The sequence below is a fragment of the Grampus griseus genome, assembly GCF_964374135.1.
Source record: "Grampus griseus genome assembly, chromosome: 1".
Taxonomy (NCBI): Eukaryota; Metazoa; Chordata; class Mammalia; order Artiodactyla; family Delphinidae; genus Grampus; species Grampus griseus.
Window position 1 is genome coordinate 105,249,984 of NC_139017.1, and position 117,254 is coordinate 105,367,237.

General features: G+C 38.5%; 2 protein-coding genes and 1 long non-coding RNA gene across 7 annotated transcripts; 2 read left to right on the forward strand and 1 right to left on the reverse strand.

Annotated features, from left to right (window-relative positions):
• The first annotated feature begins 17,372 nt into the window (after window positions 1-17,372).
• Window positions 17,373-26,619, forward strand: LOC309818385 (guanylate-binding protein 1-like). Its single transcript, XM_082648092.1, has 10 exons — window positions 17,373-17,977; window positions 18,497-18,624; window positions 19,519-19,628; window positions 19,902-20,098; window positions 20,706-20,948; window positions 21,811-22,091; window positions 22,966-23,178; window positions 23,822-23,924; window positions 24,169-24,362; window positions 25,443-26,619. The coding sequence occupies exons 1-10, from the start codon at window positions 17,788-17,790 to the stop codon at window positions 25,557-25,559; spliced, it is 1,776 nt and encodes a 591-aa protein (XP_082504218.1). The 5' UTR covers window positions 17,373-17,787; the 3' UTR covers window positions 25,560-26,619.
• Window positions 21,992-47,369, reverse strand: LOC309818395. The gene is made up of 3 exons (XR_014296347.1): window positions 47,304-47,369; window positions 23,486-23,584; window positions 21,992-22,051 (listed from the first exon to the last, which is right to left on the reverse strand). It is a non-coding gene; the product is annotated as an uncharacterized lncRNA (long non-coding RNA).
• A 1,244-nt stretch (window positions 47,370-48,613) lies between these two features.
• On the forward strand, window positions 48,614-106,742 carry KYAT3 (kynurenine aminotransferase 3). Of its 5 annotated transcripts, none has more exons than XM_082664465.1 (15): window positions 48,713-48,752; window positions 49,208-49,265; window positions 55,930-56,029; window positions 72,087-72,145; window positions 72,738-72,882; window positions 73,524-73,673; window positions 76,792-76,878; window positions 77,665-77,790; window positions 77,887-78,007; window positions 84,125-84,201; window positions 85,431-85,520; window positions 89,491-89,677; window positions 94,245-94,321; window positions 94,736-94,822; window positions 102,245-106,742. In XM_082664465.1, exons 3-15 carry the CDS (start codon window positions 55,931-55,933, stop codon window positions 102,305-102,307), a joined length of 1,368 nt encoding a protein of 455 aa, XP_082520591.1. In that variant the 5' UTR covers window positions 48,713-48,752; window positions 49,208-49,265; window position 55,930; the 3' UTR covers window positions 102,308-106,742. The 5 variants fall into 5 exon arrangements, with proteins under 5 accessions (XP_082520590.1, XP_082520594.1, XP_082520591.1 ...); XM_082664467.1 differs by lacking the exon at window positions 49,208-49,265 and adding an exon at window positions 54,815-54,996 and having other exon boundaries at window positions 48,714-48,754; XM_082664466.1 differs by lacking the exon at window positions 48,713-48,752 and adding an exon at window positions 54,815-54,996.
• Window positions 106,743-117,254: the final 10,512 nt, after the last annotated feature.

The following is a 117,254-nucleotide window of genomic DNA, read 5'->3' on the forward strand; positions in this document are numbered from 1 at the left end:
ACACAATGGAGAAAATACAAGAAACATTTAACAAGGATCTAGAAGAACTAAAGGGAAAAACAAACAATTTTTTTTGATGATGAGCAACATCAATGATGTTGATGAACAACACAATAACTGAAATTAAAAACACTCTAGAAGGAAATCAATAGCACAATTACTGAGGCAGAAGAACGGATAAGTGAACTGGAAGATAAAATGGTGGAAATAACTGCCAGGGAGCAGAATTAAGAAAAAAGAATGAAAAGAACTGAGGACAGTCTCAGAGACCTCTGGGGGGAACATTAAACACACCAACATTAAGATTATAGGGGTCCCAGAATACGAAGAGAAAAAGAAAGGGTCTGAGAAAATATTTGAAGAGAATAGAGTTGAAAATTTCCCTAACATGGGAAAGGAAATAGTCAATCAAGTCCAGGAAGCACAGAGAGTCCCATACAGGATACATCCAAGGAGAAACACACCAAGACACATATTAATCAAACTATCAAAAATTAAATACAAAAAAAAATATTAAAAGCAGCAAGGGAAAAGCAACAAATAACATACAAGGGAATCCCCATGAGGTTAAAAGCTGATCTTTCAGCAGAAACTCTGCAAGCCAGAAGGAGGGGCAGGACATATTCAAAGTGATGAAAGGGAAAATCCTACAACCAAGATTACTTTACCCAGCAAGGATCTTATTCAGATTCGACGGAGAAATTAAAACCTTTACAAACAAGCAAAAGTTAAGAGAATTCAGCACCACCAAACCAGCTTTACAAGAAATACTAAATGAACTGCTCTAAGCAGGAAGCACAAGAGAAAGAAAAGACCTACCAAAAAAACCCCAAAACAATTAAGAAAATGGTAATAGGAACATACATATCGATAATTACCTTAAATGTAAATGGATTAAGTGCTCCAACCAAAAGACATAGACTGGCTGAATGGATACAAAAACAAGACCCATATATATGCTGTGTACAAGAGACCCACTTCAGACCTAGGGACACATACAGACTGAAAGTGAGAGGATGGAAAAAGATATTCCATGCAAATGGAAATCAGAAGAAAGCTGGAGAAGCAATTCTCATATCAGACAAAATAGACCTTAAAATAAAGACTATTACAAGAGACAAAGAAGGACACTACATAATGATCAAGGGATCAATCCAAGAAGAAGACATAACAATTGCAAATATGTATGCACCCAACATAGGAGAACCTCAATACATAAGGCAAATGCTAACAGCCATAAAAGGGGAAATCAACAGTAACACAATAATAGTAGGAGACTTTAACACCCCACTTCCATCAATGGAGAGATCATCCAAAATGAAAATAAATAAGGAAACACAAGCTTTAAATGACATATTAGACAAGATGGACTTAATTGATATTTATAGGACATTCCATCCAAAAACAATACAATACACTTTCTTCTCAAGTGCTCATGGAACATTCCCCAGGATAGATCATACCTTGGATCACAAATCAAGCCTTGGTAAATTTAAGAAAATTGAAATCATACGAAGTATTTTTTCCAACCGCAATGCTATGAGACTAGATATCAATTACTGGATAAAACCTGTAAAAAATACAAACACATGGAGCCTAAATAATATGCTACTAAATAACCAACAGATCACTGAAGAAATCAAAGAGGAAATCAAAAATTACCTAGAAAAAAATGACAATGAAAAGATGACAACACAAAACCTATGGGATACAGCAAAAGCAGTTCTAAGAGGGATGTTAATAGCAATATAATCTTACCTCAAGAAACAAGAAAATTCTCAAATAAACAATCTAACCTTATACCTAAAGCAACTAGAGAAAGAAGAACAAAAAGAAAACCCCAAAGTTAGCAGCAAGAAAGAAATCATAAAGATCAGATTAGAAATAAATGAAAAAGAAATGAAGGAAACAGTAGCAAAGATCAATAAAACTAAAAGCTGGTTCTTTGAGAAGATAAACAAAATGGATAAACCATTAGCCAGACTCATCAAGAAAAAATGGGAGAAGACTCAAATCAACAGAATTAGAAATGAAAAAGAAGTAAAAATTGACACTGCAGAAATACAAAGGATCATGAGAGATTACTACAAGCAACTAATGCCAGTAAAATGGACAACTGGGAAGAAATGGACAAATTCTTAGAAAAGTACAGCTTTCTGAGACTGAACCAGGAAGAAATAGAAAATATAAACAGACCAATCACAAGCACTGAAATTGAAACCATGATTAAAAATCTTCCAAAAAAAGCCCAGGACCAGGTGGATTCATAGGTGAATTCTATCAAATATTTAGAGAAGACCTAACACCTGTTATTCTCAAACTCTTCTACAATATAGCAGAGGGAGGAAGAATCCCAAACTCATTCTATGAGGCCACCATCACCCTGATACCAAAACGAGACAAGGATGTCACAAAAAAAGAAAACTACAGGCCAATATCACTGATGAACGCAGATGCAAAAATCCTCGACAAAATACTAGCAAACAGAATCCAACAGCACATTAAAAGGATCATGCACCATGATCAAGTACTGTTGACCCCAGGAATGCAAGGATTCTTCAATATACGCAAATCAATCAATGTGATATACCATATTAACAAATTGAAGGATACAAACTATATGACCATCTCAATAGAGGCAGAAAAAACTTTCAACAAAATTCAACACCAATTTATGATAAAAACTCTCCAGAAAGTAGGCAAAGAGGGAAACTACGTCAACATAATAAAGGCCATATACAACAAACCCAGAGCCAACATCATTCTCAATGGTGAAAAACTGTTAGCATTTCCTCTAAGATCAGGAAGAAGAGAAGATTGCCCACTCTCACCACTATTATTCAACATAGTTCTGGAAGTTTTAGCCACAGCAGAGAAGAAAAAGAAAGAAAAGGAATGCAAACTGTTTGCACATGACATGATACTATACATAGAGAATCCTAAAGATGCTACCAGAAAATACTAGAGCTAATTAATGAATTTGGTAGAGCAGCAGGATACAGAATTAATGTACAGAAAACTCTTGCATTGCTATACACTAATGATGAAAAATCTGAAAGAGAAATTAAGGAAACACTCCCATTTACCATTGCAACAAAAAGAATAAAATACCTAAGAATAAACCTACCTAAGGAGACAAAAGAAATGTATGCAGAAAACTATAAGACACTGATGAAAGAAATTAATGATGATACAAGCAGATAGAGAGACATACCATGTTCTTGGATTGGAAGAATCAACATTGTGAAAATAACTATACTACCCAAAGCAATCTACAGATTCATTGCAATCCCTATCAAATTACCAATGGCATTTTTCACAGAACTAGAACAAAAAAAATTCACAATTTGTATGGAAACACCAAAGACCCCGAATAGCTAAAGCAATCTTGAGAACAAAAAACGGAGCTGGAGGAATCAGGCTCCCTGACCTCAGACTATACTACAAAGCTACAGTAATCAAGACAGTATGGTACTGGCACAAAAACAGAAATATAGATCAATGGAACAGGATAGAAAGCCCAGAGATAAACCCACGCACATATGGTCACCTTATCTTTGATAAAGGAGGCAGGAATGTACAGTGGAGAAAGGACAGCCTTTTCAATAAGTGGTGCTGGGAAAACTGGACAGGTACATCTAAAAGTATGAGATTAGGTCACTCCCTAATACCATACACAAAAATAAGCTCAAAATGGATTAAAGACCTAAATGTAAGGCCAGAAACTATCAAACTCTTAGAGGAAAACATAGGCAGAACACTCTATGACATAAATCACAGCAAGATCCTTTTTGACACGCCTCCTGGAGAAATGGAAATAAAAACAAAAATAAACAAATGGGACCTAATGAAACTGCAAAGCTTTTGTACAGCAAAGGAAACCATAAACAAGACCAAAAGACAACCCTCAGAATGGGAGAAAATATTTGCAAATGAAGCAACTGACAAAGGATGAATCTCCAATATTTACAAGCAGCTCATGCAGCTCAATAACAAAAAAACAAACAACCCAATCCAAAAATGGGCAGAAGACCTAAATAGACATTTCTCCAAAGAAGATATATAGACTGCCAACAAACACATGAAAGAATGCTCAACATCATTAATCATTAGGGAAATGCGAATCAAACTACAATGAGATATGATCTCACACCAGTCAGAATGGCCATCATCAAAAAATCTAGAAACAATAAATGCTGGAGAGGGTGTGGAAAAAGGGAACACTCTTGCACTGCTGGTGGGAATGTGAATTGGTACAGCCACTATGGAGAACAGTATGGAGGTTCCTTAAAAAACTACAAATAGAACTACCATACGACCCAGCAATCCCACTACTGGGCATATATCCTGAGAAAACCATAATTCAAAAAGAGTCATGTACCAAAATGTTCATTGCAGCTCTACTTACAATAGCCAGGAGATGGGAACAACCTAAGTGTCCATCATCGGATGAATGGATAAAGAAGATGTGGCACATATATCCAGTGGAATATTACTCAGCCATAAAAAGAAACGAAGTTGAGCTATTTGTAATGAGGTGGATGGACCTAGAGTCTGTCATACAGAGTGAAGTAAGTCAGAAAGAGAAAGACAAATACTGTATGCTAACACATATATATGGAATTTAAGAAAAATAATGTCATGAAAAACCTAGGGGTAAGACAGGAATAAAGACACAGACCTACTAGAGAATGGACTTGAGGATATGGGGAGGGGGAAGGGTAAGCTGTGACAAAGCGAGAGAGTGGCATGGACATATATACACTACCAAACGTAAAATAGATAGCTAGTGGGAAGCAGCCGCATAGCACAGGGCGATCAGTTAGGTGCTTTGTGACCACCAAGAGGGGTGGGATAGGGAGTGTGGGAGTGAGGGAGATGCAAGAGGGAAGAGATATGGGAACATATGTATATGTATAACTGTTTCACTTTGTTATAAAGCAGAAACTAACACACCATTGTAAAGCAATTATTCTCCAATAAAGATGTTAAAAAAAAAGAAACATAAAAAAAGAAAAGAAAAGAGGTAAATATTAACTAATCATGGATCAGACCAAAAAATTAAAGGGATAGAGAAATGAAATTTCTTTTCTTCTCCAAGAAGGAGGTAACTTAAAGTTAGATCCAACTGATTCATCTAAAGAATGTTTTCATTTCCTCTAACAGAACAGCCCTGATAACAAAGTTACAAAATTATAATTTTCAGCACCTACATAGAAATGGTCATTGTGATATTGTTTTCTCTTTTTTTGTTAGCCAACCATCAGGCCCAGTAACCTTGCTTTAGCTTCAGTGAAAGCTTCCGGTACTCATCAGCAGTGATGGGTTGTCCATTTGCTTCCAGCTCCAGGGAGAAATCTCTCAGAGTCCACACCAAGTCTGGAAAGAAGCTCACAAAGTCAGCTGAGTCTTTGGCCTCACGTTTACCAGGTGAGGATTTTGCCCTGATTCAATCTGTCAGTTCTGTCACATAGCTGAGATGTTAACATAGGAAAACTGCAGAAAAGGAGTAGCACCTTTTATGCTGTATTTTCTCCCAAAGCTTATCTAAAATAATTTTTCTTAATTAGTTTATTCATTAATTCATTCCACAAACATTTATTGAAAACTTACTATGGGAGACCTTCAAGATGGCGGAGGAGTAAGACATGGAGGTCACCTTCCTCCCCACAAATACATCAAAAAAACATCTACGTGTGGAACAACTCCTACAGAACACTTACTGAATGCTGGCAGAAGACCTCAGACTTCCAAAAGGGCATTAAAATCCCCACGTACCTGGGTCGGGCAAAAGAAAAAAGAAAAAACAGAGAGAAATGAATAGGGACGGACCTGTGCTTCTGGGAGGGAGCTGTGAAGGAGGAAAAGTTTCCACACACTAGGAAGCCCCTTCACTTGCAGGGACAGGGAGGGGGAAGCTTCGGAGCCTCGGAGGAGAGCACAGCAACAGGGGTGCAGAGGGCAAAACAGAGAGATTCCCGCACAGAGGATTGGTGCCGACCAGCACTCACCAGCCCGAGAGGCTTGTCTGCTCACCCACCAGGGCGGGGGGGGGGGTACTGGGAGATGAGGCTTGGGCTTCAGAGGTCAGACTCCAAGATGACTGGGGTTGGCTGCATGAAGACAGCCTGAAGGGGGCTAGTGTGCCACAGCTAGGCAGGAGGGAGTCCGGGAAAAAGTCTAGACCTGCCGGAGAGGCAAGAAACCATTGTTTCAGGGTGTGCAAGAAGAGGGGCTTCCTGCTCCGTGTACCCACAGATGGCGGAGCAGTGCCTAAGCAAGCTCCAGAGATGGGCACGAACCGCGACTATCATCTGGGACCCCACAGACAGGCGTGGACCACTATCACTGCAACTGCTGCCACCAAGAATCCTGTATGCAAGCACAGGTCACTATCCACATCTCCCCTCTTGGGAGCCTGTGCAGCACACCACTGCCAGGGTCCCGTGATCCAGGGCCAACTTCCCTGGGAGAACACACGGCGTGCCTTAGGCTGTTGCAATGCCATGCCGGTCTCTTCCACTGCAGGCACACCCTGCATTCCAATTATGACTACCATACCCCTCCCTCTCCCCGGGCTGAGTGAGCAAGAGACACCTGATCAGCTGTTGCTTTAACCCCTTCCTGTCTGGGTGGGGAAAAGATGCCTGAAGGCACCCTACATGCAGAGACAGGGCCAAAACCAAAGCTGAACCATAGGAGCTGTGCAAACAAACAAGAGAAAGGGACATTTCTGCTACAGCCTCAGGAGCAGTGGATTAAATCCCTGCAATCGGCTTGATAAATCCTGCATCTGTGAAATACCTGAATAGAAAATGAATGTTCCCAAAACTGAGGTGGTGGGCTCTGGGAGCAACTATAGACTTGGGGTTGGGGTTTGCTTTGTGTGTTTGATTTGTTTTTGGTGTTATGTTTATCTTAGTTTTTAGGGCTTGTTTTCATTGGTGGGTTTCTTTATTTTTGGGGTTGCTCTCTTCTTTTTTTTTTCTTTTTCCTTGTGTGTGTGTATGTTTCTTTGCATGATTTTGTCTGTTTAGTTTTCTTTAACCATTTTTCCTGGGGTTCTGTCTGTTTGTTTGTTTTTTTTTTTCTTTTTATGAGTGTGTGTGTTTCTTTGTGTGATTTTATTTGTTTAGTTTTGCATTTACTGTTTGTTTTGGGGTGCTTTCTGTTATTGTTTTTTCTTCTTCTTTCTTTCTTTCTTTCTTTTCTTCCATGTCATGTGGCTAGCAGGGTCTTGGTGCTCCAGCCAGGTGTTGGGCCTGAGCCTCTGAGGTGGGAGAGCTAAATTCAGGACATTGGACCACCAGAGACCTCCCGGCCCCACTTAATATCAATTGGCGAGAGCTCTCCCAGAGATCTCCATCTCAATGCTAAGACCCAGCTCCACCAAACAACCAGCAAGCTCCACTGCTGGACACCCCATGCCAAACAACTAGCAAGACAGGAACACAAACCCACCCATTAGCAGAGAGGCTGCCTAAAATCATACTACGTTCACAGACACCCCAAAACACACCATCAGATGCAGCCCTGCCCACCAGAAAGACAAGATCCAGCTCCATCCACCAAAACACAGGCACCAGTCCCCCCCACCAGGAAGCCTACACAAGTCACTGAACCAACCTCACCCACTGGGGGCAGACACTAAAAACAATGGGAACTACGAACCCATAGACTGCAAAAAGGAGACCCCAAACACAGTAAGTGAAACAAAATGAGAAGACAGAGAATTATGCAGCAGATGAAGAAGCAAGGTAAAAACCCACCAGACCACACAAATGAGGAAATAGGCAGTCTACTTGAAAAAGAATTCAGAGTAATGATAGTAAAGATGATCCAAAATCTCAGAAATAGAATGGAAAAAATACAAGAAACGTTTAACAATGACCTAGAAGAACTAAAGAGCAAACAAAGAATGATGAACAACATAGTAAATGGAATTAAAAATTCTCTAGAAGGAATCAATATAGCAGAATAACTGAGACAGAAGAATGGTTAAGTAACCTGGAAGATAAAATAGTGAAAATAACTACCACAGAGCAGAATAAAGAAAAAAGAATGAAAAGAATTGAGGACAGTCTCAGAGACATCTGGGGCAACATTAAATGCACCAACATTCAGATTATAGCAGTCCCAGAATAAGAAGAGAAAAAGAAAGTGTCTAAGAAAATATTTGAAGGACTATAATTGAAAATTTCCCTAACATGGGATAGGAAATAGTCAATCAAGTCCAGGAAGCACAGAGAGTCCCATACAGGATAAATCCAAGGAGAAACATGCCAAGACACATATTAATCAAACTATCAAAAATTAAATACAAAGAAAAAATATTAAAAGAAGCAAGGGAAAAGCAACAAACAATACACAAGGGAATCCCCATAAGCTTAACAGCTGATCTTTCAGCAGAAACTCTGCAAGCCAGAAGGGAGTGGCAGGACATATTTAAAGTGATGAAAAGGAAAAATTTACAACCAAGATTACTCTATCCAGCAAGGATCTCATTCAGAATTTGATGGAGAAATTAAAACCTTTACAGACAAGCAAAAGCTGAGAGACTTCAGCACCACCAAACCAGCTTTACAACAAATGCTAAAGGAACTTCTCTAGGTAGGAAACACAAAAGAAGGAAAAGACCAGCAATAACAAATCCAAAACAATTAAGAAAATGGTAATAGGAACATACATATAGATAGTTACCTTAAATGTAAATGGATTAAATGCTCCAACCAAAAGACACAGACTCACTGAATGGATACAAAACCAAGACCAGTAAATATGCTGTTTACAAGAGACCCACTTCAGACCCAGGGACACATACAGACTGAAAATGAGAGGATGGAAAAAGATATTCCATGCAAATGGAAATCAGAAGAAAGCTGGAGAAGCAATTCTCATATCAGACAAAATAGACTTTAAAATAAAGACTATTACAAGAGACAAAGAAGGACACTACATAATGATCAAGGGATCAATCCAAGAAGAAGATATAACAATTATAAATATTTATGCACCCAACATAGGAGCACCTCAATACATAAGGCAAATGCTAACAGCCATAAAGGGGAAATCAACAGTAATACAGTAATAGTAGGGGACTTTGACACCTCATTTCCACCAATGGACAGATCATCCAAAATGAAAATAAATAAGGAAACACAAGCTTTAAATGTCACATTAGACAAGATGGACTTAATTGATATTTATAGGGCATTCCATCCAAAAACAACAAAATAAACTTTCTTCTCAAGTGCCCATGGAACATTCTCCAGGATAAACCATATCTTGGGTCACAAATAAAGCCTTGGTAAATTTAAGAAAATCGAAATTGCATCAAGTGTCCTTTTGACAACAAACCCAAGAGACTAAATATTAATTACAGGAAAAACTGTAAAAAAATAAAAAAAAATGGAGGCTAAACAATACGCTACTAAATAACCAAGAGATCACTGAAGAAATCAAAGAGGGAATAAAAAAATACCTAGAAACAAATGACAGTGAAAACACGATGACCCAAAACCTATGGGATGCAGCAGAAACAGTTCTAAGAGGGAAGTATAGTCATACAGTCCTACCTCAAAAACAAGAAAATTCCAAATAAACAACCTAACCTTACATCTTAAGCAATTAGAGAAAGAAGAACAAAAAACCCTCAAAGTTAGCAGAAGGAAAGAAATCAGATCTGAAAGAAATGAAAAAGAAATGAAGGAAATAATAGCAAAGATCGTTCTCTGAGAAAATAAACAGAATTGATAAACCATTAGCCAGACTCCTCAGCGATAAAAGGGAGAAGACTCAAATCAACAGATTTAGAAATGAAAAAGGAGAAATAACAACTGACACTGCAGAAATACAAAGGATCATGAGAGACTACTACAAGCAACTCTATGCCAATAAAATGGAAAGCCTGGGAGAAATGGACAAATTCTTAGAAAAGTACAACCTTCTAAGACTGAACCAGGAAGAAATAGAAAATATGAACAGACCAATCACAAGTACTGAAATTGAAATTGTGACTAAAAATCTCCCAACAAACGAAAGCCCAGGATCAGGTGTCTACACTGGAGAATTCTATCAAACATTTAGAGAAGAGCTAAAACCTTTCCTTCTCAAAATCTTCCAAAATATAACAGAGAGAGAAACACTCCCAAACTCATTCTATGAGGCCACCATCACCCTGATACCAAAACCAGACAAAGATGTCCCAAAAAAAAGAAAATTACAGACCAATATCACTAATGAAGATAGATGCAAAAATCCTCAACCAAAGACTAGCAAACAGAATACAACAGCACATTAAAAGGACCATGATCAGTTGGGGTTTATCCCAGGAATGCAAGGATTCTTCAATATACACAAATCAATCAATGTGATACAACATATTAACAAATTGAAGCATAAAACCATATGATAATAGATGCAGAAAGAGCTTTTGACAAAATTCAACACCCATTTTTCATAAAAACTCTCCAGAAAGTAGGCATAGAGCAAACCTACCCCAACATAATAAAGGCCATATATGACAAACCTACAGCCAACATCATTCTCAATGGTGAAAAACTGAAAGCATTTCCTCTAAGATCAGAAACAAGACAAGGGTGCCCACTCTCACCAATATTATTCAACATAGTTTTGGAAGTTTTAGCCACAGCAATCAGAGAAGAAAAAGAAATAAAAGGAAACCAAATTGGAAAAGAAATAAAACTGTCACTGTTTGCAGATGACATGATACTATACATAGAGAATCCTATAGATGTTGCCAAAAAACTACTAGAGCTTATCAATGAATTTGGTAAAGTAGCAGGATGCAAAATTAATGCACAGAAATCTCTTGCATTCCTATACATTAACAATGAAAAATCAGAAAGAGAAATTAAGGGAACACTCCCATTTACTATTGCAACAAAAATAATAAAATACCTAAGATTAAACCTACCTAAGGAGACAAAAGACCTGTATGCAGAAAACTATAAGACACTGATGAAATAAATTAAAGATGGTATAAACAGAAGGAGAGATATACCATGTTCTTGGATTGGAAGATTCAACATTGTGAAAATGACTATACTACCCCCCAAAATCTACAGATTCAATGCAATCCCTATCAAACTACCAATGGCACTTTTCACAGAACTAGTACAAAAAATTTCGCAATTTGTATGGAAACACAAAAGACCCAAATAGCCAAATCAATCTTGGGAAAGAAAAACGGAGCTGGTGGAATCAGGTTCCCTGACTTCAGACTATACTACAAAGCTACAGTAATCAAGACAGTATGGTACTGACACAAAAACTGAAATATGGATAATTGGAGCAGGATATAAAGCCTAGAGTTAAACCCACGCACATATGGTCAACTTATGTTTGACAAAGGAGGCAAGGATGTTCAATGGAGAAAAGACAGTCTCTTCAATAAGTTGTGCTGAGAATACTGGACAGCTACATGTAAAAGAATGAAATTAGAAGACTTCCTAACACCATACAAAAAAATAAACTCAAAATGGATTAAAGACCTAAATATAAGGTCAGACACTATAAAACTCTTAGAGGAAAACATAGGCACAACACTCTATGACATACATCACAGCAAGATCCTTTTTGACTGACTTCCTAGAGAAATGGAAATGAAAACAAAAATAAACAAATGGGACCTACTGAAACTTAAAAGATTTTGCACAGCAAAGGAAACCGTAAACAACACTAAAAGACAAACTTCAAATGGTAGAAGATATTTGCAAAGGAAACAACTGACAAAGGGTTCATCTCCAACATATATAAGCATGTCATTTAGCTCAATATCAAAAAAACAAACAACCCAATCCAAAAATGGGTGGAAGACCTAAATAGACATTTCTACAAAGAAGATATACAGATTGCCAACAAACACGTGAAAGGATGCTCACCATCACTCATCATTAGAGACATCCACATCAAAACTACCATGAGGTATCACCTCACACCAGTTAGAATGGTCATCATCAGAAAATTTACAAACAACAAATGCTGGAGATGGTTTGGAGAAAAGAGAACCCTCTTGCACTGTTTGTGGGAATGTAAATTGACAGAGCCACATGGAGAACAGCATGGAGCTTCCTTAAAAAACTAAAAATAGAATTACCATATGACCCAGCAATCCCACTACTGGGCATATACCCAGAGAAAACCATAATTCAAAAAGACACATGCACCCCAATGTTCACTGCAGCACTATTTACAATAGCCAGGTCATGGAAGGAACCTAAATGCCCATCTACAGATGAATGGATAAAGAAGATGTGGTAAATGTATATAATGGAATATTAGCCATAAAAAGGAATGAACTTGGGTCATTTTTAGAGATGTGGATGGACCTACAGTCTGTCATACAGAGTGAAGTAAGTCAAAAAGAGAAAAATAATTATCGTATATTAACACATATATGTGGAATCTAGAAAAATGGTACAGATGAAACAGTTTGCAAGGCAGAAATAGAGACACAGATGTAGAGGACAAACGTATGGACACCAAGGGGGGAAAGAGAGGGTGTGGGATGAGTTGGGAGATTGGGATTGACATATATACACTAATATGTATAAAACAGATAACTAGTAAAAACCTGCTGTATAAAAAATAAATTAATTAAAATTTTAAAAAATGTTAGCCTTAGAAAAGGAAAATCTTGTCACATGCTACAACATGGGTTAAGTATGAAGACGTTATTTTAAAAAAATAACCCAGTTAGAAAAAGATCAGTACCTTCTGATTCCACTTATATGAGGTATGTAAGGTAGTCAAACTCACAGAAACATAAAGTAGAATGGTGGTTGTCAAGGGCTAGGGTGAAAGGTTAAGGGGGAGTTGTTCGATGGGTATAGAGTTTCAGTTTTGCAGGATGAAGAAGCTCTGGAGATTTGTTCCACAATGATGGAATATAATTAACATGTAAGTATAGTTAATCTGTACACTTAAAAGAGAATGGTAAAATTTATGTTGTTTTTTAACCACAATTAAAAAGGAAACATAATAATGTAAGAATATACATAACAATTTGAACTGAAATATAGAAAACTGCACAATAATACTGAAAGACTAAAAAAGAGTTTTAAATAAATAAAGCAACAATCCATACTCCAAAATGAAAGCAATTAACTAAAAATAGTATCTAGGAGTCAGTTTCTCTTTCCTGTACCAATCAGGAAGGAGCTGGCTTCCTAACACCTAGTCAATTTCTGAGAAACTAAGTTTATTTTTGCTTTTGCTTTCCACTGTCATGTGTTCAATAAAATAGTTGCAAGTTGGCCTTAATTGACATAAGAAAACCCTTTCTCATGAGAAAAAGTAGAGGAGAGCCAGAGACTTTTAATTTATAAAATGACCTATCAGAATGTTAGTATAGTTAATAAGGCTACAGCACCAGAGTGCTTCAGTCCAGTTTTGCAAATACAGAGCCATGGTGGGCAAAAGGGTGAAGGGGATTAAGAGGTACATACCTCTAGTTATACAATGCATAAACCACAGGGATGTAATATACAGCATAAGGAATATGGTCAGTGATATTTTAATAACTTTGTATGAGGACAGGTGGTTACAGACTTATTGTGGTGATCATTTCATAATGTATGCACATGTCAAATTATTATGTAGTACACCTGACACTAATATAACATTGTATGTCAACTATATTTCAATTTAAAAGTTATTTTACAAAATGTAAGAAAAAACCAACATATCAATATTATATATACATAAGATATATAATTTTAAAAGTATAACTAAATTGACAAAATACTTTACATAGGCATTTTATCATTTCTTCTACACTTCAAATTGGAAAAATGTGGGGTAACCTTCATATTTGGAGCCATTTTATATTCAGACACACATAATATCCATTGAGCTTATACTCTCTTCCGAACTCTGTTTTAATTGCTGGAGACACACACCTGTGAACACATGAGGTCCCTGTTTTTATGAAGTTGAATTTCAGGTAGTCATAGGGAAAAGTAAAAAAAAAAAAACAAGGGGCTTCCCTGGTGACGCAGTGGTTGGGAGTCCGCCTCCCGATGCAGGGGACACGGGTTCGTGCCCCGGTACGGGAAGATTCCACATGCCGTGGAGTGGCTGGGCCCGTGAGCCATGGCTGCTGAGCCTGCGCGTCCGGAGCCTGTGCTCCGCAACGGGAGAGGCCACAACAGTGAGAGGCTCGTGTACCACAAAAAGAAGAAGAAGAAGAAAAAAAAAAAAAGGTGATGGGTTGGAGATTAACTTACATGGAAGACCTCAGTGAGAAGATGCCATTTAGCTGAGACCAGTAGAATAAGAAGGAACCAATCTTGCCAAGATCAGTGGTAAGAAAGTTCCAGATGCAGAAAATTGCTGTACATAGACCGCTAAGGCAGGAAGAAACTACGTGTGTTCCAGCAGCTGAAAGACCCAGATAAATCACATTTTTCAAAGCAAGTTAAAGTGCTGCTTACTCAGAGACACTTTAAAAGATAATGGCAAAGAGGGAAAGAAAGGAGTGTACTTTATTTGTTAAATTTCAGACACTGGCTTCCAGGTGTGGAGCAATGCACTTATACTATGAGATCAGGAGAGAAACTTATAGATATCTCCCTTTCTCCTCACTTCCCTATTCCTTCCTTCAGAAACATTGTTCAGGGGGAGAAAAAACATAGTTTAAGGGTAAACAGAGTTTCAAATTTGCATCCTACCTCTATAACTTCCTTAATGAATCTGAACAGGCATATTATTTTACCCTCCCTCAAGCCTCCTGCAAGATGGAGACAATACCACTTATTTTGCATGACTGTAGTCAGGATTGAATTAGACATGTAACATGTGTACCTCTTCGAAAGCAATCAAGAAATAAAACTGTTACTTCTGCTATTCACTGAGCAAACATAGAAAGGCAGTATAATGAAGTGGCTTAACAAGAGGGTTTGGAATCAAGAATGATTCGGTTCAGATTATTTACAGTGCTGTGATTTGGGACAAGACATTAAATCTTTCTGTGCCTCAGTTTCTATAAAATGGTGGGGAAATGTTTGTTATGAGATATCAGTTATTTAACCCATGTAGAACGGACAGCACTGAGCCTGGAACACATGTGTAACACATGGAGCCCCTTCCAGCCTGTGCACTGGGTATTAAGTTCCAGGGGCTGCGTGTTCACGAATGTGTGTCCTTTTCCTCACTTACAGCATGCACAAATGAGGAACCAGGTCCACTGTAAGTGTGTCCATTATTTAAAGAAATTAAAACTAAAAATATGCTTCCTCCTTCTAGGTTTCCCAAACTGAGCCCCAATCCTGGGATACATTCCATTACATTTAAGTATCTAATAGACACTTTTTTAAACACCAAATTGTTTCTAAGATGTCTTTCAAAAAAAATTAATGTGAAGGTTCTAGTTGAGAAGTAGTGTCAAACCCGTGTTCCCTCCAAAGAGGATAGCTTCCAAAAATTCCTTTTATGCTTATTGAATCATTGTTCTGTTTTCAGTGCTTTCAGTTTCATATTACTGTAAATCTTTTACAGAGGTTGCTTCACTTCTTCGGTCTGGTCTTTACAGGAAATCACACGAGTCCAATGACATTGGGTGGGTGAAATAAAAGTCTAACCATCTAGTGAGAGACAGAGAAGTTACAGAACCACTCCACCTAAACTGAGAAGAAAACAGGTAAGAACTCTACTTTTTCCTCAAAGCAGCTCTGTCTCCAGTGCTAAAGCAGCCTTGCTCTGGGAAAAGGAGCCCATGTTAAGATTAGTGCAGGGATGGGAAGGGATTTTTAAGGGTTAGTTAGTTTTCTAAAAAATGACCAGCATCAAAATAGGTTTCAGCTGAGCCTAATGTGGGGCACGAGGTCAGATGAAATCCTGGTGTTATCAGGTGGCAGCACATCCCTGGGTCATTACTGTGCTTGTGTAGAATTAGGCACCAGGGACATGGAGCTAAACTAAGATCTTGAAATGCATTAGGATTGTCTTTCTCTTTGCTGATGTTGTCTGTGTTGACTGGGGACACAATTAAATTACCATTGTCTTTTTTTTTTTTTTGCCGTACGCGGGCCTCTCACTGTTGTGGCCTCTCCCGTTGCGGAGCACAGGCTCCGGACATGCAGGCTCAGCGGCCGTGGCTTACGGGCCCAGCCGCTCCGCGGCATGTGGGATCTTCCCGGACCGGGGCACGAACCCGCGTCGCCTGCATCGGCAGGCGGACTCTCAACCACTGCGCCACCAGGGAAGCCCCAAAATTACCATTGTCTTTGATACAACTTGTTCAATACTGATGTACCTGCAGCTAAGAAACTGAAAGGGCAACAAATAGGTTATTTTCATGAGAAGGAAAGAATAGTAAATGAGATGCAGTGGAAACAGCTACATGACACTGTTAAAGACAAAAGAAAAATCCTGAAACCCAAAGTGGAAGGTGTAGATTCATGAAAATACCATACTCTTCAGTCCTACATTTGAACTTTGTTTCAAAGTGGACTTCTTCTTTTAGAAGTAGCACAAGTTCACTAGATCCAATTTCTTGTGGTCAACTCACTCCTTACCCCTTAGGAGCAGAATTCAGCCCCACTACTTCACTAAAAAGCTTCCTCTTTAAAGAATCTACTGTGGTGCAGCACTGAAGGCAGCATCTTTGTTTACTTTGCCCTCTCTGTGCTCTCAAGAAGTTTGGATCTTGCCTTTTGCAAACTCTTCCTCTGAATTCCTTGACTTGGCATTAGCTTATTCATCACCTACCTTGTCTGACACCTCTCTCTTCTTTTCAGCTTCCCCTCCCCTTTTCCATCCCCATCCCCCCTCTTTACCCCTACTCCTCTTCCTGTTTCTACTTCTCCTCTACAAAATGGAAAAAAAGAAGAAAACAGAAAACTTGGAAGTGCATGGCTGGAAATGTAGATATTTTCTTTCAACAACTTTCTTCTTTAGTTCTCCTGATCTGTCTCCTGATCTTTTAATATTTATTTCATTATCTTTTGTTCCCTTACACACACACACACACACACACACACACACACACGTACAAATACGATTTTTAGCAACATGCAGTATTCGCAGATGTGCACTTTACCCCCACTTAGTTTGAGGCTAATTTATTCTGAAGCTAATACATTTTAAGTTTCAGAGCCCCTTGCTTCCACAAGCCCATACCAAGGTTTTGGAAGGGTCCCTAGCCACGTGTTTCACAAGGTCACATATTTTTATAAAATTTGCTAAAGTAAGTTCCACTTCTAGAATAGCAGTGTGAGAAGTTCTGTGGACCCTTATCCCAGTAAAAATAAGGCTAACTAGTGAGAAAAAACACATTTCAAATCACCGGAAATTGTTCAGAGACGTATATCAAGTGATGAACATTTATTCATGAAATTCTTTATTCATAGTAAGAATTAGTGAATAAATAAATATTGTATTTCTCACACATAGCAAGGGTGTACAATGAATCTCTCTGAATCTTATTCTATTTTACATTTAATGTCTAGTATAAATTTTTAAATGAAAGTCCAAAATAAAAGTTTTCCATGGTAAACTAAATATAAGATTTTGTTCATGAGGGTGGTTGAATGTTGATAAATCACTGTCATACCAATATTTTTTTAGTGGACTACTTTGATAATACTTCCATAACTTTCTAAAATGTCTTTCCCTCATCTATGTCACTGTTGACACAAAACTAGGTCATGTTGGGGGATTTTATGATTCCTCCTTCTGAATGCAAAATAACCTTGTGAAAACTCTTGATCTGCTTAGACCAGAAATTCTAATTCATCCCATCTCTTCCCCTGCAGACAAGGGAACATGGCCTCAGAGACCCACATGTCAGGCCCAGAGTGCCTCATCGAGAACATTAATGGGCGACTATTGGTTAATCCGAAAGCTCTGAAGATCCTGTCTGCCATTCAGCAGCCTGTTGTGGTGGTGGCTATCGTGGGCCTCTACCGCACCGGCAAATCCTACCTGATGAACAAGCTGGCTGGGAAGAACAAGGGTGAGTGGCACCAGCAAAGCCCAGCCGAGTCCCTTCTGCCAACCACACTCCCAGCGTGCAGAACAGTGATGTGAGGAGAGGAAGTTAGAGACCTGGGAGGAATATTGAAAGCTAACTTTCAATACAGTGATGGGTTTCTTATTTACTCTGTGCTGGACGATAAGAGTCAACTCTTTCTCACCACTTTGCCTTAATTTTCTCTTTAAAGTATAAATATGCCTTTCTGGAAGGAGTAAGGTAGTAATAAAGAAAATTAATACAGATAATAATAAACAATAAAACATTTACTAAAATGTATGTGGATTAACATCAAGCTTATACTGATCTTTAAGGTAAAATAAATATTTCACTTTGTACTGAATGTTCTAATTTCTCTCTTCTTCTGGTTGCAATTAAGATCAATATTGATTATGTTTTCATTGGTCTCTTTAAACCTTGATGTTGTTAACTATTATCTCAATTTCAAGATCCATCTGCTATTAAAACTCCACCCTTTCTTAACCCCATGCCCCCTTGCAGGTTTTTCTCTGGGCTCCACGGTGCAATCTCACACGAAGGGCATCTGGATGTGGTGTGTGCCTCATCCCAAGAAGCCAGAACATACTCTAGTTCTGCTTGATACTGAGGGCCTGGGGGATGTGGAGAAGGTAAGGACTGAGGATTCAAATTTGGACTAAGCCCCTCATGTCTGAATATTCTCTACACTATTTAATTTTTCTTTAAATAAGAACTTGCACTTAACCACGTCTTTTCATTTCTGTTTACATGCCATGAGACCCAGTTTAGCAATGAGGGGTCAGGAAAATATTCATAAGGCAGAATCCTAGGAGAAGAGCATAGTGGTCAGTCGACACTATTCTAATTATTAAAAGGCTGTAAGCTAAGCCAGTTAACCCAGATGCATAAAGGGAATACAAATAAATTCAACATAATGAATCTTATTCTGCAAAGAACTTTAGTTAAGGATTTAGGTTCTGAAGTCCCATACCCTTGGCTTTAAATTTAAAGTCTGTCAGTAATTCAATGATCTTAGCACATTATTTGATCTCTTTTAACCTCAGCTTTCTTATCTGTAAAACAGATGTAATAGATCTACATTTGCCTCATAGTATTGTTTTGAATACTTAAAAGATAAGTAATGGAAAGTGTTAGGTGCACAACAATTGCTCAGTGAGATAGATACATGTATTATTACCCTTATATTAAGACAATTGTTCTGTAAAAATAAAGAGAAAAGTTTACATTTAAATTATATTTAAGGCCTTAGAATGCCCACAAGCAATGACTATTTGTTTGCAATTATCTACCAATGATTATAAGAGGGTCTAGTGAGAATCAGGGTAAACCAAAAACACAAATCAGAAAACTATTCAAAGTTCAAGTCCTACTAACTATCATTTTTGCTTGGATTTGGTTTCCTCGTATAGGGCGTTAGTCTAAAAAAAAACTCTAATTAAATGAGCATCCTTTTACTACTGCTGATCTGAAAAGTGCCATGAGAATGAAAAATAATCCTGGTCCAAATGTACTCTGATTTCCAGGGTGACAACCAGAATGACTCCTGGATATTTGCCCTAGCAATACTCCTGAGCAGCACTTTTGTGTACAATAGTATGGGAACCATCAACCAGCAGGCCATGGACCAACTTCAGTATCTTTTTTGGGTTCAAACCAGCATCAGAGTCAGAGGGGAGACCAGTATTAATAAAAACAGCTGCCTAACTGTGAGTCCTTGTGAATCAAGCACAAAAAGAGAAACATAAAAAATAATTCAAGGGCAGGGGGAAATCCTACGTATCAATACCTACTGAAGAATTGATACTTGGGTTAAGAACAAAGGCGAAACAAGGGTTTTGTATATGTAACTAATATAGGGTGGCGGGCGCTGTCCTTTTAGGCCAGTTTTCCTTAATTTGCTGCTCAGCTATGTGACGGAGCTCACAGAGAGAATCAGGGCAAAAGCTTCACCTGATGTGGATGGGGTTGAGGATTCAGCTGACTTTGTGAGCTTCTTTCCAGACTTTGTATGGACACTGAGGGATTTCGCCCTAGACTTGGAGGCAGATGGACAATCCATCACAGCAGACGAGTACCTGGAGAATTCACTCAGGCTTAAGAAAGGTAAAGGGAACTTAGAATCGGTAAATGGGATGACAAAACACTAAAAAACGATCGTTCTTTAGTTTTCTATCAAGAGTTTTCTTATATTTATAGTTTCTATTTCTTCTCAGGGGGCGATTACTAAGAATTAACACTTGTGTACTATCTGAATGAACAGATTTGATTTGATTTTCTCCCTGTTTTAAGAATAGGTTTCATTTCTTTCACCTTTCCCTGTGCTGTGATTAGACTTACATTATATCCTGCTTAGGGCTTGTGGTGCTGTAATTAACCAAAGAATATGGAGTAGAATAGGTAATTTATTTGAAGAAAATAAATAAAAGCATGAACCATGCACTAGTCTAGGGGTTGGCAAAGGATGGCTCACAGGCAAATAATGTCCAATCCAGCCTGCCAGCTGATTTTGTAAATAAGGTTTTATTGGAATCATGCTATGCCCATTCATTTATAGACTGTCTATGGCTGATTTCATGCTTACAGTAGTAGAATTGAGTACTTGGAAAAGAGACCGTCTGGCTTGCAAAGCCTAAAATATTTACTGTTTGGCCCTTTACAGAAAAAGTTTGCAAGCCCCTATATTAGGCAAATTCTTTTTATCTTCTTCCAGGTACCAGTCAAAAAGATAAAAATTTCAATCTGCCTCGACTCTGTATCCGGAAGTTCTTCCCAAAGAAGAAATGCTTTATCTTCGATCGGCCCACTGATAGGAAGAAACTGGGCCAGCTTGAGGAACTGTGTGATGATAAGCTGGACCCCGAATTTGTGCAACAAACTGCAGTCTTCTGTTCCTACATCTTTAGAAATTCCAAAACTAAAACCCTTTCAGGAGGCATCAAGGTCAATGGACCTCGTGAGTCCTCTTCCCAGTCTTTACTCTCACGGTTAACACGAAAAGATGGTGTAATAACATCCACCTAGCTTCCGCTTTGAAAAATGCACATCTACTGCTATTATTGTGTTAAATTCTAGATGTCACCAACACTTCTAACAGGTTTTATTAGTCACAATTCTTAGGTGAGGAAAGATAGAAAAGGCCAAAGGAAAATAGCTCTAAAAGCTTAAAACTGTCCTAGTAAACTGGACCTTCCCTGTGCAATATGGTTGTCACTAGATAAGTGCAGCTATCTAAATTTAAATGTAAACTAATTAAAATTAAAGAAATTTAACATTCTGATCACACAGCTGTGTCGCAAGGGCTCACACGACACATGTGTAGTGGCTACCACACTGGACAGCACATATAGAATACTTCCATCATCACAGAAAGTTCTTCTGGACAATGCTCTGCTAGAATAAACAAAATGCAGGACTCCTTTTGATTTGTTCCACAAATATTAATCGAATGTTTCCCATGGACCTACCAGGGCTGATGATACAGACATAAATGAGAGAGATATGGTTTCTGTCCTAACAATGCTTGGGGGTGAAATAAATGTACTCAATAAACACAGGCCTAGGCTATCTAGAACAGAGGTTCTCAACCTTTGATGTACATATGTACCACCTGAGGATCTTGCCAAAGACGAGGGTCTAAGTCAGTTGAACTGGGGCAGAGGCTGAGAGTCTGCATTTTTAGCCAGTTTTCAGGTGATACTGAGGACATTGATGCTGTAAGGCAAATGGTTGGTAATAGACATCATAAGAATTGCACAGAATAGAAAGTTTCCTCACTCCTCCTACAATAAACATCATCATTTGTTCTCTATTTGTAGGTCTAGAAACCCTGGTGCAGACCTATGTCAGTGCCATCAGTAGTGGGGATCTGCCCTGCGTGGAGAATGCAGTCCTGGCCTTGTCTGAGATCGAGAACACAGCTGCAGTGAAAAAGGCCATTGCCCACTATGACCAGCAGATGGCTCAGAAGCTGCAGCTGCCCACGGAAACCCTCCAGGAGCTGCTGGACCTGCACAGGACTATTGAGAAGGAGGCCATTGAAGTCTTCATGAGGATGTCCTGGAAAGATATAGACCATTTATTTCAAAATGATTTAGCGGTAATTTTTTCCTTAAGTTTATACAGATTAGCCTCTTGGAAAGTAAAGTACTACTAGAAAATGAAATGGGTGCTTATTTTGAGAAAAGCAATTTTTACTAGACTTTTAAATGGTGACAAACACTATTTGTTATTATCATAAGAGGAACCAATTTTATTATGATATACTTTTTTTCTTTTTTTTGCGGTACGTGGGCCTCTCACTGTTGCAGCCTCTCCCGTTGCGGAGCTCAGGCTCCGGACGCGCAGGCTCAGCAGCCATGGCTCACGGGCCCAGCTGCTCCGTGGAATGTGGGATCTTCCCGCACTGGGGCACGAACCCGTGTCCCCTGCATCGGCAGGCGGACCTCAACCACTGTGCCACCAGGCAAGCCCTATGATATACTTTATTATGGTGCATTGAAACTTTTTTCTTGCATGAATAAACTAATATTCTGCCCTATAATTTCATTACATACATATAAGTAACAATCAGAGCTTCTAATCAAATTACATGCTCATTGTTATCAGGCTGATTGGATATTTTGGCCAAAAACAAAGAAAATTTTAGCCTTAGTTATCATGAGCAGGCTTATGTTGAGCCACATTTAGTGCATATGCAATCACTGGTCCAGTTTGAAAAGCAGGAGTTTATCTCCAAAGGTGTAGTGTATAGCTAGTAATCTCTGCTCTGAAGGTCACCTCCATGGTGAAAGGGACCTTTGTAGAAAGTCAGGATCAGCAGGAAGGATATGGTGTTGTGAGTGCCTGTAAGTTCTTCTAGGGGGTCACAGACCTTTTATATTTTTATTTTTTTGAGAAGACTTTCCAGAAATTCTGAGGTCAAGTTAACATCTTTTCACTATTCTTTTTACTTCCTATTTTTTACATTAAAGGCCCAGCTAGACAAAAAGCGAGATGACTTTTGTAACAAGAATCTTAAAGCATCATCAGATCGTTGCTCAGCTTTACTTAAGGATATTTTCAGTCCTCTAGAAGAAGGTCTGAAAAAGGGGATTTATTCTAAACGAGGAGGCTATCGCCTCTTCATTGAAAAGATACAAGAGCTGAAGAAAAAGTATCTTCAGGAGCCCAGGAAGGGAATACAGGTAACCAAAATTGATTCTGGGAAGTTGCTGACGTGTTCCTTGAAACAACATGACCAAGCGAATTGCACACAGATGCGCAATTACAGGACCGACAGCATTCATGCTCTCATTAAATAAACACATACAGGGAGCCTGTTATACCAGATATATCCTATGTGCTCATCCAAAAGAGTGCACTCAATTAACAACTGAGTTACAAATTGGATTATCAGAGGTATCCAAAATTTCAAATAATGTCATCATTTATCTCTCTGCATGTTCCTCCCCTCAACCTCACACTTCCCTCCCTCCCATTCTCCCTCCATACCTTTTTCTGATCTGCTTTCTCAATGATGGCTTCATTCTCCAACAAGTTCACCCCATATGAGACCACAGTGCCAACAGCTCCAAAATTAGAGCCCTCAGTCTAAAAGAACAGAGAATCACTATTTATATCTGTATCAATCTCTTATAAAGATTCTGCTCAGGAAGCTGTCATGCTTGGCCAGCCTGGAGCATGTGCTCACCCCAGTGACAGGGAATCTTGACCACCAGCATGCCAAGACCAAGAGGAGCAATTCCTAGAGGGCAAGATGGTGGGCAAACAGGAATAAGTGCTTACAGCTATTTCCTATTACTAACCCCATTCTTTTCTGGGTCCTAGGCTGAAGAAATTCTTCAGGAATATTTGAAGTCCAAGGAGCCTGTGATTGCTGCAATTCTACAGACAGACCAGACTCTCTCAGAGAAGGAAAAGTTGATTGAAGGTGAGCAGCGAGTCAAGAGACTAGACAGCCTTGAAAGCGCTTAAAAATTCTAATTAATTTGGCTGGGTGAGCCTAGGATCCTTAAACTATAGCAAGATGAGAAAAGATGCCTCTTACTCGCTAAAGTCATTTTTGAGTAGGGCATACACAGTCAGTAGCAACAGTGACAGGTTAAGTGTACATGGAAGAAAGAAGCAACATGGTCACCCACATTCATTTTTCTTTTTCCTTTTCCTCCTAACAGTGGAACGTGTGAAAGCTGAATCTGCACAGACTGCTGCAAAAATGCTGGAGGAAATGCAAATAAAGAATCAGCAGATGATGGAACAGAAAGAAAAGAGTTATCAGGAACATGTGAAACAACTGACTGAGAAGATGGAGAGGGATAGGGCCCAGTTGCTGCAAGAGCAAGAGAGAACTCTATCTCTCAAACTTCAGGTATTTAATTGTATCACCTTGAGGTTCCTGTTATTCTGTTTTCTCTCCACACTCCCTGTTCACAAACTTGGCATGGCAGTGAGAACATGAAGCCCAGAAGGACCTTGCTTGCCCACTTGTACTTTTCAATCCCTATCTACCAGCCTGAACTGGCCCCTACAATGTCTGGTTGTTAAAAGATTTTATTTGCAGTTATGTCACACCCAGTCCATTACCACTATATCTGCCAATCATGGTAGCTATTATCTCCTAGATATTATAAAAAAGTCTTATCCATATCTCTTGCTTAGTACTATACGAAGCAAGAGCTGCTATGTCCATATTACTTAGGAGACGAAACAGAGGTTCAGACAAGACTAAATAATTTTTATAGGGCCACAATGCTTGGGAAGATATCTGAACAGTCTTCACCAGTTAGAGGAATCCACGAATTTTCTTCTGTCACAGATTTTAGCTCGAAGAGAACCTTCATAAGCAGAAGGACTCAACTCTCACACCACTGTGTCAGTCTATCACTCCTACCTGTTTTCTTTGTCCTGCTCCTAGTATGTTTTGAGCTGGGAATTAAGTGCAGAAAGCCAGTATGGTCTGTCTGGGGCCCTGATTCCCTTACCTGCACTTTGCCCCCCTGCCACCAAATTGTGGAAGCTTAGATCAAATTCCCTGATCTAAGATTCAGACACTGTATCAGATTTTGCAAATTCTTCACTTATTTCTGTGTTGTGTGTGTGTACATAAAAAAATCACAATGCATAGATAAGATCTGAAGCCAAACATTTCATTAAGATTGCCGACAAAGATTATATACAATTAATGGGACAAAAAAAATTAATACTGGTAATTAGGTTCATCAACATATTGGGATATATAAGCCCAAAATCCTTCTTGACTCAAGGAGACTCAGAAAAAGTAATCACAGAGCTAGAAGGACCAAGAGAAAGTATAATGAAATTAATGGTAGAGAAAATTTCAAGAAGAAATTAAATATTTTTTTAAAAATCTATGAATGTGGAAACTAGATAGAAGTTAGAGATTTACTTAATGTGACACGTTATTCAGTCTCCATTTATACTTTTTTAGGAACAGCGCCGACTACTACAGGAAGGATTCCAAGAAGAGAACAGACGACTTCATAAAGAAATACAGAATCTCCAGAAGGAGATGCAAAAACCAAGGACGCAATGTTGCCTAAGCTAAAGAACTAAAAATTAGAGCTTTCCTGGTCACTCTTATCAGAGGCATTACTCAAGCAGTTTAAAATTAAGAAAAATGTCACCACACTTGATAATATTTAGATTTCACAGTTTTATTATACTAAATATTTGCAAAGGCATGCAGTACTATAATTGAAATCATGTCCATCTTCCTCACAATACTGTAAACTGTGTAACAAGATGCATTTTACCTCTGTGCCAACCCAGGAGGTATCATAACCTTGTACCACCCAGGAGCTTCTTCTTCCAGATGACTACAAGTTAGACAAGTGGATACTGAGCAAAGTCTTAGGTTAAAGTCTTGGGACATAGTTGGTCATGAGTTTGGCCAAGTGCACCACAAGTTCCAATATCAGGGACAACCATTCTAGCTTCTTAGTGAAGACAGTATACAGTGTCCCATTGTTTCAAGACTGCACAGTCTGTCAGCAATGATGTGATTCCTGGACACTGGGAATGGGCAACACTTACTGGTGAATTCCAAGCTAAAGCAAATCACCTTATATAGCGATCTAGAAGCTCTACAGAATGTCTGTAGGAAGATGGAAGAAGCCATTAGCATGAGTATGAGTTGGATCATAAATAAATGGGCTAAAGAAGGAAACTTTCCCTTCTTGCTCAGTTCACCCAGATTATAACTGTAATGGGACTCTTTAGAACTTTAGGTAAGTGACCCTGGACTAAACATAGTAACTTTATGACAAGTATACATTGTGTGTTTGTAGCAATTTATAATTTGCAAAGATGAACTTGAAACGATGACTGATAATATGTTAGAAAACTGAGCTAAATTAATTATTAGATCATTTATAACCCTAGAGCTTAGGCTATCTTTTCCCAATTCTTAAGAAGCATACTTGAAAGCCTGCTTATTTTCCCCCAAGAGAATATGCATTGTTTTTTACTTTTTTTGACCAGTAAAATAATGCTCTTGGTATTACTTAGTATAGACTTTATCACAATTGTCAAAAGCCCTAGGTATGTGGTTGAAGTTTCTTAAAGCAATTAAGAATTATTTTCAATCTGGAAATAAATTATGCTTCACTGAACTTTACATTTCTGATTTTTTTAAGTTTTTCACCAAAAAAATAAGGTTCTAATTTATATAGCAAAGGTTGGCTAACTTTTCTGTAAAAGATGGGATAGTAACTATTCATGGCTTTGTGAGCCATATGGTCTCTGACTCAACTACTCAACTCTGCCGTAAAGCAGCCACTAATGATACACAAATGGGTGGGCATGGCTGTGTTCCCAGAATACATTGTTTTCAAAAACAGGTGGCACTCAGAAGCCATAGTTTGCAGACCCTTGCTTTATATAACAGAAACAACTCTCAGAATGGAAGAAAATATTTGCAAATGCAGCAACTGACAAAAAATTAATCTCCAAAATATACAAGCAGCTCATGCAGCTCAATATCAAAAGAACAAACTACCCAATCCAAAAATGGGCAGAAGACCTAAATAGACATTTCTCCAAAGAAGATATACAGATTGCCAACAAACACATGAAAGGATGCTCAACATCACTAATCATTAGAGAAATGCAAATCAAAACTACAATGAGATATCATCTCACACACACCAGTTAGAATGGCCATCATCAAAAAATCTAGAAACAATAAATGCTGGAGAGGGTGTGGAGAAAAGGGAACCCTCCTGCACTGTTGGTGGGAATGTAAATTGATATAGCCACTATGGAGGACAGTATGGAGGTTCCTTAAAAAACTAAAAATAGAACTACCATATGACCCAGCAATCCCACTACTGGGCATTATACCCTGAGAAAACCATAATTCAAAAAGAGACGTGTGCTACAATGTTCATTATTAATAGTTCATTATAAATAGTTCAAGGCACTATTTACAATAGCCAGGACATGGAAGCAACCTAAATGTCCATCGACAGATGAATGGATAAAGAAAATTTGCTATATATATACAATGGAATATTACTCAGCCATGAAAAGGAATGAAACTGTATCAGTTGTAGTGAGGTGGATGGACCTAGAGTCTGTCATACAGAGTGAAGTTAGTCAGAAAGAGAAAAACAAATACCATATATTAATGCATGTATATGGAATCTAGGAAAATGGTACTGATGAACCTAGTGGCAGGGCAGGAATAGAGATACAGATGTAGGTAATGGACTTGAGGACACATGGGGGAAGGGGAGGCTGGAAGAAGTGAGAGAGTAGCATTGACATGTATACACTACCATGTGTACAATAGATAGCTAGTGGGAAGCTGCTGCATAGCACAGGGAGATCAGCTCAGTGCTTTGTGATGACCTAGATGGGTGGGATGGGGAGGGTGGGAAGGAGGGGATATATGTATACATATAGCTGATTCACTTTGTTATACAGCAGAAAATAACACAACATTTTAAAGGAATTATAATCTAATAAAGATGTAAATAAATAAGATTTTAAAAGTACAATGAGATATCATTTCTTACCTATTAGATGGTTACTATTTTTAAAAAACCTGAGAAGATTACAAGTGTTGGCGAGGATGTGGTGAAATTTTAACCTTCAAACACTGTTAGTAGGAATGTAAAATGGTGATCAGCTATGGAGATAGTGTGGGTGTTCCTCACAAAAATTAAAAATAGAACTACTGTATGATCCAACAATCCCACTTCTGGGTATATATGCAAAAGAATTTAAATCAGGATCTCAAAGAGATATCTGCATTCTCACTTTCATTGTAGCATTATTCACAACAGCCAAGATATAGAAACCTAAGTGTCCATCAACAGATTATTGGATAAAGAAAATGTGATAGATACATACAAGGAATATTATTCAGCCTTAATTAAGAAGGAAAGTTTGCCATTTGCAATGTGGATAAACCTGGAGGACATTATGCTAAGTGAAATAAACCAGTTACAAAAAGACAAATACTTTATGACTTCACATATATGAGGTATCTAAAATCATCAAACTCATAGAAACAGAGAATATAATAGTGGTAAGCAGGGAGCTGGGGAAGGGGTGAGAATGGGAACTTATTGTCCAAAGGGTATAAAGTTTCAGTTATGCTAGATGAATAAGTTCTTGAGATCTGCTGTGAAACATAATGCCTATAGTTAAAAATACGCTATTGTGCATTTTAAATGTGTTAGGAGAGTAGAACACATTTTTAGTGTTCTTACGGCAAACAAAAAGGGAGGTGGGGAGAGGTTATGGGAGGTGTTGGAAATGTCAACTACCTTGATTCTATCGCGTGTGTTTGCATATGTGCAAACACATCAAATTTTACATTAAATGTATGTAGCTCTTTGTATGTACATTATAACTCAATAAAACCATTTAAAAACTTTTGGAAAACAATTCTACAAATCCAAATGGTCCCTTATGAATTGGGAATTTTATCAAGCATTTAAAGAAAAAAATGACACCAATTCAAAATGGAAGAGGAAAGATTTCCTGACTCATTCTACAAGAGAAACATTATTCTGATACCACAATCAGACAAAAACACTACAAAAAAAAGAAAACTGAGAGAGGGGGAAGATGGCAGAAGAGTAAGATGCGGAAATCACCTTCCTCCCCACAGATACATCAGAAATACACCTACACGTGGAACAACTCCTACAGAACACCTACTGAATGCTGGCAGAAGACCTCAGACCTCCCAAAAGGCAAGAAACTCCCCCACGTACCTGGGGAGAGCAAAAGAAAAAAGAATAAACAGAGACAAAAGAATGGAGATGGGACGTGCACTAGTGGGAGGGGGCTGTGAAGGAGGAAAGGTTTCCACACACTAGAAGCTCTTTCGCGGGCGGAGACTGCGGGTGGTGGAGGGGGGAAGCTTCAGAGCCTCGGAGGAGAGCGCAGCCACAGGGGTGCGGAGAGATTCCCACACAGAGGATCGGTGCGACTGGCACTCACCAGGCCGAGAGGCTTGTCTGCTCACCTGCTGGGGCGGGCGGGGCTGGAAGCTGAGGCTCGGGCTTTGGTCGGAGCTCCGGGAGAGGACTGGGGTTGGCGGCTTGAACACAGCCTGCAGGGGGTTAGTGCACCACGGCTAGCCAGGAGGAAGTCCGGGGAAAAGTCTGGAACTGCCGAAGAGGCAAGAGACTCTTTCTTACCTCTTTGTTTCCTGGTGCGCGAGGAGAGGGGATTAAGAGTGCTGCTTAAAGGAGCTCCAGAGACAGGCGCAAGCCGTGGCTAACAGCGCGGACCCCATAGACGGGCACGAGACGCTAAGGCTGCTGCTGCCGCCACCAAGGGGCCTGTGTGCGAGCACAGGTCACTGTTCACACCCCTCTTCCCAGGAGCCTGTGCAACCCGCCACTGCCAGGTTCCCGGGGTCCAGGGACAACTTCCCTGGGGGAACGCACGGCGCGCCTCAGGCTGGTGCAACGTCACGTTGGCCTCTGCTGCCGCAGGTTCGCCCCACACTCCGTACCCAACCCTCCCCCCGGCCTGAGTGAGCCAGAGCCCCCGAATCAGCGGCTCCTTTAACCCCGTCCTGTCTGAGCGATGAACAGATGCCCTCCAGCAACCTACATGCAGAGGCAGGGCCAAATCCAAAGCTGAACCCCGGGAGCTGTGCGAACAGAGAAGAGAAAGGGAAATCTCTCCCAGCAGCCTCAGGAGCAGCGGATTAAAACTCCACAATCAACTTGATGTACCCTGCATCTGTGGAATACCTGAATAGACAACGAATCCCAAATTGAGGAGGTGGACTTTGAGAGCAACATTTATGATTTTTTCCCCTTTTCCTCTTTTTGTGAGTGTGTATGTGTATGCTTCTGTGTGAGATTTTGTCTGTATAGCTTTGCTTTCACCATTTATCCTAGGGTTCTATCTGTCCATTTTCTTTTTTTTTTTTACTTAAAAATTTTTTTCTTAATAATTATTTTTTTATTTTAAAAACTTTATTTTACCTTACTTTATTTTCTTTTCTTTTATCCTCTTTCTTTCTTTCTTTCTACTTTTTCTCCCTTTTATTCTGAGCCGTGTGGATGAAAGGCTCTTGGTGCTGCAGCCAGGAGTCAGTGCTGTGCCTCTGAGGTGGGAGAGCCAACTTCAGGACACTGGTCCACAAGAGACTTCCCAGCTCTACGTAATATCAAATGGCGAAAATCTCCCAGAGATCTCCATCTCAAGACCAACACCCAGCTTCACTCAACGACCAGCAAGCTACAGTGCGGGACACCCTGTGCCAAACAACTAGCAAGACAGGAACACAACCCCACCCATTAGCAGAGAGCCTGCCTAAAATCACAATAAGTCCACAGACACCCCAAAACACATCACCAGATGTGGACCTGCCCACCAGAAAGACAAGATCCAGCCTCATCCACCAGAACACAGGCACTAGTCCCCTCCACCAGGAAGCCTACACAACCCACTGAACCAACTTTCGGCACTGGGGACAGACACCGAAAACAACGGGAACTACGAACCTGCAGCCTGCAAAAAGGAGACCCTAAACACAGTAAGATAAGCAAAATGAGCAGACAGGAAAACACACAACAGATGAAGGAGCAAGATAAAAACCCACCAGACCTAACAAATGAAGAGGAAATAGGCAGTCTACCTGAAAAAGAATTCAGAATAATGATAGTAAAGATGATCCAAAATCTTGGAAATAGAATAGACAAAATGCAAGAAACATTTAAAAAGGACCTAGAAGAACTTAAGATGAAACAAGAAACGATGAACAACACAATAAATTAAATTAAAAATACTCTAGAAGGGATCAATAGCACAATAACTGAGGCAGAAGAACGGATAAGTGACCTGGAAGATAAAATAGTGGAAGTAATACTGCAGAGCAGAATTAAGAAAAAAGAATGAAAAGAACTGAGGACAGTCTCAGAGACCTGTGGGACAACATTAAATGCACCAACATTCGAATTATAGGGGTTCCAGAAGAAGAAGAGAAAAAGAAAGGGACTGAGAAAATATTTGAAGAGATTATAGTTGAAAACTTCCCTAATATGCAAAAGGAAATAGTTAATCAAGTCCAGGAAGCATACAGAGTCCCATACAGGATAAATCCAGGGAGAAACATGCCAAGACACATATTAATCAAACTATCAAAAATTAAATACAAAGAAAAAATATTAAAAGAAGCAAGGGAAAAGCAACAAACAACACACAAGGGAATCCCCATAAGCTTAACAGCTGATCTTTCAGCAGAAACTCTGCAAGCCAGAAGGGAGTGGCAGGACATATTTAAAGTGATGAAGGAGAAAAACCGGCAACCAAGATTACTCTACCCAGCAAGGATCTCATTCAGATTTGATGGAGAAATTAAAACCTTTAGAGACAAGCAAAAGCTGAGAGACTTCAGCACCACCAAACCAGCTTTACAACAAATGCTAAAGGATCTTCTCTAGGCAAGAAACACAAGAGAAGGAAAAGACCTACAATAACAAACTCAAAACAATTAAGAAAATGGGAAAAGGAATATACATATCGATAATTACCTTAAATGCAAATGGACTAAATGCTCCCACCAAAAGACACAGACTGGCTGAATGGATACAAAAACAAGGCCCATATATCTGCTGTCTACAAGAGACCCACTTCAGACCTAGAGACACATACAGACTGAAAGTGAGGAGATGGAAAAATATATTCCATGCAAGTGGAAATCAGAAGAAAGCTGGAGTAGCAATTCTCATATCAGCCAAAATAGACTTTAAAATAAAGACTATTAGAAGAGACAAAGAAGAACACTACATAATGATCAAGGGATCAATCCAAGAAGAAGATATAACAATGGTAAATATTTATGCACCCAACATAGGACACCTCAATACATAAGGCAAATACTAACAGCCATAAAAGGGGAATCGACAGTAACACATTCATAATAGGGGACTTTAATACCCCACTTTCACCAATGGACAGATCATCCAAAATGAAAATAAATAAGGAAACACAAGCTTTAAATGATACATTAAACAAGATGGACTTAATTGATATTTATAGGACATTCCATCCAAAAACAACAGAATACACATTTTTCTCAAGTGCTCATGGAACATTCTCCAGGATAGATCATATCGTGGGTCACAAATCAAGCCTAGGTAAATTTAAGAAAATTGAAATTGTACCAAGTATCTTTTCCAACCACAAAGCTATGAGACTAGATATCAATTACAGGAAAAGATCTATAAAAAATAAAAACACATGGAGGCTAAACAATACACTACTTAATAACGAAGTGATCACTGAAGAAATCAAAGAGGAAATCAAAAAATACCTAGAAACAAATGACAATGGAGACCCAAACCGATGATCCAAAACCTATGGGATGCAGCAAAAGCAGTTCTAAGAGGGAAGTTTATAGCAATACAATCCTACCTTAAGAAATAGGAAACATCTCGAATAAACAACCTAACTTTGCTCCTAAAGCAATTAGAGAAAGAAGAACAAAAAAAAAACCCCAAAGTTAGCAGAAGGAAAGAAATCATAAAGATCAGATCAGAAATAAATGAAAAAGAAATGAAGGAAACAATAGCAAAGATCAATAAAACTAAAAGCTGGTTCTTTGAGAAGATACATAAAATTGATAAACCATTAGCTAGACTCACCAAGAAAAAAAGGGAGAAGACTCAAATCAATAGAATTAGAAATGAAAAAGCAGAAGTAAAACCCGACACTGCAGAGATACAAAAGATCATGAGAGATTACTACAAGCAACTCTATGCCAATAAAATGGACAACCTGGAGAAAATGGACAAATTCTTAAAAATGCACAACCTGCCAAGACTGGAACAGGAAGAAATAGAAAATATGAACGGACCAATCACAAGCACTGAAATTGAAGCAATGTTTAAAAATCTTCCAACAAAGAAAAGCCCAGGACCAGATGGCTTCACAGGCGTATTCTATCAAACATTTAGAGAAGAGCTAATACCTATCCTTCTCAAACTCTTCCAAAATATAGTAAAGGCAGGAACACTCCCAAACTCATTCTACGAGGCCACCATCACCTTGATACCAAAACCAGACAAGGATGTCACAAAGAAAGAAAGCTACAGGCCAATATCACTGATAAACATAGATGCAAAAATCCTCAACAAAATACTAGCAAACAGAATCCAACAGCACATTAAGAGGATCATACACCATGATCAAGTGGGGTTTATTCCAGGAATGCAAGGATCTTCAATATATGCAAATCAGTCAATGTGATACACCATATTAACAAATTGAAGGAGAAAAACCATATGGTCATCTCAATAGATGCAGAGAAAGCTGTCAACAAAATTCAACACCCATCTATGATAAAAACCCTGCAGAAAGTAGGCATAGAGGGAACTTTCCTCAACATAATAAAGGCCATATATGATAAACCCACAGCCAACATCGTCCTCAATGGTGAAAAACTGAAAGCATTTCCACTAAGATCAGGAATGAGACAAGGTTGCCCACTCTCACCACTCTTATTCAACATAGTTTTGGAAGTTTTAGCCACAGCAATCAGAGAAGAAAAGGAAATAAAAGGAATCCAAATTGGAAAAGAAGAAGTAAAGCTGTCACTGTTTGCAGATGACATGATACTATACATAGAGAATCCTAAAGATGCTACCAGAAAACTACTAGAGCTAATCAATGAATTTGGTAAAGTAGCAGGATACAAAATTAATGCACAGAAATATCTGGCATTCCTATACACTAATGATTAAAAATCTGAAAGTGGAATCAAGAAAACACTCCCATTTACCATTGCAACAAAAAGAATAAAATATCTAGGAATAAACCTACCTAAGGAGACAAAGGATCTGTATGCAGAAAATTATAAGACACTGATGAAAGAAATTAAAGGTAATACAAAGAGATGGAGAGATATACCATGTTCTTGGATTGGAAGAATCAACATTGTGAAAATGACTCCACTACCCAAAGCAATCTACAGATTCAATGTAATCCCTATCAAACTACCACTGGCATTTTTCACAGAACTAGAACAAAAAATTTCACAGTTTGTATGGAAACACCAAAGACCCCGAATAGAAAAAGCAATCTTGATAACCTAAAACAGAGCTGGAGGAATCAGGCTCCCTGACCTCAGAATATACTACAAAGCTACAGTAATCAAGACAGTATGGTACTGGCACAAAAACAGAAAGATAGATCAATGGAACAGGATAGAAAGCCCAGAGGTAAACCCACGCACATATGGTCACCTTATCTTTTATAAAGGAGGCAGGAATGTACAGCGGAGAAAGGACAGCCTCTTCAATAAGTGGTGCTGGGAAAACTGGACAGGTACAAGTAAAAGCATTAGATTAGAACACTCCCTAACACCATACACAAAAATAGGCTCAAAATGAATTAAAGACCTAAATGTAAGGCCAGAAACTATCAAACTCTTAGAGGAAAACATAGGCAGAACACTCTATGACATAAATCACAGCAAGATCCTTTTTGGCACGCCTCCTGGAGAAATGGAAATAAAAACAAAAATAAACAAATGGGACCTAATGAAACTTCAAAGATTTTGCACAGCAAAGGAAACCATAAACAAGACCAAAAGACAACCCTCAGAATGGGAGAAAATATTTGCAAATGAAGCAACTGACAAAGGATGAATCTCCAATATTTACAAGCAGCTCATGCAGCTGAATAATAAAAAAACAAACAGCCCAATCCAAAAATGGGCAGAAGTCCTAAATAGACATTTCTCCAAAGAAGATATACAGACTGCCAACAAACACATGAAAGATTGCTCAACATCATTAATCATTAGAGAAATGCAAATCAAAACTACAATGAGATATCATCTCACACCGGTCGGAATGGCCATCATCAAAAAATCTAGAAACAATAAATGCTGGAGAGGGTGTGGAGAAAAGGGAACACTCTTGCACTGCTGGTGGGAATGTGAATTGGTACAGCCACTATGGAGAACAGTATGGAGGTTCCTTAAAAATCTACAAATAGAACTACCATATGACCCAGCAATCCCACTACTGGGCATATATCCTGAGAAAACCATAATTCAAAAAGAGTCATGTACCAAAATGTTCATTACAGCTCTATTTACAATAGCCAGGAGATGGAAACTACCTAAGTGTCCATCATCGGATGAATGGATAAAGAAGATGTGGCACATATATACAATGGAATATTACTCAGCCATGAAAAGAAACGAAATTGAGTTATTTGTAGTGAGGTGGATGGACCTAGAGTCTGTCATACAGAGTGAAGTAAGTCAGAAAGAGAAAGACAAATACCGTATGCTAACACATATATATGGAATGTAAGAAAGAAAAAAATGTCATGAAGAACCTAGGGGTAAGACAGGAATAAGGACACAGACCTACTAGAGAATGGACTTGAGGATATGGGGAGGGGGAAGGGTAAGCTGTGACAGAGTGAGAGAGTGGCATGGACATATATATATACACTACTAAACGTAAAATAGATAGCTAGTGGGAAGTAGTCGCATAGCACAGGGAGATCTGCTAGGTGGTTTGTGACCACCTAGGGGGTGGGATAGGAAGGGTGGGAGGGAGGGAGACGCAAGAGGGAAGAGATATGGGAACATAGGTATATGTATAACTGATTCACTTTGTTATAAAGCAGAAACTAACACAACATTGTAAATTATACTCCAATAAAGATGTAAGAAAAAAAAAAGAAAAGAAAACTGAAGACTATTATCCTTATGAAAATATATGCAAAAATCCTCAACAAAATATTAGCAAGTCAAATCCAGAAATACATAAACATAATGCACCTCGACCAAGTGGGGTTCCTTCTGTGAATGCAAGAGTAGTTAAAAAATCAATTAATGCAATTCACCCTACTAAAAGTCTGAAGAAAGAAAACCACTTAGTTATATAAATAGATGCAGAAAAACCTTGACAAAACACCTATCATGATAAAACTCCCAGCAAACTAGAGTAAAAATGAACTTCTACAAGCTGACAAAAGGCATCTACAGAAAACCTATAGGTGACATCATATTTAATGATCAAAAACTGAGTGCTTGGCCCCTACTAAAGGAAAAAGCAAGGATGTCTGCATTCACCAGTCCAGTTCAACGTTATACTGAAAGTCTTAGCATAATATAGGAAGAAAAAGAAACAAAAGGCACATAGATCAGAAAGGATAAAATAGAATGTCCTTATTCTCCAACAACAAGATCATCCATATAGAAGGTCCCAGGAAATCTACCTCTTAGAACTAATAAGTGAGTTTAACAAGGTTGTAACCCACAAGATCAACACACAAAAATCTACCTTCAATTATATTTCTATATACAAGCAATGAACCACAGTAGACCAAAACTGAAAAATGAATACCATTTACAATAGCTACCAAAAATGAATACTTATGGTGTAAATCTAACAAAACATGTATAGGTGTTGAAAACCAATCTAAAACCAAGAGATTATAGGATAGATTCCATCTCCCTAGTAGTTTTCACAATGACCCTTCCACTCTCTGAAGAGTAGAAGTTTTAAGACCCTTTTTCTAGAGTTAACCCTGACAAAAGCATGTGCCTAACATTGGTTAAGTTCAAATGAGCTTAACCAATGGACTAGAAATACATCCATTGTTGCATTGGGCTTTTATCCAAATAGAAAGAGGAAAAAATATGGGCAGGAACTCAGAATGCCAAATAATTTGCCTATCATATACAAACACACATATCCCACCCTTCCCATCTACTGGGAGGTCCTTGACAGAGGGTCAGTCATAGAACACAAGACAGGCAAACTCACCCAGTTTTTATTGTGGAGATTTTTTTCCAACCTAACTCCAAAACGATCCCCCTATAAAGTTAAATGAGACTACCTGGAAATCAGGAATTGTTCAGACTAAAGGAATTTATCCATTCAAAAGATTTGTACTCTGCCAAGGACTGAGAAACACAGTTGAAGTCTCTCTCTTAAGGAGCTAACAGTCTAATGGTGAATACAGATATTAAACAAATAAATGCAGGAAGTTAAATACCCAGGAAACTGAGGGGAGAGGATTTCTATGATTTAGGAAGGAGTTGATCTAATCCACCTATACCAAGATATCTGAGATGATGCCTTAATATGTCTTAAACATGTTTCCCCTTATCAATCAATTAGTAGAAAAAAAATCCAAATTGGGAGGGAGAAATAGGAAGAGAGACAAACTGAGGAAACAAAAGGTCTATCACCTGGCCCCAAAATATAACATGATAATAGTGTATGATGCACTCAGCTTCTTTTTCAGGCGATTGGTGAAAGAAATGAAGAGAGCAATGAGCTCCATCTAGTGGCCAATACAAGTATTTTAATTTTTCTTCATAGTATTTTATCACTACCTGATATCACCTAAATTTGTTTGTTCATATTTATTGCCTGTCTCCCTCAATAGAACATAAGCTCCATGTGGGCAGAAACTTTCTCTATTTTGTTCATCATGGAATCAGCAGGATCTAGAAGGCCGTCAGGCACATAGTAAGCCCTCCATTTTAAACACACGAATGACTATCTTATATACAACATTTATCATCCCAACCGCATTCCTGATGCTTTTCCCTGAAAGTTTACCATTTATCTAAAGTCATATTGAATGTTTCTAGAATTTGATAGTTATTTGTATTCTTGTACTATGTAGAAAGGAATCTTCTCCTTCTTTCTCCCCCCAAAGGATTTCGTCATTATCCCTTCTTTAGAGACCTAGAGAACCTGGTGTCAATTTATGTTCCTGCCACTGCTTTGGGGATCTACCTGGCATAAAGCATGCAGTACTGACTTTGGACCAGCAGCAGTGCCAAAAGGACACTGCACAGCACAACAAATTGAGGGAGCAAAGGTCAGTAGCCATAAACATCCTCCAGGAGCTGAGAACGTGCCTAGAGGGCTCTGAAAGCTGAAGAGCTCCAGTGTGAGCCACGAATTCCAGAGGCAAAGTCAGATTGAGAAAGGAACACAACACTTCCCCAAGAAGAGCAATTTCTACCAGGTTCTAAGGCAGTGATACTTACTTGTGTAGCAGCATTTTTAAACACACATTAGCCAGAAGCCACAACCTAATCCATGTTTTGGAGGGCACAGTACTTGACAGTGTTTCCACAGCACAATTTTTATTGTTATATGTTACATATGGAACCCATGTTTTGAATGAATTTTTTTTAACCAACTGAAATGTAAAGTCAAAATTCATTTTCTCTTTTAAAAAATTGTTCAAAGATTGTGAAGCCTTTCTCGTATTGAGTACCCAGTACTAACAATTGAATTGCTATAAATCCAGCCAAATGTGTATGTGAAAATATACACAGGCAGGCGAACAGATAGATAAATAGATACACAGTTATGCTGCGCAACATTTCTGTGGGCAAATGAACAATTTCTACTACAGTTTTTGAAATATTTAAGCTAATGTTTGTACAGCTATTATTACCTGGCTGAAAAGCATTAATTTACAGTAATAATACATATCCGTACTCAAAATATTCCATTTTAAATAGCTACATGAGGCTGAAAACTAAACATAACTTTTTCTTTTATACAGCAGGTTCTTATTAGTTACCTATTTTATACATATTAGTGCATATATGTCAATCCCAACCTCCCAATTCATCCCACCACAACCAACCCCAGCCCCACTTTCCCCCTTGGTGTCCACATATTTGTTCTCTACATCTATGTCTCTATTTCCACCTTGCAAACCGGTTCATCTGTACCATTTTTCTACATTCCACATATATGTGTTACTATATGATATTTGTTTTTCTCTTTCTGACCTACTTCACTCTGTATGACAGTCTCTAGGCCCATCCACGTCTCTACAAAAGACTCAGTTTTGTTCCTTTTTATGGCTGAGTAATATGCCATTGTATATATGTACCACATCTTCTTTATCCATTCTTCTGTTGATGGGGATTTAGGTTGATTCCATGACCTGGCTATTGTAAACAGTGCTGCAATGAACATTGGGGTGCATGTGTCTTTTTGAATTATGGTTTGCTCAGGGTATATGCCCAGTAGTGGGATTGCTGGGTCGTATGGTAGTTCTATTTTTAGTTTTTTAAGGAAGCTCCATATTGTTCTCCATAGTGGCTGTATCAATTTACATTCCCACCAGCAGTGCAAGGGGGTTCCCCTTCCTCCACACCCTCTCCAGCATTTGTTGTTTGTAGATTTTCTGATGATGACCATTCTAACTGGTGTGAGGCAATACCTCATTGTAGTTATTTTTTTCTTCTTTTTTTCTTTTTTTTTAATTTGCGGAACGCGGGCCTCTCACTGTTGTGGCCTCTCCCGTTGCGGAGCACAGGCTCCGGACGCACAGGCTCAGAGGCCATGGCTCACGGGCCCAGCTGCTCCGTGGCATGTGGGATCTCCCCGGACTGGGGCACGAACCCGTGTCCCCTGCATTGGCAGGCGGACTCTCAACGACTGTTCCACCAGGGAAGCCCCTCACTGTAGTTTTGATTTGCATTTCTCTAATAATTAGTGATGTTGAGCAGCTTTTCATGTGCTTCTTGGCCATCTGTACATCTTCTTTGGAGAAATGTCTATTTAGGTCTTCTGCTCATTTCTTGATTGGGTTGTTTGTTTTTTTAATATTGAGCTGCATGAGCTGTTTATATATTTGGGAGATTAATCCTTTGTCCATTGATTCATTTGCAAATATTTTCTCCCATTCTGAGGGTTGTCTTTTCATTTGTTTATAGTTTCCTTTGCTGTGCAAAAGCTTTGAAGTTTCATTAGGTCTCATTTGTTTATTTTTGTTTTTATTTCCATTACTCTAGGAGGTGGGTCAAAAAAAGATCTTGCTGTGATTTATGCCAAAGAGTGTTCTTCCTAAGTTTTCCTCTAAGAGTTTTATAGTGACCGGTCTTATAATTAGGTCTTTAATCCATTTTGAGTTTATTTTTGTGTAGGGTGCTAGGGAGTGTTCTAATTTCATTCTTTTACATGTAGCTGTCCAGTTTTCCCAGCACCACTTATTGAAGAGACTGTCTTTTCTCCATCGTATATCCTTGCCTCTTTGTCATAGATTAGTTGACCATAAGTGTGTGGGTTTATCTCTGGGCTTTCTATCCTGTTCCATTGATCTATATTTCTGTTTTTGTGCAAGTACCATGTTGTCTTGATTACTGTAGCTTTGTAGTATAATCTGAAGTCAGGGAATCTGATTCCTCCAGCTCCATTTTTTTCCCTCAAGACTGCTTTGGCTATTTGGGGTCTTTTGTGTCACCATACAAATTTTAAGATTTTTTGTTCTAGTTCTGTAAAAAATGCCATTGGTAATTTGATAGGGATTGCACTGAATCTGTAGATTGCTTTGGGTAGTATAGTCATTTTCACAATATTCATTCTTCCAATCCAAGAACATGTTATATCTCTCCATCTGTTTGTGTTGTCTTTGATTTCTTTCTTCAGTGTCTTATAGTTTTCTGTGTACAGGTCTTTTACCTCCTCAGCTTTATTTCTAGGTATTTCATTCTTTTTTTTGCAATGGTGAATGGGATTGTTTCCTTAATTTCTCTTTCTGATCTTTCATTGTTAGTTTATAGGAATGCAAGAGATTTCTGTGCATTAATTCTGTATCCTGCAACTTTACCAAATGCATAGATAAGCCCTAGTAGTTTTCTGGTGGCTTCTTTAGTATTATCTATGTATAGTATCATATCGTCTGCAAACAGTGACGTTTTTACTTCTTTTCCCATTTGAATTCCTTTTATTTCTTTTTCTTCTCTGATTGTTGTGGCTAGGACTTCCAAAACTATGTTGAATAATAGTGGCTAGAGTGGACTTGTCTTCTTCCTGATCTTAGAGGAAATGCTTTCAGTTTTTCACTATTGAGAATGATGTTCCCTGTGGGTTTGTCATATATGGCCTTTATTATGTTGAAGTATGTTCCCTCTATGCCTCTGGAGAGTTTTTATCATAAATGAGTGTTGAATTTTGTCAAAAGCATTTTCTGCCTCTATTGAGATGATCATATGGTTTTTATTCTTCAATTTGTTAATATGGTGTATCACACTGATTGATTTGCGTATATTGAAGAATCTTTGAATCCCTGGGATAAATCTCACTTGATCATGGTGTATGACCCTTTTAATGTGTTGTTGGATTCTGTTTGCTAGTATTTTGTTGAGGATTTTTGTATCCATATTCATCAGTGATATTGGTGTGTAATTTTCTTTTTTTGTAGTATCTTTGTCTTCTTTTGGTATCAGGGTGATGGTGGCCTCGTAGAATGAGTTTGGGAGTGTTCCTCCCTCTGCTGTATTTTGGAAGAGTTTGAGAAGGATGGGTGTTAACTCTTCTCTAAATGTTTGATAGAATTCACCTGTGAATCCATCTGGTCCTGGATTTTTGTTTGTTGGAAGATTTTTAATCAGTTTCAATTTCATTACTTGCGATTTGTCTGTTAATATTTTCTATTTCTTCCTGGTTCAGTCTTGGAAGTTTATATGTTTGTAAGGATTTGTCCATTTCTTCCAGGTTGTCCATTTTATTGGCATAGAGTTGCTCGTAGTAGTCTTTATGATGCTTTGTATTTCTGCGGTGTCCGTTGTAACTTCTCCTTTTTCATTTCTAATTTTATTGATTTGAGTCCTCTCCCTCTTTTTCTTAATGAGTCTGGCTAAAGTTTTATCAATTTTTTAAATTTTCTCAAAGAATCAGCTTTTAGTTTTATTGATCTTTGCTATTGTTCTCCTCATTTCTATTTCATTTATTTCTGCTCTGATCTTTATGATTTCTTTCCTTCTACTAACTTGGGCTTTGTTTGTTCTTCTTTCTCTAGTTCCTTTACGTGTAAGGTTAGATTGTTTGAGATTTTTCTTATTTCTTGAGGTAGGATTGTATAGCTATAAACTTCGCTCTTAGAACTGCTTTTGCTGCATCCCATAGGTTTTGGATCATCTTTTTTCGTTGTCATTTCTCTCTAGGTATTTTTTGATTTCCTCTTTGATTTCTTCAGTGATCTCTTGGTTATTTAGTTACTTATTGTTTAGCCTCCATGTGTTTGTGTTTTTTTTAATTTTTCTTCCCAGTAATTGATTTCTAATCTCATAGCGTTGTGGTTGGAAAAGACACTTGATATGATTAAATTTTCTTAAATTTACCAAGGCTTGATTTGTGACCCAAGATGTGACCTATCTTGGAGAGTGTTCTGTTTGCACTTGAGAAGAAAGTGTAATCTGCTGTTTTCGGATGGAATGTCCTATAAATATCAATTAAATCTATCTGGTCTATTATGTCATTTAAATCTTGTGTTTCCTCATTAATTTTCTGTATGGATGATCTGTCCATTGGTGTAACTGAGGTGTTAAAGTCCCCCACTATTATGGTGTTACTGTCAATCTCTTCTTTTATAGCTGTTAGCAGCTGCCTTATGTATTAAGGTGCTATGTTGTGTGCATCTATATTTATAATTGTTATATCTTCTTCTTGGATTGATCCCTTGATCATTATGTAGTACCCTTCCTTGTCTCTTGTAACATTCTTTATTCTAAAGTCTATTTTATCTGATATGAGTATTGCTACTCCAGCTTTCTTTTGATTCCCATTTGCATTGAATATGGTTTTCCATCCCCTCACTTTCAGTCTGTATGTGTCCCTAGATCTGAAGTGGGTCTCTTGTAGACAGCATATATATGGGTCTTGTTTTTGTATCCATTCAGCAAGCCTGTGTCTTTTGGTTGGAGCATTTAATCCATTCACTTTTAAGGTAATTATTCAGATGTATGTTCCTGTTACCATTTTCTTAATTGTTATGTGTTTGTTTTTTTAGGTCCTTTTCTTCTCTTGTGTTTTCCCCTCGAGAAATTTTTTTAGCATTTGTTTTAGAGCTGGTTTGGTGGTGCTGAATTCTCTTAGCTTTTGCTTGTCTGTAAAGCTTTTGATTTCTCCATTGAATTTGAATGAGATACTTGCTGGGTAGAGTAATCTTGGTTGTAGGTTCTTCCCTTTCATCATTTTATATATATCATGCCACTCCCTTCTGGTTTGTAGAGTTTCTGCTGAGAAATCATCTGTTAACCTTATGAGAGTTCCTTTGTATGTTATTTGTCCTTTTTCCCTTGGTGCTTTCAATACTTTTTCTTTGTCTTTAATTTTTTGTCAGTTTGATTACTATGTGTCTTGGCGTGTTTCTCCTTGGGTTTATCCTGCCTGGGACTCTGCGCTTCCTGGACTTGGGTGGTTATTTCTTTTCCCATGTTAGAGAAGTTTTCAACTATAATCAATTCAAATATTTTCTTGGGTCCTTTCTCTCTCTCCTGTCCTTCTGGATCCCTATAATGTGAATGTTGTTGCATTTCATGTTGTCCCAGAGGTCTCTTAGGCTGTCTTCATTTCTTTTCTCTTTATTCTGTTCCACAGCAGTGAATTCCACCATTCAGTCTTCCAGGTCACTTATCCGTTCTTCTGCCTCAGTTATTCTGCTACTGATTCCTTCTAGTGTATTTTTCATTTCAGTTATTGTATTGTTCATTTCTGTGTGTTTAATTTTTCTATGTGTTTGTTCTTTAATTCTTCTAGGTCTTTGTTAAACATTTCTTGCATCTTCTCAATCTTTACCTCCATTCTTTTTCTGAGGTCCTGGGTCATCTTCATTATCATTATTCTGAATTCTTTTTCTGGAAGGTTGCCTATCTCTACTTCATTTAGTTGTTTTTCTGGGATTTTATCTTGTTCCTTCATCTGATGTATAGCCCTCTGCCTTTTCATTTTGTCTATCTTTTTGTGAATGCGATTTTCATTCCACAGGCTGCAGAATTGTAGTTCTTCTTGTTTCTGCTGTCTGTCCTCTAAACATAACTCTTTTGACAGATATAATCATATATATTTGAAGTAGACAACATGGTGATTCCATATATATATATACATTGTAGAATGATTACAAAGATCAAGATAATTAACACATACATCCCCTCACACAATTAACATAGTTAACTCTTTTCTGTGTGGGTGTGTGTGTGTGCATGCGTATGTTGAAAACACTTAAGATTTACTCTCAGCAACTTTCAAGAACATAACTCTTTATAGCAAGAGTGTAAGATGGAAAACACTTTAGGAACTTACAAACCCAGACTTAATTGTCATTTTTTCCTGGAGCAGGTTCTTCCTAGTACTGCTTGAGTATTATGAGTAAAGGAAGAATGTAGTTCTGCCTGCCTGACCCTTAATACCTACAAGGGACAGATGCTGCTTGAGAAGTGGCCTTATTACTCCAGATAATAAGGCATTGCTTGTATCTTCCACTTTGTTCTCCTCTCTGCCATTCTATTGTTGCCTGCAAGGTCCATGTAAAGTGAGATGTCTTTGGTGAGCAAATGAGAGGAGTCAGTAAACCATCACAGCAGTACTATGACTGAATATCAGGAAACCTATACAAAAGATTTAAACAAAATTGAGGTTGATTTCTCTCTTATGTCAATACAGTAGGTCTGGAGCTAGAGTGGTAGCTTCATGATATCAGGTCTCAGGCTCCTTGTCTTCCATACTATTGTTCTACCATCTTCAACTTGAAGATTCTACCTGGTTGTGCAAGAGGGTAGTAGCCAACATGTCTGTACTCAAACTGTCAGGGAAACCACAAACAGAGGGAGCAATAAGGGCATATGATCCTTCAAGACATTTCCTGGAAGCAGCACATATAGCTTCCACTTATATCCCGTTGGCTAGAATTTAGTCATATGGCCCCCACCCAGCTAAAACAAAGACTGGAAATCCAGTCTTTATACCAAGCACTCATATACTCTGCTGAAATTTGGGGGTTGTATTACTATAGAAGAAAAGAATACTAAATATTGGGGCATAACTAGCAGCCCTATCCTAAAGATTCTCTTTCCCTTTTTCTTAAGGAAAAATTGTATAGTACTTAGTAAGAACCAAGCACAATTCTAAGGGTTTTTTTTTTTTCAGTCTATGAAGTCATTTAATCCTTAAAATAGCACTATAAGTAATGTTCTATTACACACATTTTACCGATAAGGAAATTGAAATACAGAGAAATGAAGCAACTTGCCCAAGTTTACACCGCTAGAAAATTGCAGAGTTGAGAACTGAACCAGACAGGTTGGCTTGCCAACTAAGCTATACTGCCTTCTCTCTGCTGTATTTCAGAATATTTTTAGCCCTCTGTATGAGAAAGTGGAAAAGACTTTAAAAGGGAGATACTATCTTTTTATTCAGAAAACAAATGAGCACAAGATATAAGAAAAGCACAGCCTTTAGTTATTAATTCCAAGGAGTCACTTACATTTCTGTTTTAAAAGCCAACATGAGTATAAAGAATAACACAGGGCTTCCATGGTGGCGCAGTGGTTGAGAGTCCGCCTGCTGATGCAGGGAACACAGGTTCGTGCCCCGGTCCGGGAAGATCCGACACGCCGCGGAGCGGCTGGGCCTGTGAGCCATGGCCGCTGCGCCTGCGCGTCCGGAGCCTGTGCTCCGCAATGGGAGAGGCCACAACAGTGAGAGGCCCGCGTACCGCAAAAAAAAAAAACAATAACACAAACCTTGGCATATGAACAAAGTATTTGAATGCCCAGCATTTGGTCTTCCAATCATTGAATGAACGTGCATGTAAACCAATAACAACAATAAGAGATGGCAAATCAAACATATTTATACTCTCTCTCTCTACTTAAACCACACTGAAATAACAGTGAGGAGGTTCTTTTAAGCCATAACCCTATGAGAAAATGAACAAGGGGAAAGACAGTGACAACAAATTTATAGACCTTAGAAAGCAAACAGGCAGGTAGAAATTGACAGCAGATTCAAAAATGGTTAATTCCAGACTAGTCATAAAGAAAGCCAAAAAAGCAACTAGATCTACCCCCACAGAACTCTCCAAAGGTTCAGGACTAAAAACACAAGGGTCATTTAAAGGCCTTTCTAAGAAACAACTAGATCCTCAGATCCCCACTGCAAGTTTGCACATCCCCACCAAATTTCCTCCTTCACTTCAGCAAGAGATTGGAAGTTTATACTCTGAAGAGGGTAAACAGAGAGTGTATGAATTAGGACAAACTAGGCAGAGGTGACTGTGGAGTGGTAGAGCTGAAAAAGAGGAATAAGTGAGTGTCGGCAGAATGAACGTTGTGACCCTAGCCCTCTTTTCTTCCTCTGCCACCACCATAGCCCAGACAACATCACATCTCCCACTAACAACCTCCTAACCTCCTCCTTCCTGCTTCTACTCTCGCCTACCTGCAAGTCTCTTCTCCAAAGTAACTAGAGTGACTTTTTAAAATGTAATTAAGATTATATTATTCCTCTGCTTAAGATCTTCCAATGGCTACATCAATATAAAATTGAAACTTTCTGTGGTCTTCAAGGCTCTGCGTGATCTGGTCCCTGCCTTTCTCTCCACCCTAATCTGGAAGCACTTTCCCCTGGATTACAGTGCATTAGACACACTGGCCTCTTTCTTATTCCTTGCATGCCAAGTTTATTCTCATATCAGAGCCTTTTCAACTGCTAGTTTCCTATCCAGAATAATTTTTTGCAAAGTTGTGTCTTTATCATTCAATTCTGGTTCAAATGTTACCTTCTCAAAAAAGCCTATCCTGATTATCGTATTTAAACTCTCTGCAGTCTCCACCCCTCATTGCTTCTTTCATAGCACTTATCACCATCTGAAGTCATTGTATATACTTACTTGTCTATTGCCTGTTTCTTCCTCTTTAAGGTTTGAGACACTCACTTTCTCTGCCTCATTTCCCCCAGAAGCCTCCACACCTATGTTTCCAATTCACGTATTTGTTAAATATGAGAAAAAGATAAGCAGTACTTGCCATCAGGAACTGAACTGACACCTCCCCTTAAGGCTTCGGTATTGTTAGGAACTAGCCTCGTATTCCCCTGTAAAATAGAAAAATCGGACAGAACACTAACATCAGTCACTCTCTGGTTATGATGAAATGAGACAACAGATAAGATCACTCAATAAACTTGCCTAAACTCAAATAAAAACAAGGTCACTGCAAACTACAAAAATAGCAAGCCTCCTCTTCTCCCGGCTAGCAAAACCATTGCTTCTTTACCAACTACAGACTTAGCCTTGCAACTTTCCTCCCTTCTTCTACATAAGATGTATTATGATGCCCAATCTAATAATCACCCCCACTTCCAGACAGCACCCAAAACAGCATGAATCTCCATTTCCTTGAACCCTCCCCTCCAAATCACCCAATACATGCTCAACTACTTGTCCCTATTGTACACAAGCATCTCTCCATTCACCTGATAATCTTCTGAATCTCGCAGTACCTAGGTGCAGAGTAGATTCCTTCAACCAGAGATTATCTTTGTTCTTTCTTCTGCAGTTGAATAACAAACTACTGCTCCCCAACTCCTTCTATCCTCTCATTTTCTTAAATTAGGAGATAAGGAAAATCTAGTTATGAAACCTAATTCTTACCAGAACCTCTCCTTTGGCTAACACTGCCCTCAATAAAGGAGTAATTTCTGATGTTCCTTTTTCTCTTAGCCGATTTTTCTTCTTCACGTTTCAAGTGTCACTTATTTTCCTTCTCAGTTTCATACCCTATTCCATTCCCGGTTCTCTGATCGAATTCGTTTTACTGTTCAGGAAAGTAAAGTTCCTTTTTTTCCCCCCTCACCACCATCATAGGTGATAAATACATCTACAAAACTTTTCGCACACTCTCTTTAGCCTTGCCCTCTCTGGCACCTTCTAACATCGTTCAAACTACATGCTTCCCCTCACCTAAGCCCTGTGACCCCATAGCTTGCTTTTTCTTCCAAATCAATCCTTTGTCCTATAACCCGCCCCAAATCAATAGGTCACATACATCCAATTAGACCTCAACTTCATACCCAGTCCCGGCTATATACAAGCCTCCGCCCCATTCCACCCCTCACCTAGACCCGCGTCTATTGCAAGGCCCTGATCCGGCTCCGCACCTCCACCTGCCAAGTCCAGTCCCGGTTCCCGGCTGTCCGCACAGCACATCACGCCCGAGTCTAGACACCACAGCCAATCCCCGGCCACATCCCCGCGCACCTCCCTCCCGCCCCCTTACTCTCCTGTGCCCGGCGCCTTTCACCTCCCCCTTCTCCAGTCCGCTACCCCGGCCTGTCCCTCAACCAATCGGCGTTTGGAATCCCGACCCCACAGTCAATCCCTTCCAGGCTCCGCCCCCACGTCCGAGTCCCGGCCCATCAGGCTCTTGAGGCTTCGCGGGACTGGAACTCAGGGAGACAAGGTGTTCGCGTGACGGGTGTGAGTGGGGCGCAAGGTGGTCACTTGGTGGGGCTGAGGGCAGTGGTCTCGGGTGCGGAGACGCGCGGAGGGAGATTGGGAGGGAGGGAGGCCTAGCTGGGGTGCGCTCGCCCGGCCGCGCGCCTGGCGGGCTGGGAGGAAGAGCCGGGGCTGGATTTCCTTCAGCATTCGGACTCGCCGTTCGGAGCGGAGGCGGGAGCGCGGGCCTGGGCCGCTGACCCCCGGCCCTGGCGGCCCACGGGGCTGGTAGCAGAGGGTCAGCGCTGGAATTTCAGAGTTTGCTTGCTCTAGAGAGGGAATGGCCCTGAGGTGACTGGTCTTATAGGGTGGGGTCCCTTGGACCCCGGTCCTTGTCTCCTCCTTTTGCGCTTCATTTTTGCAATTTGGGCATTTTGTAAACGGTGTGGGAAGCTGACACCGACTCCAGTTCATCCGTAATCTGTATTCTTCCAGTTCATCCGTAATCGGTATAATCAATTTAAAAAAAGGAACAAGGCTGCTCACTTGCCACGTAAGTGACTCTTAGTGGAACCCATAGTTTTTAAGATAAAAGAAAAAAGAGGCCCAATCTGTTGCTTTTGGAGACCCCAGCCAGTACGGACATTCTTCCGTCTTGCTGGCGCGCGGCTCCCCCGCTGCTACCTGAGGGCGCAGCCGGGCAGCTGGCTCCTTCCACACTGGGCTGCACACCCACCATTACAAAGTTAACTCACGTGGGGCTGAAACCAAACTCGTGACAACTTAAACCGGACAGCCAGATTCCTTCCCTCTGCAGAAATTTGTAATTAATTACACGAATCCCATTTTCACAAAACAGCTTTTCAGCAATTTCAGGATCATGTCTCCTAACTTAAGTCTTGTGCCGGCTCCGTATGGCTGATTTTTCCCATTCTTGCTTCAGTGACATGGCTTTGAGGCTTATTCCCACTGTATTTCCCGCGCCAGTACCTTGTTCACCTCCTATATGCCCTATGTTGTATCAGTAAGCCTTATAAACATTCTAGAAGTGGACCAACAGGTACAGCGTGAGGTGGAAATAAACTTTCCTTGGGTCAGACTCTTAACCTGGGTTGTGCATTCATTAGCACTAGGCCTTTTTGCAGTCACCTCACATTAATCTTCCTTGAGCTTGCTGTTAACCTGAACATCTGTACTTTGTGAAATTCACTAAATCTTTTCCTACCTCTCCTCCACATATGCAAAGTGGTTATGAATTGATTATCTGGGTTTAAGTCCAGAGTTTCAAACTTTTTACAGTTCATCTTGACTGCTTTATTCATCTTTTAGCTCTGGATTCTCCAACAATCCATCAGCCTTCTCAGCTTCAGGTCCCCTCAAGCTGTGCCACACATATCTTCTGTATCTTCATTTTAAACAGCCTACACCAATGATAATAAATAGTTTAATTTTCTATTGATCATGTGTATATGACTGTGGAGTTTATCTTATGTATAGTATGCCATAATCAGGTTTACTAGATACCCTGATTCACAATTTCCTGATTTTCTTCACAGAACTCTGTTTTTAAGTATAAATGAAACAGTGAAAATATTGTTTAAAATGAAAAGCCATATACCTTTTGATTTTGTCCAACTTTTCAATGACATCCCAATCTATTCATTTAGCTTCTCGGTGAATATGCATATGAAATGTTAATTGCTTTAGAAAAGTGCTGCTCAAAAAATGTTTATTTAAAGTACAGAAGAAAAAAGCTTCAGGGGTTCTGAATTTGTATCTGTCAGCCTGCTTAGATTTCTTTGGAGCCGATAATTCACTGGTGCCCTCACAGTTCCTTTTACAATGAAATTACCTAGTGAGAGAGTGATGAGTGAGAAGAAAAAAGATCTGGGCATTGAGGAATTCTGTCATTTAAGTTTGGGAAAATGAGAGATTGTCATAGGTCAAAAGCCAAGGGAAAATGGTGTTTCTGGGAGGAGACAGGGCTTGACCAGCTGATCTAAAGCTGCAGAGAGCTCAAGGAAAGTGAGAATTGCAAAATGTCCAGTGAATTTAACAATATGAATGTCAAAATTGACTTGCGCAAGAGCTGCCTCTATGGAATGATGGGTACAAAAATCAGATTGCACTGGGTTAGGGAGTATAGATTGAGGAAAGTGGACAGTTAATAAAATGATATGTTTTCATTGGGCTGGCCAAAAAGTTCGGTTTTTTTCAATAAGATGGCTCTAGTAGCACTTGGTTGTCTTTAACTTCATTCGAAACAATTTTATTAGATTGTATTGTGACAGCTTTCAAATCAGCGTGCATTTTTAAAAAACTTATCAAAATTGGTGAATTTTTGTATAGCCATTTTAATATTGACGATGGAAGAAAAAAGCAATATTTTCGGCATATTATGCTTTATTATTTCAAGAAAGGTAAAAACGCAACCTAAGCGCAAAAAAAGATTTCTGCAGTGTATGGAGAAGGTGCTGTGAGTGACTGAACGTGTCAAAAGTGTTTTGTGAAGTTTTGTGCTGGAGATTTCTCGCTGGGTGACGCTCCATGGTTGGGTAGACCAGTTGAAGTTGATAGTGATCAAATCGAGACATTGATTGACAACAATCAACGTTATACCACTTGGGAGATAGCTGACATACTCAAAATATCCAAATCAAGCATTGAAAATCATTTGCATCGGCTTGGTTATGTGAATCACTTTGATGTTTGGGTTCCACATAAGTTAAGCGAAGAAAACCTTCTTGACCGTACTTCCGCATGCAATTCTCTACTTAAACGTAATGAAAACGTTACGTTTTTAAAACAAATTGGGACAGGCGATGAAAAGTGGATACTGTACAATAATGTGGAATGGAGGAGATCATGGGGCAAGGGAAATGAACCACCAGCAACCACATCAAAGGCCGGTCTTCGCCTAAAGAAGGTGATCTTGTGTTTATGGTGGGATTGGAAGGGAGTCCTCTATTATGAGGTCCTTCCAGAAAACCAAACGATTAATTCCAACAAGTACTGCTCCCAATTAGACCAACTGAAAGCAACAGTTGACAAAAAGCGTCCAGAATTAGTCAACAGAAAACGCATGATCTTCCATCAGGATAATGCAAGACCACATGTTTCTTTGATGACCAGACAAAAACAGCTTGGCTGGGAAGTTCTGATTCATCTGCCATATTTACCAGACATTGTACCTTTGGATTTCCATTTATTTCGGTCTTTATAAAATTCTCTTAATGGAAAAAATTTTAATTCCCTCGAAGACTGTAAAAGGCACCTGGAACAATTCTTTGCTCAAAAAGATAAAAAGTTTTGGGAAGATGGAATTATGAAGTTGCCTGAAAAATGGCAGAAGGTCGTGGAACAAAACAGTGAATTCGTTGTTCAATGAAGTTCTTGGTGAAAATGAATAATGTGTCTTTTATTTTTACCTTAAATTTTTTGGCCAACCCAATAACTAGAGGAGACTTTAGCAAGGAAAGCTGAATATGCCGAGGAGAGGGGTAATAATCAATGGAGCAAAGTCTCTGTGGAGGGGAGAGGAATGACATCTAAGTCATGGGAGGAGGGACTGTCCTTTTGTAGCAGGGTCACTTCCTTTATTATAGTAGGAAGAAAAAAGGAATATTTTTAGGTTTGTTTTTTTACATGTGGGTAGGTTGAAAGAATTCGCGTCTGATGGCTTCTGTTTTCTCTGTGATAGAGAGCAAGGTCATCTGCTTAGACTAAGGAGGGTTTTATGTTAGAGGAGTGTGGGAAAAATTTAATCATTTTGTACTATGGGAGAGAAATATTGCCTATTCTCTTATGGCTTTTGGGTGGGCCCAAGAATTAAACTGACATAATACAGATTAACAGGAGAAAAGCACACATTTAATAAAAGTTCTGTGTGACACAGGAACTGTCACAAGGAAATGAAGACCCAAAGAAGTAGCAAAACCAAGTGCTTTTATGCTAGATTGAACAAAGAGAGGCCATTGTGGAAAAGTAACCAAAAAATATAGGGAGACTAAAGGAAGATAAGAATTATTTTAACAAGGTCTGTTTGTACAGAATTCTCTCAGCTTTAACTCCCTGTCTAAGAGTGTTTCTTTTTTCCCAGTATAGGGCAGGTATCTTTCACATGGGAATTTTATCTCCTGTTTTCAGGAAGAAAGGGGGAGATCAGATCACTCTTCTTGCCTCGGCTGTTTTTCCAGTGCCTTTAGCTCACAATAATCCTTAGGCCAAAGTGGCAATTTTTTGGGGAGTATATTCTGCCATCCTGTACCTATAAAATATAGTAGAAATGCTGGAGAGTGTTGGGGGTCAATTTGAGATTAATGACCGTAATTTGTGGTGAAACCGATCCTATCCTTTGTGATTTTCTCCAGCAGTCCACAGCTTCATGGGCCACAGGAAAAACAGACACTGTAATTGAGTTCATCCAGGGCCAGGGTTTTATAGATACCTATCTATAAAAGACAGACGGAGAGCTAGGGCATTGTAAAGAACATTATTGAAGCAGTGGAACTGGTGTCTAAATTGGAAAATAAAGGAAGGTGAGGTCTGATTGAGAAAAGGAGAGGCAGCCTCCTAGAGATCTTGATGATATTTAAGAATAGTAATCATTGGAATAAGTAAGCAAATTGGAAGGATAGGTAGTTTATGGTCAAAGATCAGAATACTTCAATTAATTGTTTTGGAATTAGACCAGATTGAGGTAATGGCAAGGTGCAGGGTGTGACTATAGGAGAGAGTGCCTAGGGTGGGATGGAAGGGAATAGTGATGGGCACAGGGATGTCAGTTGTTGGATGGACCATCTCTGAAGACATGGGAATTACCTGGGATGATCACAGTACTTAGAGTTGAGAAGAAAACTGTGTGCCTAATGACAAAATCTCTAATGAATGACAAGGAGTTATCAGCAGGCCAGAAGATGATATCATTGAAGCAGATGACGGAAGTAGTAGTCTGGTAATGGTAAAATAGACGGTAAGAAAGAGGTAAGTGAGGCATATACAAGCAAAAGCTGACACTGAGGCATATAGGAGTGGTATCTTCAGGGAGCAATAAGGTTTCAGTTCAAGCTAGGAGGTACAAGGAACACTCTGAAAACATAAAGATGTAATGGGATTCGCTGAGAATGGTGCAGCTGTTCCGAAAGACACAGTAGAAAGTTTGGCAAGTGGAAGAGAAATGAAGGGCTGGGTCAGTTTCCAGGCAATACTTTGCATTATGGTGGTAATGTGCTGCAGAAAACGGAAGAAGAGGTGGGAATTAGGCTTTGGGATTTCCAGATGAAAACAGGTAGATTTAGTGTCAACTTCCAAAGGGGAATGGGTATTGAGGTGTGGTGGCCAGAGGGTGTGGCTCACCCAACCTGGGGGGAATCTCCCAAGACCTGCAGCCTGAGGTCACACACAACCAGCCACTGACGTACAGTACTTTCTGAGATTACCTTGAAACCAAGGATTCATTTATTCATCTGTTTTGAAGTATGGGGAAACTAAGGCCCACCAAAGGTCAGGGAATTGTCCCAGGATAGAAACCTTTTTTTAATATCAAAAATAAGGGTTAGAATCCAGGTATCCTGACTCCTAGTCCTGTTTGCTCCCCTCCCAGCTCCCCAACCCCATTTGTCTGAAGAAGGTAGAAGAGGTTTCTCTCACTTTTCTACTTGCAAGGAAGAATTTTACTTATACTTTCCTTAATAACAAATAAATTAGGTTGAATTTAAATAAATGGGCATTTTTTTTCTGAAAAATATATTGTCCTAAATCAAATAACTCTGTGATACTGAATGAAGATTGTTCAACATAGTCACTGTTGTTTGGTAATACCTTTCCTCAGAACTAGCCCTACTGCCTAATCCAATTAATATTTTATTCCTGAACAGAACTATTAATGACCAAAGAATAGGCATTTCTTGATTTAAGAAAACCTGGTCTTTGACTTGAAAGACGTAAAACATAAGAGGTAATTATTTACTTTACAAAGGAATCAATATTTCATAAAAGGACTCATCATAAATAGTTCACTTAAATCATTAATTTATAATGTGATTTTATGTATTCATTCAGTCATTTGACACATTTATTTATCACGTGCCTCCTATGTGCCAGAGAAGACAGTGGTGAACTAAACGCACTAGGTCCACCTGTTCATGGCGCTTACATTAAATTATCAAATGAATGAGTGAGTGGTCAGCCAAACAAACAGAAAGTGCTTTGCAGAGAATTAACCTAAGCTGATGTGATGTAGAATGGCTAAGAGGCTGTCATTTAAGCTGAATTTTATTGACAAGGTAAGGAATTTCTATTTCACTTTTTAAGCAACATCCAATATATTATTTTTCACATCTGTAGCCTTCACATTTTGGTAACTTAAAGAGATTCATAGCTATTGGTAGTTTCAGTGATCCCTTTGAATCAATAAAGTGTGTCTTTTTTTCTAAAAGTTTGATTATTAGAGATGAAGGAAATGCCATCCACTGATAGAACATTGTCAGAGTAAAACCTTATGGGAAGTTTCTGCTTTCCTGACTGCTTTCACTTCTAAATGGCAGTATAATAAGAATTCCATTTTGCTTTGATCTCCCTACTTTGACCCATGATTGATAATGATTTCCTTACAAGTAGAGAAGTAATCTAGGTTCATGCCTCTTAGCAAGCCATTTCAATAGATTTCCAGCTAGCTAGCTATCTTCTGGAATTGTTGAAGGCAGTACCGCCTGAGAAAATAAGGGAAGATTCATTCGTATATTCTTCATATTTATCAAGGACCTACTATAATCCTTTTCAAACAACTTTCTAAATAACCTGTTTCTAACAACTTTAATTTACTGTTACAAATTGCATTTTTACTAGTGACTTCTCCAGACGATTCTGAAATTTAAGTAGTTCTTAGACTGAAATATTCTGGATTTTATGCCTACTAGGAATGGAACTTTTACTTCCTGTAGTTTAATGCTCTTGACTAAATTACAACTTTGTTTTTTAAATTCACCATATCCTTACAGATCTCTACTTTAAAACGACACATGCATAAATTTGTATAAGGAGGATTCTATTAGAATGATTCTAGTGATGAGAGATTATATCATAGAAAGAAAACTCAGCTATCAATAAATTTTATTTTTATTTTATACAAGTTTATGGTCTATCACCTAGCTATAAATGTTTAATAGTGATATAAGTATATATTTACTCCCTTTAAAATTTTTTCTTTTGTCCTGTAGCATGTTTTTGGCCCGGGGGAGACTGTGTACCCTTGGCAGTAGACCTAAATTCCTGAAGACAATTTGTGCTTCAAAAATCCTTGGACTCTCTACTTCTGCTGTAAGTATTGCTTAATCACTTACAGAAACAATAGTGCACATATTCTGCAATGTCCAAAAAACATAATTTTTTAGATACTTTATAATTATTTTATTAGAATGGGTATTTCTGTTATATAAACTGAAATTATCTCTTGTCATCAGCTAGACCTGACCTTCACTGGGCAGCTGCTTGCCTGTCTATGTATCAGGCATATTGCTGGACATTTTATTCAATATCTCACTTTATTTTATTTTTTTAATTGAAGTATAGTTAATTTATATTATTATGTTAGTTTCAGGTGTACAGCTTAGTGAATCCATTTTTTTGCAGATTATATTTCATCATAGGTTATTATAAGATATTGGGTATAATTCCTTGTGTTACACAGTAAATCTTTGTTGCTTATCTATTTTATGTATAGTAGTTTGTATCTGTTAATCACATACTCCTAATTCCCTCCCCCTGCACACTCTTTGATAATCATAAGTTTGTTTTCTATGTCTGTAAGCCTGTTTCTGTTTTGTATATACATTCATTTGTATTTTTAGATTCCACATATAAGTGCTGTCATATAGTATTTGCTTTTCTCTGTATGACTTACTTTACTAAGCATAATATTCTCTAGGTCCATCCACATTGCTGCAAATGGCAATATTTCATTCTTTTTTATGGCTGAGTAATATTCCATTGTATATATACCGCATCTTCTTATGCCAGTCATCTGTTGATGCTTGGGTTCCTTCCATTGTAAATGGAATTTTCTCCCATTCTGTAGGTTGTCTTTTTGTTTCATTGATGGTTTCCTTTGCTGTGCAAAAACTTAAGTTTAATTAGGTCCCATTTGTTTATTTTTTCCTTTATTTCTTTTGCCTTTGGAGGCTAATTAAGAAAATATTGCTACAATTTATGTCAAAGACTGTTTCACATATGTTCTTTTCTAGGTGTTTTATGATGTTATATCTTACATTTAGGTCTTCAAGCTATTTTGAGTTTATTTTTGTATATGGTGTGAGGGAATGTTCTAACCTTATTGTTTTACATGTGTCTGTCCAGTTCTCCCAGCACCACTTATTGAGGAGATTATCTTTTCTCCATGTATATTCTTGCTTACTTTGTCATAGATTAGTTGACCGTAGCTGGGTGGGTTTATTCCTGGTCTCTCTAGTCTGTTCCATTAATGTGGGTGTCTGTTTTTGTGCCAAAACCATGCTATTTTGATTACTGTAGCTTTGTAGTATTGTCTGAAGTCTGGGAGTGTTGTGCCTACTGCTTTGTTCTTTGTCGTCAGGATTGCTTTGGCAATTCTGGATCTCTTATGGTTCCTATAAATTTTTTTTTAACATCTTTATTGGAGTATAATTGCTTTACAATGGTGTGTTAGTTTCTGCTGTATAACAAAGTGAATCAGCTATATGTATACATATATCCCCATATGCCCTCCCTCTTGTGTCTCCCTCCCACCCTCCCTATCCCTATAAATTTTAGGATTATTTATTCTAGTTCTGTGAAAAATTTCATGGGCAATTTGATAGGGATCACATTAAATTTGTAGGTTGCTTTGGGTAGTATGGCCATTTTAACAATATTAATTCTTCCAACTCAAGAGCACAGGTTATCTTTTCATTTCATTGAATCATCTTCAATTTCCTGTATCAGTGTTTTATAGTTTTCAGTGTATAAATCTTTCACCTCCTTCATTAAGTTTCTTCCTAAGTTTTTTGTTTTGTTTTGTTTTTATGTGATTTTAAATAGGATTTTTTTTTTACATTCACTTTCTGATATTTTATTACTTGGGAATAGAAAAGCAATAGATTTCTGTATCTTAATCTTGTATTCTACAACTTTGCTGAATTCATTTATTGGTTCTAATGGGTTTTGTGTGAGACTTTCTGGTTCTCTACATAGAGTATCATGTCATCTGCAAATAGTGACAGTTTGACCTCTTCCCTTTCAATTTGGATACCTTTTATTTCTTCTTCTTGTCCTATTGCTGTGTCTAGGACTTCCAATACTATGTTAAATAAAAGCAGCAAAAGACAAGGCATCCTTGTCTTGTTCCTGAATTTAGTGGGAAGGCTTTCAGCTTTTAACCATTGAATATTATGTTACCTGTGGGTTTGTCATAAATGGTCTTTATTATGTTGAAATATGTTCCCTGTATACCCACTTTGACAACAGTTTTTACCATGAATGGTTGTTGAATTCTGTCAAATGCTTTTTCTGCATCTATTGAGAATACATGTAGTTTTTGTGTTTCCTTTTGTTGATATGGTGTATCACATTGATTGATTTGTGTATGTTGAACCATGCATGTGACACTGGAATAAATCCAACTTGATCATGGTATATGATCCTCTTTAAGTATTGTTGGATTCAGTTTGCTGATCTTTTGTTGAGGATTTTTGCCTCTATATTCATCAAAGATATTGGCCTGTAATAATTTTCTTTTTTTGTAGTGTCTTTGTCTGGTTTTGTATCAGGGTAATGGTGGCCTTGTAGAGTGAATTTGGGAGTTTTCCCTCTTCTTCAGTTTTTTGGAATACTTTGAGAAGAATAAGTTCTTTTTTTGTTTGTTTGGTAGAATTCCCCATTGAAGCCATTGAGTCCTGATCTTTTGTTTGCGAGGAATTTTTATTTTTTATTTTTTTTTTGCGGTACGCGGGCCTCACTGTTGTGGCCTCTCCCGTTGCGGAGCACAGGCTCCGGACGCGCAGGCTTAGCAGCCATGGCTCACGGGCCCAGCCACTCCGCGGCATGTGGGATCTTCCCGGACCGGGGCACGAACCCATGTCCCCTGCATCGGCAGGCAGACTCTCAACCACTGCGCCATCAGGGAAGCCTGCGAGGAATTTTTTAAATTACAGATTCTGTTTTGCTTCTAGTGATTGGTCTGTTTAAATTGTTTCTTCTTTTTTTTTTTTTTCTTTGTGGTACGTGGGCCTCTCACTGCTGCGGCCTCTCCCATCGTGGAGCACAGGCTCCGGACGCGCAGGCTCCGGACGCGCAGGCTCAGCGTCCATGGCTCACGGGCCCAGGCGCTCCGTGGCATGTGGGATCTTCCCGGACCGGGGCACAAACCCGTGTCCCCCGCATCGGCAGGCGGACTCTCAACCACTGTGCCACCAGGGAAGCCCCTAAATTGTTTCTTCTTGACTTATTCTTGGCAAGCTGTATGTGTAGAAATTTGTCCATTTTTGCTAGGTTGTCCAGTTTGTTGGCACATAATTGTTCACAGTATTATCTTTTGTTTTTGTTTTTTTTTTTTAATCTCTGTGGTAGTGCAATTTCCCCTCTTTCATTGTGTGTTTTGTTTTTCTGGGTCCTCTATCAGTTGATAGTTTCATGGGTGTTCCCTTGTAAATGATTCTTTGATTTTACCTTGCTGCCTTTTGAATTCTCTCTTTTACTTTTGCTATTTTAATTATGTCTTACTGTAGTTCTGTTTGAGTTCCTCTTGTTGGGGACTCTCTGTGATTCCTATACGTAGATACCTGTTTCCTTCTTTAGGTTTGGGGATATTTCAGCCATAATTTCTTTAAATACATTTTCAATCCCCTCTCTCTCTTCACCTTCTGGAACCCCTATTATACATAGATTGGCACACTTTATATTATCCCATTGATCTCATATGTTGCTTTCTTTTTTTTTTTTATTTGTTTTTCTGTCTGTTGTTCTGATTGGGTGATTTATTTTATCTTCCAGATTATTTCTTGTGTCATTAAGATGGCTATTCATTATTCCTAGAGTGCTTTTTGTCTCAGAAATTCAATTACCTGTTTTCAGCTGGGTCTTTATAGTTTCTAGTTCCTTGTTGAAACAATCTGTGTTTAGATCAGTTCTCTTTCTTAATCCAGTCAGCATTTTTATTAATAACTCTTTGAACTCAGTGTCTGGTAGACTGATTATATGTTTCATTATTTAGTTTTTTCAGGGGCTTTCTCTTGCTCTTTTAATTGGGAGAATTTCCTCTGCCTTTTCATTTGACTTAACTTTCTCTTTCTCTGTGAACTAGGGAGAAATTGTTATCTATTGTGGTCTTGTAGGGGTGCTTTCATGTTGGAGCATCCCTGTGCAGACTGTGCATATCCTTCAAAGACACAAACCAGTGTCTTTGGTGCAAAGGCTGGTTTTGATATGGATTCCAGCCAGCTCTTCCCTTAGGGTGTGCTGACTGTTATCACCTTGTTAGGGGTTGTGGTTGGTGTTGGAGGATCTAGAGCCTGTGCAGGGTATGAAGCAGGACTTCCTGTCTGCTCTGTGGCTGTCGCCACCCTGTCAGTGGTAGGGTCTGCTCACCAGTTTTTGGAGCAGAAGCACTGAGGCTCTGGATTGATCAGGCTTCATTCCCCTTGAGTGTTTGGCTTGTGAACTCACAGAGGTCTGATGCACCACCTGAGTAGGTGTCTGTGGCTCCACTCAGACACAACCTAAAGTCACATCCCTAACCCTGTTGTGGTTATCCCTGATCTAGTGCAAGGCTGTGGTGTGGAGTAGGCAGGCCAAGCACTCACTAGGCTGGGGCTGGGGCCGGGACATAGTGGCTGTAGGAAATGAGGCGACTATGCTGCCGCCAGAGATCTGGGCTGCCTCTGTGGCAGTCTTCTCCTAGGACCTGTCTGCCCAAGATCCAGTGCCAAGTTCTGGCGTGGAGTGGGTGGAGCTGGTACACTCATGTGTCTGTGAAAGGGACCTCATCATGTTGGTCGCGGTGGTTCCCAGGCATTGCAGGAGTAAGTGCTAACAATGGCCACCACTCCAGCTGGACCACAACCCAGGCCACTAGGCCATCTCTGTGTCCCTAGATCGAGTCTTCTCCCAGGACGTGTCTGCCCCAGATCTAGTGCCAAGCTGTGATGTGGAGTGGGTGAGGCTGGGGTATTCTTTCTGCTTGGATTGGGAAATGTAGCGAGCCAGCAGCCACCAATGCAGAGCTCTCTCTGCCCTGTTTATTGGTAGGCCAGACCCCATGTACTCTTCACAGGTAAAGTCTAGGCTTCTCCAGTTCTCTCTGTTCCAGCAATTCTCCCAGCAGCCAGAGGGCTTGTCTCCTCCATGTAGGACCCTGGGACTAGGACACCCTGTCTGTGGCTCAACCCGCTTGCTCCCCAGGGGGAGGATTCTCTCAGACCTTTCAGCTCCCTCACTGTGGCGGAGCTCCCTACCCTAAGCCTTTTTTCCATTCTGCCCAGTTAGTGGAAATCTTTCTTGCAGCTTTGGTTGTAGAGGCGTTCTGTCAGTTTCCAGTTAGTCTTCCATGCGAATCGTTCCACATGTAGATGTATTTTTTTTTTAAACATCTTACTATGCTATATTCAGTCTGTGCATTCTTTTTTTTTTTTTTTTGCAAATTTATTTATTTTTATTTATCTGTTTTTTTGGCTGTGTTGGGTCTTTGTTGTTGCGCATGGGCTTTCTCTAGCTGCGGTGAGTGGGGGCTACTCTTTGTTGTGGTGCACAGGCTTCTCATTGCGGTGGCTTCTCTTGTTGTGGAGCACGGGCTCTAGGCGCACGGGATTCAGTAGTTGTGGCACGTGGGCTCAGTAGTTGTGGCTCACGGGCTCTAGGGCTCAGGCTCAGTAGTCATGGCATGCAGGCTTAGTTGCTCCGTGGGATGTGGGATCTTCCCGGACCAAGGCTCGAACCCGTGTCCCTGCATTGGCAGGTGGATTCTTAACCACTGCGCCACCAGGGAAGCCCCCTGTAGATGTATTTCTGATGTGTTTGTTAGGGGAGGTGATCTCCATGTCCTCCTACTCTGCCATATTGATCTAATCCCCTTATTATGTCACTTTATATTTACAAAATTCTTCAAGTTATGATTTGTTATAATCCTGTTTTACAAATGAAACAGTGGAGGCTTAAATAGGTTTAGTAACTTGCCCAAGGTCACACAGCTTATAAGTGGCATAACTAAAATACCATTCTCACCTGTATCTAGCTCTGGTATTCTAAGTCTGGCTCTGTCTACTCAAGAAAGGATATTATATAGTGACTCTAAGTGCAGACCAGTTATAGGAGATATGGCAGATTGAGGACTAAGTTATGTAACGAATTAGAAAAGCAAACAAATCCAGAATGTGGGTCATAACCACAGGATAGATTCCTGACTTGGTTTCTTCAACAAGTCAGCACAGGGGAAAAGTGGTGGTGGGTAGTGTTTCAGAGGGACTGCTCTGGGGTGGAAAGAGGCTTAACCACCAGTATGATATATGGACCTTGTTTAGGAACTTGACCCAATCAACAGAAATGTAAAGAGATATTTTTAAAGACACTTAGAGAAATATGACTGTAGATTGGGTATTAGATGATATCAAGGAATCATTGTTAGTGAGCTGTGATGATGACATTGAAGTTATATAAGAGAATATCAATGTTTTTTAGAGATATATACCAAGTATATAGTGGCAAATGACTTAAGGTCTAGGATTTGCTTTAAAATTACTCAGCAATTAAAAAAAAAAAGAAAGAAAAGGAAAAGCAGAAGAGATGAAGCAAATGAGGCAAAATCTTGATATCATTACTGAATCTGGGTAACATGTATGTGAGTGTTTTATATTTTGTTGAGTCTTTTAAGTCTACATCCCTACTTTGCATTTCCACTTTCAGTTTTTTCATTACAGGAACATTCTGTTATTTTCCCGTGCCATCTAGTGGCAAAAGAATGTAATTTGTCTGCTTTTTTGAATGGAGAGCCATACCTTAGAACTAACATCTATTACCTGTGAGATAATTCTGTCAGTGTCTGCTTGCTTGAACAGCATTTTGTCCAAAGGGAGAAAGAGAACATGATTTCACAATACCCCGGCAGCTCTTTTTTTTTTTAAGTTTTTAAAATTTTAATAAACTTTTTTTTAAAAGAGCGTTATAGCTTCAGAGCAAAATTGAGCAGAACCTACAGAGTTCCCATGTATCCCCTGGCCCTCACATGCATAGCCTCTCTCATTATCAACATTCCTCACCTGAGTGGTGTAACTATTACAAACATTGAACCTACCTCGATACATCATTGTCACCCAGAGTCCCCCCCAGAGGCTCTAGAGACAATCCAGTCCAGCCTCTTCCAGCTTCTGATAGCTGCTGGTATTCTTTGGCTTACGGCCACATCACTCTAATCTTCATTGCCAGCATCTTCAAGCCACTCTCTGCTCCATCTTCACATAGCCTTCTCTGTGTGTGTATAATCTCTCTCTGCCTCCCTCTTATATGGATACCTGTGATTAAATTTAGGGCCCACCTGGATATTCCAAAATTATCTCCTCATCTCAAGTTCCTTAATTTAATCACATCTGCAAGGATATAAGGATATATATTGCCCTATAAGGTAACATTCACAGGTTTCAGGGATAAGATGCAGATGTTTTTGGGGAGGTCATTTCTGAGCCAACCACAGTGGGGATTATGGAGAAGATGATCTCAAACAGAGGGAAGAACTTGAATAGAAGCATCGGAAACAGAAAACGCACTGAAGGTAATTAGAGAGTGGCAAGTGGTCCTATGCTGTTGAGTCACTGTATATGAGGCAGCAGCACAGAGTGAGAGAAGGCTGAAAGGAGATTAAGAGCCTTGAGTGCCAGGTTCGAATTTGAGTTACGTTTCATGGACTGAGGAGAGTCTTTGGAGAGTTTAGAGCAAGCTAGTAGCATCACCCAGGCTGTGTTTTAAGTGTTTAGCTCTGGAGCACTGCAAATGATGGATTAGAGGCAGAATGCCATTGAAATAATTCAACGTGAGGATAATTAAAGAGGTAGGATTTCATTCATATGTTCAAAAAATACTTTTGAACACATTACCTTTCATACACGATTTTAGATACTGGAGATACAGCAATGAGCAACACAAGTCTTGTTTTCTGAATTTTTCATTTTAGTGAGAGACAGATCATTTACAAGTTAAAATAATTTTAGGTAGTTGCGAATGTCATAAGAAGATGAAATAGAGAAAACTGCTAGAACCATTGGTGGTACTAGTGGGAGAGAGGGGGTGAGTAACGTTAGGGCATATAGTTTCGGCAGCCCTCTCTGAGGAGGTTCTATTTGAATAGAGAGCATATCGAATAGAAGGACATAAGGAACGAGCCACATGAAGACCTAAGAGAGGGCATTCTAGGCAGAGGACGCAGCAATTGCAAAAGCTTTTATATCAGTCAGCTCTGCTGCTGTAACAAAAGCCACCAAATCTTACCTTCTTGTAACATTAGCCGTCCCATTCTCACTCAGGTTTTATGTAGGCTATAAGTCAGCTGTAGCTTTGCTGCAGGTTGCAGCTGCACTCTATGTGTTTTTTTAAATTTCAGGATCTAAGGTAAAAATGTAACCCCTACCTGAGTCATGGTCTTCGCACAGTAGAGGAGAGAAGAACCAGAGGCTGAGCCAAACCATGCAACAGCTTTTAATGTTTCTCCTGGACCTAGTATATGTCACATTCACTCACATTCCATTGACCAGAGCAAATCACAGGTCCAATCTCAAAGTCACTCCTTCCGAAAAGGAGGGGTGAATAATTATACAGAGTAATATAATCCGTGACAGATGGGAACAAACCTGGAGTGTTTAAGGCATAGAAAGAAGAAAGGCTCAATGAGAATAGAGAATTTTAGTCTGTTTTGCTCACTGATATACCCCACGAAGAAAAGTGCCTTGTATAAAATAAGTATTCAAGAAATATTTGTTCCATGAGTGAATGAAAGCCAATGTAGTTCGAATATAAGGGAGATATGAGATTGCAATCAACGCATTGGTATATAGGAGGAAACTTAATTTCACCCCTGCCTTAGAATTTGGTTCTCCATTCACCTCTTCCCCGGTTCTCTGTTCCAGACATAGACATTTACACTGCATACCTTCAGCTCTGCCATAGAAGTAGGGTGTCTGTACCCCTCTCCCTATCAGCCTTCCCTTCTAGATGGACTTTCATAGACTGCTGTGACCTGGGACCCCCTCCCATTCTCTAAGGACAGCAGTTCCTCCTATCTTTCTGGAAAATGCTCTTTTCCCCATTCCAAACATATGTTTTGTTAGGTGCTGGTATATTTGTAAAGATACCACCAGGGGCAGTGACAGGTTCTAGCTTAGGGAGCACATCCAGAGGGGCTGGAGATGGGGAGTCAGGTCTATACCGTTTTTTGATTGGGTAGTAAGTACATTTGAAAAAAAAAAAAGCATCCAAAAAAATGGCATCCTTGGTTGGCTACATCTCTATTTCTCTCATGATCTTGCTTCACACTGCTCTGATATCTTTTCATTATAGTCTTAACAGGCATATTAATATAGTACTTTTTAAATTGGGGAGGGGGGGAGGAGCCATTCAGAGCCGTTCTCTAGAATTTTTGAAATTGGCACCAGAGAAGGCAGCTCTCAGGCCCTCTGTGGTGGTGAAATCGGGAGGTATAACTGTGTTTTGTCTCGTGGAGAAAAGCAGACAGAGATTGCATAGAAAAGTAGATGAAGCAGAGCCCTGATGAGGTTTACGTTTCTGGTTTCACTGTTACCCTTGATGCTGGCTGCACCTTTTACCTTCTCATGGTGACATGAGCTTTCTAATAAATTCCTTTTTTCCCTAAGCTGTTGAGATTGAGTTTCTGCCTGTGCAACTAAGAGATCTGATTCATATAGTTTTGGAGCTTCAAAGGCATCTATGCACTGGTCTGTTTCTCACTCTCCAAGCTAGGAAAGAGTATAACAAAGTTTCTTTTTAGTCAGTTTGGGGAACTATCAAATTTCTAGCAGACTCTCAAACTGGTAATGTGTCAATACATCATCTTTCCAAAGGGAAAGAGGCACAACGTTTCTTTTTGAAACAGATCTGTTTAAACATTCACTTTCCACATCAAACTAAAACTGAAGGAAACAAAGCAGGGACCACATATTATGCAGAAGAAACATACTACCTAAAATTGCCAAACACTTGAATAATAAATGCACAAACTAGGGGAATGAAGGAGTAAGGTGTGATTCATAACCTGAAATATTACCTACTAATTAAAATTGAAAATTTTATGATGACTAAGAAAATTCATAAAATGTTTAAGATACTCCGTCAAGAGAAAAGGCAAAAAAAAAACTTTAAAACTCACATGTGATCACAACTATAAATGCCTAATTCATAGCTCTAAAAGATAATATATGTTTAGGCTACCCCAGCAGCCTGGCACCACATTAAAGTCATGCCCATTATACGGGTTCTCCCTTTCTGCTCCAGCCTAGTCTTGAAGTACTTCAGTCCATCTGCTTCTCATGCCTGGTTATTGTCTTCACCTCTCAAAAAATTAGCTTTGTAATTTCTGTTTCTGGCCTTTTCTTGCATTCTTTTTTTCTAAATATTTTTTTTCGGCACGTGGGCATCTCACTGCTGTGGCCTCTCCCGTTGCGGAGCACAGACTCCGGATGCGCAGGCTCAGCGGCCGTGGCTCATGGGCCCTGCCGCTCCGCGGCATGTGGAATCTTCCCGGACCGGGGCACGAACCCATGTCCCCTGCATCGGCAGGCAGACTCTCAACCACTGCGCCACCAGGGAAGCCCTCTTGCATTCTTTATCTTTTTTATACTTGACTCATACCCTGTGATTCACAGATATTGACAGCCTTGATTTCCCCAGCTTCAGCTCACCATTTGGGTTTTTTCTACACTTGTCCTATCCCATCTAAATGCATCAGGTCAAACAGGTAGGGCCCTCAAATTACATACAACTGAAACTTGAGTATGTTTGAGTCTTAGGATAATGGGTAATATTTTTTTCTTCTTTCCAGACTTTCCTGTTCCAGTACCATTGCAGTAAACATTTTTTTTTAAGTCGAAATGTATTTGACATACAATATTATGTTAGTTTCAAGTGTATTACATAATGTTTTGACGTTGTATACATTATGAAATGATCACAACAATAAGTCTAGTAACCATCTGTCCCCATACAAAGTTATTACAATATTATTGACCATATTCCTTATGCTGTACATTACATCCTTATGTTTTATATTTTACATAACTGGAGGTTTGTTCCTCTTAATCCCCGTTCACCTATTTCACGCCCCCTCCCTTCTGGCAACCACTCATTTGTTCTCTGTATCTGTGAATCTGTTTTCATTTGTTTTTTCTGTTTGTTTTGTTTTTTGGAGTCCACATATAAGTGAGATCATACAGTATTTGTCTTTCTCTGTCTGACTTACTTCGTTTAGCATAAGGCCCTCTAGATCCATCCATGTTGTTAAAAATGGTAAGATTTTATTTATTTTTTTATGGCTGAGTATATTCTGTGTGTGTATGTGTATGTGTGTGTGTGTATATATATATACACACACACCATGTTTAATATATACATGTATATATATATATATATATATATACACACACACACACACACACACCACATCTTCTTTATCCATTTGTCTATCCATGGGCACTTATCTTGGCTGTTTGTAAATAATGAGGCAGTGAACATTGGAGTGTATATATCTTTTCAAATTAGCGTCTTTGTTTTCTTCGGGTAAATACTCAGAGGTGAAATTACTGGATCATATGGTGGTTCTATTTTTAATTTTCTTAAAGAACCTCCATACTATTTTCCATAGTGGCTGCACCAATTTACAATCCCACCAATAGTGCACGAAGGTTCCTGATGATAGCTATTCTGACAGGTACAGTAAACATTTTAAAGACAATAACAATAAGCTTTTTCTTATCTCTGCCAAGAGTGGAACTTAATGGTGATTCTGTAGAACTGCATTTTTTCAGCTTCACATTAACAACAAAAGATGCTGCTTATTAGTACCCTAGCAGTTTTGCATTTATAACATAGCAGGTCAGTATATGTATGCCAGGTATTAATCTCCCTGGGAACAGAAGCCACCTCATGGAGTTAGCTGCCCAGAAATTATACAGGCCCTATAGATGTTCCATTGTACACTTGGGGCTCATGTTTAATTCCCCATAGGATTTTAGGTTTATTTTCTTTTCCTAATACCGGATCTACTCTGGACAATAGTTCTTAGACAGTGAGCATTTGCACCTACTGCTGAATCTTGATGTCTTTGGGCATTGTAGCATGTCTTATACATTTCACTGCTATCTTCGTTTCCTTGGGCTGCCTTAACAAAGTAGCACAAACTGAGTGGTTTCAACAACAAAAATGTATTACCACACAGTTTAGGAGGCTGGAAGTCCAGGATCAAGGTGTTGGCAGGATTGGTTCCTTCTGATGGCTGTGAGGAGGAATCTGTCCCATGTTTGTCTCCCAGCTTCCGGTGATTAGCTGACAAACTTTGGTGTTTCTTGACTTCTAAAAGCATCACCCTGATTTCGGCCTTCATCTTCATATGGCACTCTCCCTGTATGCCAGTCTATCTCCAAATTTCCCCTTTTTATATGAACACCATTCACATTGGATTAGGGCCCACCCTAATGACCTCAACTTAACTAATTACATCTGCAATGAACCTATTACCAAATAACATCACATTCTGAAGTACTGGATGTTAAAACTTCAATGTAAGAATGGGCAGCGGGGGGAGCACAATTCAACCCATAATAACTACGTATCTCATTATAACTCCAGACTTCATTTCTGCCATGTTGGTGTCAGGCTTAGCCATGAAATTGCTTTGGCCAATAAAATGTGAGTAGAAGTGATGTGTCTGCATCTAAGCAGAAACTTGTTAAGAATTTTTTCCTTCTGCCATGAAACTAGCCATATTCCAGATAGAGGCTATTTCATCAGCCTGTGTCTCAAGAGTTAGAGTGACATGGAACAGAGCAACAGCTAACTTTCAGTGAATATGTAGCACAAGAAGGAAATAACCCCTTATGATTTTAAGCAACCAAGACTTTGGGGTCATGTGTTACTGAAGCATTAACTTAAGGTAGCTGACACCATAAGTTCACTCCTAATGTGTGGGTTTTTTTCATTCATTCATCAGATATTTATTAAAAGCTTGCTATGTGCTAGGCATAGCACTGTGTGTTGGACACTCTGATGGTTAATTTTATCTGTCAACTTGCCTAGGCCACACTACCCAGATATTTGGTCAAACACCAGTCTAGATTGTTCTGTGAAGATATTTTTCAGGTAAGATAACGTTTCAATCAGTAGACTTTAAGTAAAGCAAATTACCCTCCATAATGTAATTTGGCCTTGATTCAGTCAGCTAAAGGCTGTAAGAGAAAAAAAAGACTGAGGTTCCCCCAGGAAGAGGGAATTCTGCCTCCACACTGCCTTCAGACTCAAGCTGCAACATGAGCTCTTCCTTGGGTCTCCAGCCTGCTGGAGCTCTGCAGATTTTGAACTTGCTAGCTCCCACAAATCTCATGAGCCAATTCCTAGAAATAAATCGCTATATATATATACACACACATCCTATTGGTTCAGTTTCTCTGGAGAAATCCGATTAATACACAGTCAGTGAACAGTGAACAACCTAGAAATAGTCCTCACAGAGCTTATAGTCTAAGGAAGAATACAGACAAATAAACAGAAAAAAAGACAATGTTATGTAGTAAATGCTGGGAATGCTTCATGTCATAGGAACACATAGCAGGAGCATCTAACCATGACTTGAGGAATCAGAGAAGGCTCTCTGGAGGAAATGAAGTCTAACTTGAGAACTGAAGGTGGCAGGTGGAATAGGAGTTAGCCAAGTGAAGGGACGAGGTTGTGGAGAGCAGGGCTTAGATTGAATGCAGAACATGCATTCTTAACAGGGGCATTATTGCCCCCAAGAGGGAGAAACTGGTGCTTGGCAGGTGAAATAAATCTTGGTTATTACAATGTTTTGTGATCATCCAAAGCTCAATTCTATCCGACAAAATCTTATTCCTTAATATTTAATGAGGGAGCGGGGGAGACATGATTAGAAAAAATGTCTAAAAAGTCTCCATGGTTGGGGGAGGGGGGTGCACGGTGGTGACAAAAAGAAAAGGCTGAGAAACATTGGTGTAGAAAGACCTTTTGGGTAAGGGAAGGATCACATACGGAGCTTGTGAGAGAAGACTATAGCATATTTAACAGGTCAGAATGGTTGAGGTATACAGTGGGAAGGAACAGAGGCACAGAGAGTCGTGGGAGAAGAGGCTCATCTAGATACAAATGTTAAAGAAAATTAAATCTGAAAAATGCATTTTGTCTGCAATTATCCAAATATTTTAGGTGAAATTGGACTTTGTCTAAATTATCTACTGTAGACTATGCTCACTTTTATATATGAATTTCTACTTTGTGTTTGTAGTCATAGATTAAATGAATCATTAACTTTAAACATGTTTTAGAGATGACAAAGAACAACTGTTAGAATACCTTTTCTATCTTTCTCAGAGTTTTAGTTTTATAATTGTAGTCTCTATAACAGCATCATGTTCAGGTGGGCATTTAATCATTAGGCTGTTCTGGAAGACACATTAACCTCTGGAGAATTTGCGTGTGATTTACTTCACTGGAGTTTCAAAGATTAAAAATATGAGAGTAAAAAGATATTTTTCTTGGTTCCATTATTGGGAATAGATGAGAACAATGGTCTGTTTAATAACCATTATCATTATCTCCCTCCCAGATGGAATTAAAATTACTTTAATATTCTATTAGGAAAATCTTTGCAAAAATGCTGCCAATCTTTTTTTTTTTTTTAATTTCCAGCAGCTTGGCAACAATGAACTCAAAACTAATTCAGTGCTTTTGAGAGATAATATAAACTTAATTTTAGACTCTAAAGGACTAAAAAATTGCATGCTCTTCCATAATTTTAGCTTTTAATATTTTTATACCCCAGCCCTAACTTGCTTGATGTGAGTAGACCTGACCTAAATGTCTAATATGTATATATATATATACTTTTTTGCGGTACGCGGGCCTCTCACTGTTGTGGCCTCTTCCGTTGCGGAGCACAGGCTCCGGACGCGCAGGCTCCGGACGCGCAGGCTCAGCGGCCATGGCTCACGGGCCTAGCCGCTCCACGGCATGTGGGATCTTCCCAGACCGGGGCACGAACCTGTGTCCCCTGCATCGTCAGGCGGACTCTCAACCACTTCGCCACCAGGGAAGCCCTCTAATATACTTTTTTAAGAGACAGCATGCTAGTAATCAAAGGTCTTGTTAAGTAAAAGACAGTATGCGGAAACAGTACTGAATATGTGTTCTGAAGTCACACTACCTGGGTTCACATCCTGAGTTGAATCTGTTTGGGTTTAAATGCTACTAGGTTTCGTGAATTGGGCAGATGTAAAGTTACATGATCTTATCCTCTGTGTACCTCACTTTCCTCATGTGTAAATTATGGCTCATAATAGAACCACTACATAGAGTTGTTGTAAATATTAAATGAGTTAATTATTTAAGACACTTAGAGCAGTGCCTCGTACATACTTAGTACCCAATAATGTTACCTACTATTATTATTATTTAGAACTCCTTATTAAGTAGTTTTAAAACCATTTGTTTTGGTGCTTCCTGTATGCCATACAAGGAACTTAATTGTGAAACTGTTAGTACACCTGGCCTAAAATGATCTTCACAGCATGACTCAAGTATTTATTTATTTATTTATATGTTTTGTTGCACCGGGTCTTGGTTGTGGCTCACAGCCTCCTTAGTTGCAGCTCGCTGGCTCCTTAGTTGTGGCATGTGAACTCTTAGCTGCGGTATGCGGGATTTTTAGTTGCAGCATGCATGTGGGATCTACTTCCCTGACCAGGGATCAAACCTGGGCCCCCTGCATTGGGAGTGCGAAGTCTTATCCACTGCACCACCAGGGAAGTCCCCTCAAGATATTTCTTTAAACTGACTTTTTTTAGTATCATTATTGTTCTCTTCAGTATAGTTCAGGCCTTTAAATTGATTTATTTTTTAGGCTAGGGTGATATTTTTGTTCTTAGGTGAGAAGATAAACATCTAAGGTTCATAAGGAAAAACACTCCTTAGAGCAGTAGGTGGGAGATGAATTCCTCTTCGGAACTTTGTATTGGCGTCTAGAATTTATCTCTACAGTACTGCTTTTTCCATGGTGCCAATAGGGAAAAGCAAGAGTTACCCATGATTTTCTGGCATTTTTGTTTTGATTAAAGAAATTTTAAAACCTTTCAATATTTATATCTTTCAGAAAATGTCTTTGAAATTCAAAAATGCAAAACGAATTGAAGGCCTTGATAGCAATGTGTGGTGAGTACATTAGAATAAACAATAATCATTGGGTGAAGTTTTTTTCCTCCACATGTTTATATCCTTATTTGGGAATTTTTAGCTTTATCTATAGTCTATAAATAAAACCACTTATTCTAATTCATCCATTCAGTGGAAATGGAAGGAAATAATGATTCATACACTGATTTATTCACTTAGCAAATGTGCCAGGTCCTGAGCTAGGCACTGGAAATGGACAGAGAAAATGACAGATTGGGTGGATGCCCTTGTGGAACTTACCTTCTAATCCATCAACTTTTCCTATTAGCCCTCCTTTCTAATGGTTGATAAGAGAACCTAGCAGCAGATGGTTGAGAAAAATAATTATATGATTAAAATATGGGCATCGTGGAACTGAGATTTGTAAGAAACATTAAGTTCATCAGTTCAGCCATAATTTTTCCGGGTAAAGTCATTTTGTAGACGGTAAAATTTTTGTCGTGAACTCATTAATTTTGTTTGATCTGTAAGACTAAACTAAGTCTTATTTTTCAGTTTCTAAAGACTATGAGGTATAAACAGCTAACTTTGTAATTTTAGTACTTACTAATATTAGTGTTTTTTACCTTAGGATTGAATTTACCAAGTTGGCTGCAGACCCCTCTGTTGTGAATCTTGGCCAAGGCCTTCCAGATATATCCCCTCCTGTATATGTAAAGGAAGAATTATCAAGGATTGCAGCAATTGATAGTCTGAATCAGTACACACGGGGCTTTGTAAGTATATGAGGACTATGTGGGGTGTGAGCTTGTATTTTATATTGTATTGTGCGTGAATGTACTTCTACCACTTCTCCGTAATTGGCTTTCTGGAACCAACTGTCCCAACTTGATAACCAGAGGAACACTCACCCTTACCCTTATCTCCTAGGATGAGCTGTCCCCTACTTCCAGCTTCTCCACAGTCCTGTCTTGGCTCTTCGTTTACCGTTGTTCCAGGATGAGGTCCTACGACAAGCAGGGAAGGAGAATATTCACTTTAGACATATTTTCTCTCCCTTTCAAACTTACGCAGCCTCAGCACTGGCTTCTTACTTAATATTCTCTATTTCCAACTAGTTACTTTCTTTCTTTCTACCTCAGCACAACCTCCATCTTTCTGTGGTGGAATGCCTAGGATATCCAGAGATTTCATAGATTCTACTAAAAAACAATTACCACAAGTCTTCATGACCATTCATGCAGGAACCCTCTGAAAATAGGAAAAAAGATATTTTAATTTATTGCCATTTAAAAATACAAATTGGAAAATTATAAAACCCAGATGTTAAAAATTCTTACATTTTAGAGCCAAACTATCTCAAAGAAGTAGGTCCCATAATTAAATTTAAGGTTTTATTCTTCCTTTTACTCAACAGGGTCATCCATCACTTGTGAAAGCTCTGTCCTGCCTATATGAAAAGTTTTATCAAAATCAAATAAATCCAAATAAAGAAATCCTTGTGACAGTAGGAGCATACGGATCTCTTTTTAATGCCATTCAAGGATTAATTGATGAGGGAGATGAAGTAAGTACATTAACATTATCATGTTGCCTATATTAATCACTATCATTTGTCCTGCTTTTATTTTTACTTATTTTATACTCTTTTTTATTTGAATCATTTTTGAAGTATAATTTATGTGCAGTCAAGTTCACAAATGTTAAGTACAGCTTAGTAAATGTTTACATGTATATGTGTATGTATGTCTCCATGTAACCACAAACCAGATGAAGATATAGTACATTTCCAGCAACCCAGAAGGTTCCCTTTTGCCCCTCCGTAGTCTATATTCTTCCAGAGGTAACCGCTCTTCTGTGTTCTGTCACCATAGGTTCATTTTGCCAGCTCTTTAACTTGATATAATAGAATCATACAGTATGTACTCTTGAGTTTGGCTTCTCTCATTTATCATTTTGTCTGTGAGATTCATCCATTTTGTTGCATGTCATTTATTCTTATATTTACAGCCTATTTAGATAAGAGAAGGTAAAAGGGGCTAGCAGTGATGCGGGAAAATGAATCTTAGTTTTCACTGCTAAAATAACCTTTAATCCGAACTCAATCAACAAGTATTTGGTCCCTGTCTTTTTGTACCCTGTATTGTTAGCAGCACTGTGTGAGGGATGTATAACAAGAAGGCTGAGTGATTTCTTTATTTAGTGACGTGATATAAAACCCACTTTGGCACTGACCTCAGTCAGCTCTGCCCCTAATTCCCCATTATCATTCCAATACCCCTGCTTCAGTATTTCCTCACCTGTTTCATTTATAAAGAATTTATTGAGGATATGCTAGACATTGTGGGAGAGATTTTTAAAAGACGGTTTCTGCGTGGAAGGGGTTCCCTGTTTAGTAGAGGAGATAGACTTGTAAACAGATGAGGAGGAATGCAATGCTATAGGCGGTCGTGGGGAATGTATAAGTTACCATGGTGACAAGAGGAAGAAGTGATCAACTCTGCTAATATAGGTCTGGAAAGCTCTAGAGAGGTGTTGGTTAAGCTGGGTGTGAAGAATGAATATGTGCCGTGATCTGTATTGTTAATTCCTTTCTTTGAATTCTCCCCGCACTTTATCTGTACCTTCTTTATGAAAGATACCTGTTACTTTGTGTTACATTATCCTTTTACATCTCAATTCACTCTACTACAGCCAAACAGTAAGCTACTTAAGGAGACATGGTAAGGAAGTACAGTCATACTTTCATATACGTAATCTCCTTTATTCCTATAAAGTAGTTGAAAGTTTTATCTGAGACTTTGGTGTTGTTACTCCTTTGTTGCTTCTTCCTACTCTGCACTTTACTGGTGTGTCCTAGGGCTCAGCCCTTGGCCTTCTTTCCTCTATTCTTTCTTCCCTGATCATCTTATCTAATATTTTGAAACCACACACACCACTTTCCATCATACTGACCTATTATTTTCCTTATAGTATTTATTACTATGTGAAATTAGCTGATTTACTTCCTTGTTTTCTTATTTCTTATAAATGTCTTGCAGGAGAATGTAAGTTCCAGGAAAACTAGTTTATCGCTATAGAGCTAGCACCTGAAATAGTGAGTGCTCAGTAAATATTCTTCAAAAAGAGAGGGGAATTATTTCCATTGTAAAAATAAGGAAATTTCAGGGAAGCATGTTAAGTATATTCTTCAGCTCCACCTCGCTGCCTTCCCAATTTACTTTCCTTCATTGAGCTCTCACTTCGTACCAGGCACTGTTTCTCACCAGGGCTACAAAGATGGGTCATCTTAGTCCCCAAGAGTTTCATAGTCTAATTAAGAACTTGAGGAAAAGATTCATTCCTGGCTCATTTCTTTGTCCTCCACAGTACCCAACACATAGCACATTGTATAGGAACTACTCAGTGTGAGTTGGATGACTAGTACAAACAAAGGGGCTTTAGAATATAAGGGCCTCCTATGACTCCAATGAGAAAGGCCTTGAAAAAGAAGTACAAGCAGTAAAAAGTGCAAATTTAGGGTGATAATTAGGTACCATGAATTTAACCAACACAAACTTAAATGCGGCAGTTTAGTGTAGACTTGTAAAATTATAAATTGTTGCCAGATTTTTCACAAGCAGTTTGACTATATGTATAAAGTACCATAAAACATGTTTATACCCTTTAGTCTAGCAGTAGCAATCATGTGAATTTATTCAGCAAATGATTTTAAAAAGATACTGTGCATAGTCACAAGTGAACATTGCACTGTTATTTATACAAGAAAACTATAACAAAATTGTTCTAGAATTCAATAGACTCTCAAATAGCCTTTAAAATAATAAGTGCTAAAACTAAATAATATTAAAATTTTTGTGAAATACTTCTAAGTTTAAAAAAGATAGAAAAATCAAATGTGTACAATGGATATAAATTATGTGTTCAAACCCTCCTTATAGAAAAGCAAAAAGTTAGGGATGCTAGGTCCAGGCTGGCATACTGCAGAAGGAATACCAACTGGACAGGTTAGTCTGGCCCACTGACCTGAAAGCCAGGCCATGAGTGATTGAGAGAGAGCCTGTAGGAGAAAAGGAACAGGAAGTATATCTCAAGGGCTAGGAAAAAAGGATCCAGATATAAGTCATCTGGAGGGAAATTGTGGTTATCAGACATTAGCAGTAGCATCCTGTCTACCTGCATACGCTTTTTGTTTAGGGATGCTTTTGAGAAACGACAAACGTCTTTATTCTCAGGATAATACTTATAAATTAGTACTCCACAGCGGAGAGCATCAGTTGCAGTGCTCTCTTTCCTTATGGTCTTGCTGTGCCACTGATCATTTATTTTCTAATTTGAAATTTAAACTCAATGTTTTTGGCTGGAACATCCCTTTGAGAATGTGATGAGAGCTATGACCCCTTTCCCCAGAAAAATATACCTATGCATGTAAAAAATTTTACATACAATTCCAAGGGTCCCACTGCAAGCCTGTCCACAGATCTCCCTAAGAGATCAAGGGCTCCAATTAAGGATCCCGACAAGTTTATCCCCAAGGTCTTTTTCACTCAGATATGAGAAGACAAAGCCTGCTTTCTACACTGCTGCATCTCAGCATGTAGTATAGTGCCTTGCACATAGTATGTACACAATATTTGTTAAATGGATTAATGATTAATATGTTGTGTTATTTGGTTTTATTCCAGGTCATAGTGATAGTGCCTTTCTATGACTGCTATGAGCCCATGGTGAGAATGGCTGGAGCAATACCTGTTTTTATTCCCCTGAGATCTGTAAGTTTGCCCCTATGATTCACATGTTTTAAGAAGTTTTGTAAATACCATGACTTTGTTGCCAGTAAAGTTCCTACTTTGATTACATTTTGGGATTTACTATATATCTCTACTATAACTGAAGGTAACAACTTTAAAGGGGGATCTTTTATTACTTTATCTTGTGTTTGCACGTCTGTCTGTTGTATCAGCGTCTACATTGTGTGTAATACTATTTTTTGTGGTTATGTGTCTCCCCTACTGACTGAGCACCACCAGGTCAGAAACCATTTCTGAGTCACTTTTATAGCTCTGGTCCCCAGTGACTAACAGTGTAGGGTATATGCTGGGTGCTCAATAAATGCTTATTGAATTCTGAATGAAGTAATTTTTTTTAATTCTGCTTTTATCTTTAGGAATACAGTATAGATCCATTGTCTTTTTAAAATTTTCATCAAAGTAAGTGATACAAGGTGAATTACAGAATCTTCTATTAGTCTTATAGTATCAGATGTGTTAACCATAGTTAGAGCTGGCTCCTTTGAAGGAATATAGGCACTTTCACAGCCGTTAATGTTGACAGAGTTCATGTTTCCAATTAACAGGTATGAGCATGGAACTCACATCGTGTTGGGCTCTTAAGGCAGAGTAAAGCTTAGTTATTTCTATTTCTTTTCTTTGTTTGTCATCTATTCAGTTACCTTTGCCATGCCTTTCTCTACTTTTTTTCCTTGTTAGGTTACATTTTTGTAGAACAGCAAACATAAATTAACTGAATTAAATCACATCTTCATTCTTCATGCTTAGAAACTTGTTGATGGGAAAAAATGGTCTAGTTCTGACTGGACATTAGATCCTCAAGAACTGGCAAGCAAATTTAATTCCAAAACCAAAGCTATAATACTAAATACTCCGCATAACCCCCTTGGCAAGGTGAGTCTTTGATATCTTTATACTGTCTTCTGGTCCATCATTTTCTCACATGTTGAATAATTGGCTCTGCTCCTTTGTTTCCTTTCATATGTGTAGGTGTATACCAAAGAGGAACTCCAAGTAATTGCTGACCTTTGCATCAAATATGACACACTCTGCATCAGTGATGAGGTTTATGAATGGCTTGTGTATACTGGAAACAAGCATTTTAAAATAGGTACCAATTATTACATAGAATCACAAATCTAAATGTGTTTGGGCACGTGTGGAACATCTGATTGGAAAGGATCCCAGAAGAGCTTTAAAATAGTCTTTGTAATGGGTAAATGTCTGTGAGTGCTTAAAAATGGGCCTTGAATGAATGATGCTTGAGTGAATTTAGGAGCAGATTGAAGGACAAGCAGTACAAACTTAGGAGACGAGATTTTGGATCACACTATAAAACTATGAAACCAGAGAAGTAGTACTTTTGCCTTTATTTTTAGTTTTTTTCAAGAATCTAGCTATTACTTGGCATATAAGACATAGGGAACTTAATTGTTCCTGAACTGGTCTGTCCCTGCTGAGCAGGTTGCCAAAATGCCAGGTCAACAGGAAAAAATTGTCATGACAGTAAGGTATTGCTGCGTGGCCCTTGCCTGGAATTTCACCATTACTACTGGGCCATCTCACAAAAGCCACAGTGTCTTCTGAGGTAATCCAAACTTATATCAACTATAGGGTTATAAACTGGGCTGCAACCTTTGGGTCTTTGCACTTGCCCTACCTATACCTAGAAACACTTTTTGCCAGATATCCACATGGCTCAGTCTGTCACCTCTCTGGGGTCTTTGTTCAGATGTCAAATTTTTTTTTTTTTTTTTTTTTTTTTGCGGTACGCGGGCCTCTCACTGTTGTAGCCTCTCCTGTTGCGGAGTACAGGCTCCAACACGCAGGCTCAGCGGCCATGGCTCACGGGCCCAGCCGCTCTGCGGCATGTGGGATCTTCCTGGACCGGGGCACGAACCTGTGTCCCCAGCATCGGCAGGCGGACTCTCAACCACTGCACCACCAGGGAAGCCCCAGATGCCAAATTTGATGACCACAACATTTAAGATAGTTACACCTCTCCTTCCAGCATTTTCTTTGTCCTTTTTCCATTCTGTTTTTGTTTTTTCCTCTATAACAAATATCAGCATCTATATATTTTACTTCGAACCTGCAAGAAGGTAGGAATTTTTAAATGTTTTGGTCTCTTCTGACTCCTTAGTTCCCGGAAAGTGTCTTGTGCATGGTAGACAGTCAGAAAGTAATTGTTGAATAAAATGAATAGGAAGTATGAAAAGAGTGAGGGAAGGATAACTAAAATCACTGGCAGGAACCAGTAAATTTTAAAATTAGTGCACTTATATATAAATAGTTTTTGCACATATCATAATTATCCGCGGCAAATTACAAATTGTTGTAGAGACACAGAGGAGAAAGCATCTGCTTCAGGTGATCAACAAAGGAGTGGGCAAAAGACGGGACTAGTTAGGCAGAGAAATAGAAAGCAAATTCCTATCAGATAAAGTTTTATGCACTGAGGCAAGGAGGCATGAAAGATCAAGATATACTTAAGTGGTAGAAGGGTGTGTTGCAGTAACTGGCACAGATGAGAGTGGAAAAGTAGGGTGATTCTGAAGGACTTTATATATGAGGATAAAGAGTTTAAACTTCATTGAGGGGGTCAGTGGTTCTGAAACTTACTTTAGTGATAGAGCATCTTAAAGTCATGATGTTCACATCATGAAATAGTGACAATACATACTTATTTCATCATGAAACTAGAGGCAATTTTCTTAACAGAAATTCAGTAATTAGAAGTCAGTGTAAAAACTACAAGTCTGTGTGTATTTACCTGTAACAAAGTGCTATTGAAACAAATACATCTGAGTTTTTCTGATTTTTGCCATTAATGTTCATTTTCTAATGCTCATTTGTTTCACTGTTGGTAGCATTCACTATCAGATAAGTGGTAGCACTTACCTTAAGTGCTTAAAATTTTGTGGCTTAAGAAAATTTTGTGGAAAACTTAATATTGATTTTTTTAAGTTCTATTTAAAAAGTCAATAATTAATTTGATCATCAGGGTACCAGTGAGCATACTTTGAGAACTACTGCAACAGGTAGTGACGAGGCAGGGTAATTAGTTCCATATTGGATTTGTTTTATAAAGGTAAGAACCAGCTACAGGTGAGGATCTTAAGTCAGATGCCCTGGCGGTGGAGATGATACATGAGGGCTGCTTAGAAGTAAAAACTATAGGGCACAGAATATAGCCTTTGAAGGTGGGAAAGCAAGCAAGTGTGATTCTGAGATCTCTAGCCTGGACCACTAGGCAGTGATGAGGCCCTTACCCAGGGACGGAGATGTGGGAGGAGGAACAGATCTATGGGGAAGAGCTGAGCAAAGGAAATTCCTGCTTCTCATACTCTAGTCTTGCTAAGTTTCAGTGTCTTTGAGACATAGAGGAGGAGATGTCTAGAAACAAGTAGAATTATAGGCCTGAACGTCAGGATCAAATTGTGAAGGGATTTATTTTTGGCAGTCATCAAAATGTTGTTGATAGTGGAACCCATGGAAGAGAATGAATCTTCTAAGGAAGAATGTATAAACAGAGAAGAGGGTCAGAGATTTGCAAGATATGGTGCCTTAGCGCAGCAGACTTTTGTTATTTGTCAAAATTGCATCACAGCTCACCTTCTCACATCTTGTTGATGATCTCTGTCTCAGGTCACTAACTTCTTCCCAGTTGAAAATCAGACCAACATGGACAATTAATGTTTGGGTAATTTTTTTAGATTAAGCAGAGAGAGGAAGAGGTATCTATCTAATGAATAAATACAATTTTATACTTAACATTTTACGTGTTTTACAAATGTTCATGCCTATGCAATGACTCAAAGCTTTAAAAAATTTAGTTAACTCAGTTTAGCAATATTCTTTCCAAAATATTACTGTAAATGATCTTGAAATTTATTGTTTAAACCTTATATTATAAGCCCTTCATGGTAAAAGTGTAAATGATGATGTTATTTCCTAAAGATATATATTTTCAACTCAGATTTTTTAGTTGTTTTAACAACTCATAAAGTTAAAACAAGAAAAAAATGAATTCACTATTTCATTATTTAGAGAGTACAAATGTGTGAAAACTTATTCTATTAAATACAGTGGCCTTTGTTACATGAAAGATGCTAAATGGCTCTTCCATCAATTTACAGAGTGCAATAGTAGCTCTTTAATATAATACAGTAAGGCTTGCTGGCCATACATCATGAAATTAGCATCATCTTCATGTTGTCACAGAGGCAGTTTTCCTGGTGTAGTTTTCACTCTTCATCATATCTCTCATCTTTATCTGACTTCTAATGAAGCCTAAGTCACCTGTGAATAACTGTTATAGCTGCTGTGGCTGATTTAAGGATCATAAATGAGAAGTACAAAGACCAGCTGCCTTTCAGGTATAACTGCAAGCTAAACTTACCAATACTGGAACTGGATACGTTTTCTTAAAATCATCAGACCTGCAAAGATTTTTTTTATTTCTTTAGGTTACTATATTCACATGCAGTGCTGTGGTCATCTGCTCTGCTTATGTGTTTACATTAACTTCTGTAGCTCCCCAGATCTCTGAGATGGAGAGGACATGGACATTCAGATGTTTTAAATTACTTAGGGCCCTTTTTATTGAAATAGTAGAACTTGTTCTTACTGAATCAGATTCTTGACTCAAATGATTTCTGCAGGTTTCAGTAAAATAACATTACAGTCAACAAATGAAACCTCTCTTCTGGAAGAGATTATACTAATACACTGATATTTATATACTAATCTATTGATATTTGGAAAATTAGTATAAAATTCCTTGTAAATTATTTAGCTGATCAGCTTACTCCTTGAAAAACGACATCCTCTTTTATATGGTCAAAATAGCCATCAAGAAATTACTTAGCTCTCCTTTTAAATTTATGCTATAGTCAGATTTGATATTTTGTGAATGAAACCTACATTTGATGTGTGCATAGTTTTTATTTCCTTCATGTATAACTTATTGTTAAAACATATTAGTATTATATTAGTTTGGGTAATTTTTATTTTCAAAGAATTTATTTCTAAATATTGTTTTTACTAATAGGCCTTCCTGATTTTGGATATATATTATTATTTTAAAAGAAGTGATAATCTGCATTATACATAGTTTGGATTTTTCTGTGATCAAGTAGGAAAGTGCGACATCTGTCGTGTCCTTTGGAATATTTTAGAAGACTAAATAGAAGACTAGAAATGTCTCAAAACTTGAAAGGATATGGTTATTTACATCAAATGTTAGAATATTCCTTCTTCGAATGGACCCTCTAAATATTTTCTTCATTTGTCTTTTTGGGTTTTCTTATACTTCACAGAGAATACAGTGGTAACTTCTCTGATTTATATTGTTTTCCTGCCTTTACAAATGTTGACAGGTATTTCGTGATAGGCTAAAATTGCATATGTATCCATTTTGGAACTTTCTTTAGCTATCTTACATTTTAGTAGGCACTTAACTTGCTTATGAGAAGATTACTTCAAGAAGACAGTAACTTAGCCTCCCAGAAATGGGTATTTATTTTCCCTTTGTGCATACCAACACTCTTAGAACAATGTAAGAGCATCTATTGTACCTCTAAAAAAAAAAGGTGAAAAACTTGTGGAATTGCACGTGAAGAATTTCACAACTAAATTACTTGAGGAATCCAAAAAACAGTTTTGTAGGTAGCATTCTCAGATTAACAGAGGAATAATTTACTGATGTCCAACGGAATTCACCAACTCTTGTATTTTATACCTCCATGACTTTGATACCTGCATCCCCTTTGTCCAAAACACCTTTTTTTCCCCTTCTCTACCCAGCAGAGCCCTATGTGGTCATCCAAGTCTCACCTCAAGCATTACTGAATGCAGAGAACTACCCCTAACACCATCTCCTATCCTTGCAGAATATTCCATGCCTGTTGCTATTATAGCACTTATCACACTGTAATATAATTGTTCTTCTTGTCTCCAACCCCCACTAGACATTAAGCTCCTTGAAGATAGGAACTGCATCTTTCTTGTCATTGTTTCCTCTAGACCTAGCTTAGTACCTGGCACCTGATCATTGCTAATAAATGTTTGATGAGTGTGTGAATAAGTGAATGAATGATTTTACTAAAGGTATCAATCAACTTGAAAATTTTTATATAGTCATTTGCCATTTTCATGGAATCTGTATTTGTGAATTCATCTACTCACTAAAATACATTTGTAACCCCCAAATCACTAGAGTGCTTCATCTGCAGACATGTCCAGAGGGGTGAAAAATTTGAGTTGCCTGACATGGATGTTTCCAGTTAAGGTCAACAAGGCAACACTCTGCCTTCTTATTACAGCTTGTTCTATAAGCAAGTGTTCTTTTCACAGTGATTTTGCTATTTTAAATGGCCCCCAAATATAGTGCTGAAGTGCTGTCTAATGCTTCTAAGAGCAGGAAAGCTGTGTTGTGCATTACAGAGAAAATACATGTGTTAGACAAGCTCCATTCAGGCATAAGTGCTAAAATTACTGGCCATGGGAATATTAGTGGTTGATACCTAATAGGTATAGGGCTTCTTTTGGGGTGAAAAAAAAATGTTCTAAAATTGATTGTAGTAATTGTTGCTTAACTTTGTGGATATGGTACATTTAAACGAGTGAACTATATGTCATGGGATTTATATCTCAGTAAGTTATTTATAAAACACATACACACACTCACACACATGCATGCAGATTGTTGGCCCTTCCCCAGAGTTTCTGAGGATCCAAGAATTTGCTTTTCTTACAAGTTCCCCGGTGATACTGCTATTGCTGTGTGGGGACTGTATTTTAAGAACCATTGCCCTAGGAATCCTGTAGAAATAGACTCAGAAAATGGGCAGAGTAGAGGTGAGCTAAACACTAGCCAGAACCACAAGCAAAACTGTGCCACAGAATGATTATGCTGGGCACCCAGTTACTACTAACGCTGAGCACTGAGTGCTGTTGCTCCTGTGACCAGCACTGAACCGGCCTGGAGCGCTGCCTGCTGGCACCTCTGCCATTCCTGCCCTGGGAGATAATTTTGCCACTTAAATGTTTTCAAGCATGGTAACATTTTCAACTGTGTTTGGGTTAAAGTTAAATTATCTCTAAAAAAACCTATTGAAATAACTATACTGACTATAAGGCATTTATGTTTTTAGATTATACTGAGTGTAGACTGACTATAAAGCAATTATCTAACCTTTTTTTTTTTTTTCTTTTTTCTGTTCAGCCACTTTTCCAGGTATGTGGGAGAGAACAATAACGATAGGAAGTGCTGGAAAGACTTTCAGTGTCACTGGCTGGAAGGTAAGATGAAGAAGAATTTAACTGTTTGAAAACAGGCCTGTATTTTACTTCTTGTAGAGTTTTTTGTGTTTTAAATGCATAGATATTCAGTTTACCCAGGGTTTTATACTTACTGATCTGCTTATTTACTCATTCAGTTTTCATATTGGCCTTTATCCTTTTTGAGACTGAATCATTCCTTTAAAAGTAAGAAAAATTAGGTAATTTTTAAATTTTATAAGTAACCAACTAATGGTACTCTTTTCTTTGCAAAGAATGTTCAGATTACTGTATATTAATATAAAACGAGAAAAAGTAATAGATAACATTTTGGCACTTAGTATGTGTCAGGTTCTAAGAGCTTTCCACATACTGATTCCTTTCATTCTCATAACCACATTATGAGGTGGGTATAATTTATTATTCCCATTTACAGACAATAAAACTAAAGTACAGAGAAGCTAAGTAACTTGCCTAAGGTTACCTTGCTAATGAATTCGAATTCAAGCCAGGACAGGAAGTCTAGGTTCAGAATCCACACATTTAACCACTGCACTATGTAGTACAATCACAACTGATCCAATTGAAACTTGGTTATCTTCCTACTTCACCTCTTCTAAACTTGGCTAAGAAGCAGACAGTATCAAAAATGAGGGCTGGAGAACCAAATTATGGAAGACTCCCTTACGGCCCTCATTCAGAGTTACTTTTACCTATATTGAAGTCAAACAAGTTTTTTTTTTTTTTTGTGGTATGTGGGCCTCTCACTGTTGTGGCCTCTCCCATTGCGGAGCACAGGCTCCGGATGCGCAGGCCCAGTGGCCATGGCTCACGGGCCCAGCCGTTCTGTGGCATGTGGGATCTTCCCGGACTGGGGCACGAACCCGCGTCCCCTGCATCGGCAGGCGGACCCTCAACCACTGCGCCACCAGGGAAGCCCAAAGTCAAACAAGCTTTTTACTGGTTATTAGACCTCCAGAATATTAGAAGTAGCAAATCAAAGAGGGGGGAAGATAATAATGATTGCAGGCACTGTTTACCTTCTGAAGGCAGAATTTAGTGACTCCAGTTGGAAACTATTCCACAAAATGATCAGGGTTGAAATGTTTCTAACTACTAAGACTACACTACTTTCATAGTGTGAGCATTCTAGAAATGCATATATCTAATAATTACATTAAGCTTACCTATTCTATCAAATTTGGTACTTACAATTAGATTCATTTTTCAAATCTAATTTTCTTTTCCAGCTTGGCTGGTCCATTGGTCCTAAACATTTGATAAAACATTTACAGACAGTTCAACAAAATACCGTTTATACTTGTGCGACTCCTTTACAGGTAGGCCTTATAGTAATTTGGGGCTGATGCATGGTCTTTGGGTGGAGGTGTTAGTTTTATGTTGTGTACTTGAATTGGCTTCATTCCTCCCTTCATGTCCTTTTTGAGCAGGGCTTCTAGTATACTTTGGAAATTTAGGAGCAAACACAAACTCATTGCTATCAAGAATAGTTTTGTTTTTAATACATGATGTTTTAACTTTAAACACTCATACATTGCTGGTGGGATTACAAAGTACTGCAAACTCTCTGGAGGACAGTGACAGCCCCAAGCAAAATTAGAGATATATGTGCTCTGTGAAGCAGCAATGTATCCTCTGGGAATTTACCTTTTAGCTATTATCTGCACACTTAAGCTCTATGTATATGACCATTCATTGAGGAAGATAGGGGATAGTCCATCTATAGACAATTGGTTAAATAAACTATCGTCTGTCTAAACGTTTAAATGTTATATGACTGTTATTAGTTTCCTATTTCTTGGTGCCGAATTACCACAAACTTAGTGGCTTAAAACAACACAAATTTTTTATTTTACAGTTCTGGAGGTCAGAAGTCCAAAAGGGTCTTATGGGGCTAAAAGCAAGGTGTTGGCCTTGCTGCATTCCCTCTAGAGGCTTTAAGGAAGAATCTGCTCCTTGTCTTTTGCAGCTTCTTGGGGCTGCTCACATTCCTTGGCTTGTGGCTACATCACTGCAACCTCTGCCTCTGTCAATACAAGTCCCTCTGTGACACTAACTCTCTTGCCACCTTCTTTCCCTTATAAGGGTGCTTGTGATTATATTAGGCCCACAGATAATCCAAGATAACCTCTCCATCTCAAGATCTTAACTTAAATCACATTTGCAAAGTTAATTTTACCATGCAAGGTGACATATTTACAGATTCTGGATTTTAAGACATGGACATCTTTGGGGACCATTACTGTATCACCATGGCTGTTTAAAAGTGAAAAGAAAAGAAAGGAAAGGGAAAGAAAGAAAAAAAAAACGAATGAGGAAGCTCTATAATTACTGACATGGAAAGATTTCCAGGATATATTATAAAGTAAGAAAAGCAAGATACAGAGCAGTATATATTTATGCTATATTCTGTATAAGAAAGGGGGGAAACGATTTGCTTCTATTTTCTTAAAGGATCTCTGGAAGAATCCGTAAGAAACTAGTAAACGTGGCTATTTGTAGGGGTAAGGGGGGAATAGATGAAATTAGTAGATAGGGTCAGGGGTGGGTTGCAAGACTTTTTATATTTTCTATTTTTTTAATATCTGTAAAACAGGGATCTGTGTACTATTACTTTGTGAATAATCAGAACACTGAGAAAAAATTTATTTTTTTGGAAGGCAGTTAAAAGGTCAAAACAGTAAAATATCTTGGCTACAATAAACTTTTTTCCTCCCGTCAAAAATACCTACTAAAGGAGAAAAAAAATCCTAATTTAAAATTCTTTTTCCAGTGACTCTCTGAAGTGATATATGATGATAAAGCCTAGTCGGACATTGGTTTTATTATATTTTAAACATATTTCATCCTCTCAAAATAGATCCATTCACCTATTCAGTAAATATTTACTGAGCATTAGAGATACAGCAGTCAAAAATTCCTGCCCTTCTGGAGCTGACAGCCTTGTGGGGGAGTGCAGATCAAAAACAAGTAAATGTCCTAATAACATAATATGTCAGATGTTGGTAGAAGAAATGGAGAAAAATAAAATACAGATGAAGAAGAATATAAAATGCTAATGGGGAAAATACACAATGTTAAAAGGAGTAGTCTTTGAAAGCCTCACTGAGAAGGTGACATCTGAGCTGAGAACTGAAGGAGGTTAAGTAGTCACATGATTAACTAGAGAAGAGCCTTACAGACTGAGAAAACCAGTACAAGGCCCTAGGGCCGGCAGTTTCTACCAGTGAAAAGCACAAAGGCTGGGACGGGATGATCAAGGGAGAAGAATAGGAGGGAATAAATCAGAGAGGTAGCTGGGAGCCAGATAGAGTAGGGATATGTTTGTCACCGTAAATCCTGGGTGAGATAGGAAGCCACTGGAGAGTTTTGAGCACAGGAGTGACATGATCTAACTTGTGTTATCAAAGGGACTCTAGCCGCTTTGTTGAGTTAGCAGACTATTGAAATGATCCAGGAGAGAGACAGCAATGGACTGAACCCATATGGGGATGGTAGGAGTGGTAGGTAGTGGTTGGGTTCTGCATATACTTTGAAGGTAGAGCTGACAGTATTGGCCAGTGGATCACATGTGGGGTGTGAGACGAGAGGAGTCCAGTATAATTTTATGGTGAGGACAGATGTTTATGTCTCCTGGGCTTTGAATTTTCTAGGCAATATCTCTTACTATAGGGAATAATAAGTTACTGAGGAAAAGAAAGATTCATCTAAGAACCTAGAACATGTTTTTCTGAACTATCTTATTCTCCATTTCAGCTAAGTGCTTGTTTTTCTCCCATGCCCTCAGACAACCATGTTTGGAAACTGGAAACATAGATTCCAATGGTGAACCACAGATTCTGAGGCTGAAGCAACTGATCCTTATTTATCCAAGATTTTTTTTTAGTTCTGGGGAGTTATTATTATTGCTCTTTTCCGGTTGAATGTTGTTGACATGCAGTCTTCTCTGTGATTTTGCCCTTCTCCATCTCAGTGTCTTCTCTTGCCATGCTATCTCTTTTGCTACCCTTCAACCACACCAGACTTCTCAGTTCTTCCAGCAGAACAAATAATATCCTGATCTTTTTATCTGTTTGTTTTCTTTCTCATTCCTCTCACATGTCCCTGCCAATACACACTAATTGGAATCTCCATAAAGGCAAGGACCATGTTTATCTTGTTTATCATTATATTCCCAGTATTTATCACAATGCCAAGTTTAACATAGATACTCAACATATATTGACTGAGTAAATGAATTTATCCTTTAGTTCTTGCTGTCTCTTGGTTCTGATCAATTTCCTTAAAATTTGGCAATTTTGTTCTGCCCCTCTGTCTCTTAACTGTCCCGGGTTCTTGATTATTTGTTTGGATCTCCTTGTTTGCTCTGAGAACCAGTATTTCTAAGTTCACCTACCAAATTTCTGCCCTCCTTCTTGTACACATCCTTGTTTTCTATGCATGCCCTGATTTGGACTTCTTTATCTGTTCCTGACCTGTTGCCTTCTAAGACACCTGCCTGATCTAAACAACACAGGCTTTTTTGTTTGGCCTTTCTCTTCTGACTTTCCTGAAGAATGGTAGAGAAGTAACTCCACATGCCCCAGAAACTCATTTCTAACCCCTGTGGGACTTAGACCTCCTTCCTGGGATGTGAATGATTAGAGCAGGGATGTGCACACTTACGAGGAATGACACAGTGGGTCAACTTTCATTTATGCTACCTCGTCCTGCAAGGTAATGGGGAAATGCTGGCTGGTTCATCATTTCTCTGGTCATCTTTCAGACTTAGATCTAGCAAGTAACTCTAAAGCTAACCTCAATAGAAAACAACAATGTCTTTTCATTGCCAAGTAAGCCATCTTTATACACTACAGTCAGCCCTCCCTATCCATGGGTTCTATATCCATGGATTCAACCAAAGACTGTGGATCCACAGTTGGTTGAAATTCACAGATGCAGAACCCGGGGATACAGAGAGCTGAGTGTATTATGGATACTTGAGCATCCATGGATTTTGGTATCTGCAGGAATCCTGGAACCAATCCCCCGTGAATACGAAGGGACAACTGTACCTCTGTTTCAGTTTGGATATTCATGGTTCATTCTCAGCTCTTCACATTAGATTTAATCATTTCCATGTAACTGATTCCTCCATTAATCTGTAGAAATTCACATAGGTTCACAGGAATTCAACTGTAATTCCCTGAATGACTTTTTGCCAACCATCTTTATTTATTATACCAATAAATTCTGCAGTAAATAACATTACCATATTTCCTTTCCACATTTTTCAATCTTAATATACAGGAAGCTTTGGCTCAAGCTCTTTGGATTGACATCAAGCGCATGGATGACCCAGAATGCTACTTTAATTCTTTGCCAAAAGAGTTAGAAGTGAAAAGAAATCGCATGGTACATTTACTTGAAAGTGTTGGCCTAAAACCCATAGTTCCTGATGGGGGATACTTCATCATTGCTGATGTGTCTTTGCTAGGTTTGTAAAGGTTTTTATTATTTCAAACATACAGAAACTTAAGAGTGAAATTATATCAGAATTATGAAGAAAAGATTGGTGTCAAAGCCATATCAGCATTTCATTTATGGAAAAATGGATTTCCACAGTGTCAGTCATCTACAGTCATCTTGATGATTAGGTTCTTAACCTTAAATATGACTGTTGTTACATGGTTTGGAGTCGTTTGTTCTAGATATTCTATTAAGCATAGAATTTGCTGTCATCTTGTTCTGGTATGTAATTTAAAACACAGGTACATGAAATAATATATGTTCCTTGTGTTCCTTTTAGTAAAATTTTAGTTTCCTTTTTACTTAAAAAAATATGATTTCTGGAATATTGATGCTATTGAGGAATACTTGTCATTTTAGAGTATACTGAAATGAAGTTAAGAAGGAACGTAACATTTATTGAAGGTCTACTACATGCCAAGCACTTTCAGACACTCTTTTGGAAAAAAGCATTGTTTGCTCCATTTTTAAGGTCATGAAGACTTAGAAAATATTAAATAACTTGCCTGAAGTCAGACAGCTAGATTCCAAATAGTTCTGTCTCCAAAAAGCAATGGCCTTTATATTACCTGAAGCTGTTATATGTAATTCTGACATGCCACACAAATCTAAAGTTAGAAGCATGATAATGTTTTATGTATAACATCTTTCTTCCCCCAAATTCTAGTGTTAGTCATAGTAAATTTAAGAGCATAATTTATTTTGACAGAAATTATATAAATTACAGCCATTCTTAACAGTTTTAAATATTTTAAGGTTTTATTATAATGAAGTGATATGCCACCAAACTTGAAAAGTCTTTTAAATATACCAAATTTTATAAAGCTAGAAACTTTCAATTTTATAACAAAACAGTGATTGTTATTTCCTCATTTGTCGTGAGAGAAGCAGAGGCCATGGTGACCAGAGGTTCTTGTTCTGCTGTTGCCGGAGAGCTATATTTGTCAGGCTCCCAAGCTCCATTCTTATATAAAACCCTTTATAATGTTCTATATTCTAAGATTTGGAAATCACCTTCCCTGTACTGGGCCTAAACGTGCAGCTTATTTCATGCAGTGATAAAAAGAAATAGCAGTTTTCGTCTGTTTAGGAGAAAATTATTTTATCGGCTTCCAACAAGAATTTGAGTTAATTCATATTTAAAGTCTCCTATGCAATAATATGTAAGTAGAAATATTCATATATCAATGTAACATGGAGTGGGAGAAGCAAATAGTTTAGTCACCTAGGTTCATATGGTAGTTGACCCTAGAATAATGCAGGGTTAGTGGTGCCAACTCTCTGTACAGTTGAAAATCCGTGTATAACTTATAGTTGGTCTTCCGTATCTGAGGGCCCTCTGTACATGCAGTCCCTCCTTATCCAAGGTTCTACATAAGTGTAGAACCAACTCTGGATTGTATAGTACCATGATATTTACTATTGAAAAAAACATCTGTGTATAAGTGGATTTATGCAGTTCAAACCTGTGTTGTTCAAGGGTCAGCTGTATTGTAATTAGCATTAACTTGAGTCCAAACTTCATGGCAGCAAAGGCAAATAGAAAAATGGAATTAGTTACATAATTCTTGGATAAAAGTAAACTTAACAGCTTTTTAGATAAGAATAAGTCTTTTCTAGAACCAAACTAAAAGGCACTTAGCACATTTTGACATTAAACATCAAAAGGACAGTAATGCAACCTTTGCTTGCATTAAGCTCTTAAACAGTTTCTCATTCTATCCTTAGTTGATCCAGCCTGCATGTAATACTGATTTAGATCCTAGATCTTGAACTAGTGTGGTTGTAATAGGAGCAGAAAGGATTTGGGCTAGAAAACCTTTAATGATGATGGGGAAAAAAGATGTGTGTTATTTATGGTCCTCCTTCACCTGTGTGAGAAAAATGTTAGTATCTATAGGACCCTTCTACATATGAAGATGAAGTTCATTTTATTTTACTCTTTCATCTTCTCAGATTGATTTGAGTGTAGAAATTCTTCCATATACTAGAGGTTGGTCCCACAATTTGCTAAAGACAGAAGCAAGAAACAACACTTTCACTTGATGGTAGCTTAAAAATAAAAATGAGCCATAAAATTCATGGACATAGTAATTCTCTTTAAAACTATAGCAATGGCTAACTGGTTAATATTTTTTGAGCATTTATGATCTAGTAGGTATTATGCTAAGAGCTTTACAAATATCACAATTCTCACAAAAGCCCTATGAGATTGGTGCTATTATATCCCCATTGATAGTTGAGAAAGACGAGATAGAAAATCAAGAAATTTACTGAAGTTAATCAACTAATAAGTAGCAGAGCTGGGCTCTGAATCCAGAGATGCATGTGCTAACCAGTGAACTTATCTTTTTTCTGCTATACTAGGCAACTTTCCTGACAGGTGAGCATCATCCTAGAACTAAAAAGGGAAACATTTGATTAGAAGACAAGATTACAAATAAGAAGATTATTACAGTAGTTCTAGTGAGATAAGGTCCAAAATTAGGGAGGAGATAGTGTGAATGCAACAACCTATTTTGATTCTCATAGGTTACTTAAATAAGCTAGTGCTATTATAATATGGTTCAAATTCCTACCTTCAATAAAGAAATATTTTGTTTAGTTTTTTTGAGAATCTCTGACTCAAGCATTCAAAAGAAGTAGATTCCAACTTTCTCCTAACTATAGTCTTTAGAATTGTATTTATTCCCTTATTTTTCTTTGAGCACCATGGCAATAAATTTCTCTTTTCTAAGCATTACAAGAATGAGTAGTTGTCATACTGAGTGAAGTAAGTCAGACAGAGAAAGACAAATATATGATATCGCTCATATGTGGATTCTAAAGAATGGTACAAATGAACTTATTTACAAAGAGAAATAGAGTCACAGATGTAGAAAACAAACGTACGGTTACCAAGGGGGAAAGCAGGCGTGGAGGTGGGGGGGATAAGTTGGAAGAATTGGGATTGACATATACACACTACTATATATAAAATAGGTAACTAATAAGGACCTGTTGTATAGCACAGGGAACTCTTCTCAATATTCCATAATGACCTATATGGGAAAAGAACCTAAAAAAGAGTGGATATATGTATACATATAACTGATTCACTTTGCTATACAGCAGAAAGTAATACAACATTGTAAATCAACTATACCCCAATAAAAATTTTTTTAAAAAAAGAATAAATGAGTAGTACAGCCTGTGTCAATTACAGTTAGTAAGTACCCTCCTGTTCTTTCTTCTACTGCTGTAATCACTCCTTTCTCCAGGTTACCTTTGAGTATGCTACTATTGTGTACTTGTCACTTGGAGTTTTCACATAATTTACAGTTAGACTCTATTTTAAGTTGTCATTTTGTTAGAGCCAAATCTGAGTTAAACACACATACATACTTATGACTTGAAATAGTAATTTAACTTCTTCATTTGTAAAATGAGGATTGTTGCTTCTATCAGAATTGTAGGACAAATAAATGAGAGAATCATGTAACATGCTTAACAAATAGTAATAAATGGTAGAGTATTATTAGCATTATTATATGGAAATTTTACATTCTTAAAGCACAGGAGAAAACTGAAATACAATCATTAAGGAAAACCATATTAAGTCATTTAAAAAAAATACAGGTGAAACTTTCTTCAATGTCAAGGTTTTTACACTGTTAATTTGAAGGGACCCAGGAGTATTTAGTGAATAAAAGAAAAAAGGTAAAGGTAACTGCCTCAATTTATTTTGAGTAATAAATTGTAAAATTTCATTGATTACAGTAGCCATCAATGTTTGTTGCTTTGGGGCATTCAAAAAGATCTTGAGTACAAGTCAATAAAATCGAAACAATATGAAATATAGATTGCTGAATCTGAATGCCAGAGAAATATCTTGCCCAGACCTTAAAGCAAGATTGGAACAAGAGATAAGTATAAGAATACATATTTGAAGTTTTTCATCAAATTTAAAAGAAAATTTTTTTAAGCATAATGTTTGGAAGAGGAAACAATAAAGATATCACTTGGGAGAACTACATAGGCATTTTCCCTTCATAAATAATGAATAATATTAACTTATTTATTCTACAAATATGCTTTTCATTACTTATATGCTAGACTCTGACCTAGGAGATGGGGATAGTGATAGATTGCAATACCCCCGTGGAGCTTACAATTTAATAATGAATTACCATTTGGAGACATAATTATTACAGATGAGTACTCTAAATTTAGGTGTTATTTCCTTAATAATGATCATAGAAGCTTATATTATTTTTAAACGGAAAGGCAACACTCTTCTTTGTCCTTCCCTTTTCCTACTCTCTTCCAATGCTAAAAGCTATATACACAAGCATGATCAATCAGATGTATATGTGAGTACTGCCTTAGAGTATCAGTAAAGCTTCTCTGTGAATTCCTTACTTCCCACCACACCATGCAGTATGAATCCAGCATGAGAACATTTTGAGAGAAAATTTTGAATCTTGATAGACAGATGAAATACACATTGCCTCAGATGTAATACATAGGCCATCCAATTTTTATTGTTGTTTTAGATACAGACCTTTCTGATATGAAGAACAGCAATGAACCTTATGACTATAAATTTGTAAAATGGATGACTAAAAATAAGGTAATGTTTATTGGCCTTTGCAATATTGTGCTAAATGTTATAATTTATGAAGGAAACCTGCTGACATGCTTTGAAAACTGTTAACTGTAGTTTTGTTACATGATATTCTACTCATAGCTATTTGGAAGATTTTATTTTATTTTATTTTATTTTTGGCTGCGCTGCATGGCTTACGGGATCTTAGTTACCTAACTAGGGATTGAACCTGGGCGCTCGGCAGTGAAAGTGTGGAGTCCTAACCACTGGACCACTAGGGAATTCCCTGGAGGATTTTTAAAACATTTTTCTTTTGGAAATTATTGTGAATATTTAGAAATATCTATTTGTTTTTAATGTTTATGCTCCAAAAATTAATATTTAAAGTGTAAGTAGTTTTCCTGTTTTTCCTATTTTATATTCCTATTTGTTTTTCAGAAATTGTCAGCCATCCCAGTTTCAGCATTCTGTAATGCAGAGACCAAATTACAGTTTGAGAAATTTGTGCGATTTTGCTTCATTAAAGTAAGTTCCCTATTCTACTCAAAAACACATTTATAATGTCCTTCCTTCTGATTTATAAATCACCATTTTTTTTCTGTTGCTAGACATGATGTACTCATATGCAGTTTTTAATTTTTGGCTTGCTGCCATAAAATTAATCTACCAGAACAAAACTCAGCACTTTTTGAAGTTGAGCTTACTGGATTACAATGTAATCAGAGACTCCTTACCTGTAACATTACAATGTCCAGCATGCAACCAAACATTAATACACATGTGAAGACACAAGAAAATGTGACCCTTAATGAAAAGAAATGTGACTTCTATGCAGTCAATAGAAATAGATCTTAAGGTGACCCAGATGTAGGAATTATCAGGCAAGGACTTTAAAGCAGATATTATAAATGTGTTCAAGAAATTAAAGGAAAATATGGTCATAATGAGTGGCTAGATTAATTAATTTTAAATTCTTAAAAAAGAACCAAATGGAACTTTAAGAATTTTAAAAAGTAATATCTGGGGCTTCCCTGGTGGCGCAGCGGTTGAGAGTCTGCCTGCTAGTGCAGGGGACACGGGTTCGAGCCCTGGTCTGGGAGGATCCCACGTGCCGCGGATTAGCTGGGCCCGTGAGCCACAACTACTGAGCGTCTGGAGCCTGTGCTCCACAGCGGGAGAGGCCGCGATAGTGGGAGGCCTGCGCACCACGATGAAGAGTGGCCCCCACTTGCCGCAACTGGGGAAAGCCCTCGCACAGAAACGAAGACCCAACACAGCAAAAATAAATAAATTAATTAATAAACTCCTACCCCCAACATCTTAAAAAAAAAGTAATATCTGATATGAAAAATATATGGGGCTAAACACAGAGGATCGAGGTTGTGGAAAAAAAATGGGTCCACCTGAATACAGATCCACAGAAATCATCCAATCAGAAAAAAGAGGGAAAAATTATTTTTGAAAAATAAGGAGAGTCTCAGATCTATGAGTCAGTGTCAAGTAATAATATACATGTAACTGGAGTATCAAAAAAAGAGAGAGAGAATGTGGCAGAAAAAATATTTTAAGAAATAATGGCCAAATTTTCCCCATATTTAGTGAAAAGCCACTTAGAGATCTAAAAATTCAGTGAGCCACACAGGATACAAATAAAAATCACATCTTGACACATCATAATCAAACTGCTGAAAACCAAAGATAATGATAAGATCTTGAAAGCAGCTGGAGAAAAACTATACCTCACATGCATGGGAGCAAAGGTACAAATGTTAACTAACTTCTTATCAGAAACAGCGGAGACCAGATTACAATGAAATGACACCTTTAAAGTGCTGAAATAAAAAATATGTCAGCCTAGAATTCTGTATCCAGGAAAATATCCTTTAAAACTGAAAACAGTATACATCCCTAGTAAATGAAAGCTAAGAGAATTCAGTACCATCAGATCTGTGCTAAAAATAATCTGAATGTATTATTGCTGTTTTTAACAATTTAGTGATAAGATGTTATCACTACTGAAAACAATCTTATGAAGCTTAAGGCACTCTCTATACCTGCACACTCATGTATAAGTCTAGACAGAATGATGTAAACACTGTTTTCAACTTTTAGAGCCATCCTATAGACAAACTATGGGAGACTTATCCAGAATAGAATATAAATCTTACCAGCATAACAATGTCAACATTTAATTGTCTGAAATGTAGAAGGAAGGGTAAGGCCATTAACACTCGCATCTTATAGTGGATCTAGAAACAGAGGTATATTATTTGAAGTTATAAACAGAACTAACAGAAGAAAAAAGTAGCATAAGACTTCCAGTTTTAGAATGGTAAACACGGCCCTTCCCCATTCTCTTCTTGGAAATTATTAAGGAAACAACTAGGAGAGTGGAAAACAAATTCACAAATCCCCCAGGAAGTGAGAAAGAGTTGCCAAATCAGTGAAGGTAATGGTAGAGGGAAGACACGAAGAAAGGCTTCTGCTTCTACATCTTCAGATTATAGACAGAGCCAACAGGTAGCCTACTCATTATCCAGAACTGCAGGAACAGTAAATGCACTGGTAGTGGGAACTTCTCCAGACCCATTTGGCCCCATGGAAGAGGCAGAGTAGAAACATACAGTCATGTCATCTAGCACCTGTGCAAACCAGGTGGAAAGAAAGGGCTGTATAGATTTGCTCTTCACCTCTGTCAGTTTTGCTAAAGCTGTGTTGAGGCAGTGTGGATACGTTAAATTGGAGGGAGCCAATTAAATTAGTTGGAAAGAAATAAAGTCTAAAAGAACTCCCTCTCTCTGAACTCTACATTAATCATATTTAACCTTGTGAGCCAGGGATAATTTCTACTCCCTTCTAGTGGTTCCCTGGATCTTCCTTTATACAAACCTGCAAATACGTCTTCAGATCATAGACAGAGCCAGCAGGTAGCTTACTCATTACCCAGAACAATAGGAGCCATACATAGGTGTGCTGGCAATGGGAGCTTACAAAGAGAATTCAATCAAAGATGAGTAATTAAAAGGAACCAGCTATGAATCTAAAAAGATACTGTAAGGGGAAAAGGAGAAAGGTACAGTGAAAAACAATATCAGGCAGAGAATATTCAACCAAAAAAAGAAAAAAACGTTTACATAGAGCAAACCAAAAGTGTGATATTTCAAATTCAAAACATGTAAAACGAATTACAGCAGAGATTTTTAAAAGTTCAGGGAAGATAGAGTAAGATAATGTAAGAAGATGAAATGGCAGCTGTCAGAGCTCAGGTAAGAAATTGAAGGCAAAAAATTAAGCTATTGGTAATTGTAGTGACATTGGAAACAGCACAGAGAACACTAAATACTTCTGTAAGCACACTGAGGATTGAGAAGAGTGAGCAGAAAGAAGTAGAAAGGAACAAAGAATTTTTTTTTGGCTGCACCATGTGGCTTGTGGGATCTTAATTCCCCAACCAGGGATTGAATCCGGGCCATGGCAGTGAAAGCGCAGAGTCTTAACCACTGGACCACCAGGGAACTCCCAGGAACAAAGAATTTTAAAATGTTAGAAAAATTACAGACGTGGAAGACAAATGAAATACCTAGAGTTCCTGGAGGGAGTGGTGAGGGGAGCCAGACCAATGGGACTGGGAAAGAATTGTATAGCTTTAGTTTGAGAATGCTTTCCATTGAAAACAAACAAATAAATCTAAAAATGGGAAGGGAATGGCTTGTCTCAGGGAACATTGTCACAGAATAACACTGAGATATGCCTTGTTTTAATCTATTGGACTTTATAAATGATCCGTTGGCATCTAGACAAGATGATCAAGGCCTCCATGGAGACAGGAGAGGAGGATCAGCGTGGACTCACCTCCTTTGCATCAGCATTCAATATTGGAAGATAGTGGGGCAACACCAAGAAGTCCCTATAGGGAAAGCTGACACACCTCATCCAACCTCTTGGAAAAGCGAAAAATAAAAGGGTGGTAAAACGTGCCAAGAAAGTGGAAATTGAAAGAAAGCAGGTTGAATTTAGAGCAAAACAAACCAAAAGCAGCAGCACTTTACAATGATTATGGCTAAAGTCCTCAGTGGTTGTCAAATATATGAAAGGATGCTATACCTCACTCATAATAAGAGAAAAGAAAATAAAACTGCAGTGAAATTTTATTTTTTCTGATAATTTGGAAACAACCAAAACAACTGAAAAGTTTCATAAGATACTCTCATGCATTGATTGAGAGTACGAGTATAATGTGTAAAATCTCTGCAGTGGTTAGTATGAAAATGTATCATCCAAATATAAATGCACATATCTTCTGACCCAGCAGTTCTGCTTATAGGATTTTTTCCTGTGGATTTACTTGTACATTGAATGTCTTGTGTTCGAGGATTGTCAGTGAAACACTGTTTATAATATCAAAGGATTATAAACAAAATATTCACCAATGAAGGCTGTTTGAATAAATTATGTTACATTCACATCCATAAAAGTGTGAAGCAGCTCCATGGAGTGATAGAGCATAAGCTAAAAGCAAGGAGCAGACCAGTTTGTGAGGAATACTATCATCTATATAAAAAGAAAAAGGGAGGGAGGGAGATAGAAGCTTTTAAGTGCCTAGACTGTCCCTGGGAGGAGACGTAATAAAATCCCAGCGTTGCCTCTGGGGAGAACTGAGTGGTTGAGGGAGATGGGTGGGAGGCTGGGTTACTTAGAAATATATTTTGAAATATTCTTAATAAATAAGTTTGAAGAACTGTTTTTCCAAAGAATTTTATGTAAGTTCCTAACTTGATTATTGATGCCTCTATCGCTCCCAAATACCTTATTATGTATTCCCCATTATACAACATTCTTCTGCAGTATAACCATCAAAATCATGGACTTAACATTGCTATATCATTCTATCTAATCTCAGATCCAGTTCAGGTTTCACTAATTGCCCCAATAATGTCCTTTTTATAACAACCAACCAAGTAAATAAATAAATCCAGGCCATAATCATGTCAGTCAGGCAGACATCAGTCAGTCAATCCAGGCCAGAATTGTGCATTGTATTTAGCTGTCATGTCTCCTTCAAGCTAGAATGGTGCCTCAGTTTTCCTTGACTTTCATGACCTTGATACTTCTGAAAATTGTTGACCAATTATTTTGAAGAAGGTCCCTCAACATTTGTTTGACATTTACTTGTGAATAGACTCAGATTATGCACCTTTGGCGGGAAACCGTGGAAGTGATGCTTTATTCACTGTCTTGCATCCTATCAGCACATGATTTTAGTTTTTCCTACTGCTTGTAATGTTAAATTTAATTACTTTATTGAGGTGGTGTCTGCCAGCCTTCTCTACTGTAAAGTTTCACTTTTTCCCTTGATAAATAATGAATGTTTTGTGGTGAGGTACTTTGAAACTATGAAAATATTCCATCTCTCATCAAGCAATTTATTTATCTATTCATTCATATATGTAAGGACTCATGGATTCCTGTTTCATTCAGTGGGTTATAAGTTATCATTATTATTCCTTATTTTGATGCTCAAATTTCCCCAGATTTGGCCATTAGCAGCCCCTTTAAGCTGGCCTCTGTTTCCTTTGACATGTCCCCATCATTTTTTGAGCATTTCCTTACTTTCTGGCATAGCAGGATGCACCAGGTTCATTTTGTCATTATCTAGCCCAACTTGGAATCACCTTTTAGTGGAGAATGGTATTAAGAAACCAAGATCTGGGCATTAGGAGTGCTCATTGCTGTTGGGGTATTAGTATTCCCAGGCCCTCCCAGGGGACAGACGTAGGGAATATGTAAATGTATATACATACATTCTATGTCTGTGTCTATTCTACTTATTTCAATGTCTATCTAAATATATTGAAGCCACCACAGAGTTTATTCTAGCTTTCTCCCTATCCATATTTGTCCCTCCCTTCTTTGATAGTAAAACACCTGGCTCATCATGTAACCGCTTCTTTAATCAGTACTTCTGTATGTGACCAGTCTCCTGTCAGTGCCACTGCCCCTCCACCCAGCACCCCTGACAGGCAGCTTTTACCCTACTCAGGCTTTGACACCTCTACCAGGCTGCTGCCCCTGTCCCCTGTATGGCCACCATCCTCACCTCACCTGAGCTTCAGCACCCTGTGCTGACCTGCTGCTGTCACTCTCCTGTAGAGATACCCTCCTCTAAGTCTCCAAGGCCACCACTGTCACCCACTGCATAGAAGCCCTCCTCTTCCCTTACGGGCTGTGACACTCCATGCCTGTCTGCGTTGGCAGATACCTGCCTCATCCCCTCCAGGCTCCAAGCTGCTTGGAACCTCCCTGCCATACAGAGGCCTTGCTTACTTACCCCCCTCGACTCTGACACCCTGTTCCTGGTCAGTGCCACCACTGCCATCACCACCACATCATGCCACCAACATTGGAAAGTCTACTCACTCCACTGTGGCTGCAGCACCCTGCACCAGGCTGCCAAGGCTCCCCCTGCCCCCATACATGATCTCCTATTTCACTCAGCCCCACGTAATGGCTTTTGGACTAAACCACTCTGCAGAGATGGAACAGAAAGGAAAAGGAGAAGTAGAGAAAGCAGAAGAGGAAGTTTATCCATCAATTTAATGTTTTACCATGTGTAGATATTACCTATTCAAAAAACAAATGCATTTTATCAATACAGTTGACCCTCAAACAGTGTGGGAGTTAGGGGCTTATAACTGTGAGACTTAGATGGGAGGGGGCAGAATAGTGTGAATGAACCAGTTTTTCCTCATTCAGAGCAGAGAATGGTGAACATTGTCTGAAGTTGATAAATAAAAAATTAGAAACACACATTATTTAGATTTTAGTGACAACCACTAGAACTAAAACCAGAAATTGCCATAAATTGTTGTGTTGGGGGATGGTGGGAGTAGTAGGAAGGGGTGGGGAGGGAAGAAGCAGATGATTATTTTTCAATGTAAACTCTTCTGTACTCTTTGACTTTTTTCTGTAATTGTGTATTAATTTATTCCTCCATTCTTGCTCCGCCTGGCAGCCTCTGTGTGTTGGGAGCTAAGGGAGGGATTTTCTTGTGTTGTCTAGAAGCCTCTTTGAAAGAGGTCTGTGATTTTGTATACTTCCTACCCAAATGGACGAAACAGTGAATATGGATCCCATCAGCACGTCCTTCAGACTCTCCTCCTGCATCAGTGTTATTTAGGATTCTGGGTCTTTGGTGCTGCAGGCCACTTGGGCTGCCACAAGTGGTTATGAGTGAGGGTGTTCACACTGACGGACATGGTTTTGGCTGGGATCAGGTTAAACTGTTTTCAGTCTGAGCTGTATATACAGTTTGTCAATCTTTTTTTTTTTTTTTGGTGATGCTCTTTGGCCCTGTACTGGTTAATTTGTAGATTTCTTTGGTGTCAGGAAAGTAGTAATAAAGTGCCCTGAATTGGCAGCCAGCATCACAAAACAGCATAATGTAGTGATTGCTGTGATGCTTCTCTAGCTCCCCTAACATTGAATTCTTGTGAGGTTCATTCACTTTTCTAGCCTGACAGCAATGGGATATAGAATTATAAATAATTGGTTTGTTTGATTTGCTACTGGGCTCCTTAAAGAGCTCGGGACTTGTGTATTTGGCCACCAAGGCAAGGGATGTTGCTGTGTGTTCCTGCTCTGTGTTCCTGCTGAGATTAAGTGGCTTAATATGGGGCAGAGCTTCCAGTGACACAACTCAAGGTGTCCCCCGCCCCTACCCCCACCCCATGAATGCTCTTGGGCTCTGTCTTAGCTGCAGAGGCCAAGGACTGGCTGGAGCCCATCTGGGCCCAGCTCAAGTTATCAGGAGTTGAGAAGCACTAGGTTCCCAAATCACTACATGACTGTTATGGATGGACTGATTTTGGTATATTTTTTATACTTAAATCTTTATTTCATCTTGAATTTATTTTGATATGTAATGATGATTATTTCATTAATTTACAGAAAGACAGTACGCTGGATGCTGCTGAAGAAATCATCAAGGCATGGAGTAGACAGAAGTTTTGATACATGCAAACTGCATTGTTTCTATTAAATGACCTAGTATGGAATTATTTAGTACTGCTACTTGCTGGGTGTTGGAAAAAAAATTTCAGTACAAATGAAATTTAAAGGACTATTTCCATTGTTAATCCCACTCCTGACAATATTCAGGAGATCTGATTTTTTTTTCAGCTGAAATGTATTAAAACACCTTTTAGACCATTTTATGAGTCAGTATAGTGCAGTGGTAAGAACTGTGAGATGCTGGTTGATGCTTAACCTCTCTGCGCTTCAGTTTCCTCATAAAAGGGGAATAAAAATAGCACCTACTTTATATGAAGTTTGTGAGTTGTTGTTTGTGAGGATGAAATGGTCTGATGTATGTAAAGCCTGGCAAACAATAAGCACTCAGCTACTCTTGGCCAGTTTCACTTCTCTGCCATTGCGTGAAAACCCTTAACCAGTCACATCCCCCTCAACTCTGTATCTTTGCTTTGTCTCTACCCACCTGTAGTTCTCTCCCCTTCACTTACTAACGGCTTTGAACTTTGCTCATAGTTTTGCCTCTCTGTTGCAAGTACTGCCATCATCTGGGGTGGCTCCAAGGTCCCCATGGATTACCTAGGCTTTTGGTACTTTGACCTCCTCACCTCTGGTGATACTCACCTCCACTCCACTCTCCACTTCAGCCACCCACTCCCTTGGGCATACCCTAAACCTTTCATCATTTCAGCCTGTTCCATCTTTGAGATAATAAGTTAGTCATTTCACACTGTAACCACCTATTCTTACACTAAGTTTCCCCTTGGCCAATATTTCCCTCTCTCTCCATCTCTCTCTCTCTCTGTCTCTCTCTCTCTCTCACTCAGCTCCTCTCAAAATATTACTTTAAACTATCATTTCAAATTATTCTCTATCCACTATTTCTCAAAAATTGGTCCATGGCCCTCTTACATCAGAATCAACTAGGATCTTTGTTGAAAATAGATTTTGGTCTTCACCCCAGACTTACTGAATAATAATTTCAGAATCTGGCCCTTTCCAGGTGATTCTTATTCCTACTAGAGTTTGAAAATCATTGGTGTAGTCTGTAGAACCTTCTATCAGTCTCTTTGTATCTTCACTCCCTTCCATATCCAGGTTAGATTTCATCATCCGTAACTTCAGCCAAGATACTTTGGCTGCCTTGAATAACGTACTCATTGTTCTATCTCACCTACCTGGTCAAAATAAATAAATAACTAAATAAATAAACAACAACTCATCCCTGGGGTTGAAGCTCCATGCTTGCAGCTGGGCTGCTGAGCGCTGCTGTAGCAAAATGCATAATTGGGCAGGTTCTAACACCCATGAATGCACGTCACTGACCTTAACTTGACTTAATTCTTCTGTGTTCCCCTAGTGAGCTTTCTCTACATTTTACCACGACAGCAATTCCTAATATTCTTCCATTCTCCATAATAAAAATATCCAGCCTTCTCCATTCTCCTAACACCTCAAAGCCCACCACTGCCAGTACTATTAAATGACCTAATCTCCTGCTTCTGTGAAAAGCAAAATTTTAAAAAATGAAAAAGTAGGAACCACCAGACCAGCACTCCCAGCTGGGATTCTACCAATAAGTGAGTCTATGACATCTACATCAGCATCCATCCTTTCTTTATTGCCCCCAGGGCCTGGGGACAGTGGGGAGGATTGGTGGTTAAGCAGATCCAGAAGGAGGCCAGGACCTCAAGAGCCAACTATTGCATAGCAAAACAAATTCCACGTGAAAATTATGCCTGTCCACTCGTGTGGGGGACTTGATAAAATTTTCACCAGGGTTTAAATCCACTCTTTGCAGCCTTGGACTTGTCCAGTGCTAATCCCACCACCTGTACTCTGGATCCCATGTCTTCTCACATTCTCAGGGACTTGGTTTAGCCTATTCTCTTATATCTTCAGCCTCTACTGGATCCCTTTCTCAACAGTAAGATACTTTCAAATCTCTCCCATCTTAGAAAATCCTTTCCCTGATTCTATCTACAACCCTATTATCTCTTCTTCTTCAGGGCAAAATTCCTTCCTTCCATTTTTTTCTCTCTCCCTCCTGGCCTCCCTCCATGCTTCATTTTTTCCTTTAACAAATATTCATTGAACTCCTAATATGTGCCAGGCACTGTCCTAAGATATTCAGGCACTTAGGATATATCAGTGAACAAATGAACCAAAGATCCCTGCCTTCTAGGGCTCCCCTAGATAGGGGAGAGACAATAACTAAATCATAAACATAATGAAATATATTGTAAAACTTATACATGGCAATTGTATGAAGAAAAGAAGTAAGGCAGGGTAGAGGTTGGAATGAGAGTTTCAGGGAAGCAAATTGGAATTTTAAACAGTGTGGTCAGGTGGGTCTCATGGAGGGGACATAGAAGCAGACTTAGAAGAAGAGAGGGAGAGAGCCTTGTGACGATCTTAGGGAGGAACATCCCAGGCACAAGGAATAGCCAGTGCAAAGGCTCTATAACTGGAGGGTGTCTTATATTTGATGAATACCAAAGGTCTGCTGTGGCTGGATGGAATAACCAAGGGATGGAGTAGCAGGTATTAGGCCAGAGAAGTAACATAGGACCTCAAGGACTGGAGTAAGGATAATGGTTTCGTGCTAACCTATCCGTACCTTTTTTTTTTGTTGTTATGTAAAATAATGTTTATTGCAGCATGGTTTATAATTCCTCCAAACTAGGAACAACCAAAAAGACATGAGACTGGGTACGAGCGCCAAATATGTCAGTATTAGCAACTAAAGGGGACTGATGACCTCGCTCTAGATTTTTGAGAAATTTTACTGCGAAATGGAATAACTTGAAAACGTTTTCCTCATTTGATGATTTCACTTTCTCGCACACAAACACACACTCCTCACTTACCCTCAACCCGCTATAGTCTGGATTCCATACCCATTATTGTTCTAAGTTCTCTAATGACCTCCATGTTCTTAGGTTTAAAGGAAACGTCTCAGTTCCATCTGGCTTTACCTCTAGTAATATACCTGCAGTATTTACCACTGCAGGCCGCTTGGGCCTTCCTAAACCCTAATTTTTTTTTTTTTTTTTTAGATCCTGTGGTGCTGCATGTTCATCAGTTGCCTTTTGTACTCTGCCCTTCTTCCTTCATCTCCTTTGCCTGTTTCTTAGATATTGGTATTTTGTCTTTCTCACTAGATAACTTCATTTACTCTGTATATGCTAGTGACTCCTAAATCTGTAACAGCCTAGTTCTATCTGTTGAATTTCACATCCAGTATCCCATTCGTCATCTCACATAGACATTTTATAGGCAAACCCTGTTCAATCTGGGTTCCTTATCTCAGTGAATGGTGCCACCAATCCAGTTGCTCAAGTCAGAAAACCTACAAGTCATTTTTAACTTTTCTCCCCACATCCAAATCCTCTATATAGTACCCTGCCTCTCTTCAATCCATCACTTCTCTCTGCTCCAATTGCCCCCACTCTGGCACCAACCAATGTCATTTCTCAACTAAATTACTAGTCAACTCTTAACAGTTCTCCCTGTCTTGCTCCTTGTAACTTATCCCTGTGGCCCAAACAAGCTTTATAAAATGCAAATGTGATCATGTTACATAGATTAGTTAAGATTATTCCTGTTGCAAGTGACAGAAAGCCTAACCTGTATGGGTTTAAATCAAATAAAAAGGAATTGTCTGCCTCAACATTTTAGGAGTAGTCTAGTTTCAGTTACAGCTTGATCTAAGACTCATATTGTTATATATCACCAAGCTCCATTTCGTAGTTCTGTCTTCTCTGTGTCAGGTTTATCTCCACGTTGTACCTCCTGGATAGAAACACGGCTACAGCAGTTTCTGAGCATCATATCGTGACAAATCCAGCAAATCCAGCAAAAGAGGACACTTTCTCCGAAGCTCCAGCAAATGATATATTGTGTCATATTGGCTCATTCCTGAGCTAACCGCTGAGGCCAAGGGGATTGGACATGCTAACTAACTTAGGCCAATCCAAGGTCAACTTCACATGGACTACATTGGTTGAAAGAAGGGACAGAATGACGAAGGGAGGAAATGGATGAGAAAATGTCTTAAGTGACTTAAAATCTTTTACTCTCCATTGCTCTTAACATAAATGAGTTTTGTTGCTGTTGTTTTGGGTTATTTTGGTGTTGGGGTTTTTAGACGATCATTCTCTGATGCAAACCATTTATTTATTTATTTGTTTGTTTGTTTATTTATTTATGGATGGCTGCATTGGGTCTTTGTTGCTGCGCGCAGGCTTCCTCTAGTTGTGTCGAGCGGGGTCTACTCTTTGTTGTAGTGCGAGGGCTTCTTATTGTGGTGGCTTCTCTTGTTGTGGAGCACGGGCTCTAGGCACGTGGGCTTCAGAAGTTGTGGAGCACGGGCTTAGTTGCTCTGCGTCACGTGGGATCTTCCCAGACCAGGGCTTGAACCCGTGTCCCCTGCATTGGCAGGCAGATTCTTAACCACTGCGCCACCAGGGAAGTCCCGCAAACCTTTTTTTTTTAACATCATTATTGGAATATAATTGCTTTACAATGGTGTGTTAGTTTCTGCTTTATAACAAAGTGAATCAGTTATATATATATCCCCATATCTCTTCCCTCTTGCGTCTCCCTCCCTCCCAACCTCCCTATCCCACCCCTTTAGGTGGTCACAAAGCACCGAGCTGATCTCCCTGCCACAAACCCTTCTTGATTGAGGAAAGAATGAGTTCATTACTTAGTCAGGTAAGGGAATCACCCCTGAAGGTCATTTCTCCTCAGTCTCTTAGACTCTCCTCATCAGGGCTTACAGTGCCCCGTATGATATGGTCTCCCTCTTAATCCTCCAGTCCATCTTTCCCATCTTTTCCTACTCAAATTTCTAGTCTTACTGAACTCATTTCAATTTCTAAATGAGCCCTATGCTCTCTACCTTTTAGCGGATGTTATTTCCTGACATTCAGGCATGGTTAATGTAGGTGGTATATTGGTGATGCTTAATTTTATGTGTCAACTTAGCTGCACCATGGTGCCCAGATATGTGGTCAAACATTATTCTGGATGTTTCTGTAAGGGTGTTTTGGGGAGAGATTAACATTTAAATCAGTAGACTTTGAGTAAAGCAAATTGCTCTCCATAATGTGGGTGGGCCTCATCCAATCAGTTGAAGGCCTTAACAGAACAAAAGACTGACACACCTCCCCCACCTCCCCTCCCCAACCTTACCACTCCCCGCCCCTGGGGCAAGAGGAAATCCTTCTAGCAGAGGGCCTTCAGACTTGAACTGCAGTATGGTCTCTTCCTGGGTCTACAGCCTGCAGGCCCACCCTGCAGATTTTGGACTTGCCAGCCTCCATAATCATGTAAGTCAGTTTCTTAAAATGAATCTCTTTCTATATATATATATATATACATACACACACACACACACCCCTTATTGGTTCTGTTTCTCTGAAGAATTCTAATACAAGTAGATTAGCAAAAATGACCATAAGCTGTCTACAAATTCCCAAAGTTATGTAAGAACTCATTTTATGACATTATACTATATTATAATAATGAGATATGGACTTCACACAATAATGAATTTTTAAAGATTTTTTTTTGGAAGATAGGTTTGCCTATCCAAAAGCCAATAATAATCCACCTTCTCCTTTGACTACTTCTACTATGGAGGCTAAAAGCCAAAATATCCAATTTCTCAGCTTCCCTTGCAACTAGTCAAAAGTGCCTGAGAAGAGCTTCCCTTCATGGAAAAAGATGAGGCAAAGTTATCCTGAGACTTCTTCGTCTTTTTGTCCTCTTCATCCTTCTACTTTATTCCTACCTGGAATGTATTATAGAAGTAAGGGTTGGAGGTGCAGCAGCCATCTTGCATTCAGGCAGCAACTGGCATCAGAGTGAAAGCCTACATAATAAGGATGGCAGAGCAGAAAGAAGAGACAGACCCTGGAAGCAATTTGGAGCTACTGTAACCCCAGAATTTGTAATGCGTGAGACAAATAAACCCCTGTTTTTTAAGCCACCAGAATAGAGTTTTTTTATTATTTACAGATGAATGAATTACTACCTGATACAGAAGATATGGTACGCAGATCAAATTTTTCTTCTAGAAGATAAACTGACCTGGGCCTGGAGGTAGTGAGAGAGACCAATCAGAAGGCTCCTGCAGGAGCCCAGGAAGGAGATGGTGAGGTCCTGAAGGATTAAGTATGAGAGAAAGGTAAATCATCACAAATATTTGTCAAACTCATACATTTTTCCCATCATTTTTATGATAAAAACGATTATATAACTACACAGTTACCAAATATTTTAAATCAAAAATTGTCTCCAGATAAAACAAGAAGTCTTCTTGGTCTCAGTTGGTTAAACCCAAGGATAAAATAAAATGAAACAAAAACCTCAACCACATTCATGAGACATGAGAATTTCATTTTATTACTGCTCTGAGAATACATCTAATTACTCAGTCATACCAATTAAATAGTAACTTCACCTGCTGACAAACAGCTGTATTGGGATAGATCAAAATAAATTGTAGAAATAATTAGATTTTCTAATCAATATTAACTTCATCATATTATACAGCTGCTACTTTCTTTGACATTTAATACGGCATCTTTTTTCTTATATTATGTAAAACTTGTCATTTGTAGCAAAATCTCATAGTAAAAAAGATGAATAATAATTTTGTCCTTTTGTCAATGAGAGTGGTTATCCTGAACTATTACTTTTTAAAATCTTTACCCTTCTCATTAATTATCCATTGAAAGTATAAACATCGTATTTTAGTTGAAACCTTAGAGCTATAGCTTCTAATACCATAACCTCATTTTCTGTGTAAATTACTGAGACGACTTTTTTTTTTTTTTTTTTTGCCACACTGCATGGCTTGCGGGATCTTAGTTCCCTGACCAGGGATTGAACCCACACCCTCAGCAGTGAAAGTGCCAAGTCCTAACTACTGGACTGCCAGGGAATTCCCCCAGATGACTTATTATAACACCACTTTTATAATTATTATTTTTAATTTTTTTAAAATTTATTTTATTTATTTTTAAATTATTTATTTATTTTTAAATTTTATTTATTTTTTGGCTGCATCGGGTCTTAGTTGCGGCATGCGGGACCTTCCTTGAGGCACGTGGGACCTTTCGTTGCAGCACACAGGCTTCTCTCTAGTCGTGGCATGCGGGTTTTCTCTTCTCTAGTTGTGGCACATGGGCTCCAGGATGCGTGGGCTCTATAGTTTGCGGCACGCGGGCTCTCTAGTTGAGGTACACGAGCTCAGCAGTTGGGGCACGGAGGCTTAGTTACCCCACAGCATGTGGGATCTTAGTTCCCTGACCAGGGATCGAAGCCGCATCCCCAGCATTGTAAGGCAGATTCTTTACCACTGGACCTCCAGGGAAGTCCCTATAATTATTCTTGAAGCATTCTGCTGACCAATATATGTACAAAAGGGTACAAAACTCATGAAAACCATTCAGTTTTCTAAAGATTTTTCTCTCTCTGGAATGCCCTGGTAAACACTAGTCTGCCTGCTCTACCCTGGGAACTGACCACTTTTGAAGGAAAATCTGTGCATGACACTTCGCTGGTGAAAGCCCTTCAATGCCACTCAGTCTCAGAGTAAAAGCCAAAATTGTCTCTCTGACCTTGGAGCCCTGCATGACCTGACCCTGCTCTTCCCTAACCTCATCTACTACTCCGCCCTTCCCTCCATGCACTGCTTGCTGATCACCAGGGCTGTTACAGATTAGGTCCGCTGTACCTGAGGTTCCCTCTGCCTAGATACTTTCCACCCAGTGTCCACCTGGCTACCTCCAATCTTTATTCAAATGTCATCTCAGGTGAACTTATCTGACCTCCCATTTAAAATTGTAAATCCTGGCTCTCCTCATCCCCTTTCCCTGCCTTATTTTTCTCCTTAGCACTTACTACCGTTGAACTTAAAATGTTTCTCTCATTCTATTTATCATTTTTATCCCCTCCTAACATACGTACCATGAGACCAAGGATTTTTATTGTTTTGTTCATGGCTGTATCCACAACACCTAAAGCAGAGTCTGGCATAAGGTAGCACTGAATAAATGAATTTCTGCAAATGGAATTTGGCCCTCAGAACACCACTGGTTTTTTGATGTTGTTTTGTTTTTAACCTTGGGTCTCTGTTTGGCCCATGTCTTTCACTTATTAATAGTTTCCTGAAGTGCCAAATATTGTTCCTAAAACTGCAGATATGGTTAGCCAGGCTTCTGAATCACCTGTGCTGAAAGCTTCAGCTAATCAATAATGTGGGACTCTATCTGACCTCTGGAAACCCAATCCCAGGATACAGCACTCAAAGTTGCACTTGGCTCCTGGCTCCAAGACAATTAGATTTAATAGAGTAGTGGTATGCAAGCATTTTTAAGCCAGGGAGTGCATATGTTCACATGCATACGTACACACATGTACACACACACACACACACACACACACACAAGCTTGGAATTACAGCTATCTCCTTTTTGCCTGGCAAATAAATATTTCTAATGAGGGCCTGGTTCTCAGTCTGAAATGATGCTGATAACGCTATCTCAGCCCCTGACTTCCAAACCTGGGGAAATGGACACTTGAATTGGTGCAACATCTCTGGAGGGCCATTTCACAATATCTATCAAAATGTTGTATGAGCATGTCTTTTGATGCCCCGATTCTGTTGTTAGGTATTTACACTTTGAACATGCAAACCTTCACCCACAAATGTGAACAAGAATGTTCATGACAGCGTTGTTTATAATATCACAAAACTGGAAACAATCAATTCCTCCATTATTGGCGTAATAGTTCAATAAATTATGGTATCTAGTCAAAGAATGCAGTTCATCTCTGTTACTTGAAAAAAAATGAATAGACTCTTGAACGTGATCTGCTTGTGCAAACAAAACAAAAATACATTAATAGATGATTATCCCTGGGCACGATATGGATGTATCTTACATGAATTTGAATTATGCAAATTAGGTGTTAGACCACATCAAAATATTAATACAATCTTATGCTCAGAATTTTAAATAATTTTCATTTCCTCAAATAAAAAATTTGTTTGAAAAAGTACATAACTTCAAGACTGGCAGGCCTCTTGCTTATACAATTGCAATATGGCAGTGTCACCTGAGCTGTAAACAGTGCCATCTTTTGGCTAAAATGCTGAGGTTGAAGGAGCTTGGAAAGTCAGAGGAACTGAATGACTGCCAGTGTGGTGTGACACCCTCATGCATAGCCTTTTGTTCAGGAAATGGGAGTAGCTGTCTACAGCACTCAACAAATTATCTTAAGAAGTCACATAGTCTTTCTCTTTATTTCATAATCAATTAAATGGAAGTGTATTTCCATATTAATACATACAAATACTTTTGAGTTCCAAATAAAAGTACTCAAATAAAAGGAATGATCTATCACAGAGTATGTAGTTGTTTGAAAGCAAGCCATAACTAAATTCTCATTAACTTAAAGTGTAGCTCATATCATTTTACTCTGGAACAATTTTTTGAAAATTTGAAAGACTCAAGCAAGTTTAGTTATTTTAAATGTGGAAAGTTGCGACCATTTAGTTTAGTGGGAAATTCTTAGGATCTCTATTGTAAAATCAAACTACTGACCTTAGGTTTGTGGGGATTTTTTTTTTAACATTAACTTCCAGATACCAGAAAAGAAAGCAGAAAGATATACCAATCCCTCATTTGCAAAACAGACAATCATGTCAGACTACAGCCAGAGTTTAACCTAACTGAAAAAGTAAAGATGATAGTCCAAAGACATATTAGGAGTGTGCATTTTGATGAGAATGCTACAAAATTAGCTTGAAAGGTCCAAACATTGGGTGGGAACAGATGAATGCAAAGAGTGGCACGGGCTTCCTATGCAGCTTTTATACTGCATTTGGTTGCAAATGCCATAAAGTCATTAAACAGTGGAAGATTGCTAAACCGTTGTGGGTTTTGTGGTTTTAATAGAAAAACTACATTCAAGTTAACTTTCATTTCTTTTTTAACTTGAAAAAACCCATCCCAATAAAAGTATTCTAAGTAACTGATGGTGTACTGAATACCACCTCTATTAAGCTATATATGGGAACTGCTTATCTTACTGCCATTTAAAACACTCAAGAGTGGGCATGTTGTTAATACTCAGAAAATAATACTAGTGGTGATAACGTGGACTCTTGTGATGTCTGAACATGAGACACTGAGTAGAGATTACCCATTTTGGCTAAGATCAGTGGCAGAACAGTGGGTGGCAAATGCTTTATTTCACAAGTGTGGGGCGGGTCCTTTCATCTCGTTAATGTGAAAGAGCAAAATCCTAGGTAGGAAAGGTCAGAAAATAGTGAGAATGAGCAGGTATAATGGACAATTTTGTAGAGGAGAGAAGACACTAGGGTAAAAAGAAAGGAAAAGCTAGCCTTAATGGAAAAACTCTCTTCATAAACCTCACTAATTTGGTTTAATTACTCTGAAGAACAGTCAGAATAATGATATTTTAAAATACATTATTTCATTCAATCAATCAATAACTCACACAAACCACAGTTATTGGATGTCTTCTCTATGCAAAAGATTAGTCACAGAGGTCCAAAGGAAAAATTTGGATGCTTCAGCCCTCAGTGAGCTCACCACCATTTATTTTCAAGCACCTGTAGTAGTAGAATCAAGCATGGTAAAGCATTGCTTAGAAAAGGGTCTTGGTACATGAATTGGTTTTTACCACCTAAATTGCACTAAGACCTTAGGGACTGTGTGTATATCATTTTCCTATTTCAAAGGTAAATGTTGCCTCTGTTTCATAACGTTATAACCAAAATTACAATTTTCCTATTTTTAGCATTTATCTTGCTTCCAATGTTATTGTAAAAAACATTGCAATGGACATCTTCATGAATATAGTATCCCATATTTTAGGTTATTTCCTTACTCCAGTTCTCAGAAGGGGGATTACTGGCTCAAGAGGTTTTCACATCTAAATCATTCTGGAGTATTGCTGAATTGCTTTCTAAAAGGGTTGTATCAATTTATAATACTGTGAGCAATATGTGGCCATCATGAGAGACAGTAATGAGAACAATTTTACATTCTCATCACATGGTCATACTTTATAATTAATATGGAGTTTTAATTTAATACACAAATAATATGAGATTTCTTGAAAATAGGTAGTTATTTTACACAATAAGATTTTTAGCACGTGATTTTCATGGAAACAGTAATGTTAAAATTCTCTCTTTAAGAAAGTGTCAAGTAACGGGTCACATGAATGTTTCATGTTCTCATTTTCCCCCAACAGTTCATTACTTGAAAACCATTAATAGGACTTTAAAGACAAATTTCATTTACACTAAAATAAATATACTTAAAAAACATTTTTAGGAAATTATACTCTCATATATCATTCAATCTCCCCATGTTTTTTATTATAAAATGAGAACGTTGTTATTTTGGGAAAAAATATTAGCTTCAAATCATTTAATAAAACAACACTAAATAGCATAGCATAACTTTTGAAGTCATACTTAATGGCAAACGATATCTTTTTGGAAAAAATACTGATTTTAAAAGTCACAAGCTACTAGCGTGAACCCTTTAGAGTTATTTTGTTTTGTTTTGTTTTTAGCAGAGTAATTTAGAAGTTTAAAAGAAAACTATTGCCCACTGAACATTGAATTAAAAAGTGAGTTAATTTCTAGTTTTCTATTTATAGATTATTAATGTTTTAAGCCTATATTCTACTTTCTACTTTCTCTTCTCAGTGAACAAGTAGATTTATTCTCAAATGGACAACAAGCTGCCAGTACTGGAGAATCAAAGATTTCAAATAAATCAACAAACAAGTTGAAAAGTTCAATTCAGGATCACATATGCAAGTACATTTAGCAATGGGATATGAGCCAGGCACATTTCAGTTTAGGTAGCACATGAACTGACAAACACAAGTGTCCTTAGGCAGACAGCTGGCCAGAATATTTTAGAGTACAGCTGCCCCACAAAATCAGCCCACATGATAGCTGCAGGTGCACTGCTTGTTGAATCCATTTCCTGATCTTAAGGTCTATAAGGTGAGTTTCTGTATGTTGAGTTTCTAATAGGAGGCATACTGCCTGGACTCTGGAGCCAAATTGCCAGGGTCTAAATCCCAGTTCTACCATTTACTAGCTGTGTGATTTCAGGCTAGTTACTTAACCATTCTGGGCCTCAATTTCTCCATCCATAAAGTGGGGACAATAATAGTATCCAACTCATAGAGTTGTTGGGAAGATTAAATGAGTTAATATATGCAAAGCCTTAAAATAGTACCTGGCACATAGTAAGCACTATATGAGTGTTTACTGATACTATTAATATCATGATTATTGTTTATTACTACTTCTACCTGTATTCAAATAAAGCTTTATGCCTTTATTAAAGACTAAAAGAATAATGAATGCTTCTACAAATATAATCTGTATTTCCCAGGGCACAGAAATTTGGGCTTAAAAATATAGTCTTGCAATAACAGTTACATAGTAGGCATGCATAGAAGTGGGACAGTTTTAGAGTCAGTCATTCCTGGCTTTGAATTCTATCACCACCACTAACTTACGTGTAACACTGGGCAATTTATCTATTCAACCTCTCTAAGACTTTAAAAGGAGAATAATAATACTTGCCTGACAAGATAACGAAGAACTAGATAAGATAATGAATGTGAGGTGCCTGACAAACGGCCTCATGCAAAAGGACCTCAGGCCTACTTTCAAGAACTCACCTAGTTCTTGCAGCTCCATGCGGGGCCCTCCCTTTCCCTCTGTGGCTCTCTGCCACCTTCAGCAGGGTTTTACCTTTCTGCCCAGTGAAGCCAAACCAGCAAGAAGCAGGCCCAGGACAATCACCAACTGAAAACTTAGTGAGTAAAAATATCTTTGGTAATTTAGGAAGTATTATAATGCTTTATAAAAAAGGTTTAAAAGTCCATGTTTTTTAGAAATGTAGACTAAAGTATGTATGGGTCAAAGTGATATATGGGATTTATTTTCAAAATACTTTAGTAAAGGGAGAAAAAAGGAAAGAAAAGTATACACAAACAAATTTGGCAAAATCATGATAATTGTTTAATCAGGATGATAGGTATATGAGGATCATAATATTATTGTCTCTAATTTTTAGTGTTTGAAAATCTTCATACATAAAAAAACATTTGAAAAATTAAAATACAAACCCCTCACATTTCTAGAAGTAATACATATGGCCCCTCAGCCACCAGTAAATGAGGTTTGTCTAATATTCTAGACAATTCATCTCATTTCCAAGAGTCCCAGTCAGAGCTGGTCATACATTTCAGTGAATCCTCTATTCTTCCTAGTCCAGCAGAATATGTCATATGACATATTTCAAATATTCTATAATTTCCAATCAAGTATTTGTCAAACCTTGCTTAAGTTAGGAAATTGTCATCTTCTGCAATATCACCATACAGACACTTTTATAACATACTTTTATATATCAGTGTTTCCACAAGCAAGGCCACAGGTAAATCTAAGGAACCTCCATAACATTATGCCAAGAGGAAGAAGCCAGATGTAAAAGACAACATATCATATGATTCTATTTACATGAAAAGTCCAGAAAAGGCAAATCTATAGAGACAGAAAGTAGATGAGTGATTCTTGGGGCTGGAAGTGGAATGGGCATTAACTGTACATGGGCATGAGTGATCTTATTGAGATGATGGAAATGTGCTAAAACTGGGTTATGGGGATGGTTGCACAACTAGGTAAAATTAATAAAAATCACTGACTTCTAAACAGGTAAATTCTATGGTATGTAATTATACCTCAATAAATTTAAAAAATATATATCTAGTTGGGTCACAAACTTTAAAAAATCATTTATTAGGTATGTAAAGCATTTTATACTTGGGAAGAATTATAACCTATCAAGTTGTGATTTTACAGCAGTGACATAAACTTAAAATTTTATTTTAAAAGTTTAAAAAAGATGAGTTCGCTTAAATAATTGATTTAAATAAATAATTTTATTTAATTCATATAGTTAAGTTAAATAAAAATGATGATATTAACAAGCCGGAAGTTTTGGTAAATGATAGTCTGGGTTATTGATTCCTAGGTGACACAACCCCACCTCTGTGTGTGTGTTTCAATCTCAGGATCAGATACAAAGATTCAGTGGGATTATGTTGATGAAAATGCTTTATAAATTGCCAATGCTGTACTAACAACAAAAAGAGGAATGGCCTACCTAAGCTGCTTCTATTTTAATATAAAAGAAATCTTAACTAGGTTATGACAGACATTCTGGGGCGGGGGCGGGCAGGAGTAATTAACCAGTTGCCCAGCTTCCATCCTCTGGGGTTTCAATTTGTCTGATGGTTTCTTCCTTCCACAAACATTATTGAATGCCTACCATAAACCATCAGGTGGTAGGTCCTTATCTTGATTCTCAAGAGGTGCCCAGTTCCCTTCCTCCTCCTCTCCCTCTTCTCCCAAGCCAAGATGCTCTACTATGAAAACTTCCTGCTGGATTGGGGTGCAGCACCCCCAAGCTCTTTCGTGGTTGCATTTGGCACAGCTGAAATAAATTGGCATTTTGAAACTTTACCAGATATTGAGGGAGAAAACCCCCCATAAAAGTACAAAAGTACAGTCAAGTTTTTAAATTACAGCACGGAAGACCAAAAAAAAAAAAAAAAGCTCTCCCATCCCCATCTGGATTTCAGTTCCTAAACTTCTGCCTCTTGTTCTTTCTAAGGAAGCGAGTCTTTCCCACCTTTCAAGAAAACAATGGGGGCTCAGTGGCATTTAAGTCCCATGCCCAAAAGAATAAAGCAGCCACTATATCCTAAGTTCTCATCCCCAAAGAAACCCTTTTTCCTCCGATTCCCACAGGGCCAAGGGTGGTTTGTTTTCAGCCAAGTA

What these genes read in the sequence shown, in the direction of transcription:
- LOC309818385 (XM_082648092.1), top strand. Translation starts at nt 17,788, where the DNA reads ATGGCCTCAGAGACCCACATGTCAGGCCCAGAGTGCCTCATCGAGAAC. An exon ending in TATTTCAAAATGATTTAGCG is followed by an intron (nt 22,092 to 22,965) that starts GTAATTTTTTCC and finishes TTTACATTAAAG; the next exon opens with GCCCAGCTAGACAAAAAGCG. An exon ending in CTCTATCTCTCAAACTTCAG is followed by an intron (nt 24,363 to 25,442) that starts GTATTTAATTGT and finishes ATACTTTTTTAG; the next exon opens with GAACAGCGCCGACTACTACA.
- KYAT3 (XM_082664464.1), top strand. Translation starts at nt 55,931, where the DNA reads ATGTTTTTGGCCCGGGGGAGACTGTGTACCCTTGGCAGTAGACCTAAA. An exon ending in TCAGTGTCACTGGCTGGAAG is followed by an intron (nt 84,202 to 85,430) that starts GTAAGATGAAGA and finishes TTTCTTTTCCAG; the next exon opens with CTTGGCTGGTCCATTGGTCC. An exon ending in CTTGTGCGACTCCTTTACAG is followed by an intron (nt 85,521 to 89,490) that starts GTAGGCCTTATA and finishes CTTAATATACAG; the next exon opens with GAAGCTTTGGCTCAAGCTCT.